Source organism: Dunckerocampus dactyliophorus, chromosome 8, assembly GCF_027744805.1.
Source record: "Dunckerocampus dactyliophorus isolate RoL2022-P2 chromosome 8, RoL_Ddac_1.1, whole genome shotgun sequence".
In the NCBI taxonomy this organism is placed as follows: Eukaryota; Metazoa; Chordata; class Actinopteri; order Syngnathiformes; family Syngnathidae; genus Dunckerocampus; species Dunckerocampus dactyliophorus.
The window spans coordinates 1,143,751-1,287,929 of NC_072826.1; the positions used below are offsets into that span (position 1 = coordinate 1,143,751).

General features: G+C 41.0%; 1 protein-coding gene, 1 long non-coding RNA gene and 1 other non-coding gene across 16 annotated transcripts; 1 reads left to right on the forward strand and 2 right to left on the reverse strand.

The window, feature by feature from the left end:
- Nucleotides 1–10,889: 10,889 nt before the first annotated feature.
- Nucleotides 10,890–11,703, reverse strand: LOC129186883 (uncharacterized). The gene is made up of 4 exons (XR_008572313.1): nt 11,647–11,703; nt 11,289–11,473; nt 11,141–11,171; nt 10,890–11,026 (listed from the first exon to the last, which is right to left on the reverse strand). It is a non-coding gene; the product is annotated as an uncharacterized LOC129186883 (long non-coding RNA).
- Nucleotides 11,704–15,976: 4,273 nt separating this feature from the next.
- On the forward strand, nt 15,977–101,652 carry chl1b (cell adhesion molecule L1-like b). Of its 14 annotated transcripts, none has more exons than XR_008572210.1 (31): nt 15,977–16,314; nt 32,669–32,719; nt 52,888–53,073; nt 55,764–55,781; nt 58,967–59,075; nt 59,256–59,446; nt 59,831–59,953; nt 61,383–61,553; nt 61,747–61,776; nt 63,459–63,570; nt 64,519–64,700; nt 66,991–67,122; nt 67,709–67,849; nt 69,271–69,382; nt 71,773–71,939; nt 72,020–72,185; nt 72,299–72,423; nt 72,730–72,831; nt 73,087–73,284; nt 73,502–73,572; nt 74,171–74,393; nt 76,834–76,949; nt 77,178–77,382; nt 77,487–77,609; nt 87,531–87,710; nt 88,736–88,765; nt 90,222–90,293; nt 93,635–93,766; nt 94,522–94,594; nt 98,172–98,262; nt 100,547–100,695. XR_008572210.1 is itself a non-coding variant. In XM_054784187.1 (31 exons), the coding sequence occupies exons 3-30, from the start codon at nt 52,974–52,976 to the stop codon at nt 94,751–94,753; spliced, it is 3,465 nt and encodes a 1,154-aa protein (XP_054640162.1). In that variant the 5' UTR covers nt 15,977–16,314; nt 32,669–32,719; nt 52,888–52,973; the 3' UTR covers nt 94,754–94,773; nt 100,547–100,693. The 14 variants fall into 14 exon arrangements, 11 of the variants coding, with proteins under 11 accessions (XP_054640162.1, XP_054640163.1, XP_054640152.1 ...); XR_008572209.1 differs by having other exon boundaries at nt 94,693–98,262; nt 100,547–100,613; XM_054784187.1 differs by lacking the exon at nt 98,172–98,262 and adding an exon at nt 94,693–94,773 and having other exon boundaries at nt 100,547–100,693.
- A 6,818-nt stretch (nt 101,653–108,470) lies between these two features.
- On the reverse strand, nt 108,471–108,552 carry trnas-gcu (transfer RNA serine (anticodon GCU)). The gene has a single exon. It is a non-coding gene; the product is annotated as a tRNA-Ser (tRNA).
- Between the last annotated feature and the right edge of the window lie 35,627 nt (nt 108,553–144,179).

Here is a 144,179-nt window from a genome sequence, read left to right on the forward strand (position 1 = left end):
CTTATTGTATGCCTGCAACTGCACTGGGAAAACATACTTTTGCATGTTATTGCCACTGTAAACCAGGATGCTGCTGCTGCTAGAGTTCATTAATGCAAGCCTACCCCATCAGTCTTTTTGATACATGACGTATTTTATACATACATGGGAACATTGCAACAACAGTATATCTCCGAGGGCAATTAAGAATATGAACCTTGCTCAAGGGTACGAATATGAGTGGCTATCCAGATTAATCTTCCTGTTGTTAAATCAGTAGTCTATTGACCCTGCACAACACCCGCTGCTGACACAGGAGAAAAGGGGACTTTAATTATATTCAAGAGAAAATTGTGCAGGGAAATAATGCGATACCCCAGTGGCAAGGGGAGCTCAAAGTCAAGGGGAGCATGAAAAGAGCCTCAAATCCACAAATGTCATGTATTTTTTATGAGGGGAGACATATCTTTCCCCTTTGTGTGAAGGCATTCATAATTTATTATGCTGGATTTTACTTTTCCACCCGGTCACTGTAATTGGTATAATTTCATATCATGGGATCTATTTGTTCACATGAGCGAGCGTGTCAACAATGTGGGGATGAGTGGGACTTAACCTCCCATGCCTTGTTGGAGTGGAGCATGTAGGAAACAGTATGGCCAGAAGAGGGCGACTGAGAGTGTAAACATGTTGGAATGCCACGTTGGGCCCAGCAAATTGTACCTCCCGTTTCTACCACCAGAGGACGGCAGAGCATAACTTTCACCAGTAGAAATGCGCTGAGTAACTTGCTTATTTTTAAAGTAATTAAATAGCCGTTTAGTAATAATAATAATGATAATAAATACATAAAATAATATGCATCATTACAAATATCATTCATAATAACTACATAAAATAAATAACATTAATAAACAAAGTATAACAATAAAATAATAATAACAATACTAATAATGATAAATAATTATTATTATCCCTTGTTTATAGCGGTTAATTGGTTCCAGACCTGACCGTGATAAATGAAGTTCCGCTATATAGGATTCAATGTTAATAAATGAAATATTTCCATAGAGCATAGAAAACCTGTTTGTGTCTTTCTAAATATGTTTTTTAACATGATTAGAGCCCCGCGGACATGAAATAACACCACTATAGTCACATTTATATTCCTCTTATTTATCGTTTACACCACATTGCGCAAATCCTAAGCTGCAGGGACTCGAGACGGCCGCTTGCTAGCAAGCTAGCGATCTAACCAATTAGCCTCGAATTTATTTCTTCTAAACTTAACAAGCCTAAAACTTACCACTTCCACTCGGAATGGGAGGAGAATTTTGTATACATTTTTTGTTGTCATTACTGCCCCCTAGTGACCAGAATACTACATATCACTTGTGAAATAGCCATCATTTATTAATTAATTAATTTAGCGAGGGAGCGATAATGGAACTGCGATATCGCGAGGGCCGAAAAACAAGGTATTGTATTCCTAGAAGGGGGATGATGTTTGGCGAGGGGTGATTTCAGATGAACACAAAGAGGCAAGACAGAAACTCAATTACTGGGAAATGAAGGTCTCCTGTCGTGTGACAGTGACTGTATGTTGTGTGTGAGTGTGAGGGTAGGGGGATGACTCGAAGATGATACCATCAAAGTCCTTCTTTTTTGTGTGACGAGGAAGATATGCCGCATAGCCACAGCTGCCTGGGGGCACGCTGATGTCATCTGCCTGTCACACACGATGACAGGAAGCCACGCTGCTGAATGGACTCTGCTGGCGGATTCATCAGGTCCTACAATGAAACTGGTCAAGATGGCCAATAACGATCATGGCGCATTAGCATTTTCCCAGATACCTGTGCCCAGATGTCCTGGGCTGATGGTAAGCTCTGCAACCGCTCTGGCAAATCTGTATTGCTTTTCATTAATATGGGTGTGATGCTGTTTGTAGTGGTATCAGGGGGTATGCTGCATCTGGGGGGGTTCCTGCGGTGTGTTGCTCAGTGTTCATGCTCCACCCATGATCCTCAGAGACACAACAGAGCTGCAAGACAGAACATCAAGGAACTTCTCCCGTGTATTTATGGCTGCTCATGCAAATCACGTGTGTGTGCTTGTGTGTTTGTCCAATGAGGAGTTTGTTGCACTGACAGATTTATTAGGGGGGTCTTTTGTGTCTTCCCACTTCTTCCAGCACATTTTTTTAGCACGGCAAAGAGAGTGTACACAATCACATGTGGTCTATCAAGATTATGCCTCATTTGAGATGTACAAAAGTTCCATTGGAAGAGTTAAATAGAGCTCAGATTTTAACCTTCACACTGGTGGCAGGTCTCAGACGGTGGAACTGTCAGCCTCTTAGTCCTGCCCGACAACTTTTAATGAGATGCGGCCAGATTGCTAATTGACTTCCTGAGTTCCATGTAAGCTTTATCTCCATGGCAACAAGACCAGCCGTGCTTTTGTCACACACGGACAAAAAGTTTTTGCTGTTGGTTAACTTCCTTACTATTTTTCCGGGGTGGAGGTCAATAAAGCCCCATTCATTCTTTTCCCTTTTCTCCGAATATTAGATTGATGATAAAGTCTGAGCACACTTCAAGCTAATTATATTAAATGAATAATGGGGTCTAATCAATGCAACACAGGATTACACAGGTTGTTAAAAACAAGATTGTAGCGGAAGGAAGAACTTGGTGTGCTGGCCTGTCTGACTCCCTGCTGACACCAACACAGTCCTTAGTGTTCTTTGTTAAAGTGACATCAACCAGGCCTGAATCACGACCGCTCGCCTCCTTGGCGGAGCATGTGCGATTTCCTCTTCCTCACTGACAAGTTTGACCTCCTCTTCCATAGATCAGATCATGTGTCCACATTAGACGGGTAACAATATCCAGGATGTCTCATCCAAATGCAGGACCAGGAAGTGAATCTGTTAAGAGCATGCAGTAAATTGGACAAGAACACCATCCAGACAGACTCTCGGACTAAACAAAACTGATCTGGTTTAAGTCTCGTCTGGGATGTAAACACCAGAGGAAATGTGCCTTACACATGCTAAGCTACACTTGATGCAGTGGATTCAGCACAGAGAAAAACGCCTATTCTCACAAGTAGTGATGTGGTGGTCGTGAACAAAACAGCTCTTAGAGCTAACTCTTTGAAGTGAATGATGGAGTCCTCTTATTCTGTTAATGGAAAACTGCACTTTTTTGGAATTTTGCCAGTTAGCATCAGGGCGCTAAGAATGCACGTCATGGGACACACTTATTTCAACTATGAAGCCCTCGAAAAAACCTCCAACAACGTTTTATATACATGCTGTGACCATGCAAAGTTGGTAATTCATGCAAACATCCAGTGATGGCAAACAATAATCTGTCAGTCTTGTTCACTGTAGTTTTCTCAAAAGCATCGCGTTCAGGACTACGAGCAAAGTTTTCCAACTGACTTTATATCACCATCGGGAAAAATGCATTATCCGTAAAGGATACTCGCCTAAAACGAGTATCAGGCTCATCCCTACTGAAGAGCCATTTGGGAGCCAAAAGAGCCATCACTAATCCCAAGTGTGAAAGAAGGGCATACCTGAGCAAATATTTAAATGTCATAAGATATATAATAAGATTTCACTTTTGACTAATCATCAGTATGGAAGACCAAGATTAAACCAAAAAGGTAAATACTAAGGATTATTTCTGTCAATTCACATTTTTCCTCCTTAATTAGCACCGGGGCTTTTGACTCAATTGTGGATCTGAAATTATTGATTTCTTGGTAGACTCCTTTTAAAGCCACTTTTTATTATCAATTGATCCCCCTTGTTCCCCTGTGGGCAGTGTTTGTATGGCTACCAAACATGTTAGTCAGCCCTCTGAAGGTCCCTGAAGACATTTAATTGAAACAGACGAAAAACAAATTCCTATGGGCCCAATTGTGTTGCCATCATACACCACTCCCCCTCCTACTGGTGCATCATTTCTCATCCAAACCTTGTCATAGGATGTTCTGACAATGTGGTGTGTTGGTGAGTGTCGGAGTCATGTACAGTAGAAAAGGTAATCCTGCTATGTTGTGTCGCTCCAATGTTGCTGTTTATCCCGAGCAGCGAGTCAGCCAAATAATAAACAAACATGCACTTGTTATGTAGGATTGGAAACCTGGCAAGTGTGTTCCCAGAGATTTGACCCTGTCAACCCATTTTTGGAAAATGCAATTATTTGCATGATCAGACAGTCATTGTGTTGCATCCAACCACATAGAAATGTAATTATCAAATGGTAAATTCTTTCATTGGATAAGGAAGGTCCTTTTTTGCTGCACTGATTCCTCTCTTTCACCAACTGCATTCATAAAATGATTTCATCTTTAAGTTTAGATAAGACTCCCAATGCATGAAATCAAAGCTGGAAATGCAGATCTTGTTCTCGCTGGTTAAATATGTATGACAAAGAAAGCAAGGCAGCTTTTATTGTGCTGATTTGTCTCTTCGTTCTCAACAATAGAGGACTACACATTTGTAGAATGGCTCCAGTGCTGCTGAATACATTATCTCCTAACCGTGTGTTAAGCTGCAACACACAACTACGCCAAACACGAATGCACAGATCTAATGAGAACACTTTATCTTTATCATAGAGTCTGACTGTTATATTACTGTGGGGGAAAGGGGGGAGCGTATTCCCCATTTCCTTATTTATAAAATGACAGACACTGTCACTAGTCTGGCACTGGTCTCCAATCTCTGCTCACATTTTATAACTGCAATATGCGGATTGCTATGGTAACAGCTTTCATATGGCAACCCCCCCCACCTGCATGCTCCTAGACACTTCTGAATCCTCCAACCAATATTGAGCATGGGGATAGTCCTTGTTGGACTCATAAAGAAGCAATGATTCCACAAAGACAAGAGATGAAGCCTTACTGGCAGAGCAGAACCTGATCTCCAGAGAAGGGCGCCTACACATGGAGCAAACTGCCAGAGGAAAATATGGCATAAAACAAAGATTTAATTGAGAACTGAACATAAGGTTGTGTCACTACACTCCTTATGGATGAGAGGATGTGACGGAAGGCGCTTTACAGGAGCAGGAAGGAAGCTGCAGATGTTAATCTTGCATTCCTTTGGAGGAAATTGACAGCTAATCCTTATTAACTCTCATCTACTCTCTGCAAGTGAGCAAAATGGCTCCATGACGCAGGCAACAGCTGCCCTCAGTAGTCACACAGTATGTGCTGTGCCAAAACATGTTTGCAAAATTTTGTAGAAAATGTGTGACAACAGGTCCCAATTGGCTATCGACTGTAACTTTCATTAAAAACTCCAAATGAAAATCTTTTGTTGTACAATATTCTTTGAAACAAATACAAATGATAAAATAATGTTGAGAGGTTGGTATAGAACCAAGACATACTGTGGGGACAGGTTTTGATGCACATCAATGACATGCTAGCAGCCCCGCCTCCCCCCACAGAGACAAAGAGACTGTATGACTGACAAGAGGGCTCACTCCTTGGCCTGTGACGATAACACATTTTGCTGGATGATAATTGTTCTACAAATTATTGTCTATAATATTATTGACAACATTAATTATATGGCATAATAATAAGAGTACATCGTATCAAAAGTAATAAACCATATTTTCTCAACAGTATTTAATATTGTACCGTAAAGCACCGTGTATTAACCGCACCCCCATTTTCAGGCTCACGGCGGGGAAAAAAAAATTTTTAGTTTATAAATGCTTGCTAACTCTTTCATCTCAAATCAACATGCGTAAAGGTACTAAGCAATTTCAAAAAGAAGAATAAAGAAGAAATCTGAACTTCGGCATCTAGATCTTTAATATTATGGCTAAGAACAGATAATAATAATAATAATAATAATAATAATAAATCCAAATAAAGAAATTAGCAATTTTCAGAGATGTTTTGATATCTTATCTTTCACTGCTTCTCTTTTTCTCTATTATTATTTTATTGCATTGCTTCAGTGTGAATTTGAATAAACTCCAACGTTGTATTGTATTTTACATTTGCAATGTTTTAATGGAAGCTTAGGTTAGCTTCAGTGTATATAGAGATCCTTTCACTGTGTGAAAATACAGACAGCCGTCAGATAAGTTAGTTGCATACACAAGCATTTTCAGCAACTGTACAGCAGAGGGCGCTAAAGTCGAAGCAACTGTCTGACCCACAGACGGCTATTCTAAACTGGGCTTCTCGTCAGTTTCTGCGTCTGGTCACAGACCTGTCATCGTGTATAAACCGCACCCCGATTTTTTGCTTCTTACCAGTGGAAAAAAAGTGCGGTTTATTCACGGTGCTTTACGGTAATTGGAATATCAAGAGCTTTTAAATAAACTAAACAAACAAAGAAAGACAAAAAACACTCAATTAAAATAAAATGGACTAATTCTCTTTTAGCAAAAATTGCACTTAAGTAAAAATGACAATCATAACCAAAAACCAAGTGCTTGTCCTCACTAGGGTCACGGGGGTATGCTATAAATAGACAAACAAGCATTCACACTCACATTCATACCTGTGGACGATTTAGGGTCACCAATTAACCTACCATGCATGTTTTTGAAGTGTGGGAAAAAGCTGCAGTATCCACGCACGCACGAAGAGAACATGCAAACTCCACATAGAAATGTCCAGAAGATTGGAAGCCAGATCTTCCAGGTCTTCTGACTGTGTGGCCAACCAACTGGAAGCATACAGTATGTATCAGCAAAATGTTGCGGTAAGATGATGATTTAAGACTCAGGGGACGCTTGAGCTTGACCAGATATTACTTTTACTTTGGTAAATGTCAACAGGGTACCACGGGTATTCACAGTGTTACTGCGAGGGAACTTCATCACTGTAACAGGTGCTAACTGTTGCACTATGTATTTTTCAAAGACTGACAAAGTAAAGAAAATAAACCATATATATTGAATTGAATATCAGCCACACGTATCTAAACAGTGTCACAAATTGGTCTAGATGTATGTATTATGTGTTTTAAAATATCCACTTGAATGAATAAAACACTGCAGCATTGTTATGATCCTCTGCCAACATAATCCATCTTCATGTTTGATGAAAGGCTGTGAGCTGACTGGTATGGAGCGCTGCGCAACACACAGCCCGCTTATTTACTTCCAGCTCATTTATTCTCATTATTGCAGCCCAGCAGACATCAGCGAGGGGATTTCTGCCCCAGAGTGATGTTCCATGATACAGAGTGAGAGGGGGGAGGGGTAGCGAGACAGAGAACGGAAACAAACCATTGGGGGGTGCATTCATTCGCTGCATGTGAACTTTGACACCTTTGACAGGGGTACCCTCTGTTTTCAGGCTCGAATTTGACGGCACCAGCTCATTCTTTTCTTCTCAGTCAGTTGCCACTGGAAATTTCACATTCACTGTCACATAATGACGCCCCTACCCTGTCTGGGGGTTAGTGGTATTATTCCATGCCTTTTACATGGCTGCACTAATTATATCCTATATGATCTTTAATGTGTCACATATGTAATAAAAGTGAAATTATGTATACCATGTCCAATGTGCATACAGTTGTAGTCTGAATGACTATAACCCCTACTACTATAACCTATTTAGTTCGATGCATTTTTGGAGTATTCCAAACACACGGAATACACATTCAAATTCAGTAAATTATTTTCAGTGCAAAATAGCAAATTAGCAAAATACGCAGCAGCTGTATCATTACACGAGCAGGGACTTCCAGGTGAATAGGTGGCTAGGGCTATGAGTAGTCTCTTGACCATACCTGTACGTTTGGCGAACGAAGTACTGTTTTCATTTTCAAACATGTTCAGCCCAATTAAAGGAAAACTTCACTTTTTAAAAAAATGTTGCCCATCATCCACAATCCTTATGTGAGACATAAACACACGTCTTGCTCTTTTCTGTGCTTTCTAAAGATGTAAAAACGACTAAAAAGAGGCAGCTCAATAATGCACATAATGGGACACAACTATTCCACCGACAAAGCCTGCTATTAAAACACTTCCAGCAAAGTTTTATGGTTTTATATCTATGCTGTGACTATGTAGTAACAGGCACATTCAGGATAAAATGTAATACTTTCAGTATTTTTTCGTATTTTGCTCATTTTTAAGCATTATCGCACCCTATCTCTTAGGGTCAGTCCAGCCACGCTATGGAGGAAACTCATTTCAGCTGCTTGTATCCGTGATTTCGTTCTTTCGATCATGACCCAAAGCTCATGACCATAGGTGAGGGTGGGAACAGAAATCGACCGGTAAATTGAGAGCCTTCCGGCTCAGCTCTCTCTTCACCACGACGGTCCGGTACAGCAACCGCATTAGTGCAGACCCTGCGCCGATCCACATGTCAACCTCACGCTCCAAACTTCCCTCACTCGTGAACAAGACCCCAAGATACTTGAACTCCTCCACCTGGGGCAGGACCTCATTCCCAACCCGGAGGGTGCAATCCACCCTTTTGAGAGCCATGGCCTCGGATTTGGAGGTGCTGAGTCTCATCCCAGAAGTTTCACACTCAGCTGCAAACCTCCCCAGTAAACGCTGAAGGTCACAGCCCGATGAGTCCATCAGGACCACATCGTCTGCAAAAAGCAGAGACAAGATCCTAAGGCCCCCAAACTGGACTCCCTTGGCTGCAGTTACAAATTCTGTCCATGAAAGTTATGAACAGAATGGGTGACAAAGGGCAGCCTTGGCGGAGGCCAACGTTCACCAGAAACAGGCTCGACGTATTGCTGGCAATGTGAACCAGGCTCCTGCTCCGGTTGTTCAAGAACTGAATGGCACGTAGTAACGTGCCACCTATCCTGTACGTTCGGAGCAGCCCCCACAGGACGCTGCGAGCGACACGGTCGATTGCCTTTTCCAAGTCCACAAAGCTCATGTAGATCGGTTGGGCAAAATCCCATGTACCCTCCAGTATCCATGCAAGGGTGTAGCGCTGGTCCAATGTTCCGCGACCGGGACGAAAAACACATTGCACCTCCTGTAACCAAGGTTCAACTAACTGTTGTACCCTTTTCTCCAGCACCCTGGGATAGACTTTCCCAGGGAGGCTGAAGAGTTTGATCCCCTATAGTTGGAACACACCCCCCGGTCACCCATCCAATTCAGAGGCTCTTCCTGACTTCCACGCAGTCTTCAGGAGACTTGTCAGCCAAGCAAGCTCCTTTCCCTAATATTCAGTACATTTCCATTATTAAGTTGGTGAAGTTGGTGTTTATTAATTTATCTTCGATCACAGTTTCACCTCAGTATCTGCTCGGACAGTCTTAAAAAAAACCTAAGACTAATATAAAACATTTACCACCTAGACATCACAGAGTTCCTTCTGGAAAAAGGAAGCAGATGTTCCACAAATCTAATTTCAAATGATGAGTGCACTCGCTGTAACAGAGAAAACCTCACAAAAGCATCTTGTTACATGCATGGCTCACTCAATCCATTGTGTAATCATTTCAGTGTAATTATGATAGCCATAATAAGGTTATCTGGAGACCAGTCAAGCTGTTCTTCTCCTTGCTTTAGCAGATAGAGTAGATCTCAATCTTTCCTCTTAATGGTGCTCAGGATAAAATCAATGTGGAGAAGCCCCACAATGAGAGTATGCAGTACATGACGATGTTGCATACACTCCTCAACAAAATCTTAAAGACTTGGGGTAAAGATTTTGCATTGGTGGATTGTGAGCAGACTGTCATACTAAAGATTTCCTTACCAATCCAGGAACATCAAGGAAGCAAGGGAACACATTGAGGACAGACGATGATACATCTTGTGCTTGGATCATATTCTGTCGATACTGGAAAGTTGCTCTCATCTTCTTTGACCACGGATTCATCAGTTGAATGTCTTATTGTAGATAGTGCCTCTTTGCACTCCTCACCAAACAGCTGTTGACTGTTAACAGATGTTCTCCTCTGGTTTTTGGACCATCCTTAAGAAACAGTCTTGGTACAACTTTGACAGCCAGGAGAAGTGTAGGACACAACAGTGACTGGGTGGAGGGAGCAAGGATCGAACCAACCTTACGATTTCTGGACGACCTGCTCTACCTCCTGTGACACTGCCGCTAAGCTAAGCATCCTATGAACATATTTGAAACAAGATTTTAATACAAACTACACACCTAAAGGACATGCAGGTGAGGTTAATTGGTGACTCTAAATTGTCCATAGGTATGAATGTGAGTGTGAATGGTTGTTGGTATATATGTGTCCTGCGATTGGCTGGCAACCAGTCCAGGGTGTACCCTGCCTGTCGCCCGAAGTCAGCTGGGATAGGCTCCAGCATGCCCCCGTGACCCTAATAAGGAGAAGCGGTATAGAAAATGGATGGATGGACACCTAAAGGAAAAGCAAAAACAGTACTTTGGGTTTTACATTGAAAAGACACTTGCATATCCAGGTTTGGAGAATGGATCTTTGAGGTATGGAAAACAAGTCACAATTCTCAGGGTGTAATTTGTCATCACACATGATGGCGGAACCCTCCTTTCAAAACACGTCATCGTTAATGATCACAGATAGAACCATTCCCACACTACATGGTCTTACTGCAGTTGATGACAGTCTGGAATGACTGTTCTAATGGAAAGGGGGAAGTGACCCATGCAGCTCCATCATATCGTCAACCAGGATGTTCACCATCCGTTTACACGTTGCATCAGGTAGTGTTTTAGTCTTGTTGCACTCCTTGAAGATTTCCTCAGCTTTTGGATCAGTGCTACTACTGTAAATTTGTGCTTTAGTAATTAGTTCCTCAGTAACTACTGTATTTTTGTGTACCTTATTGTAAAGTGAGACCAAAAATACATTTTGAGGCCTCAAAGATCATGACAACAATATCTCATTTGGACAAAACCAAGGTACCTGATGGGTCCACACTACCTGTGATATCTAAACCACCTCATGCATTTTCCAATGTTTTCACATCCTTACCTGTCACTGATAAAAGGACCTTGAAAGTCAAAACACCTGACTTGACAAGCTCATCAAAGACATCTCCATCCACCTCTGAGAATAAGAATAAATAAAATAATATAAAAAAAACCTACTAAAACAATAAAATAAATATGGAAAAGCCACAGTTGCAGGGATTATCCCTTGATAAAAAAAGATATTACTTACCACATTCATGTAAGACTCAGGCAAAGGTTTTCTGTGAACCAAGAAGAAAAATAAAGATGCATCATTCTAAAAACAAAAATGTGTAGTTCACTTCTTACACATGCCTGACAATTATTTTTAAGTTAAAGTAACAATTAGAGTTGCCAACCTTGATATCTTGTATCTTGTACAGCATATCAAGTCCTTTGCTGGGGGCCAGCAGGCCTACGTGTGGGGGCTCCTCGTGCCAATTAGCTAGTTAGCCATTAGCTCATTCAAAATGAAGATATAACGTAGCGTTCACTTACTTTGCCAAATGTTGCACAGGCAGTGCCGATTCAGCTCACAGCAACACTAAATAGAAAATATAACTTAGAAAAAACACGAGCTAACATTAGCAAAGGCTTTGGGTGGAAACAGCTGCCTCAGTTTATTAGTCTTAAATATCACACCAAAAACTCACGTTTTTTAAGTGTAAACAAGGTACAACACAATTCATTAGTTCATCTATTTAAACGTTTACTTACCTACTGATGCAAAATGATTCCTAATTGTCAACTCTTCCATCTGCTTTTCATTTCAGCAACGTGAAGTGAGGGGTGGAGTCTAAATGAAATGTCCGTGGGCGGAGCTTAAGACACGTGAACACTGTTAGGTGTTAAATGGAGTGTGGAAGTGTTGAATGTCTTTATTGTGACACTAACAAGATTTGAACATTTTCAACACTCCATTTTAACTACAACACTTTCACTATCCAGTGTTAAATTTAACATTTTTAAGAAAATGCAGTGTTAGATCAACTCCAAATAGTGTAAGATTGACACTCCAACTTCAAGATTCTCATCAACACCAAAAAATTAACACTCCTCAATTTGCTGTGTAGTGTATCATTCATAGTAGCAACGCCGTAGTTGACACTCTGAAGGGCTTCTGGCCGCTCTGTTGTTGTGACACCGCTTTTCTCCAAACGATAAGTCTCGTCACGTTTTAATCTTGTGAGATCGCGTACATAAAATAAATACAGGGTTAAAAAAAAAAAAAACGACTTTCCCTGAGGTCATATTTAGGTGTGAATGTGAGTGTGAATGGTTGTTAGTCTATATCAGGGTATACAGTATGCAATAGGCTCCACCTCACCCGTGACCCTATCGAGCACAAACAGTATAGAAAATGGATGGTTGGATGGGTCGATCTTGTTTATTATCTTATTGAAGCAAAACAAGATAAAAAAAAAGTAGAAGCCACAATCTTCTGGATTTTTAGGCAACAAATTACTATCGACATTACCCTGAATGCAGCCTAATAACGCTCTACTCGAAGACGTAATGACTCATCGACTGTGAGACAGAAAGTGAGGCCCGGATTACCAGCAATGGTGATAAAATCTTCCCATTTTGTCTTTTGTCGGTTGGAAACCCATTTAATTTCTCTCTGTGGGTCTGAGGTCACTAGATAAATTGATTTCTCGCTGACCGTTCCTGGCTGCTCCGCTGATTCAGAGAGTTCTTAATGATCTGGTGCTGACAGAGGTGGCCAAATGAAACATCCCTACAGAGACTATCATTCTGCAATACATTAACCGGTGTTATGTTGCAATGAGTGAGCCGAGATATACCAGAGGATGACACAGCAAGCGACACAAGAATCACCACTCTTTTGGATGGTGATATTAACGAGTATTGCAATTTACAGCCGACACTCGGTATATCGCGGTTCGATGATCGCTTCCTAGCTATTTTGCATTTTTTTTTAAATAAATAAATTAATAAATGATTGCTGTCTTTGGTGGACTACGGTTTGTTATTTGTCAAAACATATAGAAATACAAGGCATGTCCGACATGGCGTGAAAAAAAGTTCTCCTCCCATTCTGTGTGGAAGTGGTAGGTTTTTGGCTCCTTAAGTCTAGAAGAAATACATTTCAGTATATACAACTCAAGCTAAACTGTACTCTAACCAAATCAAGTTTCCCGATAAGAAATAATGTAAATCCACTAAATCCATTCCATTCACCCAAAATATGAACACAAAACACTTTTTTTATAGTTTTACATGCACTGTGTACATGCATTTACTCTGTAAATGACGACGAAAGGGATAAATGACCATTTAACGTCACTTGCTATGATCAAAGACGTGATTGTTGAGAAGACAGTTCGATCCACACGGACACCACCACCATGTTTTGCAATGAGTTATTTCTGAAAAACTACAGAGTCAACCGCTGATGACGTCTCAGGCGGGCGACGGTGCTGGAGTACAATGACTGCCATTTCCAATTTTCATGCAAATGGGGACGGTTTGTGATAAAATATGTTGGATTGTTGGACAAGACAAGACAAGCCCCATTTTGTACACTAACCAGGAAATGTATGCGAACAGAGGCGACATTTTTATGTAAACTGAAAAATACGCTAACAAATGTGGCGTACACTAACCTAGGTTCCACTGTGTACATTAAAACACAGCATAAGGGACAAGTTTTGTTAATACATGACAAAAAACATTATTTCAATTAATGCATTGTTCAAAAGAATAGTTACAAACTGAAACATTTAGCATGTTTGGGAAACTCTGTAGCCTGAGAAGCAGCATGATTAATTGGCTGATCTCATTTAGCTGATAAGAGTTCCATTAGTGGATCTTGATTAGATGTGAAGATCTAGCTACACTTAGAGGTTTCCATGGTGATCGTATCTGCTTCAAAAATATCGAGTTGGACATTGATTCAGCTCAGGGAGCTTACCTACAATCTGACCTAACACTGCTAGCTGTACATTCTGTGGAATATACTGTATATTCTGAGACACATTTATCTTTCATTCACAAGGCTATTTTGATTTTACTGTATTTTTTACTGTATTTTACTGTATTTTCTAATCTAGTCTGTTTAGCAGGTGGATGGGTCTGATATATCAGCCATGCTTCACCTCCTTTCAACGGTTTGTCTAAATCAGGGGATTTCAAAGTCAGCGTAACATCACGACCTCCTTCCAAGTAGCCAAAAATGTACCCCGCATCCCACATCGAGCTGTCAACACCTCCACCCCCAACATGCATGCACACGCGCATGTGTAAATACAAAGTGATGCAAATTGCCATTGCAAGTATTATTGTTTGAGTTTTTTAAGTTACTGTACACATTTTAGCACATATTTCAAGAAAGTTTCATTCTTTACAAAAACAAAGGCGCAAATGTGCTGTCTATCAATAAACTTTAATTTCTCAAGAGGATTTACCATTGTAATTGGAATGTTAAGAGCTTTAAAATAAATTAAACAAACATGATAGATTACACAAAAAAAAGACAAAAATCTATTAAAATAAAATGGACTCTCAGTCTCTTTAGCAAAAATTGCACTTCAAAAATCACAATCATAACCAAAAACAATAAAAAAAATAGACCCTGTCTTTGTTCAGAAAAACAACACTCCCAATAAAAACCACACACACACGCAGTTATGTAGTGTATTGTTAAACTAATGTATGGGGTCATATTTGAGCTGGACCACATATCTGTGGTGGCAGAGTAAAATGCAATGTTTGTGATGTCCTTTCATAGGAGCAGATCCTTCAACGTGCTCAAGGATACTGTGGTGACCTGGCAGTTTTGTGTAGTTTTAAAGAGTTTTGTGATTTCCACCTGTCTGTGAACGTGACAGGCTGGGTCCTGACTGAGTGTGGGGGCGGGAGTGGGGCGGCTGCATGCAGAGAGAGTTTGCATCCCGGACCACTGCAAACTATTACCACATCAACATATTATTAATGTCACGCCACTCTGACATGTGGGGTCAGATGTGAACTTCCAGTCACATTGCTCATGTATTTTGGAATATTTAGCTCACTTTTTGCACATTTAACTCATTTTTTTCACATTTGAGGTAGAAATGAAATGATGAATCAAAATGGTAAATCTAAATGCTAAGTCTAAATGTTGAATGTAAAGTGTTATATATACACGTTAAATATAAATGTTACATTTAAATGTAAATGTTAAAAATAAATGTTGACTCTAATGACATATAAATGTTAAAACTAAATATACATTTATATCCAAATATAAATGGAAATGCTAAATTAAGATATTAAATATTGAACTATATGTAATATAGTGAAATATGAAATATGCAAATAGGCCACGCCTCTCAGCACACACAGCAGCTGTGCTGTGAATGAAGTGAGGAGGAAGCATCATATGGCCGGTCCGATCCAAGTAGGAGAAATTCAATGCCTTTAACATTTAGATTTCATATGTATATTTATATTTAACATTTATATATATATATATTTTTACATTTTTTATTTAAAAATAACATTTAGATTTAGATTTCATATGCATATTTATATTTAACATGTATGTATATCCATCCATCCATTTTCTATACCGCTTCATCCTCATTAGGGTCGCGGGGGCATGCTGGAGCCTATCCCAGCTGACTTCGGGCGACAGGCGGGGTACACCCTGGACTGGTCGCCAGCCAATATGTATGTATATATTTAACATTTTTATTTAAAAATAACATTTAGATTTAACCTTTAGGTTCACTATTTATTTTCTACCTCAAAGGTGAAAAAAATTATTACTTAAAAAGGAGAAAAGTCAACTAAATATTCAAAAAGTGTGATTTAATTTTTAGATTTGGCACCCCATACTCTGACACGAGACTGGGTGTTGTTACCTTTGCAAATTGGCAGATATTGCAATGAGTTCATTATTCAATGCAACCGCACCCTTAATCCTTGTCCAGGTTTGATGAGTTTCGTGCTCCCCTCCATGCAACTCCCCCCAATAAAACCTGCTCATTCCGGAGCTGCACGGAGAGTAACGTCGCCGTCACTGTTTTGGGGGGCAGGGGAGGCGCTTTAACCCGGTCACGACGTGGGGAAGTTGCGCGCCGCTTTTTCTGCGTTGCCATGGGGTTTTTCTAAAAACCCATTGACGGCGACAGGGTCCCCGCTTTTATTTGAGTCTGCCTTTGTGGAGGCGGAGGAAGAAACTGCTATTACTTTTTTTCTTCTTCCAGGGACTGGGGGAGCGTCACAAGCAGCATCCACGGGAGGAGGAGGGGTGGTTGGTCCACGGCGCAGACCAACTCACTGCGAGCTGAGCGCAACGCACTGCACATCCATCTGTTCTCCTTGGCTTTGGGGATTGTAGCCAACTTTGTGGAGCGCTGCCTTGACGTGCACCTGAAGGTGAGTTGCAAAAAAAGATGATTTTCAAAAGAGAATGTGTACGAAAAAGCTTTCATCAAAGTGACATTTTCTCACGAGTAAGTTAGTTGTAGTTAGTTGCTTTGTACCTGCTGCAGCTCTGCTAGTATTTAGCACCTGTTTGGTTTGCCAAGTGCTCACATGTAGAACTATAAAATAAGTCAACTGAAAGATCCACAGTGAATTTTTGTTCATCATTACCTCAAATTGATATTTATATTATAAAAAAGACAATTGAAATATTTTGCATTGTAAAATTGCTATGAGCTGAAATGATAACTATAATCACCCACCCCTGTAGAGTGTCTCATTTACACTCCCCATAATACAATAATCATCCCTCACACCAGATGTTAATGAGCAGCAGGAATGAAACTTGTCTTCCGTGGGGGTGAATATCATGAACTAACACAGATTTGTCATAACAATGTGAAACGGTAAGTTGGTCAGCAAGAGGAAGAAATGTTAGAAGCTACACATCCCCTGCAATGCTCCCAGTGTGAATGTGACTGATGAGACCTGAGCGAGTGTGATTAAAAACACATGATAGAGGATTGGTGCGGCGCTTGTTACTTATAGCTTTGTGTAATTGATGGGGGTTGTGTGTGAACTGTTGTGCACCTGATGAATTTATAGACCAGATGCATCTCACGTGGTTAACACAGTGAATCCCTCAATATGAATATTTACACAAAATGCTAATTCCTCAGAACGTGTGGAACTGGTGTACAAACAGATTTTCAGTGTTGGTGTGCTTTGTCATTATGATGTTGTTGTAGAAAAAAACAACAATATAATGTACCAACATATACTTTTTGGTGGTTTTCACGTATTGTTCATGGCTCAGGGTTTCCCCTAGGATTTTTTTGAAGCTGTGGCGGTGGGCTGCATGGGAGGCCAGGGTACCACCACAGTCGTGCCGCTGCTGTGTCTGCAATTGTTTTTCATGAGCAATTTTTTATGGCTTATTTATTGATTTATTACATTTACAAATTTATAAAAACATTGTAAAACTGTTAATTTAATGGCAAAGTTGCTGAGAGCACTGCCGACATTTTAAATGGCACTTTGTTTACAACGCACATCTCCACTCAGTGTGCTCATTTACCATTAAATACAACACAGGCGTCATGTTTGAATAGAACACTTAGAAAGAAACTAAGAGGTGAAGCAAATATTCTTTGGTGGACTACTCAACATCAGCTGTGACGTGACCCGTTGGAGACCCCTGTGATGGCATCACTGTCTAAAGCTGTACACACTACGTGTTTCTGTTGCACAACTTCCACACACAACTAGTGTTTTGTAGAATGATAACAAGAGAGCAAGATTGTTAAGTGACACTAGGTTGTGAGAAGCTAAGTAGGTTGTGATGATGATCGTAGCTCGCCCGTGGGACAAAAACTAGCTAGCTAGATGCTAATTGTGGTCAATATGTGCATAAATAATAATCTATATATGCTGGTATATAGCATATATATATCAATCCATACAATATATGACTTAAAATTGTTTTTAAGTTTAAAAAAAACATCATTTTTAAGGTGTGGTGGCTTTTATTTTGTAGTGGCGCACTGCCACGATCAATTACATGTACCGGAAACCATGAATGTAATAGAAATCTAATGAATCTGGTAGTGCTTTTGCTACTGACCCTCTGAAGGTCAGAGTGACATGAATTAATGTAATCATCTCAAGCTGCTCTTCAGCTGGAGCAGATCCTAGTTATGGTCCCACCAAATATACAGCAGCACCCTCAGACATTCATTAGCAGGTAAGTCGCCTGAATCTCATTTTCTAGGCCAAAGACAAGAGCTTGTAATGGCCTTTGTCATCACGCATGGTCCTCAGCCTCTCAGTATTCAGGGAAGTGGTGCTTTGTGTCCAGAAGTAGGTCGAATGCTTCTCACCAAACAATTTGATCAAGAGCCAGTAATTGGACAAGCGAAGTGTTGACCATCTCCCATGTCAGCCAGTCCCTCGCCTCTTAATATGCAGCTCCAACCTGATGCATTTCATGGACCTTTTTCATGCTTTTAATCAGTTAGATCACAAAATGCAGCAAGCAGGACATTCTTTGTAATGGGAGACAACCTCGTTTTTCATATCTAAGCTGTTGGTGCACTCGGTTGACTGTGAATGCACATGAAATGTTTCCTCCGGTGTCAGGAAAACATTGCATTAGAGAACTAACTTCCTCCTACACGGGTGAGGTTTTCCACTGTGTTGCATCACAGGAGCTCTTTCATCCGCTGTGAAATGCACACGGAGACACAGGCAGGATTGTTCCAAACACACCTTACTGTCTTGCTTTGTGATTTGCACAAAGTGGCTCCCTCTGATGGTGGCCGTGCATTGAGGATATGTGGATAAATGCAGGCTTCACCTGTTCAAACAGACACACCTGTTGCACTTTGATTACCGTTGTGTGCACTGTGTTGTGCTAGGAAGAAAGAGAGAAACGCACAGATTCCCTTCTCAGTTGGCAGATTGGACTGTCCCGGACAAAGCTTTTAACAGTACACGTGCATGACAATAGGTGGTAAGAAGGATGGTAAGAAGGACAAATACACTGTATAGCTTGTTTTACTATTATATATATATATATATATATATACATAATGTATAGCTATTTTATTTTAGATAGTTTCAGTGTGATGTGGATGTTCCACTGACTTGTAAGACGGGCATCTGTGTCTGCTATTGCCATGGCAACACAGGGTAACCTACCTTAGTGGTCTGTGATACTGGCAGACACATCTCGTGTTGTGGTAGTGAATGTTACGACTCACCGATAAGCAAACCTTTTGATATAACATTTTGATATATTTGTTAGCATTTAGCACAGTACAGTGGAATCTCGGTTAGCATCATGAATCTGTTCCAGAATGTCCCGTCCGACTCAAACAAAACAAATTCTAAACAAATACATTCTTCCCATCAGAAAAAATCCAATGAATCCATTCCAGACACCAACAAAGCACTTTCTTCTAGTTTTACATGCTGAAAACATTTGGAAATGCATATCAATGACCAATGAAAGGGATAAATAACATTTAACGTCACCTCTACCTTGGGTGAAGACTGAGTGTTTACAAAGCAGAGATCCTCAGGGACACCACCTTTGTGTTTTGCGATGAGTTATTTCCTGAATTCAATACGTTTATCAAAATGCAGGCACTTGCAGCTTTCTTTGGCTCCATTGTGGATTATTTTACAGCCGTGATCAACAAGAAAAGCAGATACTAAATATACAGTTACTTGTGGCGTAACTGCGTTGTTAGCGAAGAACTACAGAGTCAACCGCTGACGACGCCATAGACGTGCTAACAACCTGGGGGACATGTGCTTCCGGTTCTGGTTTCCATGCTAACATGAAGCTGACAGTGACGTTTTGTAATAAAAATACATTATGAACACGGTTGGCCTCGCGCAGTGTATTAATAACGTGTATTGTACGCTGACTGGGAAATTACAGTAACTGAGGCAAAATGTTTGCATATATTTTTTATACATACGCTTACTGGGGCGTACGCTAACCGAGGTCCCACTCTGTAGTAAAATCTGTTTTTCACCAGTACACCTCGAGGAAGTGAGACTGGAAGAAAATCAAATATTGCAGCTCTCATTCTTTTAGGAAAATGTCGGGTTGTGTCTTTTGGAATTTCATCCAGAAGAACATTGGACCCATGCATTGACCTGAGACGGGGCCTGCTGGTTCACCATCACCTGTTGCGTTGCTTTCCAAATGTGTTTGATGAGCGGGGTTCAGGTTTCTGTGAAAGTTCTTTAATACCAAACTCATCTAACCTTGCCTTTATGGACCGTGCTATCTGAACAGAAAAAGCCTTCCCCAAAGTGATCCCACAACGTTGGAAGCATATAATCATCCAAAGGGTCATACGAAGGTGAAATTAAAACTATCAAATACCTGACAGAATATAATTGGTTAGGGCAGAGCTCTACGAGCTCAGTTTGTTTAAAGTTTTTGAAGAAAAAAAAAGTGCGTCCGTATTATGGCATTGATTTATGAGATATAATCGTTAATCATCTACGTTACACTGATGTCACAATAATGTTGTCCTATTCAACACCACATGTTGTGCTGTCAATATACAGCTTATATAAAAACTGCTATCTTACTCCAGACACAATGAAGGACGACGTTATTATGTTGTCAGCTCGCATTAGATGATACAAGTGCTGTTGAGTGTGCATCTCTTATCTACATCAGTAATGTAATTCGCTGCTGTGGTGTGTGTTGAACAGAATCAGAAGTATCTCAGGACTATGAGATGGCTTTTCGAGATGAAAAACACTACACTGCCATCGGTGAGCAGCAGGTATTTGAGGTATCACACTAATATTCCATTACGTGTCCTTGTTATCAGCCTATCAAGACGATAGGAAGGACGTAAAAAAATAACTAAAATGGAAAAATGAGTCTTGATGCAACGATGCTGTTTAAAATTCATGACGAGACCATCGTACTGAAACCTGGGGGTTTGGAGCTGTTAAAAGTATTCCTGATGATTGGAAGACATATCAGGTGACAGGTGGTGCCGAGCAAATAGCTAGACCATAATTGAGGTTCAGCTCGTGCTTCGGCGCTGTGAGTGACGACCCGTGCACCCCACTGCAGGCTGGGAGTGCCTCAGCGCCTCACCGTGTTTGAACCGCGTTTTTTCATGATAATCACCAACCACGCCTGCAAAGGCATACTTTCGCCGCTGTGCTGTGGAAGAATGTTTGGTGAGATGAAATATTCATTTCCATGCCGGCTTTCTGGAAATGTGCAAATTTATCTCCTGCATGTTTGCGATACCAGAGTGGTCGACCTAGAAGGGTGTCAGAAAAAGATAGAAGAGACGAAATGGAGAGATTCAAGGTGCTCGCCATCAGAATATATATTTATATATCTACAGTATATATTGCCTTATTTACCACATCGCTGTGTAATGGGGGCACTAGGTGAATGTGATCAATGGCTGCATGCGCTACATGCACAATTGATCAGAGAAGTTCCTACTGAAGGACAAACTGGCAGTGAGTTCAATGTTATTTCACATGTTCAGCGCTTTGTGCCCCAGTAGAAGCGTAGAAGGTTAGTGGCTGGTCATGCCAATGTGCATGCACGCCTAACTGAGGGCACGTTTGGTGTGTGATCGTCCTTCTCTTGTGGTACAGAGAATGTTTTCATGCAGCGTGGTGTTTTGTATTGCTTGGTACACAGCTTGCAGCTTGCCAGAGGTCAAAAAAAGAATAAATATTTTACATTTCCTTTCCATGTGCCTTTTGCCCGTACCCCAGGCTTATTTTATAGTCTTACTGTTCCGACTTATAACAGTGGCATGACAGCACTGGACATTCATGCAGCCCTGAAATGCGATTCTCATGTAAAAAAACGTTGGTGTGCACAACCACCAGATTCTCCGAGGAACAACAAACATGACAGCTATGCCCAGATGAGTACAAAGTTGTAGCCCTAAAGTCACTGGTAAAGCCAGACAATTTCCATTTCAATTGCAGGTTGGCTTTGGGACAAGTCATGCATACAGCAGTAAGGCGAACAAAGAGCTTTCAAATAACAGTGACAAATCTGAAGAATAGAACTGAGGAGCACGGTATTACTGGCTTTGTGTCCCGTGAAGGGTATTGTGTATGGCTTCATGGATAAGGTTCCAGAAGGACCCTTGGGACCAGGAAGAGAAGGGCACCCACGATGAGGGAGGACACATGTGACAGGCAGGGGGCAAGAAGGACGAACTCGGACCGAATTGAAACGCCTCATATTGTCCTCACAGTCTTCTGATGAAATTGCTTGGGCTCTTTCACAGACGAAGAATAAGTAACATTTTTAAAACGTATTCCATTCAAAAGGATGGAACATTATTTGGCAAATTACATAATTAACATAATGAAATACTTGAATACAGTTGTCCCTCGCCATATTGCGGCTTCACTCTATCACTGTTTTTCAAAACTATACTAATTAATAAATCCATTTTTGGTTGAATACAGCCTATTGTTAGTCAAAAATGTGCATATTGAAGCAAAGTAAGCATAAATAAATAAATTAAGCACTTTCAAGCATAAAAATGGCTACATGTACTAAAATACAAATATAGGCCTTGAAGAAGACGCATTCAAAATGTGAATGTAGTGTTCTACAGTGGTCACTAGGTGTCAGTAATCTTTCAATGAGACAAGCACCAGACTTGATAGACAGGCTTCCTTGCGGGTAAATAAAAATAATAACAATAATAATCATCAGCAAATAATAACACAGGCTACTGTTGTGGCTGTAACTCACATCAAGCTAAAACTCAACTCTGAAACCCCGACATCACTTCCTGTCATCCACACAGAACACATTTACTGTGACACACACGTTTTATTTATGTCTTAAATAGCGTATTTTCTCTGATTATGTCTACTGTATTGGGCAATACAAATGTGAAGGTGACAATAGAAATAAACTATTTAGAAGGTGGTAAACAGGTTTTCCATGACATAACTACGAAATTATTCCATTTATAAAGACAGAATCCTACTTCGCTGATATTCACTTATCATAGACTGGTCGGGAACCAATTAACTGCAATAAACGAGGGACTACCGTAGTTAAATACTGTTTGAGCTTAATATTTGTTGAAGTGTGTAAGACAATTACGCCATCATCTATCCATTTTCTAAAGCTCATCCTCTCAGGAGTCGTGGGGAGCTGGAGCCTACGCCAGAGTTGTCGCCATCATACTGCAAGTCAGTTTCGTTTCAGATGTGCTATTACCCCTTCTCACCACTAGGATGCGTCACAGGGCCAGGGCCATGCATGCTCACATCAGACGAGGTTTAACAATTCAAATAAAGTGTCCATTTTTGTCAACCTTTTCATTATGTCGCGAGATCCCAGTGTCGCCTTCATGATGCTACACAGCGATATTCCCATTACCAGATTACCGAACATTGCTTTACCGAACAAGGAGCATCGCATTTTCTTTGCCTGCTGCTACTCTGTTTGTGCTATTTTGCTTTTTTCGAAAAATCCATTATACCTGATTCAATTCACCCTTGATCCATTCCTGGCAGCTGAAACAGGAGGCAGGGAAAACAAAACAAAACAACACGCTGGCCTCTTCACAAACAGTCAGCCAAGTCGTCTCCCGATGCCAGCTTTAAAAAAAAAAAGTGTTTTATTTCTCCCTCTGTGTTGGGATTGTTGTGTTATGTGGATGGTTGGTCCGGCTGGTCGGGTTCTTCTGTGGAATGGTGTCAGTTTTAGAGGAAGGATGCAGAAGTCATTCCTCCAACTACAACTACAAACATCTTTTTCCAGGAACTGGAACTCTTATGCCTTCCGGGTTGTGGGTGCAGATTCTGTGCCCGTGCGTTCTCCTATGAATTGTATTGGCCACCTGACAGCTTCCGGCCCCGGTTGCCTTTTAGGACACATGGAGCTTACTTGGGGGGTATTCTTTTCACGGGCTACGCCCCCAGGCCCCCGGTATAATATATAGCTTGTGTTTAAACAAATATTTTATGTGACACTTCTCTTCTTCCTCTTCATGTGAGACAGGCTGGGCGGCGCCCTAACCCCCCCTATTGTCAAGCATTGCTTTCAACAGAAAATGTCACATTTTACAAACTCCTATTGTCTGTGCTTTGTCATGTGTGTGAGTTATTATATTCCTGAGGTGCTGTGACAGTGGGTCTTCCAGGAGGTGTGTCGTAGGTGTCTGTATGACAAGGTCAGTTGTATGCCCACAGGCTTCCCCAGGGACCTCATTACTCCATGTGGGGCTCTCATGGGTGCTGTAAGTAGATGGCTGGGAGCCCCAAGCCGGCACAGATCTGTTGATTTGGTGTGAACATGTGGCCCCGCTATGGTACCTGTTTATTTTCCCAATGAGATATGCGGGTCTAACGCAGCAAGTAAAGATTAGAAAGCATGTCAAGCTTGATTAGAATGATGAAACCAAAAGGCTGGCCAGCTGTGTGGCCAATTTGTTAATTGGGCTAACACCTGAATCAAATCGGCAATCTGTTTTTTGTTTTCTGTAACAGCAGTCCTATTGACTCATTTAATTGATTTGTGAAATCATGAACAACAGTTGATCTAATCCCTTCATCCCAGTGGGCAGAGAGGATTGTATCAAGCTAACAACATAAAGCTGCTAGTCAGGCTCTGCAGCAGAATGCTGACCATTTGGTGCACGATTGCAGCATGCGCTAAGTTCACTGCAGAGCTTCTTAGATGCAAAATTATCTCCTTGAACTTTCCTTAAGCACTTTTTCCAACATCAGTAAGCATCTAAAAACCTTAGGAAAGCATCTTTAAGCATCTCCGACTAAGAGCCAAACTTCATCATGTATCTTGGTCAGTGTAATCCGCCCGACATCGGGCAACTGATGAATGAAACAGTCGTGCCAAACTGGGCCAGATCCAAATTCATTCATCTACTTAGCAGACAGCCTCTTCATTTTTATGAGTGGAACAGGCCATTGGCCATGAACTACGACTGACTAATGTGACCTAATTAGTTTCCAAATGGAACATTCTTTTTGAGGGGGTGGAAGGTATGCATCTCACAGATTATATTTGTATGGCATCTTGGAGGTCATTCTATGAATTTGTGGTTGTTTACAGTAGACTTCTGATTAGTCTAAGGATGTGTTCACACTTGTTGTCCAGCACTCAAGTGATTTTATACAACAAAATGTATAAACAATACTCGATTCAGTGGCATCTGGTTTACGATTGAACGGCATATGTGACGTGACCCAGGTTACGTAGGCTCGTAGGACTTTCCTTTTAATGGCAGATTTTTTTACCAGCTGGTATTTTACCAGTAGACATGTCACAAAGATGATATACATTGTATAAATTTGTCATAAAGTTTTCAGGAGATGCTGCAAGAAAACAGCGTTTGTGACTACGTCACCGAACTGTAATTAGCAAAAGACCTCTATGTTTAACCACTGTATTTACGCCTCTGGGATTACATTTACTATTGTTTTGGATCATTTTCACTCTTCTTTCTGTTGGAGGTTGCTATGCATCTCCTGGTTAGCTTGCATTTGCTGACATCACATCCTGTGTTTTGGTCCATTGGGGCGTCGGCGCTCACACTTGCCTCACTCAGGACGAGAGTCCGCAGGTGGGCAGACCGAGACCTCTTTCTCAGAGGGCCTCAGTCCCCCAGTTTGTTCCTGGACTGCTTTCACACCAAATGAACTGCACTAGCAAAGCAAACAGACTACAATACATTTTAATCGGACTAAAAGCATCAAGGTTGAGGTCTTTTGATCTTATTCCAGGAGCAATATAGGTCATATATAATTTATATCCGGATCCACCATTTATTGGCCTTTTCTATTGAGCGTGGTTGCAAAATTTAAACGAAAAGTACCCTCAAATTAGATCTATTCTGCTGGTTTGTCATGCTCATTCTTGAATCTGTGTTTCTTGCAAGCGATATCTAGAATCTGTAATGCTTCTTCTGGAATCTTCTCATTCCGGTTTGAATTTAGACTTAAAAATGCAGACTGGAAACATTTAGTTGATTAAAGTGAATAACTATTTTAGATACGATTAAGTAGTATCAGCTAAATACTATTGGTTTTAGTTATGAACAGAATATGAACAGAACACAAAGCATCTTTTTCATGTACACTAATACGGTAGGGTTGATTTGATCTGCAATGATCTTGTTTTCGTTTTTTTGCCCTTGTTTTGCTCAGACCCTTTCTGTGAACAGTTTTAAACATTTTTGTTGTGGAAGCATTGCCAATTTGAAATGGCTTAAAGCCTTTAAGTGTTGGCTTTGAAGAAACAAAAACAAATCAATCGAGTTGATTCAAGTGAAAACAAACTTTTGATATTTTCGGCTTCAGCCTGGAAACTCTCCAATCAGTCTGTGCGTGTGTCTCGTATCGATGCTTCCTTCAGTGTGGATTTCGTCTGACGTGTCGTGAGCCTGGGGCAGTGTGAGTGTGTCATCTTCCTGGCATGGATGGCAGGGCACCCATTCACCAAAGTGCCCCGCACCTCTTCGAAATACTTCTGTGGAAAGTTTGTTGTCACATTTGCATTTAAATTGACTTCATGGCTCCGTGATTGACTGCTTCAAAGAGTGACAGAGCTGTGACAATGACTCTGCCTGTAATTCTCTTACATGATGAAAGCAGCTGGATGAATATTCAGTGAACAGTCAAACTTAGTTTCATTGAATAGTCAAGCAATGTTTGACAACTTAGGTGAGACCTGCAGACGATGTTTTATTGCTGCTGAATGATTAGTTGTATGAAGAGGCAGAGAATATGAACGTGTAAAAAATTGTATTCCTTGTTTCGTGATTTTTTTCTCGGTGTTTGCTAAGCCTTGTGAGGACGCACTCACATGAGGACAATTGTATCATGCTTGGGCTCACGTCACACAAGTGTTGTGACTACATCTTCCTTAATCACGAGCGCTTGAAGATTAGTAGCAATATGTGCTGCGGCTGACATCCCATCAGAAAAGTTAGCCAAGCTGCATCCATTACTGGACAAAATGGGCCGATGATGTATTGCATCAATAAATGTAAGGATTTTTGTATTTCATTCATGGACATTTTACTCAGCAACCCTAATAGAACGCACTCTATGCTGGTAAAGTAAGTAAAAAAGGTAAAAAATGGAATTCTAAAAAAATAAAACAGATAAAAAGGAATTTGGGAAAAAATAAACAGATTTCATAATTTTGGGGGGGGGCATCTGTATTTTGACTGACGCAGCTTATTTAGACGTTTTGGGACTGGTTTGTCGCATCAGGAAACCCACTGAGCATTTGCATGTGAGTTGAGCCAAGGCACGTGATGCTGCTCAGCCATTCCAGGCGCTAAACATTGGAAATGGAGACAGACGAAAGAGGTGAGAAGGGAAGTGAATAACACAGAAGAGCAAGAAGAGATGCAGAAGGAGAAACTGCAAACGCAACATTAAGTAAAGCTGCTCAGTTTAAGAAGAACCAAAACCATAACTGATAAACTTGTGGTGGGTCAGATGACATTTGCCAGCTTTTCTCACAGCACAGTAGTGACTTGAATTAACACTACTGGCTTTTTACCACCAAGCTCTACAAAGTTGATGTTTTTGTTAAAGTGTGCACTGTTGTGGCTGCTGAATTCATGTTTGATGTTTCGTCCATTTTGTTCACCTTCCCAAGAGAGAGAGCAGGTTGGTGAAATTGGAGCCAAAGCTGTGTGTGAAATGTGAAAGCGTTTCACTGCCTGATACGAACAAATTCACTTCCCTGGTATGAATAGCATGTGGTTTTGATCCTGAGCATACACCCAATGTCACTGGAAAGGTAGTAACACCTGTTTAACGTGACACTGATGTCACCTCTGTAATTTATTCTTTCAAAAAACAGTCAAGTGTCTGCAGGCTCAGTGGGGGGCACAATAAATAATTAGGGGCATGGTGTTCTTGGAGTGACAGTCTGTCTCCGAGTGCTTTCAGAGATCCCTTCAGAAAGAGAAATAATTGATGCGGTTATGTTGAGGCCTGTCACCTCTAACAGTTGTTGAGTTCATGGCTGTCTGCCCTCCCCAATAACTAGCAAAGTCATACCTGCTCTTTAAAAACATTTTACACCTCAGTAACCCCTTCCTTGCACTTGCCACAGCTGAGACATGGTTTGCATGGAATTGTGATGGATGAAGGCAAATCATGAAGGTCTGTTCACAGGTTTCACTCCCCATGGGCGTGTGTTCTTGTTGAGCTGGTGCTTTATAGGCTCTTTCGGTATGCTGCGTCGTATAACTCACCTGCCTTTGAAACATTGGGATCATATCCACAAGCAGAAAGAGGTCCCTTACTCCCCAAAGCAAAGTTACAGATGGCTGTACCGCTTCCTGTGGTTCGCCAGTGGAGGAGGTTGGAGGGTTTGAAGGTGAAAGATCTGTCTCTCCTGTGTAGTGCCCAGTGTCATTAAAACCACATGAAGGCCTCTTTATCACTTGAGCCTCTCTTTCCCTTTACCACCTGCAGAGGAAAAGAATCTCAGCAGGGCTCCAAAGTGTGCCGGAAGCTTGGCTATTAACCCTGTGCATTGTGTAATTCTGAGAAGGGCAGGCCAAGGCCCGACTCTTCAGCTGCTCATGATAGAACACACTGCGTTCTTTGGAGCAAACTTTGACGTAGTTTATTGAACAGTCATGCAACATGATTCCTCTCATTTGCCACACGACCGAGTAGTAAAGAATGATCCAGTTAGAAGTACAGTCATCTACGATTGGCTGGCGATCAGTCCAGGGTGTACCCCGCCTCTCACCCAAAGTCAGCTGGGATAGGCTCCAGCATACCCCCGACCCTAGTGAAGATAAGCAGCATACAAGAGGGATGGATTAAAGGATGGTAGAGTCATTAATCTTTTCCAGAAGGTCTGACGCAAACCAAAACATACTTTATCCCATAAGAAATAATGCAAATCCAAAATGTTAACACGAAAAACTCATTATAGTTTTACAATTATAGTTTTATACGCAGGAAGCAAATGACGAATGAAAGGGATAAATTAACATCAGTGGCAGATGCTGGTCTTTGAAACGGAAAGCTCATTTGGGTCTGATATCCATTTATATGATTTTAGCAACGCTGTCTGCTGTCATCGTACTGGGCTAACTACCAAGCTACCCCTCTCACAAGGGTGATATGATTTAATGGATCGATGAACGAACAGAACTCAATAACCCTGGGGTTATGTACTTTACTTAGGATGTAGTGAGATAATAGCTGGAGAATTTAATCGCTGTGAAATAATTCACTCCGGAAGAGACTTCAGGTCTGCTCTGACCGTTGCCTAACTTCGAATCTTGGTGACTTCCTCGCATTATGGGGAAATAGCAATGTAAAGGGGGAAAATAACGGGGTGGGGGGCGACTCTGCTCTCTCATCTGGCTGCTGTCAGTCAAAATCAAGGACTGCAGTGAATTAATAGCACGAGATGTGTGCCATATTGTACACTAACGTGAGGCAAAATGTATTTGACGTAAACCAAAAAATACACGAATGGATCTGCATCAACAGGATATGGATCTACATCAATAGGTGCATTTTTAACGCACTGTAATGTAGACATAATATTTAAAATATATCATCTCTCCAACTTGAAACTGTGAAACCCCCTCAGAATGTAAGATATGGTAGATGGACTTTCACTTGTATAACGCTTTTCTAACTCCAAGGCATCGTCAGCACATTTACCTACTGATGACGCAGAAGAGGGGCTTCAGTATCTTGCCCAGGGATATTTCGACACAATCACGGGAGGACTGAGGATCGATCCCGCAAACTTCAGGTTGAGAGATGGCCACTCTACCACCTGAGCCGTGCCACCCCAGTGTTCCCTCGCTACATCACGGTTGACATTTTGCGGGTTCGCAGATTTTTGCATATTTTTTTTTAAACGTATGAACGCCGATTGTGTTCTGCATCCTTGTGGTGTATTAGAGCAATCTATCGGTGCTCTGTTGTATGTGTCTGTTACTGTATTTCCTCCTGCTACCAGTAGAGGGTGTGGTATACTCATGTTGTCTCAGTATGTGTTTACTTGCCTATCGAGCATAGTAGGAACCCACGATAGACAATAGCTGGCTAAATATAGAGCCACAACAGTCATTGGCTAAGGGAGAACCCACCCATTGTATTCTGCGTCCTGATTGGCTGTAGACTATTGTTAATCAGTCTCCTTCATGCTGTTTCCTGTTGTGATCAATAGTCACTAGCAAACTAGCTAACTGTGTGAGCTGCTTGCTAAGAGCCAATAAACAATAGAAGAAGAAGCTAACCGACTAAATGAATCTGTGGTTCAAGGAGTAGGATGAGGAGGAGGATGACGGCAATATGTTTTAACAAGGATACAAAAACGCTACAGCCGAATGGCGCCAGGACGAGGCACGGTCAGGGAAGTGAATACGTGTGAGTCACTTAATAATTTCTTGTGTCCAACTTAGTAAATTGATGATTAAAATTCAAATAAAATTTGAACTTTGAGAGTGTTTAAACGAGAGAAAATGTTGAGTGTATAGTGACGGGTCATGTCTAATAATTGCAAACAAAGTTGGTTATTTTGCGGATTTCACTTATTGCGGGGTATTTTGGGAACCTGTCCCCCACGATAAATGAAGGAACACTGTGTATGTGTTTAAAATTGAATCAAAACGTTTCCTTGCAACACTGTAATGTCCTAAAGCCAAAATTGAGGCTCGAAGCAGGTTCACAAGCAGAATTAGCTTTAATTTGCTCATCTAGTCTCTGTTGAATGTTGAAAAGGTTGTGTTTTCTCACAGCAAGAGGTAAAAGCAACAAGACAACATCTAAAAGAGCATGCTGAGGAACGCTTAGTCTCACATGCGCTACAGTCTCTGGTACCCAGAATGCACACCACAGCAAGTCCACAGCCATCATCATTAGTGCTACACTGCTTTGGACAGTAATGGCTGTCCCTGTACTGCTGCCTCGACACATTCAGAGGACTCATCTGAGACTTCATGGTGTGAACACATGAAATCATTCAGAAGAAGGGCATTCACAGTTCATATCCTGCTTTAAAGCGCAGCGCTTTGCTGAGTAGTAGACATGAAACCTAACACATTAGTAGCAACAGCCACTTTAAACCACTCTTGAATCAACAAAGGACACTAATTGGGGAATTTGTTCTCATTTATCTTCACTTAACTGCAGCAAAACATGGCATTCCAGTATTGAGTCGAGGGGGCGGGGGTGGTTAGACCCAGAGGAAGTGGTGTTGAACTGGGGGATGGGCTTGGTAAAATTGATGGGCTTTGGATATGGAGTCAGTGGACTCTGAATTGCGTTTTAGATTTGAAATAGCCTCATCAGCACATTTGGAATAAAATATTTCAGCATCAAAAGGCGCAAAGTTAAATGTCTGCAACGAGAAAGATGTATTACCTCTTTTCCTTTGGAACGTATTAAAATGCAATATTTGGAAAATCAGTAAAGAGTCAGCACATTGCATATGTAGCACATTTGTTTATTTATTCAGACAGTGTGAAAAGCTTACATGGACATCTTTTTCCACTTGCATACAGAGCCGGGCATACCAACTAACCCCATTTTGGTTCAATCGACACAGTATAGATTTTCAGCCATCCAAATGAACCCTCTGTAGAGCCTCGAGTCATTTTGCTGGACCTTTTTGGGGTATTAGGTTCATTGGTCCCTCCTCCAAATGTACACTTTACAAATCAATATGTGTTGACTAATTGAACTCATGTGCCCCTAGACCTTGTGGTACATTCACCTTTTATCACTGTTGGAATTAATTCAGTGTGCCTCCCTGTTGTCCATGTCACGACAAAGGCTAATTAATTCTCACTGCACGCAAAATAACTATAAATTGGGTTCTTTGTTTACTCTACAAACTCATTTTGTAGAATTATACAAATGCAAACTTGCAAACTATTTTATTATACTAATTGTAATATCATGGAGTGACTGTACCCCTGAGCTGAGGTTGGGGGTGGTTGGGTCATACTAAAATCTGAGTTGTCTCCGGACGTGGTCAGAGTTTTACATTGCTCTACATTTACAGTACATTGTAGGGCGGAGGGTTCAGATACAACAACCATTGCTCTACACAGGCGCAATCCATAGTTCTTAATAAGGATGTCCGATAATATCGGCACACCGATATTGTCATAAAAATGTAATATGTTTTTTTTCTATTGTTCGGTTAATAGATTTATCAGTTATTGTGACAGGCTTAGTATTTATTAGGCGATTATTGACATTAATAAATCAATTCGGACAATTTTATTCTCCCACCCTTACTCTACACTAGTCAGAAAGCCGACTAGCATCTCTCCAACAACTAGTAGCAATTAGTGCAACCCACAGTAAAAAAGCTGAATATCAAGTAATTGTCTGAATTTGTCAGAAGGTACGATTGGCTGGCGACCAGTCCAGGGTGTACCCCACCTCTCGCCCGAAGCCAGCTGGGATAGGCTCCAGCATACCCATACCCCCGCGACCCTAATTAGGATAAGCGGCATAGAAAATGGATGGATGGATGTCAGAAGATAGATCATGATTTATGTTTTGCCTTTTGAGTCTAATTAGAGGGTGGTACAAAGGCACACACACAAATGATTATCAGCCTAGTGGCTATGCTCTGTCCTACCTGATGCCGATCAATACCCATCATCCTTGGAATTAATCACCCGTATAAGCAAGTGGTCGGAATACCTAGTGTTGCCTCCAGTTGGAGTCTGAATGACATTGATTTAGTTTGATCCAAACATTTTTTTTTTTTAATTCTGTCTTGCAGGAAAATCCATCACCATTACCTCAGTGGGTAGCAACCAAATCACAACATAAGGTATTTACACTATTGTTCACCCAACTCACTGATTCTCGTCTGTCTGTTGAAATCATGTCACAAGGCGTGTCACGTTACCTTCAATGTCTGACCAATGGCCGTATTTTACTTCTATATACGATATATTCACCTGTTAGGGAAACCACGGCCATTTTGCATGCACTCTGATCATTTCAGTCCAGCAATACCTACTTTTGGAATGACAAATTGTTACACAGAATAATAAACAATGACAACATTACAATGGGGCACAGATGATGAATACATATCATGGATTTACTGATTCCAAAGGTAACATAACACTCTTTGTGAGATGAGTGCTAAAATCTTCGAAGGCTCAAAAGAAGACGGCTTTTTTATGTGGAACAACTGACAGTTTGTGTGGATCTTGTGAATGATTGTGACTGAGCTCGGACTCAGTAATTAAAGTCTACACACGACGGCTTCATTGATTGAAAAACAAAACTTTTTCGTGCATGAAGCTTCTACTTGAGTTGGTAATTTGGCCGCTATATGCGGTCAGATATTGACCAAGGGAGACAAAATGGGTGGCCGCTGGCCGCATTGGACAGGTGACTGCTATACACAGGGTCTATAACATGGAAGTTAGGGATTTTTCAGTGGCTGCTATAGGCAGGTGCCCATTCTATAAAGGTGGCCGCTAAGACAGGTTTGACTGTATATAAATAAAAGTGGATTACAGTCATCCCTCGTTTATAGCGGTTAACTGATTCCAGACCCGACCTCGATAAATCAATTTCCGCAATATAGGAGTCAATGTTAATAAATACAATATTTTCATAGTTATAGCATAGAAAACCTGTTTATGAATTTCTAAATATGTTCTTTACCATTATTAGAACCCTTTAGACATGAAATAACACGCCTATAGTCACCTTTTCACACCTATTATTACACCACATTGCGCAGCTCGGCTGCAGCGAGCTAACCAGTTAGCTTCAAATTTATTTCTTCTAAACTTAAGAAGCCAAAAATTGACCTCTTCCACACAGAAAGGGAGAACTTTTTTTTCAATCTATCATGTCGGACATGCCATGGCTGACTTTATGCAGTGTTATGGTAATGTAATGTAAGGTAATAGCCCATCAATGTTTTGTGTCATTACTGCCGCCTAGTGACCAGAATACTAAATATCACTTGTATTTCAATATGTTTTGAGTAATAATAGACCGTACTCGACCACGAAACGTTGACTATTAATGAATGAATTACTGAAAAACTGACCTTAAAAGCGAGGGAGCCATAATCAAACGGACATTGCGAGGGACGACTGCATGCCAGCTTCAAGAGAAGTTGTGCTTCAATGAGACTACATAGAAATTATATAATTGGGTCAAATTGTGCAATAACAGCACAAAACAATAGTTTCTAGGAAATTCTGTTGTCAATTGAGCCCACTGTGGTCCCCAAACTTCACTAAGTTCAAAACAGAGCAATCTTAAACCTCCTTTTAATGGAGCCTTTGAGGGAGGCACAGGAAGAGGAACAAATGCCTCTATTCAGATGTCTCCAAAATGGTAATGCTGCCGGCTCTTAATGCATTTATAAGGGTTCCCGTGTCATGACATGGAATACAAAACATGAACTGATGGTGCTGTGATCTGGGACTGCATTCAATCCAGACAGTACATAACATAAGAAATATGAAAACAAAGCAGATGCTCTCCAGACATATAACCCCTGGTTCTTGCATGCATGTTTTTAGCACTCCCTGTGAATTCAGCACATGTTTTTAACATCCCCCTGCTCTAGTTGTTGGTTCGAAGTTATGAAGTTATACAGCTCAAGTTATTGCTACTCAGTATACAGTCCACATTCCTGACTAAAGGGTAGTGTAAACAAACAAGGTTTTGGTATGAAGCAATGTTTGGATGCAGCTAAAGTCATAGTGGACAAAACCGAAAACAAATGGAAATTAAGTCATTGCGAGCCCTAGATATTTAGATATTTAATGCTCTGACTATACGTTTGTAAATGTTACCAGTATAAGAAATATGAAATAAAGTCACTGCAAGCAAAAGGGCAGGCAGCCTTTAGTGATTGCAAGTAATTATTTGTTATCTGTGTGTGTACTGTTAGACTTTCAACAATTGGGCACCAAGCTGCTTTGTATTGATGATGTGTCAAGCATTCAAATCAAGGTAACCCCCCAGTGACATGCTGGCCAACCTGTGGAACATAATCTAATGTCATTGTATGATTTAAACTGTCCATAAGACAAATGTGCGCCTATTGAACTCAGATGATGGAAATTTTCGTCTTAACTCCCAATGCTATTGTTTATTGGAAAGGAAAGGACTTTAAACATCAGAATTACGTAACAGTGAGACTTACTAGCGACAACATTGCTTCCTGGGTGTGAGGAATAGGCTCTCTTTTTGCCTCTCACACAAAAGAAATGGAAAAGACGTATAAATACATTGTTGGGACAGGCCGTTCGAGTTAATAAAAACATAGAACTATGTCTTTGGTATTAAATGAGTTAAAACACCTCCAATACTTACAATATTTTGCCGTACTTCGGTCATTTTAAGCTTTACCGGAACTTCCTTCCTGGGTGCATTGTTTCCACGTAGCAACAAATTGATGTGTTGGGATGAAATATTCATACAGTATATGTTCAACCAAAGCATTGGATACATTTGATGTCCCCTGATCATTAGCTCAAGATCCTGCCCCCGAGAAGGTAACGTTAATTTGATTTGATTTTTATTTTGTTTTATTTTAAAAATAGTGAAGTAATTTAAGGATACCTTTTTACATATTCAGGTGGTCCCCGGTTTATGGTGTTACGAATTACCTTTTGTTGTTAGGAGTAGTCTGGGTATAGATTTATTGTCCTGTGAAAATAACTCAACACACAGCCTTTACTGTCTAAATAGCTGCCAACACAAGTACACGTGTTAAAATTCTGCACCAAGTGTCAATATTTTGTGTTGGTACTATTGTTATCTAGCACTGCCTTAACCCTCTTGGGTGTGGAATTCACCAGCCCTACACAGGTTGTTACTGGAATCCTCTTCCACTCCACGACGAGGTGGATGTTAGACGCCTTGTGCTCGTCCACCTTCCGCCTGAGGATACCCTGTAGTTGCTCAGTTGGATTCAGGTCTGAAAATATACTTGACCACTCCATCATCCTCACCTTCAACTTCCTCAGCAATGCATTTATCATCTTGGAGGTGTTTTTGGCTTGTTAGCATTTTAGAAAACTGCTGTGCGACCCGGTTTCCAAATGGAGGACATTATGCTCTGCTTCAAAATGTCACACAACATGTAGGAATTCATGCTTCCCTCAATGAACCACAATTCCACAGTGCTGGCAGTACTCACGCAGCCCCAGACCATGACCATGACACTACCACCACTATCTACGACTGTCAGACAATAATGGCAGTGTGGTAAGTAATATTTAGTGGCTAGTAAATCCATACAAGCTGTACTGGACTAGGTGTACCACTGTTGTGAGATACTGTGTTCTGGAGCATATATGATAATTTACCCTTATGATTCTGCTACATTTCTCGGGGAACTTGTAATTTTATGTTCTGTTTATCACGGAAAGATGGAAAGACACTGGTGTGAATGCGAAACACATAATTGATTGAGAAGGGAAACCTGCATGGGGGTGTGGCTCCTGGTATTTAACAACTTTGTGCCTGCAGGCTATGACAACTGACATGAACTAATTGGCTATCAAAAGATTCCCTGAGAAAATTATAGTTAGAGGGTTCCCATTATTGTGAAAAGTAGAGACGTTAAATAAACGGTCTATAATGCTGAAAGGTTACTACTTTTTCTCATTAAAAAAATTCGTAGTGTAGACACAACCTTGCAAAATATGGTTTAACAATATTGTTGGCCCACACACCTTGTCTCAATTCGATTACATTGTTACCTTTATGTGGCTACTGACTGGGAATGATAATGAAAGCATGAAAGGTTAGCCTTTTGACGACCTGTCTTCACAGACATGGCCAAACCTCCCGCCACACAAAGACGCACACACACAATCAGTACGTTGTCTCAGTTATTGGTGTGCCCTTCATCTCTTGCTGTGAGGCGGGTCCCAGCGACATTTTCCACCGCGGGATTAGCTGTGTTGTGCGACAGGCCTTTTTGCATGAGTGGTCCTGAAGGGCTGACCCCAAGATGTGTGTGGAAGCTACTGGCCAGAAGGACACTCCTTAAAAGGCATTTAGAGTCTTACTGCTTGTTACGGGTTGGTGTGCAAGTGAATGGTCAGCTCGGCTTCTCTTTGTAATAAGTCCATAGGAGGAAAAAGCTTGTTTTCTGGAAATTAAACCTACTTGTTGGCGTAACAGGATTAGGGGGAACACGTTGCCGCCACTGGCCTGAGTGCTTCCTCAAAAACCTTCTCTCTGACAGCCAAGTTTCTGTTGAAGGAAATGATCAGCCATCTAATTTTTGTTTTTTCGGGTACAGGTTCTCTTCATTAAAGCGGTGATTATTTTTATCAATGAGGTTATATTTTCATCAGTATTCTTTTAAGTCATTCAATCCCAGCCATTTTTCAGTACCGGACATTTTAGACGATTTTGACTGAGCTTTCAAGGCACACAGAATATTGTGTTCTGTGGCTACATAAACATGGAACCAACCAAAAAAAAGATTAGACTCCCATCCTTCATCAGAAAAAAAAAGTTAGTTTCTATTCCTTTTCCCGTTCTTTAGTAATCAGCAGTAGAACATAGATACGTTTCAGGAAAATACCAGTTCCCAACTAGAAAAGGGAGAACAACAGCTTTTTGTGAAAAGATACATTTCAAGCATAACTTTCACTTTGACACGAACATTTATTTACTTTTATGACAGCTCAAATACGTAAACAACTATAACAACATGAACAACACAAAGAAGGGGTTGTTTTACATCAAAATAACAATTTATTTACAAATATAACACCCTGAACTGTTTACAGTTTTCACAAAACTATGTGTGTGCACGTGTGTGCTCGCGTGTGCATGCGTTAAAATTTCCCTACACTGCGTAACCTTCTGCACGCTACACTCATCCACGCTCTCTTATTTCCTCCTTCCTGTCATGTGTGTTTTTCCCATACACACTATCTCTGCCGAGCTCTTACCAAATGCACTTCTGCCACCTTGAAATTTATCTTGAAGTGAAATGTATTAGCGGGGCGTTGCATCATCACCTCGTTTTGCCTCTTGCGCAAAAAAACGTATAAAAACATTGTTGGGATCGGGCGTTTGGGTTTATCAAAGATGTATAACTACGTCTTTGGTTTTGAATGAGTGAGTGAGGGGGTACTTGTCATTGCCGTCCTTCTACAGAGGAGGGGAGAGTAGCAAGTCAAATGCAATGAAGATATGTTCATGCTCTGCTGAATGAATGAATGAATGTGACTGCCAAGATGGAGGATTAAATACGGTACCCAAGCTCACCAGGGCATGATCAGACAGACAAAGTATCAGAACTTTTGCTGGAGGATAGGGCGCATGTACTTTATATACACATGAAAAGTAAGACCAAAAATGTTTTCAGTTAATTAAAACAATAGATAAATAAATAGGAGTGTTTTCCATTCCATTCCATTTTCCTCCGCTTATCCGGGTCCGGGTCGCGGGGGCAGCAGTCTCAGTAGGGAAGCCCAGACTTCCCGGTCCCCGACCACCTCCTCCAGCTCCACCGGGAGGACACCGAGGCGTTCCCAGGCCAGCTGTGAGACATAATCCCTCCAGCGTGTCCTAGGTCTTCCCCGGGGCCTTCTCCCGGCTGGGCATGCCCAAAACACCTCACCAGGGAGGCGTCCGGGAGGCATCCGGACTAGATGCCCGAGCCACCTCAGCTGGCTCCTCTCGATGTGAAGGAGCAGTGGCTCTACTCTGAGCTCCTCTCGGATAACCAAGCTCCTCACCCTGTCTCTTAGGGTGAGTCCCGCTACCCTACGAAGAAAACTCATTTCAGCTGCTTGTATCCGCGATCTCGTTCTTTCGGTCATGACCCAAAGCTCATGACCATAGGTGAGGGTGGGAACATAGATCGATCGGTAAATTGAGAGCTTTGCCTTCCGGCTCAACTCTCTCTTCACCACGACGGTCCGGTATAGCGACCGCATTACTGCAGACGCTGCGCCGATCCGCCTATCGACCTCACGCTCCAACGCTCCAACATATTGACCAGCTATGACCCTCACTGCATGTCACTGCTACACTGCTACTATTGGCTGTGCAACAACAGCGTGTCTCCAAGTGCAACCAAAGCAGTTACCATGCCTACACGCTTTACGAAGAAACGATGTGTTTATCTTAATGAATTCATTTTCAAGCTCATGTTTGCCCCTGTATTAACCGTCAGCTGTGTACACACTCCAAACAGCAATCAAGCACAGGCTGAAAGTGACCTGGGAAAATAGCTTATTGATTGGTGGTGGGTGCACATGATTAATTAGACTTCTAAGCTGACAGGCGAAAGATGAGACATTTTTTTTGCGGTTTTGTTCAGATTCCAGTATATTTCATGCACCACTTATATATAGTCAGAATTCATATAAATATACAAATCAATTTTGTTTGAAGGTGTTCATTCAAAACTTAGTCCTCACTAATAAATGATGATATTTGCACTTGTAGACTACAGTACACATGCATTCGTATGCACCCATTTTCTCGACTGCTTGAGAAAGAGGTTGGAGCCGATCTCATATACTACAAAGAGTTGTCATAGTATTTAATCCACATTAATTCAAATACTTAAGTAGTGAGAAAATCATCTTAATTTCATATAATATACTGTATCATAGTGTAGGTGCTGCTAGAGATGGAGCAGACGGCTCTGTTCAGTAGGTGTGCTAATCAGGAGCGCAGATCACTGCCATGATCACTGAGTGCACCATCTGTGACGCCCTGACGGTCTACAGACCGACTGAGAGAGATGGATAAGAGTGTGGTCTGTCTTATGTGCTTGCTCTGTGCTCACAGGACTGGAGTGAGGATTCAGCCTTCACAATGTTGGCTTGGAAACACTCAACATGTGCTGTGCATACCCTCAACTACAAAACTAAACAAGGACTGCGACTGAACCATTGCCGAATGTTTGCCTGCTGTTTGATGTGTCTTTTTTAAGAGAGATTTTTTTGGGTTTTTCAGTGTTGTTTTGTCAACACAGCTCTGGAAATAATTGAAGAGACGATAAGAGCGTCACAGATATGCAACAACAACATTGATCACAAAGTGCTGTGCTGGAGTTCTGCCTGTTTCTCATTTGCAGTCACACGCCATGAAGAGGACCACTCACATTGAAGGCATAATCCATCTTCCCAGGTCAAATATGTTTTGTAATTTCCAAACTGTGAACTTGCAGGTTTATGTAGCAAAACAACTCTTCAAGCCAGGTGAACATTTCTGCATGATCAGACTGAAGAATGAAGCGGTTTTGGCTGCTGCTATGGCAACTGGAAAGCATACCCTGAGTGCTTTCATTTTCAGATGGATTCAGAGTTCAGAGTATACTGTAGAAGTAATGTTATCAGCCAAAGGCAGGTTGGCCCTTTTCCTTTTTATGTGCCAGGTTAGAGGCTTACTGGCGGTTTCAGACAGCCTGAGTAACAGACAACTTCTTGGTGGAATAGGCTGCATGCCCAAAGCTCAATTAAAAGCCTCACACTGTGTGGACCTTGCACGTTTGCCAGATGATGGGAAGACGCAAAAGTGCTCCCAACCTCAGCAGTTTTCAGCGAAAGCATCACTTGTAGACAGGCTGACAATTTCAAATATCACATGATGACTTTCCGATTTGTATAAGCACGGTGTAAGCACATGTTCTAAAAACAGTTATAAACATGGCTTCAGGTCTGAATCGGTCTGGTCTTATTGGTTTTTTTCTTGCTTGCTTGCCCGAGGAGGGGCAGCAGGTCAAGAGAGCATTATTGTCATTCCACCGCAACGATGTGGTTGCAGAACCCCATCTTGTAGCAGTCTGATAACATTTAGAGATTGCTGCTTGAGGGAGATAACAGGCATGTCATAAATTAAAGATGTTGTAAGCGTTTTCTTTGGCTGCAGAGCAGATTTTTTTTTGAAAGATTATATTAAACTGTGGAAAGGGGGAACGGTGACTGTAACCATGTGGGCAGCAGGCATCTTTTTAAGGAAACGTTACAATGTATAAAGTCACATACGGGTTCTCTGACATTTTCTAGGGTACTTTAACAATTGCTTCCAAGCTGCTTGAGATGCAGAAAGAGAGGCAAGGGCTTTCCCTTCAGGCAGTGCCCAGGACAATGTCAGGTTTATCGAGCCAAAATGCATAAACACTCAGCATTTCGGAACTGCCTGTCTTGGTAGTCACCCATCTCCTCAGCTTCCCGGGCAGCCAAGCCCCGGCGCTCTAAGCATTTGTGTCAAGTTTATAAGCCTTCTCTCTGTTTGTGTGGCCATAATTGCTGTTCCATCCTGTTGTGGCTTAATGAGGGCTTATGGACCTTAGCATCTGACACTGGTGCTTCAGAGGGGGTGACTGACTTAGGTTGACTGCAGTCATGCTGGAAAAAAACCAAAAACACACACAACAGTGACTTGTTAAAACAGAGAATGTAAACCTTTAGAACGGGGTTCTCAACTGGTCGCAACTTGGGACCCACATTTTCCAATGGCCATTTAGTAGCGACCCATTTTTATTTAAGACATTTTTATTTGTATTTATTTGGTAATAATTTTTAACACTTTAATTTAAGTCATTTTTAGAACGATAATATTTTTTATGTTTTCATTAATGTATTTATTTTAATTTATTTATACTTCAGTCAAACCAAACCAACGGATTTGTTTTTTTAAAACGCCAACATCATCTTTTGAAACATTGGGACACCTAATTACATGCCCAAAGTGCATTTTAAAGGATTGTATTAAGATATTTTGTCAAGAAAACGAGGAAGAACATAACTGCATGCATACAAATCATGCATCAATTAAAATTTAAATAGCTAAATAGTAGTAATAGTAATAGTTAAATAGTACCAAAAAATCACATATTATACTTATAACCATAACATATAACATGCAGGAAGATGACTAACTAAAATATTGCTCAATTTTATGTTTAAAATAAACAATTAAAAAACAGTCAGAGATGTCAAACATTGCTTGAACATTATGTCATTTTTACTTGCTGTGTGCCAGTCAAGTGTTCAGTCTGGAGAAGGAAGGCTAGAGGACGATCATAGACCTTCTGGCATCTACAGGTGGTCCTCGGTTTACGGTGTCTCGAGTTTCACTGTTTTGTGGTTACGTATGCACTTTAATGTACAATTAAAATTGCAAAAAAGATGAAGAGAAAAAATTAACATGTAGTCACGTCACTACACTGACAGGTGGAGAACATCACTTTTGTTGTTTTAGTTAACTATTTAAGTTGAATCTCCATTACGACTCCCAGGACAGTGAGGCAGACTCGTCTGGTGGCTGTGAAAGTGAAAGTGAAAGTCAGTCCATCCATCCATCCATCCATCCATCCATCCATCCATCTTCCACCGTTGAAAACTTCCCTCTCCCCAGCTACTTCGTCCAGCTCCTCCCAGAGGATCCTGAGACGTTCCCAGGCCAGTTGAGAGACCTGGTCTCTCCAATGTGTCCTGGGTCTTCCCCGGTCCGATGTGCCCTGAACACCTCCCCAGGGAGGCGTCTGGGAGGCATCCTGACCAGATACCTGCGCCACCTCATCTGGCTCCTCTCAATGCAGAGGAGCAGTGGTTCTACTCCGAGTTTCTCCCAGATGATAGTGCTTCTCACCTTATCTCTGAGGGGGAGCACAGCCACTTGGTTGCTTGCACCCGCTATCTTGTCCTTTTGGTCACTACCCAAAGCTCGTGACCTTTCGTCTCAGCTCCCTCTTCACCACAACGGACCGATGCCGCACCAATCCACCTGCCGATCTCACGTTCCTTCTTTCCCCCACTTGTGAACAAGAATCCTAGGTACTTAAAGTCCTCCACTTGGGCAGGATCTCACTCTCCACTCTTTTCCGGCGAGAACCATGGACTTGGGCTCGGAGGTGCTTTTTCTCATTCCAGCCTCTTCACACTCGGCTGCGAACCAATCCAGTGAGAGTCGAAGGTCACAGCTCGATGAAGCCAACAGGACCACATTATCTGCAAAAAGCAGAGACCCAATTCTGTGGCCACCAAACCGGAACCCCTCAACACCCTAGCTGCGCCTAGAAATTCTGTCCATAAAAGTAATGAACAGAATCGGTGACAAAGGGCAGCCCTGGCAGAGTCCAACCAAAAGTGAAAGTGAAAGTCAAATTAGACATCATAAAACACTCAACATTGGCTGCAAGCTTCTGAAACACGGCAACCATCATGAAGGTTAAAGATGGTGGTCTTGATCACGTGGAAGAATCTGCTCCTGTGAAATAGACAGTGATAACAGCATAAGCAGCCTAGTGGTCTCATTATAGAGACTTCTACCTTCCGATTAGCCTGTGTCTCTCTCCTTGCAACACAACCACAGGGATAAAAGTAAGGAATGATTCTTGTATTTAGTGTTTTATGACTGTATTTTATATGTCTTTCATGTGTTTTGTGTACAGTGTGAGTTACTTAGCAGTTAATTTAGGTAGAATAATATCATTTAGGTAGAATATCCGGCTAACACCAAAGCTCGACTTACATCACCGTCCAGGAATGGAACGCGTTCGTAACCCATGGACCACCTGTACTATAAAGTTATGTTGGTGGTACAAAGATACATACATAATTCCAAACCATCCGCATTGAGGAGGCCCAGGGAAATAACAACCTTACTTGCAGCTGTTCAACCAAGCCTTGGTTACGACCCACATCAATATAATTCAAGCATGACTGTCCTCCTACTTCTCATTTCTGCCTTTCTTCTTGGTAAAACCCGACCAGTTCCGACCTCATACATCATCCAGACTGAGGTACCCCTCCCCCATCCCCCTTTGTGCCATGGGAGAGAGACTGGCCTTTTTCTTGTTCCTATCAACAGTCTCAGCGCCCTGTTCTCCAAGCTTTCAGCTGCCATAGCCATGGAGTCAAGTTCCCTGGTCATCCGAGTGAAACAATCAGGTCCTTTGAATTTCCAAAAATCGAAACCGGCCGATTGATAAATTATGTTCCCAACCCCCCCCCGTTCACACATATGGTAGTTGTGTGCTTCAGAAACAAACAAACAGAAAGGATTGTAAAACCTTAAGGCGTGGCCAATGGCTGATGGAAGTTTACTGCGTTTGGAAAGAATGTCAAACAGATTTAAACACAGCAGGTGATGGTAGCACTCACCTTCAATACTTCTATTGTTCTGAGTTCATCTAAAATGTTCTGTATTGATGCTTCAGGTATAGCTACATGTTGTGTGACACAGAGAAGGGGGTAGATGGAAAATGCATTCCACCACTCCTTTGTACCCACCCTGTGAATAGCCTTTACATGGGGCTTTGTGGGGTGATTGCCAGAGGCTTAATGAGCGAGCGTCTTTACCAAGCGAGGGGCTTTGAGCAACATATGTGACCACGGAGCTTGTGTTCCCCCGTGTCCAGTCTGTATGACACAACACAGAGCTAGCGTAGGACGGTCCATTTTCTACTCATACTTGCTGTTTACACTGGATGTTGTTGTCTTTGAAAGGAATATACACTCTCCTTATGCAGACCAGAAAAACTATGATGTCAAATGTTGTAAGTGCCATTTTTGCCACATTTCTGCCATTTCTGTTTTTATGTTTGTGTATGTTTAGGTGTTTCTTCTTTAAATGAGGCAGTCAGGTATGGAACCAGAATGCTGACTTTACGTTTTGGTACACTCATCCCTTGTTTAATTGCTTTCAGACCTGACCGCGATAAGTGAATTTCCATGAAATAGGATTCAATATTATTAAACGGAATATTTTCATAGAGCATAGAAACCTGCTTATGGCTTTGTAAATGTGGATTTTAACATTATTAGAGCCCTGTAGACATGAGTCAACACCCCTATTGTCACATTTACACTCTTTTGTTTACGCCGCATTGCGCAGGCTGTGGGATCACTGCAGGGAATAAGACATGACTGCTGCTAGCATGGCAAGCTACCGAGCTAAACAGCCTCTCCAATGTACTTATTCTAAACTTAAGAAAGGGTTTCAAGCAAAGTGGGGAAGAAGGACAAAATAAGAAGTCAAAACTTCCACACGAAATGGGATAAGTTTTTTTTCCACACTTTCTTGCCGGACATGCCATGGTTGACTACATGCAGTGTTAAGGTAATGTAATCTAAGGTAATGTCTCTTATTGTATTGGAAAAAAAACTTGACATTCTAGAAAAGGTTGCACTGACACTGAAATTAGTATTGGCATTGTTAAATTTTGAATTGAAAAATAAAATACAGACATTTTAAAAGAGATATTTTTTGGTATTATGACACGTCATTGACAATCTTCAGATATTTTTGACACTGTCATTGTTTCAGTTTCTGAAACTGTCAGGTTTTCAGTTTCAACTCTCTGGTTTTTAGCTTCAGTTTGATGTTTTTGTGTTTCAACTTACGGGCAGTGTTTTTAAGTGGAGGGATGAGATTTATTGAGCAGGCTGTTCATATGGATGGGATCTTTATGAGGTAGATTTATAGCTTGATGCTGTGAACTTGCATCTACGCTATTTTCTGGTTGCACGTGAGGTTTGAACCCTCTAGTTCAGGGGTCGGGAACCTTTTTGGCTAAGAAAGCCATGAAAGCCACATATTTTAAAACATGTTTCCATGAGAGCCATATAATGCTTTTTAAACCTGACTACAACTAAATGTGTACAGAGTTTATTTATTTTGAATAGCGTTGTTACACTGAAGTTAATCAGTAATAAATAAAATACATCTTACTTGCGACTTCTGCATGGTTTTGCACTCTGTATCTTTCTTTCTTTTTGCCATCTTCTTCGTCTAGCTGACTACTCGATTAAAGGAGGGATTTTTGCTTATCGTCCTCTCAATGACACTGGTAGGCTGCCGCATGACCCAGTAATAATCAAGTTTTGGTGTATAACCTAGAAAAGATGTGGAGGGCAGCTGGCATGGGCTCTGACCACCTGCATTGCGGTAGAAAATGGATGGATTAAAACGTTTTATACTTTCTTTCGGCTTTGATTTCTGTAATGTTTTACTTTAAAATGTCAGCGTAAAAAAAGATGCAAATACATTTTATCTTGTTAAGAAATGTCTGAGTCATCAAAAGAGCCACATCTGGCTCCCGAGCCATAGGTTCCACACCCCTTCTCTAGTTTATCGTAATAATTCATCCCAGCCATTATCCTAACAATTATGTTTTATATAACTTAGTCCAATTGCCCGAAAGTTCTAGAAGTTGTACACCGTAATTTGAAACTTCAGGACAACTTGGTGGAACATTACTTGTCAAAAGTCACCCAACACTTCAGGGATCTGACCTATGTTCATGTTAGCATTGTTAGCATAAACAAGTATAGTGGTGGACAGAAGACTGCTCAATACGAGATATTGTAGCTGATTTATGGCTGACCTTACCGATGGTATCATCAGTATATTTGTTTGTGGTACCAGACATTTGACCATTTTCCCAAAAAATTATTTGGATTTTAACCAGTTAACCAGAACCTGATCTAGTAAACACAACATGCTACAAAGCATGCCATGCTGTTTCTAACACAAACAATCCCGGAAAGCAATGTTAAGCAAATTTTCAGCAAATGTAAGAAATTAAGTAGGCTTTGCAATATTTATAAACATTTAGTGTCCAGTATAAACACTTGACTCTTCAGTGTAAATCTTGACTGTTGATCTAAACTCATTCCACTGAATTTGTCTCAACACAACCTCAGCTCGACCCGATGAAGTGACAAGAACTGGGCCACACATCCGACAGCTGCGTCATGCAGCGTATCCTCTGTAAAACTGTCCAGATGCTGCTCTAGAAGACAGCAGGAAATTCAGCGATTCCGAGCGACAAACATCTCGTTTCACAGTGCCAGCATTTCAACACAACTATGGATTTACGTCTTTTCTGTTCCAGCTGAAATCAGACATCCAGTGTTGCTGACGAAAATAAATTGCTTGTGGTTGTCATCAATAACGTCCTGCTGTGGAATTGATACATCAGGGGGAAATTGCCAGCGTCAGTAAGACCAAGTGAATGGACGGATGGGGACGGGAATGCTATGCTTGTTCTCACTAAATATCAATCCCGTATTGCAGTCCAACTTGTGAATTCATCTATCTGCTGTCCGCTGGGCCAGGATCCCACACTAATGTGATTACTGTCCCAGGCAGGGGGGTATCCTGTGGGGCTTCAAAGAGAACAGACCAGAGGCAATATGAGGAAAAAGCTATAAAATGGGATAGAGATAGGCGCAGCACACTTGGTGAAACCTTTTTCTTAGCTTAAACATATTAGCGTGTTCAAAGTGACGACAGCATCAGCTTTGTTTTTGCACGACGGCTGAGAAAGCACAACGTGATGCAAAAGCGAAAGCAGAAATACACGACTGCAGATGGCCACGACACAAACTCGAATCAGCACAACGGAAGTGACCAACAATGGCAATGCTTCAAAACGGAAACAGATGATGCAGCGTGACTATTACTGATGTCGCTTGCAAGGGACTCACCTGAAAGTTGGATGGCAGAAGATTGAGGAGTTGTGAGACGTAAATGAAACGTTGTTGCTACATTCACTGTGATTAATGTTGCTGTGCGACTGCCATAAATGAACACTGTTGGATACTATACTATACTATACTGTATGCTGGTGGCTTCGAGGGACGCACAGCGGCTTGGAAAACGTATTTTTCAAACCTGCCAACTTTAGTTATTATCTAAAGCATTTCCTACTGCATGTTGAGAGACTAAACAGTCCTTGGTGAGTAAAGAACACCACAACATATGCTTCAAAGTTGCTTTTTGGGGTGAGCCGGACGCCTCAACCGCACTATTCTATTCTCTGACACTGTGCCAATAACAGAGTACGTTGAGAGAGTAAGCCGAGTTTGGGGTGAGCACAAATTGTCACAAAATTTGCTGAAGAAAATCAACTGGGGGATTCCCCAACTCTATTATATTTTCTGATACTGTGCCACACATTGAAAACCCTGTTCTAGTTCAGTGGTTCTCAACTTGTTCAGCTGCGGGACCCACCAGCACCCCTTACTGACAAGTGGGGACCCATATTGCAGAAATGTTTCAACTCAGATTTCTCAGACATCTTACTGTGTATTAGCACTTGGGAAGAGTAGGTACCACAAGGTAGCGGCTATAGTTTAGCTTGCATGTTAGTGTGCAAGCATTACTTTGATCCGTGCGGTGCAGCCCTTGGTTCGACACAGAGGTCACACAGCCCATTCCATCAGTTCAGGATCTATAGCATCCAATGGAGCCTCATTCCTCCACTCTCTGCTTCATCATTTCCTCTTTCATCCCCCTCCAACAGTCCTCTACGTTCCCTCAGCCTGCTTACGCTACACACTCCTGAAATATTAATGGGGGCATAATTGAACTGTCACGCTGTTGAAGTGCAGCAAAATTGAGCAATTACAGAAGCAAATTATCTAATATTGTTACCACTTCCCAATCTCATTAGTGCCTTGTTTTCACTTTGTCCTACCAATAATCTTTTTTAATAATAGATGACTTGCATGACCAAACTTGTAGGAGCAAAGTGATTCTGCTTATTACTGCCAAAGCTTTCAACAATGCTAATTTGTGGCGAAATGTGAAAAAAAAAGAAATCCCTAACTCTGTTTTTTCATAGAATGCAAAACAATCAGACTTTCTCATCAGGAAAAAAAATGTTTAAAGCTTCAGTGCATCGTGCAGCTTTTTATTGCTATTATCGTCATCATTCTTTAATCATCAAATGGAAATTAGTGTGGAAACATTGTCATGGAAGAGCGTGGAGCCCCCATCACAGGTCTTTAGCAGAGACAATATTTTAATCCAGGCTGACAAGACGACGAGCTGCTTAATCCTATTACAGGCTTGCACAGTAAACTACAGTAGCCCCCCACTTACACGTCTGTTGCCTTTGTGTGAGAAAGCAGCAGATGGTGCCAGCTTGCCGACTGTAGTGAACTTTGTACGGTTACTTTTGGACCCCTCCGTGCTCTAAAAACACGTCCACAAGTGCGTGGAATACCCTTGGAAACAACTTGTCTATGTTGTTTCCCTTTGATCTGGGATTGATACCATGAATTGTGAATTTGTTAATGTGTTTGAAGGGCAAAGTAAAGGGCCAAGGGCAGACCAGATGGTTGGGATATGAGGATTGAGCTTGCCAAGAAAATAGAAGAGGTTTGCCAATTTCTTCCTCCAGCAAAGTTATTGAACGCATCATCAAGATCAGACATTTGTAGCAAAAATAACCCCAAAACGTTCCACTAGCGTGTGTTGTAGAGACGGGTATTTTATACAGTCACTGTCCGTGGACAAATCTGCCTTGTGATTATTCGTTGGCCGTAAGAAGCGTCCATGAAACACATACGTTCTGCAGAATGTGGAAGAGAAAACCTGATCACCATATAATCTATAATTATTTTAGTTCTTATTTAAAAAGGGGGTGATACCAGTGGAATTTTGTATTAGGGTGGCCAAGGTGAGACCATTACTCATATATAAGCATTACGATGATACCTGAATTGTCTCGATGGCCAGTGGGGTTGCCGGAGAGTGTCCATGGGGGGCCATGGCCATGCAAGACGGCGCTTAGGCAGAACTAATGCTCTGCACCACGGAGCCGCGTTTGTCAAAACTGTCCCCCAGCTGTGGGGGTGGCCACTGGGGTGGCCGGAGAGTGACCAAGGGTGGCCACAGCCACCCCATAGCTCCGCCACTGGGTGACACTGAAATACAGTGGAACCTTGGTTAGCGTAATTCCTTTGTTCCAGAAGCTCAGACTCTAACTGAAACGAACTTTAACCGAATCCATTTTTCCCATTAGAAATAATGTTAATCCAATTAATCTGTTCCAGAAAGCCAAAAGTTTTAAGATTTGCCATGGAAGTTGAAATGTTAGTTCTGTATCCATATTGGCAGTCCGCTAGTAATTCATTCTTATTAAAAAATGTGTCTAACCCAATGTTGAATAGCTTTTCCCAGATTTTTTAAATTGAGGTAATAAGGAGACTGGTCGGTAGTTTGTAAATTGATGTTTGTCTCCATTTTTGAAAAATGGAACTACTGTTTTCATTTTGTTAGGGAATTTACCCGCCTGGAATGAGAAATTCCTGGTGTGCGTCAGCGGTTCTGCCATCTCATTAACTCTTTTTATCATTTCCTTTCCTATTCCGTTACACCCGGTTGATGTTGTTGCTTTACATCTATTCATATTATTAATAAGTAAAAAGGCATCGTGTATGTTTTCCATGTTCTAAGTGCCAGTTTGGGCACTGTTTAAGCACAGCGCCGTTTCAAATGTGCCAAACTATTCAGAACTCTTATAACATGTGAATTTAATTTAAAAAAGTGTCCTAATAAACATTTTAGCCAACATTGCTGAAGTCATGAGAAGGTTAAGACTGATCATTGTGCACAATGACCAACCAGGCATAGATGAGTGAAAAAAAGTTCTTTTTCTTGTTTCTTTTTGACACCGAAAACGCTGCAAAAGAAGAGTCACACTAAGACTTTTAGACCAGTGAAACTGATTTCCGTCGCCTCTGACCAGTTTGTTTCTCTCTCCTTGCCCCCTGCACTGCAGAGCGTCTGTCCCCTCTAAGTCTTGGCTAAGCAAGGTTAGGGCTCATGTTGGCCTTCCCACAGTGAACAGCTTTTAACCTCCTGCCAGATTCATCTATCTCCGGCTGGTCTGATCGCTGTTGAAAGGGGCGGGGATTAAGAAGAGCCTGGGGTCTTTAAATCAAGCGAGCTTTAGGGGGCCCCTTGTGTGTATCATATAGGTCCAACAGACAACATAGCCATTTTTTCAATGTAGACATCATCACTCGTAGCAGTCAAGACCTCCCACTGCCAGATGGCAGCGTTAGTTCTAAATAAATGTTTCATGGGGGAGAGCAAATTAAATCAGAAGGCAAATGATCAAGCACAGTTTGAACAAAATGTAATCCGTAGTGTTAGCTGGGAAAGGCCTTTGGATAGCAAATCCAGACCTTCAGCAAACAGGCTTTTGGGGATTGTACCCCTCCCAGCCCTCCTCTCAAGACCAGGTCAAACCCATAAACAAAGCACAAGTCAATTCATGTGAGCCTCTACCTTTGAATTTGAATCAGTGTTGAACAGCATGAATGAAAACGTCTGAGAAACGCTGAAACAAAAGAAAGCTTCAGGCATTTATTTCAGGGTCACTTTTATCAGGAGACGCCAATCTTCAATTGTGGATAAAGTCGACAGCACAGGAATTGTGATTGAGTGTGGCGTATGTAACGCTAACCAAGAGTCTTGAACCCCATTGTTGATAAATGTAGGTGGTGCTGAGGTCACAAGCTGCTTCCTAATGCTAGTATTGAGCCATGAGGCCGCTGGTTAATACCATTAACTTGACACATGGTTGGAAGGTTCAGGGTGCATTCTCATTTGAAAACAAGTCAGTACAGAATTAATTCAATTAGCTCTTTTGTCAATTTTTCATTGAATCTCTTCAGTAGCATTTGGACCTCAGTGTATCCTTATATTTGAAAAGAGTCTGTGTTGGACAAAAAATGCATATCCTTTAGTGACATGCGTTGAGGTTCATGGCGGGTGTAGACGAAGTACATGCACCCTATCCTTCTCCAAAAACCCAACTGGGATTTCCTCTCTATGGAAGGACGGCAAGGACAAGCACCTGCCAGTTCATGCATGTCCCCGCCCCTTCAGGATGAGTAGAGTACTGCAGCACCTACGCGTATGACATTTCTCTGTGTTTTATTTAATATTTCACTCTCTTGATGAACAGAGGCTTCATGGTGGGTGACCAAGTCAGCTATGGTTGCTTTTTCAGGCTTCTGATTGGCCAGAAATGTGCATGACATGCTGGAGTGGGGGAATTGTGTTTTTGAAAATATCCTCGTTCTTGTGGACATGGCATGACGCATACAGAGTGCTTTTTGTGGGCTTATTAAGGTGGAAGTACAATTGTTCATTAAAGCTTCAAGCTATCGTTTTATTATTGCAAGCCAAGGCTTGTCTTGTATGTACAAATACATCATTTGTCCAATCACTTGGCACTTTTCCCCGCCTTGCCTGCATGTTTTGTCTCTTTCCTAGAATGATTAGTAAAGCAAACTGTTTTGTGAGAAATCTGGTGTATTGTGTGGTATTGTTGTTTCTATGTTATATGCATGTTAAAGCATTTATATTGGCAAACAGCCATACGTAGCCTATCATTTGCAGGTATCCATTTAAGTGTTGCCATATTTTCAGTGTTAGCTGTGAAAGCAATTACTCAAGGATGATGTGGTGGCCTGGGCCACAGCCAGCATGAGGCAAACAAGCTCACGTACACCCATGAGGGCTCACAGCGTACTAAAGCTGCCATACTTTACCTTTTCCACCCTTGACCGCTCATGTGGTTATTAGCGTTCACACTCTGCTGTTAGCCAGAAAATGATGCTCTGGTTTGTGTTCTAGAGCCGCTAGGTATGTGAGTGCAGGCGGTACTCTGTCTGACTGTTAACTGTCAGCCATTTAGCTATGCATCACGCCCCCCAGGCAGGGATATGTGCTGCAACAATACACGTGTTACTGCATGCTAGTTTCCAAAGCTTTATGATGAGAGATGCCAACACTGATCAAAAAGTTCTGTGAATAAAATGATTGGGAATTTAATATTACTGCGATTTTGAAATGAAAATAAATGTACTATTGGACATATTTTAGGTATCATTAAATGCACAGGCGCTTTCATGAATAAAACGTACTGAATGCAAATACTATTGGAATACATTTGACAGGATGTGTGTGGGTGGGTGACCTGGGCTAGGTAGGAGACTTTTATGTGAATACTTCTTTGTCACAGCAAAATTTTAATTATCGACAGTACCGCTTTTGATGCTAATGAAAACATTCTGCGTTCCTGGTTATGCCTGGCTGACACGAGAGAGCAGCCGGGCTGGCAGTCTCGTGGGGTTTGTTGTGTCTGGGGTTTGCCTTTCCCTCTGCCAGCGCGTGGGTGGATTCATGGAGACTTCTCCATCTCTTTCGCATTCACAGGTACCACGTCTTCAGTGCACCAGAGGCATGAACTGAGGAGACATTGGAAAGCACTCCTTTCTTGACGTCGAAGATCGTTGAAAATCATGACATTACAGAAGAGCGGGGGAATCGTCGGCATTCTTGCTCCAATCACCTTTTTCTGTGCCTTCCATACGACCACACCCATTGATATTCCACTGGAAGGTTAGTGCTATTGTCATGAAAACATTTGTTTGCAATTGACTGAAATTAGGGAACATTTTCACAGTAAACACAAAGTGCAGTCAGCTGCAAAAGGTTAAAATATTAATTAGCACTAATGAATTGCTGAACTTTGGCATGGAATTCTCAGTGTGAAGTTTACATGTTCTGCCCTTTATTGTGTAGGTTTTCTCCTTCCACAGTCCAAAAACATGCATGTTAGGTCAGGGGTGTCCAAACTTTTTCCACCGAGGGCCACAGACTGAAAAATGAAAGGATATTAATATTTTGTAAACCAACACATGTAGGCATGCTAAGAAGTAATATACTGTATATTTCAAGAAAAAAAGTGCATCTGAGCTTTGCGATGTACCGCAGGTGAAAAAGCTTATTCTTCGTGTGGACTTTTTTTCCCCATTTCTGCTGTTGTTTTTTGAAATTTTCAAATATGTAAACTTTATTCTTAAATAAGCTTTATCAAATTTGTTCTTGTAATATTATGATTTATTTCCATAATATTTTGACTTTACTCCTGTAATATTATTCATTTTTCCCTAGCCTAATTTATTTCTCATAATATTCCGACTTTAAAAAATAACTATTTCAACTGTATGCTACTAAAATGACAGCATTTTTCCTCAACAACTTTTTCTTGTTAGATACGAGTTTTTTCTCTTGATATTTTGACTTTGTTCTCGTAAAATTACAGCGGTGTTTCTTCTTGTTGTTGATTTTTTATGTTCCAACTACTTCAACTTTTTCTTCATGTAATTGTTTCTCATATTACGACTTTATTGTCAAAACATTTTTACTTCATTCTCGTAACGTCATCACTTTTCTGAAACTTATTTTGTAAATTACAACTTTATTCATTGTTTTGTTTGCTTCTCACAATAGTACAACTTTTAAACCATTTTTCTTTAATATTCCAACTTCTTGCACCTAAAATGGTGTTATTTTCCCTCACAAATATTAGACAGATACTTCATTGTTCTCCAAGAGGAATTCACATTTCCAGCAGCTCTGCAAAAATGTCATAATGAACTTAATCACTTAATAACAAAATGAAATAAAACAACCAAGGCAAGACATGAAAGACAAGAAAAATTAGAAAATAGAACAAGAAAATATTTTAGGAATAAAAATAACAAAATAGAATAAGAATAAATAAAGAGATTCAAGAGAGTTTTATTGTCATGTGCATAGTAAAACAGCAGTTATACTATGCAATGAAAATCTTATTCTGTTCATTCTCCCAAGAAAAGAAAGAAAACACAAGAAAGAATAAGAACATCAGAAACATAAACACATAAACATATATACCAATAAATAAATATGGAAGGTTTGGGGTGTTAGGGTTAGATCACGTCAAATTTGCAGTGCAATGAAACATAATAAATAATAATAATATATAATAATAATAATAATACATAATCATTTAATAAGTCCTGTGTGTTTTTATCACTCCCCCTCCGTTGTGTTGAAAAGTTGCATGGCGTGGGGGAGGAATGATCTGCTCAGTCTTTCGGTGGAGCAGGGCAGTGATAGTAATCTGCCACTGGAACTGCTCTTCTGTCAGGAGATGATGCTGTGCATCCTCCTCAGTAGGAGGCGCCTTTCCACGATGGACAGCCAGCATCCTTTGCAAGCGGTCCACAGATGTCAGGCTGTCCAGCTCAGTGCCAATGACAGAGCGTGCCTTCCTCACCAGTTTGTCCAGGCGTGTGGCGTCCTTCTTCTTGAAGCTGCTACCCCAGACCACTACTGCATACAGGAGGGCACTAGCTACCTCCTGTTAATATTACTTATATCATTTAGATTATATTGTATATTACGTTATCGTAAACTTATGACTTTTTCTTGTTTGATGACAAATTTTTTCTCTTAATTTTTGACTTTATTCTTGTAAAATTACTGCAGATTTTTACATTTTTGCTGTTGTTTTTTTTTTATTTAAATTTTCTTGTTGAATTAAATTTTTCGAATGTGCTGCAGGCCAATGAAACAACAGCAATGGGCTGCAAATGGCCCCTGGGCCGCACATTGGACACCCCTGTGTTGGGTTAATTGCATACTGTACGATTACATGGGAATGCATTACTGCCGATGCAATAATGCATTGTTAACGCTGTGTTTTTAATGCTGTTAATCCCAACACTGCTTATGAGACCTAACAAGCCAAACTACACAGAAAGTCAAACTCGCATCCTAACCTTGGAGATGGGATGCATCTGTACAAGAAGTATTTCTTAAAAGTCTGTCTGCTTGCCAACATGTACAGATAAACAAAAAGGAAAAAAAGCTCTCATAGGGAAACACAAATCAGTTGAATAATTTATAGTAGAATAAATCAGGCCAGAGAGTGCACTTGCATCATCAAGCACGGTGTGAACAGAATACATTTCCAGCTATTATCTTGCTTGAATCAGGTTTCTTGTATTGTCGGTGTAGGCGTGCATTGGAGTTTCCTTGGAAACACATATCAAACCTCTTCCTCTAAATTATTCAAGATTGTCTCTTAGGGTTCGATAAAGAACAGTTCAAACAGTTTTCTAAAATAGAAAACCATTTTGGAGCTCAGTCTTAAGGGAGAGAAGCATGCGACAAAAATGAATAAATCCCGCATGACTGATGACTGTTTGTGTTTTGTTTATCTTCTTATTATCTTTCCACTGCTGCCATGGATTTTCTAGTTTTAGGCCATGTAAACAGTAAGTGTATTCTTACGAACTCTTGCTTTGTGTTATTAACTTTCACCTTCCATTTGTTCACTGACTGCCATGTTATTAAGCGCTGGCTTTACAATGATCCATACTTGTGTGATCATATGCTCATCCCATTGTACGTTGGACTTTTTGTTCTCCTTTAAACATTCCGGTGACACTGTGATGTGCCGTGTTTGTCTGTTAAGAGTCGGGATGTCGATATTGGCTTTTTTGCCAATATCCGATATTCTGATATTGTCCAACTCTCAATTTCCAATACCGATATCAGCCGATATCACCATGTGCAGCACATATCACATATCACATATCTCCTATCGTGGAATTAACACATAGCTTGTCAACGCGGCTGTAAACAACATTGTACAACATAGTAAAACATCTGACAAATACTTGCGATTAGGCTTAGGCCGAGACATTTGTTTTAAAAGTCAAGTTTACATTTTTTGATCATCAAAAAGTCCAGGGAAGAAAATCAAGTATAATAATTTTCACTTAACATTCTAAGCCGTCATATGAGTCGAGGTGGTCCAACACGTCATGGGAGTCCGATACGAAATTGAAGAGGAAGAAGCAATCTACTTAACAAACATGTATACGAATGAAAATACACCCGATATCATATGAAAAAGCAACATTTTCACAGAAGTCCCGACAGACTCTCCTAACCGAGCAGGCACACACAGTGTCAGATTTTACCTCCGCTTACTTCTGGAAATTGTAATTTCCTACAAGTAAGGATAAGCAGCATAAAAAATGGATGGATGGAATGGAATGAGTGAGCTAGCTTGCTACTAGCCACCCAAGGTTGTTTACAAACACGGGAGCCCATAGACCAACATACAGCATTGTTTATTATCAACTTGCGTTATAAGGAAAAATACCCATACCGATATTGAACGATGTTACATTTATATGCCAATATCAGGCCGATAACATCAGTGGGCCGATATTATTGGACATCGCTAGTTAATATCTAACGCTCATTTTTTCATCGTATTGACTAATACTAAACTAGGTGGCACAAAATATAGATATTGCCATTTATTGTATCGTATCGTTATCTAGTATAGTTTTGATATGCCAGCATCAGATTGACAACTTTGGCCTTTTTATCATGTGAATCTCAGGATCATCCTCTAAGGCTACGTTCACACTGCAGGTCAATCACAATTTTTTTGCTAATAAGTATCTGATTTTTCCAAGTCCGGGTGAACAGTACAGTTCCATTTTTTTTAATGCGACTCAGACGTCATTCATATGAAGATATAATTTCTATATAAGTCCGATTTACTGCAATCTGAAGGGTCAGGTGGCTTATATCCGACCTATACGTCATGGAAAGGCGTGTTTGGCCCTGCAAGATTTCAGTGACGATCTTCATAGATGTAGGCAAGAGTTCTTCTTGTCATCCGAAAATGATTTTAAAAATCTGTCAATGTCTCACCACTCCTAGCACCGGCATCCACCCACATGCTCCTCGGAACAGCAAGTTCTCCATGAACTGCCATGGCCCAAATTCTTGCCCTCTTCCTTTTGAAGCTCCTGGTGATCACTTGGTGAAGAAAATATGACTCTCATTGCACAAAATCCTTGAAAGTGCCACAAACACACCAAGAAGACCACAAACACACATCATGCGCCTGCTCGTCACTTCCTGGTAATGTAAACAATGTGGTAGTGTGAACAACCACAAGATTGGATTTTAACAAAAAATTCTGAATCGGGCATTTTACCCTGCAGTGGGAACATAGCCTAAATGAAAAATGAATGCTGAGCTGATGAAAGAAAATAAAGATCAGGATTATAAATGTCGATGATTTCACTGAGACATAAAGGCAACAGAATAACATCATGAAGTTGGTGAAGCGTGTAGTTTTACTTGCCAATGTATTGTATTGAAATGTATTACGTAACATGTTGATTTTTGACGCTGGCACCACCGTAGAGTAGCTCCCTCCCCCTTCGACAAACTTTCCTGCGTAGATTGACGTTGATTGTAAATTGTTGTAAATTTAGCTCCAATAACCTCTTTAATTGCCGTTGCTCGCTCAGCATGAAGGAATCTATCAAGTTAAATGCACAGACGCATGATCCAGGCTGAAGCGCTATAATATCACTCACACACTTTTAACAAGTAGAGGTACTCACCACTAATGAATGATAATGAAAGGTGATCAGTAGAGCAGATGCAATCAGAGTCACCGTCTAGCCTTTAGTCTGGTCGTCAGACTACTGCTACAACCACCGACATAATCCACACTGCTTGCCTCTTGTAATTCCAGTCACGACTTATCATCATATATTAACTTGTGTTCACCTAGCTGCATGTTTTGAGGCCGGACAAACAAAAACAAAACAAAATTGACTGTCAAAGAGCTTCGGTAGCCACACTGGCGCTGCCATCTCACACTGACGTCATGTTGTTATGTCATACATCCCTGCAGGATGTAATGCTGTACAGTTTATGCTGTATTAGCATGCATTTCCAAATGATTATCGATGTAGGGTGAATTAGGTGTTTTCTGCGGATAAAACACCCTATTTTTGGAGAGAAAAAACACGAATGGCAGACCTGCCAACCTTGACGAAATTTTACGAGTGGGGGCCAAACTAATCAATGTTTGTCAATCCGAAATTGGGGACCCAATTACAGCCTTTGTGGTCAGCTCAAGGACTTTTTTGGAGGTGCACGTCACGCTTTGCGCTGAGACTGAACAAGGACACTGAAATTGGATAAATGCAACAAAATGCATAACCTCAAGGTTCTAAATACATGTTGTGTATGAAAAATGCATACTGGCAGGTCTGGAATGGGTTTTCCAACAAATTAATGTTTTCATAATTCCTTTACAAAAATGTGAGACGTGAATGCTGAATTGTAAATATTGTGTAGTTTGTGTTGTGTTTTCATGTAATACTTGACTTGATTCTGCAAGTCAGCGTTTCGTGGAACAATGAGGATTGTTGTTGAATGTGAGCATCCACAATGAATAAAATAATATGAATGGGAAGAAATGGTCCTATCGCACGCTACGACTGGGACTTCTCTACTGAACATTTATCGCAAAGTGACTCGCTCTGTTCATGATATTGATCATGTAGTGCTTTAAATGTCTGCATAGAGCTTTTTTAGTAACTGACATTTTCATGCTTTCTGATCCGTGGCCCAGTTGAGCAGCTGCCCACCATAACTTCCCAGTCACCGAGCTCCCTCATCGCCTTCCCGTTTGATGAGAGTTTCCCCATGACGTGCGAGGCCAAAGGGAATCCCGAGCCAGAGTGAGTAGCGAGCTTTGCATAACTTCAGCTTGACGGGTAGAGAGGAAGGAAAAGCTTCTTAGCAGCCAAACCACAACAATAACACTTTGCCAACAGTTTCTCAGCATTTTGAACTCGTGTGGTTGGGAAACACACACTGCAATCTCAGCTTCACTCTCACTACTGACTTTCATTGTTTAGATTCAGATGGATGAGAAATGGCCAGGAATTCGACCCTTTTTTAGACCCCCGGCTGATAAGAGAAGAAGCATCTGGGACCTTTGTAATACCCAATAACGGGAACCTTACAGAGTACCAAGGAACATATCGCTGTTACGCCTCAAACAGACTGGGGACTGCCATATCCAAGGAGATTGAGTTCATTGTCCCATGTGAGTAATATGTACACCTGCCTGTGTGTGTGTGCGTGGGTGCGCGTATGTGTGTGTGTGGGGTGCTCTCTTACACCTCCTTCAAAGTTAAGTGATTCAGGTCCAGTCCTGTGTAACAATAACAGCTGGCCCTCCCCGCTGTGAGTCAGTTGGGGGTGGCATGTATTTTGTAAATATGCTAGATTGAGCATTTAGCCTTTCCACTCAATTTGCTGCATTTGTATTTTAGCTCCCACACATTCTAAGTACACAATCCACTCCAAGGTTGACCTCTGAGTAGAAAGCCACTCACAGTATCACTGGGGATTTTCTATAGCAGGTTATGGATAATAGAAAAGCAAGAATTCCATTTTTTTTCAATTTCGTTTTTTCTTGTCTTTCCAGATGTCCCAAAGTTTCCAAAAGAAACTCTTGATCCTGTTGTGGTGGAGGAAGGTCAGCCTTTTACCTTAAATTGTGACCCGCCCAAAGGAATACCCCCTATTCAGATCTACTGGATGACTATCAGTAAGCGGTACCTCTTATTAGGGATGAGCCAGATACTCGTCTGAGAAAACACATTACAGGTCATGCATTTTTGCTGAGTATGAGCATGAAACGGGTACAGCTTGTCATTGCCTGTAATCGTGATGAAGGAAAATCCTCATTGGGTAACTACTTATGTATTCACTCTTCACGCTCTGTGATTGGCGAGTCACACACAGCGACCGCCCAGTCTTCATTTACACGCACACACACACGCACACACATTACACGTATACGGTAGCTGAATAATAAACAATAAATATAGCAACTTCTGATCAATCCATGTCAATTTCAGACTTAAAATAATGTGCCAATTTAAGCCCCACCAATTTCTGGTTAAACCACACCCACTTCCGGTTTACATCCCGCCCACTCCGAGTACAGATACAGATACAGATACAGATACGGATACGGATACGGATACAGATACAGATACAGATACGGATACGGATACGGATACGGATACGGATACGGATACAGATACAGATACAGATACAGATACAGATACAGATACAGATACAGATACAGATACAGATACAGATAGTGGTGCACTCGCTCATCCCTACCTCGTATGCTACTAGTGTGTCTACCTGGCTCCACCCTGCAGGTCGAATTACAGGAAGTGGAATTAAATTAATTGCAATTCAGAGAAAATCCTCACTGCCAAGTAACAGGAAGAATTTGTCACATTTAACAAAGGTTTTGTCTTAAATGAATTAAAATCCTTTACAAACATTTCAATTTAACACAAATTCCCTCCATAATTGGTCATTTGAAACTAATGACATAAAATTGTGCGACATATAATCACAATTTATTGCAGTTCTTAATTTATAGGGTAACATTGTTGCATCTAATTGTCTTTAGTTCCTCAAAGGTTTTATCGTTGGGAAGACATCTTTATGGTTAGCAACCATTCTCAATAGTTGGATAAGATTTTATGAGAAATTACATTTTTTTTCACCAATTTCCATAATTTGAACGCTATAATTTCCTCAAATGTAATTGTCTGCTTCATAGAATATGTTTTTATTGTTAATATTCAATGAAAAACATTTGCTGTACTTAAAACTCAATGTGTACATGAGGTTCATAGTCATAATATTTATCTGAAATATGTATGGAATATAAGCATGATTCCGGAATACACCAAAATTGTCAGTTGGAATTTCATGGAATTTCAATTCTACTTCCTTCAACTGGAAGTTGAATTGTAATTCTACTTCCTGTTTGCAACCGCAATTCAAATTTATGGAATTCAGCTGGAATTTGGGACACTTTTTCAATTCAATTCAGAATTTTGCACAGGCCTGTCTCCAGAAACCTTCCTCTAGCATTCCTTGCACGTATGATTCAAAATAACAAATAATCAATATTATTGGTTAAGATTTTGTTAATATTCTGTGTTCAGACCTCCAACACATAGAACAGGATGAGAGAGTGTCTATGGGCTTGAATGGAGACCTCTACTTCTCTCATGCTGTGGAGAAGGACAGCAGGAGAGACTACTGCTGCTTTGCTGCCTTCCCGAGGATACGAACCATTGTTCAGAAGACAGCCATGTCAGTCATCGTCAAGACAAGTACGTTTCAACTAGCAACGATCAGCATGATGATGGATTTGGATGCCCTTTCCATTGTCACACTTATGCAGTCGTACACTTGTCAAAGTGTGTCATTCATGCACATCTCACTTGTTTATTTGTGAACTCAGCGATGTTTGTCATTGTACAATTTTGTTATTATTTTCTTTCATCCCATCCTCCTGCATTTCAGAAAAAAGTCATGGCATGAGTCCTGAAATTGGTGAGTTTTCAGAGTACTTGCATTTTGGCATTCTTTGGTTGTGTTGCATGCATGAACAGCCATGTGCTGTGTTCTCCACTGCACATGTGAAGGGGGAAAGGGAAGCTACAGTAGTGTTCAAAAGAATAGCAGTCCAATGTGACGAACCACATTAAAAACCCACAAGACCCAGCTTCATATACACAATCCTAAGGCTGTGCAATTGGGCAATTGGTTGAAAGGGGCAAGTTAAAAAAAATAGCAGTGTGGCATTCAATCAGTGAAGTCATCAATTTTGTGAAAAATCGGTGTGAATCAGGTTGCCCCTGTTCAAGGACGAAGCCAGCACCTGTTGAACATGTTTTTCTCGTAAAAAGGCTGAGGAACGTGGGTCCCTCAAGAAATTGTTCAGAAAAACACAGTACTTTGATTAAAAAGTTGATTGCAGGAGAAAATCCTCCAAAAGAAAATAGGAAAACCTATAAGGAGGTGCAAGAAATGATTGGCTGTTCAGCTAAAATGATCTCTAATGCCTTAAAATGGACAGCAAAACCAGAGACACGTGGCAGAAAATGGAAGACAACCATCAAAATGGATGGAAGAATAACCAGAATGGCAAAGGCTCAGCCAATGATCAGCTCCAGGATGATCAAAGACAGTCTGGAGTTACGTGGAAGTACTGTGACAGCGAGAAGACGTCTGTGTGAAGCTCATCTAGTTACAAGAATCCCCCACAAAGTCCCTCTGTTAAAAAAAGGCATGTGCAGAAGAGGTTACAATTTGCCAAAGAACACATCAACTGTCCTAAGGAGAAATGGAGGAACATTTTGTGGACTGATTAGAGCAAAATTTTACTTTTTGGGTCCGAGGGCCGCAGACAGTTTGTGAGACGACCCCCAACCTCTGAATTCAAGCCACAGTACGCAGTGAAGACAGTTAGCATGGTGGTGCAAGCATTTGCATGTTGGGCCTATTTAGGGCATACCAGGGATCATGGATCAGTTTGCAAATGTCAAAATACTTGAAGAGGTCATGTTGCCTTATGCTGAAGAGGACATGCCCTTGAAATGGGTGTTTCAACAACAATGACCCCAAACACAAGTAAACGAGCAAAGTCTTGGTTCCAAACCAACAAAATGAATGCCATGGAGGGGCCAGCCCAATCCCCACACCTTAATCCAACCGAGAACATGTGGGGTGACATCAAAAATACTGTTTCTGAAGCAAAACCAAGAAATGCAAATGAATTGTGGAATGTCGTTAAAGAATCCTGGAGTGGAATAACAGCTGAAAGGTGCCACAAGTTGGTTGGCTCCATGCAACACACATGTGAAGCAGTTATGAAAAACTAAAATAAATATTAGTTTAGCGATTCAAAGGACTGATAAATCCTAGAAACAAAAATTGTTTTGAGCCTGTAGAGCCAACGGCTGACACTGCTATTTTTTTTGAACATACCTCTTTCAACCAGTTGCCCAACTGCACAGCCTGAAGAGTGTTTATCATGAATGCTGGCTCTTGTTGGTTTTCTGAGAATCTACTGCACCTTCTGGTAACTTGTTTGCCATGTAGCAATAAAAAATATACTAAAACCCTGGATTCATGTGGTTAGTCATATTGGACGGCTATTACTTTGAACACTACTGGATATAGTTTATCAGTAATAAACTCACAATCTGCTTCCCTCCCTCATGCATCACTAGCCAATGCCATCCTACAGAGAAGACCCTTGCTTATGACGCCCTCTGGTGTTAGATCACAGAAACAGCTGGTCAAAGGAGAAGACTTGAAACTTGAGTGTATACCTGAGGGATTGTGAGTACTGTACTACGTGTTTATTTCAAAACTGACATGACTGCAACATTATATCGAAATGTATTGAGGACTGAGTGTAGCCATATACAACACACAAAATGGTAAAATCTGGTAGCACAGAATGATGAGAGAAAGGTTAGCATAATAGCACCTAGTAAGATAGATATTGACTGATCTTTCAAGGCACACAGGACATTGTGTTCTATGGTTATATAAACACGGAACCTACCAAAAGAAACATTCGACTCCTGTCTTTCATCAGAAAATTTTTTTTTTCCTGTTTTCGTTCTTTAGTAACCAGCGGTAGAAGATAGGTAAGTTTCCGGAAAATATCAGTTGCCCACTAAAAAAGGGAGAAGAACAGCTTTTTGTGAAAATACATTTCAAGCGTAACTTTCACTTTGACACAAATAGTTTGCTTTTGTGACAGCTCAAATATCTGAACAACGGTACTAACATAAACAACACAAAAATGGGTTGTTTTACATCAAAATAACAATTTATTTATAAATATAACACTATGAACTATTTACAATTTTCACATTTGGAACTGCGCACACGCATGTGTGTGTGTGCGTGTGCATGCATAAAAAATTCCCTACAATGTGTAGCGTTCTGCACGCTACACACCTCCACCTTATTCCATTTCCTCTTTCCTGTCATGTGTGATTTTTCCATCCAAATTCATAAGCCGAGCACTAATCAAATGCACTTCTGCCACCTTGTGGCCGTTGTGTCTTAAAACTGCTCTAAAAGTGACATGTATGAGTGTGGAGTTGCGTCATCACCTCTTTTTGCCTCTCGCGCAACAAAAAAAAGATGACTGAATTCCTCTGTATCTTGCAAGAGTATTTTGATCATTTTATTGTATTTATTGTATAATTTGCATCAATGGACAGACAAGCCATCTCATGAAGTAACTGCCTGTTTTTGTCATTTGTTTTCAAGTCCAACTCCACAGGTCGAGTGGGTCAAAATGGGTCACACGCTCCCAAGTAAAGCCAAACTGGAGAGTCATGGCAAACTGCTGATTGTAACAAGTGTTGAACAAGAAGATAGTGGCAAGTACATGTGCAAGGCTAAGAACAGACTCGGGGAAGTGGTCCATTACTTCACCGTAACTGTTGAAGGTAATAAAATGTGCAGTCAAACACGGTTGCGTCTCATCTCGTCAGTGATGGTTCAGGTCCTGGCCTGGACCTCATTGTGGCGGGGTTTGCATGTTCTCTCTGTGCTGGTGTGACTTTGCACCAGGTTTTCACCCATACAGTCGTTCGTCTGTGTAGGCTCTCAGTCGTACAGGAGTTGTCCATCGAGGAAAAGGCTTCTTGAGACGTCATCTGTACTTCTGTGAAGAAGGTGTCGGACGTTTCGCTCCTCATCCGCCCACTCTTACTGTATTTAAGGCCTAAGCTACCAGCACTTATTAGTTCGCTGACGAAGCTCTTCGGATGAGGAGCGAAACGTCCGACACCTTCTTCACAGAAGTACAGATGACGTCTCAAGAAGCCTTTTCCTCGACATACAGTCGTTCCTTCCTATCATGATAAATTGGTTCCAGACCCGACCGCAATAAGTGAATTTTTGCAGAGTAGGATTCCTTATTTATAAATGGAATGTTTTCATAGTTAGAGCATAGAAAACCTGTTCAAGACCTTCTAAATATGTTTTTTTGGCATTATTAGAGCCTTCCAGACATTACATAACATTACTACAGACAGATACATACTTGATTCATCTCCAAAAGAAATACAGTCACTGTTACCTTTCTATTATCCAAAGTTGACATAATAATAGAAAATAAGACATCTAAGACATTACATAGACTCACACGTTAGCATTGACAGCATACTTGTTCACTATTGTATCAGTGGAACATTCCTGACACCTAGTGGCCAAAGTATGCAGTGAACATTCACACAGGAGCTGCTGTTGTATTTTTGTTCATTTTGCCATTTTTATGATTGGACATGCTTAATTTTAGGCCATGAATGCATACAATTTGCTTATGTATGTATAGATTTTGACTTATAATGGGCTGTATTCAACCACAAAACAGTGATAATTAATTCATGAATTAATTATTAGTGAGGGCAATGTTCGAATTGCAATACAGCAAAGTCCAAAAACCATGCATGCTGATTGACTTGCAGACTGTAAATCGATCGGAAAGTCAGCTGGAATAGGCTCCAGCTAATCCCGTGACCCTGATTAGGATAAGTGCTACACAATTAATAAATAATTGATCAACTACTGTGTTTAAGAACAGTGATACATGACAGTCAAACGTCGTACACAATAACACTCAATAGTTTGTGTCTTGCTCGTTTCCTTTTTCTCTAAGAGGTCTGCCATGTGCTGCGCGTGGCTTTAGTAGTGATTGTATTCCACCACAATACTGGATTTATAAGTTCAATGCCAGATATGTTTCATGTGCAGAACACTGCTGACGGCTTAGCTGTTCACATGTGTTTACAATTGTTCTTGACTATATATTTGTCATTTGAAAAAAATCAAGTAAAAATATATAATCATAAAAAATACAATCAAAAACGAAGTGTACTTGATTTATCAACACGGGCCAAACATGGTACGTCAAAGTGTAATTCACCAACTTCCCCACTAGGTAGCACAACTACTCCACAACAATGCATGTCTAGCTTTTGCAATGAGGAATTCTTGTCAGGAATATCATATATATTATATCATATATATGATATATTATATCATATATATGATATATTTTATATACAATATCATATATATGATATATTATATCATATATATGATATATTTTATATACAATATCATATATATGATATATTATATCATATATATGATATATTACATATATTCACCTATATATTCATGTACATTGTTAACACATGTAAGACAGAAGTTGTGTTACGGTAGAATTGTTTCAACATGGACTCTGACTTTTCTGTCATTTATTTGGAATTCTTCTGTCCAATGAATGAATGAATTATCAGCTCCGTGTTGCTGAAATGAGCATTGTGATATCAGTGCATGTATTTATTTTTAACATATGACTTTTATTACAGACTTTTATTTTAAGTTACATATTACAGCAGGTGCTCAGCTCAATCAAAAATCTGTTTAAATAATACATTACTTATTATAAATATATGTATACGACACAGTCTGTATGTGTGTGTGTGTGTGTGTGTGGGGGGGGGTTATTGTTCAGATCATTTGCACATGCACAAACGGCTGTTAAATACGGAAAATGCCGTGTGGAAATAATTCCCCCCCCCCATGGCTTTGGCGCACCCCATAGCGCGGCGCCCATATAGTGCATACCCACTTTGTAATGCTGCTTCTGTACTGTGCACATTCAGTTCTTCACTCTTCTCTCCTTGGAAGTGTTTACTGTCTAATGTCCTGATTGTGTCTTCCCAGAGCCTCCAGAGTGGGTGTTTGAGCCTGAGAATCAGCTCAGTATGATTGGCTCAGATGTGCTCATCAAGTGCTCAGCTACTGGGACTCCCCAGCCGACTATAACTTGGAGAGTGAACGGCCTGCCTCTGCGTGGTTAGTCCCGCATGTTTGACTTATTTACAAATGATCAGCAAGGGTTTTTTTTGTTGTGTTGCTTTGCGCTCGCATTGCGACAACTTAATGGATGATGAAGCAAAGGAAGAAATGCTCAGAGGATGATGGGAATCAACTTTGAAATAATAACCTCGTCCTGAGCTGTCACAAACTCTGAAACCTCGAAATTGGAATCTGTCTTCTGGGATACAAAGATGGTGTCTTAGACAGAGCATCGTCTTGCTACTTGTGGTGGAATTTGCTGGTTTGAAGCGATATGACACGGGAAAGAGACCTGCCGGTTTCAATCAGGAGAAAGGAACACGTGTTTTATTGTCTGCATGCACAGAAAATGTGATCCATACCCTCATTGTTTGTTCTTAAACCTGATTGGATGTTAATAGACGCATTCAATGAGGCACATTCTGGGGGATAATTTGTTGTCTTGCTGGAAATGACATAATAACAATCATGTTGGTTGAAGTGTCAAGTATTTCCAAGTCATACACTGATTGATCAGTGTATGACATCTGCCATTTAGTGTAGCACTGTGGTTGGGTTTAATTGATCTTTACTGTCTTTACAGAAGTCCCTGCATCTAACAGGAAGGTTTTTGATGACACCATCATCTTGCACAACGCCAAAGCGTCTGACAGTGCGGTCTATCAGTGCCAAGCATCCAACCGACATGGGACCCTCCTGGCCAATGCAAACATCATGATTATGAGTAAGTCTGAGGTGTCTGACTTATGCTTATGCTTATGGTTTCATTTATTTCCAACATGCATACAGTTTACATCGCATGATTCATGTTACAATTCACAATTCCGCATGTCCGAAAAGGAGTAGGGAGAAGCAGAGCTTATTTAATCCTACCCCTTCTCCGTATCACATCAATTACTAAGACATACAGTATATTCACTTCTTGTATTCAACATGCGCTAATTCACTATTTACATTATTCTTCCATACACTCAAAGCAGTTATTAAAAATAGTAGCATTTTGAATTTATTTATTTTTTAAAACAAAACAAACACAAAGTTTTTCCTTTTTCTCCTGTTGTTGTCCGGATCCACTTCCACGTCTTCCTATCCTGCGTCGTTCGTGTTGTACTGTGGGTGTCATTGAATGCAGATGAATGGGCTCCTAATTCCAGCACTTTGTTGAGCAGGCCTTTGCAATGATGAGTCCTTGTAACGGCATGGTTGTATCCTCCCTTTTCCTTGTTGTCATGGTAATATGATCTTTAATGTGTGTCCATATTGTAGACAGCGTATCTCTGACAACAAGCACTCTTGCTTCCGCTGGGTCTCCATTTAGCTTGATGTAGGTTTTGCCGTTGGTGCTCCAAGTGCTGCTTCCTCAAATCTCGTCCTTTCTTGGCAAAGTCAGCGTTGCGTTTTGTCAGATGCTCATTTATGTAGACGTTTGTGCCGCCCAGCTTCTTTCCCTTCTTTCAGCTACTTATGTGAGCTTTGTTTTAATTAAAATGTTTTTTAATTGGTCACTGAAATGTAGTCTGCAGGATTTATCAAAAGAAAATATGATATTTAGTGCCAGATATGGCAGTGAGACGTCGATTTCTGAATGATTTACCGGGGTAGGGAATTGGTGCTGATGCTGGCATACGCCCATGAAGCTGAGAGGAGCTCAAGGGAGGAGAGTTGTCGATGAGCCACACTCCTCCCAAAGGAACAAGTTCTGTTCCTCTGCCAACTGAATGCTAATTTCCTCTCCATTCCATATGAATGCATGACCATAAAATAAACATGTTGCTTAACAAGTGCAGATTATAAAAAAATATGTGCAGAATGTGTGCACTTTCTTCTGATTGGCATGGGAGTTAATACAATTATGGATGCTAAATAACTAGACAAACCACCTCGGTGGGAGGCTGGGCTAATACATTCTTTCACTGTGTCCTCCTCTGATTTGCTTTCCACAAGTACACCTAATTAAGGCACAGAAAAGACAATTGCAATTTCCCCAATTTGAATCTATTTTATCAAGCTTGTTTTGCTCCAGTCTGCACACCAGATGCTGCATTGTGCTGCAGCTAAAGGCCACGCCTTCTTTTGTTTGCAGAGTAGAGCATTGTTCCCATTGCAAGCCCAGACGCTGTCCTATTCAAATGCACTGCTTTGCAGATCTCCCCCCAATGATTCTTACTGAAGAAGGGGAAGATTACTCTGCTGTTGAGGGGAGGAGAGCCATGATGCACTGCGATGTCTTCAGCTCTCCACCATCTACTATCACTTGGTAAGTGAATCGGGTGTGCGTTTTCCCCCCTCCGACCAGCAGGGAGCAGTAGATCTCAACAGGTGGATGCGGACAGCATCAATGTTTGTCAATAAACACTTCTCACGTTCATTCACTGCTAATTTAAGCCACTATTTGTTTTCTTTGCAATATCATTTATTTATTTATTATTTATTTAGGCATGCCATGCTATTTTGTCAGGGCTCCCAATACAATTTTAAGGTGTACATTTTGTGACTAATATTATTATTCATAATAACGTTAATAATAGTAAAATAGAACTATATGTGATAATATTATCACATTTAATAATACTTAGTGCTATTATTATTATTATCATCATCAATATAACTGACAAAGATGTGGATCATAGCTAAATTGTCCAAACCAATGAATCTTTAGATTAAACGTTAATAAAAGATGTCGGGGGGAAAAAATGTTATGGTTCTGTCCCCATGTTTTCATGTCCTCCCACATTTAGTATGCGGTGTTTCTGCTAAGTTTACAGCTATGGTGAGGAGGGGCACAAACATGCTCACTTGCGTAACGTAGCCCCTCCATCACCCCGATCGGTGGCGTGCAGTCGGACGAGGCAGGTGAGGCGTAGCCGAATCATAACATGAAATACATATTAATATTTGTCCATTGAACTGTTATAAATGTGTTTTGTATTTGTTCCAATCTATTTTTATCATTTTAAAGTAAATATCACAGAATTTGCACATTTCCTGATCAAATAGATCAAATAGGCAGAAAGCTAAGATGAGGCAGCGGCAAATCTCTCCTGTCTGCTTAATTGTGTACATTTTGCAACGAGTCAAATGTATTAAAGATATTTTTATGCTCTGCGGACTGAATGAATGAATTGGATTGCCAAGATGGAGGATGATATACAGTATATCCAAGCTCAGTAGCAGGCGATCAAAGTAGCAGAGCTTTTCCTGGAGGACGGGGCGTACTTCATATAGAAACAAAACGTAAACTCAGAAATGTTTTTCAGTTTATAAATAAAAAAGTTGTCAATGAACAGGAATTATTCTTCTTTTTATTGTTACCCAGCGTGGATACATAAACATGAAAACTGCCAATTCCGATACCGATCATCCAGGACTGAGGATGGCCGATACCGATACTGATCACATGGATTAATTATACATTTTTAAATGTATTTATGATGAGTTCTATTGGCCAGGGGTGTCTTGACTTCCAGGGGGGGCAAAAATAGGTAATTACTAATCTTTTTTAAAATGAATTATAGGAAGGGCGGGTCCACGTGATTCTTTTTCATGGGACCCAGAACTCCTGGCTGCACCCCTGCTACCTGATGCTGTATATCATATCATATACATGCATGCTATCCATCCATCCATTTTCTATGCCGCTCATGCCGGGGGTATGCTGGAGCCTATCCCAGCTGACTTTGGGCGAGAGGCGGGGTACACCCTGGACCGGTCGCCAACCAATCACAGGGCACATATAGACACTCACAATCATTTTAGAGTCGCCAATTAACCTAACATGCATGCTTTTAGAATGTGGGAGAAAACCCACACACACACGAGGAGAACCTGCAAACTCCACACAGAGATGCTCAACGGAGGTTGGAACCCATGTCCCGATCATCATATATGCTATATGATATGAAAAAAGGAACCATAAAGTTACCTTCATTTAGACCAAACCATGCTTTACTTGTTGAAGACAACGTATATCACTCTGAAACTTCCACAGGATGAGACTCTGGCGAACCCGCTGTCCTCCACAGCTGAGAAACGCTGCTCATACCGTCCGATGAATTCAATTATTTTTCGGGTTATTAGCTTAGTTGTCTGACTGTCACACACATACGCGCAAATGTTAGCCACATGGCTGTGTTAGCCTCCAAAACTCACCATACTCAAGGTTCAAGAGTTTTATTGTCATATGCACAGTGAAACAGGTCGTTCTGCTATGCAGTGAAATTCTTGTTCTGTTCATTCTCCCAAAAAAGAAAGAAAACACAAGAAAATGAATAAGAACATAACAAACATTATTTAACGTGCAGGTGTTAGCAGTTAAGCGCCGCATGGCAGCCATGATTGTTTCGTTCTGAAGTGGGAGTGGGAGGACAACACTGGCAAAGCCGTTAAGTTAGGTCGAGACACTACACTGCACTATTGCTGTCACTGCGGTCTGCAATAGTGCTAGCCACAGGCGCATATGCCGATCACACATTTTTTACGGAAATCTGCCGATACTGATTGGTGGTGGATCAATCGGAACAGCCCTAAAAAAACATCAAAAACCTCCAAGGGAATCAGTGCCTCATTAGTCATGAACCTCACTGCCCACTGTACGATGGTAGGGGAAACACTGGTATGATTATTTTCACTCACTTTCATGTTTCACAGGAGTAAAGACGATTCATCGGAATCTGTGGTTGGGCCAAGGGTTACCATCCATGACAATGGGTCATTGGAGATTTACGCCACAGAAAAAGAGGACACAGGACAGTACACATGTTACGCCAAAAACACAGAGGGGTCATCTGCCATTGAAGCCACACTTTATGTTAAAGGTAGAATATTGTGCCTGCCAAGTGCTTGCAGTGGCTGCGAGTCCTTGGAAAGAGACTAACTAGTGTCCTGCATATTGAAGATCCCACTAGAATAAGAGTGGCCCCGGAAGACCAGCGGATCTTAATAGGCACTACAGCCCAGCTCTCATGCCTGGCAGAATACGACAAGTCCTTCAGCAACGACTTTGAGCTCCTATGGGAAAAAGATGATATGGACATAGGCTTCAACTATACTGACAATTCAAGGTAGGGTACTGGATTTTTTTTTTTACTGCATTACAGACCTATTCCCAGTTGGAAAGTCGTTTTACTGCTTAGGTTTGTCAATCAATACTGTGTCTCTATCTTCCTGTCAACAGATACTTTGTGGAGGACGGTATGCTTCAAATCATCAATGTAAGCCACTGGGACCAGGGTGTGTACACTTGTGTGGCAAGAACTCCAGTGGACCAGGACACAGCCTCTGTGTTGCTCATGGTGTTAGGTGAGCTAACATAAAAATCGTATTTGCGATCCAGTCCAGAAACCCCTAAACAAGAAAGGATCAATATGTCAGCAGCCCAAATCACAGCAGGTCGTAACTTTAATAGCGCGTGGCTGTGTTGCACAATAAGCCTGAACAACAGTGTGGACATCACCACACCTAAGCCTGCTCAGTGACGCAAGCTGTTCCACATCCTCTGGATGTGGGGATGATTTGATTGAAAATTTGCTCCCTTGGCCTTTTTTTCTTCTGAGATTGATGCATCTGTGATTTTTCCAAACCTATTTTGCTGTGATGGTTTTTCAGACGTCCCTGATGCACCCGAGCATTTGGTACTGTCTGAACACAAGACCAAAAGTGTGAAACTGAAATGGACTCCAGGGGACGATCACAACAGCTCCATCACAGGTATCCCAGACTTTGTCTGTATGACATGTACAGGTTTAATTATAATTCCGTGTGAGTGCCGTGTTTATCATGGTGTTAGACAATATGTATTAATTATTGATCCATCCAAGCATGAATTATGATCGGCGTCTGTGTGGAATATACAAGCCCAAAGCAGAATGCGAGGCGCGTTCTGCACAGCTGGTGGTTAGATAAGCAATTCTTTGGCAAGAAGCATAGCCGTGAGGGGCTGATTGTCTATCCACCTTGCAACAGAGTTTATTATTCAGTACGAGGAGAGCCAGTGGGAACCTGGAAATTGGAAGGAGCTGCTCAGAGTACCCGGAAATCAGGTTTCGGCCATCCTCAAACTCCATGGCCATGTCAACTACCGCTTCCGTGTGGCTGGTGTTAACAGTATCGGGAGGGGACGTCCCAGTGAGCCCACAGAGAGATACAAAACCCCTCCAGCAGGTATAGCACATCTTCCATGTGTTGTTGATTATACTTTTGGATAAGGACGCTGTGCAAATAATGCTGTGCTTCTTGTGAACTTTCAAGCACTCAGAGCTGTGACATAATTGATTCCACTCTTGTTGAGAATGTTCTCTTTTGTGCTCTATTCTATTCTACTAGAGAATTCTTTCACTCTAACAATTCTGACAAAATCTATACTCACTCTTTTCCACAGCCCCTGACAAGAACCCGGAAAATATCAAAATCGAAGGTCATTTGCCGCATGAAATGGATATCAACTGGCAGGTAAGAAATATGTGAAAAAGTGAGCTTTTGTGATTACTTTGCAGCAATAGCAAGAACCAGCTTCATGTGGTGGTATTCACATCTGCACACTTTTAACTTTGGATTTTTAGCTGTGCATTATTGGTCATTTTTAGGCAATATTAATTCATTTCCATTCATTGGCATAGATCTTAATTTGAATGACAAGTTGATGAAAGACTGAACCACAACCAGATACATCTTTTCTTATCTTATTATCTAATTCCGGTATCATAGAAAAGTGGCTTCTGAATCCTGGATTGATGAGCTCGCCCTCTGCTGATGATTTGCTTTTGTGGATTATCATATTTCATTCTTTTTCTTCCAGACTGGCTTTTGAGAAAAGAACAGTTTAATCTGTGATGTTTTAGCAAGGACCTCTATGAAAGAAAAGTCTTATTAGAGTAGGACAGCCAGCCCATTGTTTGGAAAGATAGCAAGATACAACAACACAAGTAGTGTGCCAGCGTACTTGATCGGGCTAAATGGAACAATGTGCAGTGAAATACAAGCAAATACAAATACAAACACAAGTTTGAAAACACCAGTCTGTTTGCCCCTTTGTGTTGTACTTCTTTAGCCCCTGTTGCCAATTGAGTACAATGGTCCCGGTCTTGAGTACAAAGTCAGTTACAGACGGCAGGACTTGGAGGAGGACTGGAAAGAACACATGGTGAAGAGACATTCGTTTGTGGTGACGAACACGCCCACCTATGTGCCTTATGAAATCAAGATCCAAGCGAAGAACAACCAGGGCTGGGGCCCGGAGCCAAAAATTGTGACTGGTTACTCTGGCGAGGATTGTGAGTATTTATTATTTCATTTGTCTGAAAGCTGTGGTACCCTAAGTTCTGGTGTATAAACCGCAGCCACTAAATTTAGAGGGAAAAACAGATTTATACATACAGTATAATAGACTATAAGACTCCGCATCATAAAATGGCATATTGTGGTGGCACAAAGCCATGAGGACCAGGCAGCTCTTTATTTGGCAGGAGCCAATCATGAAAAAAACTCACGACAAGCTTGTCAACCCTTTGGAAATTGCAGGAGGTCAACATACAGTCTGACTCACCGTGTCATCTTACAAAGAACACTGAACTCATCACACAGCAACCTTAAAACTCAAAAGGTGTACCTAAGAAATATACAAAGAAGTACTAATATGAGTTTAAAATGGGGGAAAAAAAAATATTTTGAAGTTTTCCCATAATACATTTTATCTGAGCAAAGCATTTCATTGGAGGACAAATTGCATAGAAAATGGATGAATGCAATGCTGCCTCTGTCCACCAGAGGGAGCCATGGGAGCCCAGTGACCAGTGAGGGGGCTGACATCATTGCAGCCCCAGCAGGCACCAATGAGTGCTTTGCTCAGACGCAATGCATTGTTGTAAAACTTTAAAATAGTTGTTTTTTTTTCATTTTAAACTTATATTTGTTCTTATATATACATGTATTTTTTTTATACCTTTTGAGTGTTAAGTTGCTGTGTGATGAGTTTAGTGTTCTTAGCAAGATGACAACGTGAGTCAGACTGTTATATTGAGCGGGACAGTATTTAAACAATTAGGGTTCAAAGTTTAAGAATAAAGTAGCAGCTTATACACCGGAAATTACGGTCATTAGCTTTTTAAATCTTTGGAAGCATTTTTTGTAAAAGATTTTAAAAAAGGAAGGCTTTAACCAACTGGCTTTTGGTCCTGATTTCCAATAGCTGCAGATAAGAACTTTGATTTAAAAGTATACAGTATTGTGTTTTTTTAACAGCTGATAAACAACTAGATGTTCCCATGAGGACTACATTATCCCTGATAGAGTTCAAATGTGTATTAGTTAGTGACAACACAATCATCAAGCCGCGAGTAATTGAGACGCCCATAAAATTGTCTATTTTTGTCACGTTCTCCTTATATTTTGGATGAACTTTGCCATAAAAGTGACTGCTGTAATTATTAGAGTAGATTCCGCTCCAGAACTCCAGAATTTTGCTGCTTCAGTCTATCATGGTTTTTCAAAAATATATTAATTAATAAATCATGCTGTTTTGTGCTTGAATAGATTTTTTAGTTTAAAAAAATGCATATTTAAGCAAATGTTACTGTTTTTGTTTTAACCTAAATTAAGCATTTTCATGCATAAGAATGGCTAAATGACGTAAAATACAAATATCAGGCATTCAGAAGACACTTTCAAGGACATTGATGATATGTAATGTCACCCTGATTGCTGCAACAACAGGCTTTTATTGCAGGTTTGCATTATCTCACAACAGGCACAATAATCCCGAATACACATCCCTAATAAAAACACGGGCTGCTGTCGCAACGGTTACCCACCCAAAATGAAACCATCGACGGCACCTCCTCTTCGCCCCTCACTCAGCTCCCCTAGGGAACTTATTCATGTCTTAAATGGCGTATTTACTTTCTTATGTCTACCATATTGGGTGGTATGGATGTAAAGGTTAAGGTATATGTTATTATATGTTAATATGTATGTTAGTTAGTTCCATGAATTCCAGTTGAATATTTCAAAAATTTCACATCTGAACTGAAAAAATGGTGGAAAGTCGGCTAACAGAACTAAGCATCACTTAACCACAAATAAACTCATACGGTTTGTAGATTCTGAAAAAAAGTTCTTACGCTGTTCGTGTCATCTGTGTTTTTATGTGTGGTAATGAAAATGAAAGCTTGTTTGTGTCATCTATGTTTTATGTACAGTAATGAAAATGAAAGCTTGAAAGAGATGATGATGTAGTGGGAATCTTTTTTTACCTCTACTACTTTATTCTGTTTGCAGTAGTTTTCAGGTAGCTGTTTACGTTTTATTGAAATATTCTTTTTTTTTTCTCTTCAGGGTTTCAAGGTTATGCACTGATGTGTTTTCAAAAGCACACAAACCAATTCTGTTTCTTGTGTCTAGCTTTCTTTTGGACTTGTCCCCAGGAGACCACCTCAGGTCATGAGCCTTAGATAGAAGATAAATGGTCCTTTACTTTATTTACTTCACAACTCTTGTGGCTGTTGGTAGAGCCCCGTATCATTGTAGCCAGGTGTTCTCCCAATATATCTGTTTAGACAGTGTTTTGAGTAGGATTTTTACCTTGTGTGATACGACCTTCCTTTATCCTGTAGGTCTTAATGATGTTGTTTGATTTTTGTGACAATAGCTTTGTAGGTCTCATTGTCTTGCATGCATGCAAGAGTGCTATAGGTTCTAATTGTCTGGCTTTTGCAGTTCCTTCCGCTGCACCTGATGATGTAGCTGTGGAGGTGATAAACAGCTCGGTGGCCAAGGTCAGCTGGACCCGTGTACACAAAGACAAGTTGCATGGACATCTGGGAGGCTACAGGGTAATGCCTCAAAACAAGCCCTTGTTTTCAGACACAGTTTAAAAGAAATGACCCTGACCTTGCTCAAAACCTTTGGTGTTCTCACCCCTCCCCGCCTCCTATACATCCTCAGCTCATTGCTCTCCTGCACACCACATGGGACACAACACCTCCTTCAACATTCTGGCACACATATGCAGGAAGTGTGAATTTACTGACGTGATGCTGAGCATCTCTTTCCCTGTGTAGATAAACTGGTGGCGTCTGCGCAGCCTGGTGGATTCAAATAAAAGTCACGGAGACAAACACACGCTGACATTTCCTGGCGACCACAACCATGCTACCATACCCAGACTACAACCCTTCTCCGAGTACAGCCTCATCGTTATGACCTTCAACGGGCGTGGCAACGGCCCTGGCAGTCATCCCGTCAATTTCAAAACCCCAGAGGGAGGTAGGCTTGTGGGGAAAAAAGTATGGAGTGTATTGATTTACAACAATCAAATAGCAAAGCAAATTGGGTTGTAGACTCCAACTACTTACTTTTTTGCCCCGCAGTGCCTGAGAAAAATCCTGCTTTCAGGGTGACAAACACACAGAAGCACTCTGTCTCCCTGGCTTGGGCACAGCCAACAGAGCCTAACGGGATTCTGACTGGGTACCTGCTAGAGTATCAGCTAAGTATGTGTTCATCTCCTTCATACGCATAAGTGAGCCACAAATAATCTCACCACAACATTATGGTTTTAAACCGTTTGTTTATCAGTGTTAACATCCGTGACTCATTCGCATTCAAAATTCTAATACAGTAGCACCTCAGTTTTCATTATTAGTTTGTTCCAAAAACGTCCTAAGGTAAAAATGTTCCCATAGGAAATAATGAAAATCCAATGAATCCGTTGTAGACACCAAAAATATGATTAAAAAGACATTTTTTACATACATTTTACATACATACAATACAATACAAATACAATATTATAGAGAATAATTGTTTTCACATGCAGAAAGTGATGTGAAAGAATTATGAATGAAATGGATAAATGAACATTTAACTAATGATAAGCTGATCATTTGGCCCATTGTTGAAGAGAGGAGTGGGGGGAGGAAAAGGGAGGCCATCTTCGTACTTTATGATTAGTTTTTGATTGAATTTAATAGTGTTTGGCACTGTTAGATATTATTATTACACCTATAGATTCAGTCTAATAGCTTCTCTAGAAGGCTTTTTTGAGACACACACACTCACATAGCACAATCAGACATGCGCAACACGTACATATGACTGATGGAAAAATGCTGGGAGAAACACAAAATGTGCATTGCTTTCACTCACACGAGCGTAACGCTCACTTCTACACAAAGTTAACTTTCACTTTCTAGAGGGGCGTGGCAACTGCTATATAGTCTGTGTACTTTCAATGTGGTCTCTATCCTCGATCTCATTGATGATCCAGTACTCTAATCAAAAATATATCGCTCTCAACAATTTGAAAACCTTTTAAAATGGATGACCAGTGACTACTTCTCTGATAGCAATCTGATAGCAGGAAGAAAGAAGCAATACTCCGTCAATCACTCTCCATCCGTCCTTTTTCTATGCCGCTTATCCTCATTAGGGCGAGAGGCGGGGTCCACCCTGGACTGGCCGCCAGCCAATCACAGGGCACATATAGACAAACAATCATTCACACTCACATTCATACCTATGGACGCCAACGGTCACCAATTGGTCGCCAATTAATGTAACCTAACCTAACATCCCTTTTTGGAATGTGGGAGGACATGCACAGGGAGAACATGCAAACTCCAAAAATATTATTATATTTGAACCCAGACCCCCTGACTGTGTGGCCAACATTCTAACCACTAGGCTACCATGCAGCCCCCTGTAGGTCACCTTCTTTATCAAATTGCTAGCATTCATAGCAGTCCCTTGATTCTGTGTAATGATACAGTACAGAACAAATTGATTAGTTTGCATATTTTACGGGAAACTGAGAGAGTGTATGAAAAAAGAGACAAAATTTGTCATGAGAAAACTGGGACATTCAAAAATCAAAGTTGACGGTATATCATTTTTGGTATAAGTGGTATTAAAAAATTCTTGTCTTGTCTTCCGTACTGTACCAAGTACTATACTACATATAGTCAGAACTTTGCTAAGCCTTTGACTGATAGCACTGATCCCTATCACAGAAAAGAAAATCGATGAGCCATGCTAATAACAATGAGGTCATGGTGACGCCACGTGTGTAAAGGAAACATGCCAGGTTGATGTTTGACTGTCATGATCATCCCTCGACTCGTGCTGAGCCAGGCCACTATGTCACAGTCTGTTAGGGTTCTGTTTTACTGACCGTCCTGTCGGCAGGGGACATCTCCACTAAGGCTCACAGTCTCAATGGGATCCGATCACTGAACACAGTGCTGTCCTCAAACAAAAGCGAACAAAAGCAAAGCTCAGCACTAACTTTCAGCACCATCATACTGCCACATTTCCTGGCTGCAGAAATTGAGTTTGATTTGGCTGCTGATGAACAAGGTCAAATGTCGCAGAGTATTTCAGGAGAGGACACTTTCATTGTACCTTGCCTATAAACTAGGGCTGTCAATGATTTTTCAAAGTTTACAAATTAATTAATCATGATTAATCACCATTTACAACTACTGTATGTCAGAAATATACCCATTTTCACTGCATTTTATCAACAGAAAGATACATGACAGAGCATCATTATATATATTTAACATACTGTATGTTGAGACGGTGATTACCAACCTAGGGTACACGTACCCCTCGCGGTATGCAATCATATTGCAGGGGGTAAACGAATAATTTAATTTCCAAGATGATAAGTAAATATTCTCAGTCATTTCCTAACGAAACAGACAATAAAATGGGTTTGCGCAGGGAGACAATAACCTGTGGCACTAAAATCATAACAGTTGTATTACATTCCACATATGCAGAATTTTCAACACGTATGAGTGAGGGGGTGCTCTGAGGGGGTATAACAAAAAGAGTCTGGGGTTGACAAGACAAAAAATGTTTGGAGGGATGTAACGATTTTGTAACGATGCATCAATTTATATTCCTATGATCCAACTACATGGATCCGTGTCCAGCAAAGTTTCCATTCAGGACGACATGTATCAATATACAATATACACCATCATATCATTTGTCTCTTTCATGTCTCTCTGCAATTCCTCTGAACTTGGCTACATTGGCTGTAGTTACCTGTAAGTACCTGTATTTACAAAAGTATTGTAATTTTCCAAACGCAACACAGTTAGAATAGTTTATAGTTTTTAGTTTAGTTTAGTTTAGTTTATTTGAACATGAAGGTTCCAATGGAATACATCTCATGAATCATTTCACAGTTCCACATGTCCAAAAGGAGTAGGAAGAAGCAGAGCCCCCCCCCCCCCCCCCCCCCCCATCTATTCTACATCTAGTACAGTACATATTGTTCTGTTCTGTATCGTTGATATACAAATTAAACAGTTTTGGTCCCAGTATGGACCCCTGGGGTACTCCACACGTGGTGTGTAAACTCCCAGATGTGTATTCTCCTAGCTTTACAAATTGTTTCCTTTTTGCTAGGTAGCTTTTAACCCAATTCAAAACTAATCCTCTAATTCCGTACCTTTCTAATTTTGAAATTAAGATATTGTGGTTAATTGTATCGAAAGCTTTTGTCAGATCCATGAATACTGCTGCTGCACATCTTCTGTTGTCCATAGCAGTAGTGATTTCCTCCGTGATTTCCATCAGTGCCATAGAAGTTGAAATGTTGGCTCTGAAACCATATTGACTGCTAGTGAGTAATTCATTCTTATTCATGAATTTGTCCAACCTATTATTAAATAAGTAAAACTAAGAGATACCACACTTTTATCCTACACAATTAATTTGGGCCATCTTAGCCATTGCTCTTTTTGTGTGGAAAATAGAAGATTGCTTGAATGAACCTTAGTAGTTACTCACCGACATCAAGTGGTGTTGATGTCCAGAGTTCAGAGTGTCTGTGAAGGCACCTTGCAAGAGTGTGGTAGATAGATACTTTATTTAGACATGTTTATGGGTTGGAAATACACACAGGTACATGATGTTGGAATTGAGCGCTGCTATTGATGTATTAAGGGAGGAATAAAGACTGAGGACAGAACATCTGCAACTCTGTGAACATCTGTGGGGACACGACACTTACCTCCATCCAACGTCATAACAGAGAGGCATGGCTTGCAGTGATGTGCATGTCTTAATTACAGTAAACATTAACACAATTAATTCAATAAATTACTTACCACCTTTAAAGTGTTATTTTTTACAGCCCCACTATAAATCTGATTGACTCTTGGAAGTCCTCTGAAGCTCCCCACAAATTGCGGCTAATGCAGCCAGCTGCCAAAGCCTCATGAGTGAAAAAAGTGAAATTGCAAGCTGAGAAGCAGCTGTTGCAGGGCTACACTCACCCACACAACATATTTGAATGGCTTAACATCTCACAAGTTTCACTGGAAGGTGGGTTGTTTTATTACATGCAGGAATATTAGCATGCTTAAATAGTTTAGGAGGTGCTTTGGAATGGAAAGGATGATCTTCTGATCTTCCTATCATATCATCAGTGGCTTATTGATCACTGTGGAGCATGAAAACAGCAGATGTGGAAGTGGTGGTTATTTTTCCTCATGACAGTGGCAAATTGCTCCTATTAACTTGCTGTTAATCATTTCAAGGCATTTCATAAACTTTCAACGTTTTCAGAAAGATAAACGTATATTCCCAAGAAGATTTGAATGATTCTTTCAAAGTCTGCATGTGTACTATACAGAAGAGACACGTCTTTACTCAATTATGAATTATACGATGGCTGCGTTGGACCGGGTCATTCCCCGATGCACTGATATCTATATCAACGGTCACAATGTCGCTTCAGTTACCATTGTTTACTACTACTACATAGGAAGCTAAATAGCTAGTCAGCGAGAGGCGTGGTTGCTCACGCTCAGGAAAACACTGCCCCCTATCGTTTTTTTGTTTTTTTAACATATTTGAAGGTTTTTCAAAATAGTAACGCAATAATTGCCTTTATTAAGGAGTAATCTCATAATTAATGCTATTACTTTTTGGGGAAAGTAACTAGTAACTCTTACTAATGACTTTCTTAACCCTTAAGAGGCCATTTGACAAACAAACAATGACAAATGACAAGCAACAGCAGCGTCCCAATACGTGGGCATCCACTCTATAGAACATTGCATTAGCTTATGTTCAAATAAATGTGGCATTAAAAATAGAATTTTCCGTGGATTTAAATGGTACATCTTTTTCCACGAAGATCAAATGTGTTGCTTTTTTAAATATAAAATGTGTAGCCAAAATGGCTTGACAATTAACTCATTCAATCCCAGCCATTTTTCAAAAGACAACCCCTTCAGTAGCGGCCATTTTAAATGATTTTGACTGATCTTTCCAGGCACACAGAATATTGTGTTCTATGGTTATATCAACATGGAACCTACCAGAAAAAACTTAGACTCCCATCTTTCAACAGGAAAAAAAAAAGTTTGTTTGTACCTTTTTGCGTTCTTTAGTAATCAGCAGTAGAACATTGGTAAGTTTCAGGAAAATATCAGTTCCTGACTAGAAAAGGGAGAAAAACAGCTGTGAAATTTCAAGCATTTCAAGCTTTCACTTTGACACAAACATGTTTTGCTTTTTGGACAGGTGAAATGTTTAAAGAAGTATACCAACGTAAACAACACAAACAAGGCGTTCTTCTACAGCAAAGTAACCATTTATTTACAAATATAACACCATGAACTATTTACAATTTTTACATTTGGAACTAAACTGTGTGTGTGCACACGTGTGTGTGTGTGCGTGCATGCGTTCAGATTTCCGCATGCTGCACTCCTGCACGCTGACTTCCTCCTTCCTGTCATGTGATCCTTCCATTGAATGATCCCTACCTTGTGGCAGTTTTTGTGGCTTAAAAGTGCTCTGAAATGTTAATGCATTAGTGCAGAGCTGCATCACAACCTCTTTTTGCCTCTCGCGTGAAAAAACTTACATATACAATAAATATGTCTTTGGTATTGAAGAGTTTAAAACAAAAAATTGTCCAACACCGGTTAATTAACTGTGTTACAACAATGAAAGTTCCCCTGAAGTTTCAAAGACATCAGGGATATGCAAATATTTCCGTGAGTCAAAAGACCATCCACAAAATATACAGTAGAGAAGCTGATCCATTGCAGCGCTCAGCATGCTGTCAGTGTGCTACTCCCCACCCGCAGCTACGTTGTTTTGATGTGATGTAATAGGTCAACCGGAAAAGGCCCACCTTTGAACAAGCTGAAAGGGGACATGTTGACCCTCACTTTGTGGAGGCAGAGATAGTTTGGCCGAAAATCAAATTACCCTCGGTGCATGTAAAATGGGACAAGTGGAGGGGGAGAAGTCGTCGGCAGTAACTCAGTACCTCTTTTGCATGTAAAGGTAGGGACGGACATCCTCCAAAATCTTGAAGAAAGGCAAAAACGTGACCAAAGGGGAACCAATTCTATTTTCCATGTCTGAATACTGTGAATACTGTGTATATTGTATATACGTATATTGTGTACTGTATATGTGACCTTGCTTCAAGCCGCTCCTTCCTTAATAGACTTGCAGGATATTAGGTGGATTTATAACGTCAGGATATGCAAGCTTATGTATGACAGTTTTTCTGCATTGGTTGGGCTCATTCCTTGAAAGAAGAAATGACATTCTCAAAATAACAGGGACAAACCTCCAAACCACTTGGCACTTGTTCACAACATGTAACTGCAAACGTCTTAGTGCATGTCTCAATGTCGAAGTATGTTTTATTCATGATGAAGTACAGGTAGCCTACAGTTAGCACCTACATTTAGCATATTTTCCAATTGAATAGATGTTGTGGATTCTCAGGTCTGATGGGTTGTTCTCTCCAATTCATGTCAGCATCATTTCATTGTGTAAGTCATCACTTGCGTAATAGTCTGTTCAATTGTCAAAATGAGTCAATAAGATATTTGAATACCATGGATGCCATATACGAATCTCTTGAAACATGGGATGAATTCATTATTTGACAGTCAGGTGAAACTACTTGTGCTGTGATGGATGAGAATCTGTGAGATGCCAGACAGCAGTGTGAGGTGGAGGATGCGGACGCTGGCCAGGAGAGGAAGGCTGAGGACAGCAACCAGTGAGGAAGTGTTTTATTTGCAGCACCGTGGGCGACATAATATTCACACATCACATAGTATGTGATGCTGTTCACATGTTCTTATTACACTGATGTATGAAAGTTACTGTATGTTATGTGTGTGTTCCTTGGCAGTATGAGTGCAGTGTGTGATGTCAAACCTAACATGGAGGCTACTGTTACCGTGAAATCTTTTCTTTTCAGTTTTGTGCACAATTGTATTCTGTTAGCTGGACAAAACACGAGCACAGTAATTAGTGACAGTGAAGGACTGGACTAAGACTGAGAGGTGGACATGAGGGATATTTCAATGGTCCTCTGCCATCGTGACAAAACATCCAAAGAGTTTGACTTGCAGTGCTTGCACAATGCCAAAGGGCTGGTACATTTTTTGGGCACTGATCATTTATTTGGGAAAGGAATTTAGTTCCGACACATGAGTGCAGTGTTTTGGGAGAGGTATGAGCTTTGGCAGGTGAACCGTGCTGTTGTGCTGAACCATTCAAGTTATTTTGCTTAAAGAACCGAGAGTGTTGAGAAAGTCTGGTCTGTTTCAGGAAATGAACCAAAGCAATTGAGAATGATCTTTGCATTTTGGTGGCACTGACTATTTATATGGGAAAGGAATTATCTTTGACGCATGAGTGAACAGTTCTGGGAGCGACATAAGCTTTTGCAAGTGAGCTATAACTCTTTGGCCAAATGATCTGAGAGTTTTGAGAAAGTAATTTCTGTTTTAGAAAATGAGCCAAACCGACCTACTTGGTTGAGGAGGCTGAAGAACAAAAGTACAATCCCTCGCTACATCACTGTTCACCTTTCACAGATTTTTTAAAGTGCAATTTTGCACTTTTTTTTAACCGCTTATGAACGCGCATTGTGTTCTGCGTCCTTGTGGTGTTTTAGAGTGATCTATCGGTGCTCTGTTGTATGTGTCTGTTATTATATTTACTACTGCTACCAGATGACTATGTTGTATACTCATTTGAGAGTTGAAGACATGTCCAGATGTGTCCAGTTCGTCTCAGTAACTATAGAGCCACAACAGTCCTGATTGGCTAAAGGAGACCCGTTCATTGTGTTCTGCGTTCTGATTGGCTGCAGACCATTGTCAATCAATCTCCTTCGTGCAGGACTGCCTGTTTCCTGTTGCGAGCGATCATACATGCTGAATGAAGGCAGAAGTTACGCGGCTGTAGGGCGCCTGGAATACTGTAAATGAATCTTCGGTTGATGGAGGACAACAAGGAGGAATATGTTTTAACAAGGATGCAAAAATGCTAAAGCCTAATGGCGCCAAGACAAACCACGATCAGAGGAGCCACCATCAGAGGAGTCACTTAATTTCTTGTGTCCAATCTTGATCATTAAAATTCACATGAAATTTGAACTTTCAGAGTGATTAAACGAGAGAGAAATATGATAAAATGTTAATACCTGTCTGAGAAAAGTGTATGAAGTGTATGGTGAGGGGTTTTACAGCCTTGAAACATATATAATAATAATTGTACAAAAATATAGTTGTCGGACTTCACTTATTGACTTATTGACTTATTACTTTTTGGCTATTTTGGGATAAATAGGAAATACTGTATTGGAAATATTTCTGAAATAATGGGCATTCAGAAAATGAATCCTAATTTGTACTAATGATACAGTTTCAATAATAATTCAACATTTAAAATGTTCATTCACAAGTTTTTCCTTGTTTTTGATGTGTCCTAACGAAACAGAAGTACCCCCTGTTTGTTTCTGCAACACAGACAATACATGGCACCTGCCTGCCTGCAAAGCTACCGTATTTTCCATAGTGAGTGATTAGATCACAAAAAAAAACTACAAAAAAACAAGAACACATAAATCATGTGGTGAACAATGAGACATCTTATGTAAGTTGTGTTGTCATCTTTTATAGCAATGACCCAAAAATCTGTTTGGGACACATTTGTAGACTGGACAGCTATTCTCAGTATGATTTCATCCAGATTTTGGACTGTATTTCTGTACTAGATTAGACTTGCATTCTGCATCACACTCATGTTGTTTGGGTTTACACTGACCTCTTTATCAACAGACCCAAAGTAGCCAGGTAAGATACCGACTCCATTACTGATACTGATATAGGCAGCAGCCCTCCCTCATACTAATGTCAGGTCACATGAACACATTATGCTTCTTTTACTGTAACGCCACTGGATGCATTTCACATATAAACACTGTAAGAACACAGTAAAGTGCAAAGTATGAAACTCTGGACTACTACAATCAGTGACATTATCACCTGGGCCCATTCAGCATGTGACGCATAAACACAGAAAGAATGAAACAAATACGATTTGAAGTATTAAAGCAAGATAACATCACATAACCAGTGTTATATTGCAAATTGCATATGTACAATCGAAAGGCGAAACTTGGAAATAATTTCGGACCGCAGACATACTGAGCTAGCAAGCTTGTTACAGTGTGGAGCACATCATCACTCGTGCGCCCATATCATTATAGGCACAAAAACCATTACCGATATGAACAGATCTCTCATTTTTATGCTAATATCAGATGATAAAATTGGTCAGACGAGTGGAGACCCAATTGAACAGCGTTTGAGACGTATCGTACGACGAAACGTAATGTTCAAAACAATAATGAAGTCTGCTGGATTATTATACTCCTTCTATCTGGTGCTATTTTTACAGTCTGAGATGTTGTGAAGAGATTCGCGAGCACACAGACACACAGCTGTGTAAAAGCCTTTTGCTGTTGTTTCACTCATTCAATCCCAGCCATTTTTCAGAACCGGCCGTTTTAGACGAATTTGACTGATCTTTCAAGGCACACAGAATATTGTGTTCTATGGCTATATAAACATGGAACCTACCCAAAGAAACATTACACTCCAGTGTTTCATCAGAAAAAAAGTTTGTTTCTACCTTTTTCCCTTCTTTACCAATCAGCAGTAGAACATAAGTACGTTTCAGGAAAATATCGAGCCAGTCGTAGGGCACATATAGACAATCATTCACGCTCACTATAACTACGTCTTTGGTATTGAATGACTGAATCACTTATTTGGGTCTTTGGTCTATGCAGCATTCACACTTGAAATGAACCGAACTTCACCAGAGCTCACTTGTAAGCGACCCAAAACCACTTTTTTTCATAGTCTGCTTGTTTCGTGTGCACCGTAGAGTTCAAACTTGACTGAACAAACCACACTGCAGCAGTCGCACACACCGAATAGCAGTTTAACAAATGCACCTTTTGGTAACTGCATCTGTAAAAATGATGTTATGATTTCGTTTTGGATAGACAATCTTCAGTTTTAACATTTCAGTTGTCAATTTATCCTTCCCTGCAGTTAACGACACAGAGGAAGTTGGGCCACTGCAGACTATAGACATCAGCAAACCCCAAACTACCAAGTGGACCCTCCGGGGTTTGGAACCTTTGAGCAAGTACAAGTTCTACCTGCGTTCCTGCACCACTGTGGGCTGTGGACCCATTGTCAGTGAGGAAAGCACCACCACCCTTGAAGCAAGTAAGTAATTGGGGGAGGGGCGACGTAGCTTAAGCGTGAATGAACTGGTGTGTGTTGGTCCTAATTTGCTTAAGAGACAAAATAAGATTAGAGTCATGGCATTGAAATGATTCACTCCAGGCACGTTGTGAGGCAAGTAACAAAGCCCTTTCTGTTTTCCAAGTAGTATTCAGCGAGCAAACGCTACCAAGCCTCTCTTGTGTCCTAGTAAGGCATTTTGGTGGATAAACAGTTTAATATGGATGTAGTGTAGCTTTTCATTTGTCACTGCCAGAGCAAGAGCTTATTGATTGGATGGACCGTGCAAGTTATGAGACAATCAGCAAAGAAAGAAAATTGCTTTGAGCGGGGAGAGACTGAATGCTCCGATAACGAATTGTGTAATCATGAAAAAGTTGCTGGGTAAGTCATCATAATAATCCAGCTTGTAGCATGTAATTTTTTCTTGGTGATGACATATCATTTGTTGGGGATTGCATGGCGCAACTTAAATCGAGTCAATCTGCGAGGACGTGGACTTTAGTGTGAATGATTAGAGAGGAAATGAAATAGAAACTTATTTGAGATTCAGTGAAAACAGACTGCAAATGAATGGGTGGTGCTTGCAACGTACTATCATTGTGCCTTAATGAAAGTCTTTTCCAACATAATATACATAATATAAACACACTAAATTAAAAATGTCTGCTATTTACTGAGGGGAAGCTTAGACTCAAAGAGAAGGTTGATTGTCTCTCAGTGGTGGTTGTTTGCATGTTAAAAAGTAAAATCACCAAAATGATGATAACTCTCTTTTCTGTAGCTTTTCTGCAGCTTTAGTTTAATTGTTTCCATCATTGCATGTATCAAAATTCAGCAAGCGTTAAGCTACCTCCTTGCACTGCTTTGTGCTGTCTACTCGCTGCCGTGCTGCCTAAATGCGTATCGCTTCAAGCGCAACCTTTCATCACGCAGAGTCTAATATGTGTGAATGTCTGCTTAGCAATGCATTTGCTTGTCCTCTTTGTCTTTTTTACCCCCTGCAGCTTCCACTCTGGCTCCCACTGATGACCCCAGTATGTAGACTAGTGCTCATGTAGATGCATAACAGTTTATATACACATACGTACAATTTTAGTATTCCTAGATTTCGTAGTTCTTTGTGTATTTTATTCCACAGAGGATGTACAGGTAGTCCTCGGGTTACGTGGAAATGATACTATCGCACTGTAAACAGAACACATGAAAGACATAAAACTCGGCCCTAAAAACGATAAATACAAGAGTTAAATGAAACAGTAATACAAAAAAAAAATATCCCTGTGGTTGTCTTGCACACTGGGGGGTGCTTTAGGGAGTAAGAGACAGGCCTTATTGAGAGGCGGAAGTCTCATCAACGAGAGCACTACGCTTCTTATGCTGTTATCACTGTCTATTTCATAGGAACAGATCCTTTCACATGTTCAAAGATAACATATTTATCCTTCATGACGGTTGCCTCGTTTCAGCAGCTTGGTTTCTCCACTGAGCGTCTTACAACGTCTAAGTTGACTTTGTTAAATATTATTATTACACCTAATGATCGAGTCGAATTGCTCAGCTTGCATTTTCAGTCTAGAAGATACTCAAAGACTCACATAGCACAATCAGAGTTGAGCAACATGTAAATATGACTGATAGAAAAATCCACAATAGATGCATTGTTCTTACTCACACAAACTTAACTCTCTCTTCTACACAACCTTAACTTTCACCTTGTAGAGGGGCACGGCAAATGCTACATAGACTGTGTACTCTCAGTCTGGGCTCTTCCCCGATCTTCCTCATTGATGATAGAGTCCAGCGCTGTAATCAAAAATATTGCTCTTATTTTTTTAATACAAAATGAAAACCTTTCAAATTGTGTGTCATTGACTACGTCTCTGATAGCAGCGCCACCCCAAGAACCAAGAAGATAGACTGAAGAAAAGCAGTAGCCGTTACAGCTTTCATTTTCACTTTTACGCGCTGCCACCAGACGTGTCGCCTCGCCTCGGTGGTCATAATGGAGATTAAACTTAAATAGTTAACCAACAAAAGTGGCATTGTCCTTCCTCTCAGCGTAGCGATGCGACTCCGTGTTATTCTACCAGTGTGCCAATGTGTTATTCCGCCACGTGCACGTAACTAGTTCTCCTTTTCTTTTTGTAGAATATTTATAGTTAAAGGCAGTGCGTGCGTCACCACGAAACGGCCAAACTCGGAATGCCGTAAACCGAGGACCACTTGTACACTAATGTAAAACTTGCATTTAGATCTGACTACTCGAGGTTCCTAACTAAGCAATTACAGATTTTAGATTGTCTATGCCGATTTTAAGGATTAGAAAAAATGTGGACAAAACAGCAACATTTTTACATTACTAATCACTAATACGTCACTAATCTAGATAGAAGCTCTAGACTAGTTAAAAGCAGCATGTGCGCTAACACTAGAAAGTAGTATTCTAAAGCCTGTCATACTGAATAACCTTAAGATCTATGTTTCTTTCAGGCAAATCCGCTTCTCCCTCACCTCCAAGTACTCCAAAGTCCCCCATGACCAAATCCACTCAGTCCAACATAGGTAGAACCTCAGCACATACTGACACTCCGCCATCAAAGCAAAGAGAAGGAACTTAAACATTGTACAAATGTTCAGTATATTAGAGTGTAAACTGAGTTATTAACCGCGGTTCGTCATTCTAAGTGTAAATAAAACTGATACTGCTAATGGATTAGTTGATTCTAATGCAGCGTTCATTTCACTGCTGCACCATGGGGATTGAAGGATACAAGATCTATATTCCAGGCGGACTGTCCAACTGGAGAGTGCCACCACTTGAATGGGACAAACACATCTAATTGTCAGTGATTGATTTGTTGAGCCCTAGTCCCCACTCTGCACAGCAGTGTATTGACCCAACAGTCACCTGACATTTCCATATTATCTTCAGCTGGCTAAACAGCGGCACCACACAATAAGACAGAAGTTATCTGAGCTCAGAGAAAATGAGGGGAAATGTCCTCTGGGGCTCCCCTGGAGGGTTGTGAGCACATACTGGGAAGGTTGGTATTTATAGGACACTGCGATAAGTGGATAAGTGGGAGCTGTTGAAAGTGGCTATATCAGAATATTTTGCGGCCTCTCCTTATCGAGAAATCCCCTTGACTTTGATGCTGCGTCTTCCAGATCGTCAACTCCCTGCTGGCCAAACAGCTGCTTTCCCCTGCGTTTAATGGCAAGCTGAGAAGTGCAATGACAAAACACGGGAGACAGCCTGTGGGTATTTTTAGCTCAGGGTCTGATCTTAGCCAAACTCGTTGTGCAGGTTCAATGATTAGAATTACCATAGTCACAGACTAATCCATCAACATTAGTCAAAGAGTGTCATTTGCACTGGTTGGGATGGGCAGCGCAGATACAGGTGTCCATGTGTGTCACACCTTGCTGTGACTATACTGGTATGTTTGGGTCATTGTTGACTGTCACTGTTTTGGTGCATTTACTCAGGCTGATGTTTTGCATTCAGACCCTGGTCCCTCCTGCCTGGGGCGGAGCTGCGGGATGTGCTGCAGCTGCTCATCATTAACTAACCTACTTATACTCACCTGTTGCTGTTTCCGGCACTCAGCTATTCCTCCGGATCACTAGGCTACACCACGCTTCCAAGTCCTTCTCCTGAGCAGTCCTGCTACATGTCCCGTAGCTCCTTCCAGCCTGGTACAGTTTCTCTCTTTTTGTCGCGGTGCCCTTTTGAGTTTTCCTATTGCACCGTTGTTTTTTGTTCTGACCGGTAACAGAGACTATTAAAGCCTGTCCTACAACCTCTTTTGTCTTTTGCATCTTGGGATCCATTACAAACTGCTTTCCTGCGCACGCCGCGCAACAATGTGTGCTGAGTTATCACCTGAGTAAATAAAGCACCTGAGCTGAAGGCACGATAGATTTGCATGTTTGCCACAGGGAAATGAAGTGGATTGATGTGGACCTGCTCAGACAGCAGCTGCCAAGGCATGCTAATGACGCACATCATTCACTACATTATTAGATGTCGCTCCCCTGTTGGCTAGCAAAAGGCCACATTATGTGATATGTCTGGGTTATGTGGCACAATTTAAAGAGGAGAAATTTAAAAAGGCAGTGAATGTCAATTCTGATGTAATTAGTCATTTTGTAGCATGAGGAAAATGTAATAATAACTTTATTATACCACAGTAAACAAATCCAGTATAACAACTGAATGTTATGAAGATACAGAGAAACCTTGGTTAGCATACGTCCCGCTTTTTGGTTGACGTTGAAAATTTAGGACAGAATTTTGCGTACATTTTCCGGTTAGCGTACAATATGCTGCGCTTCTTGTTGTGTTATTAATGCAGTGCGTGAGGCCAGCTGTGTTGTTAATGTATTTTTATCACAAAACGTCTTTGTCAGCAAGTCAGCAACGTCGCCCTTCTATGATGTCATCAACGGTTGACTCTGTAGTTCTTTGCTAAGTAACATTTACCTACATTCTTATAGTTTTAAGAATTATAGTTTTACATGTATTAAACAATTCTAAAGGCATATAAATGATGAATAAAAGGAATCAATAAACATTGAAGATTACAGTAATCCCTTATTATCCCGGTCCTCACATTGCAGACCGGGATAAGTGAATTTCCGTGAAGTACAATTCCTTATTAAAAAAGCAAATATTTTTGTAGTTAGAGCAGAGAAAACCTGTTTACAACCTTCTAAATAAGGTTTTTAATATGAAACATGAAATTACACGGCTATAGTCACATTTACACACATATTGCCCAATATAGTAGATATGTGTGGACAGGTTGGGGGGTTGGGGGTTCAGAGTTCAGTTTAGCTGGATTATGGCCACAAGAGTAGCCCGAGATAATATTATGCTAATAATGATGATGATGACTATTATTGTTATTATTGCACCTGTTGTGAGATCATCCAAACCTGCAATAAAAGCCTGTTGTTTTGGTGATTACGTCTGGTGCTTGTGTTACTAGTGACACCTAGTGGCCAGTGTACCATACTATACTAACCGAAGAATTTGAACATTAACCGAAATACATGCTAACCGGAGCGTACGCTAACCGAGGTTCAACTGCACTCAAAAAATATATAATTGCAACACTTTTATTTTTGTTCTTAATAAGTTTAAAAACTTTTTCTGTGTACAGAAGAGGTCCGTCTCTCTCAAATATTGCTCGCAAACCTGTCTAGATCTGTTTTAGTGAGCATTTATAATTCATAATCCATCCACCTCACAGTTGTGGCATATCAAGATGCTGATTAGACAGCATAATTATTACATCATCACCGGACATGTCAGTTTGTTTGGGATGCTCTGGGTAGGCGTCTGCAGTATTTGAGGTGATCACACCAGATACTGACTGGTTTTCGGACCAGGCCTTTTGTTCAATCTATGGGAAAATAATATGAAACCATTGTTGGGTTTTGCCAAATGACAAGAGAATCCCTGATGTTCTATTTCATCTGCTTTGCGATGATCCTGCAGTACTTTCTATATTCCATAGCTTTGATGCCTGGAAGCTGCCGCGTTGGCCAGATAGTTTTACTCACAGATCTCCAATACTGCTAGAAAATGCAGAATCCACATACTTCAACAAAAAAGCAGTAGAACTAAGTCTGAGTCTCCCTTTTTTTTAACTGGCTTCATCCTTGAGCGGTGATTCAAGCTGCGGAGCGTGGCTGCGTGGACCGAGGATTTACATTTGCACAGCGTTCCATGCTTGATTAATTAGACAGGCGAATTTGCTGTTTAATATTAATACTGGATCATCAGCAGCCTGCTGCTTCGGCATCAGGTCGGCGTCAGCGGTGTAAACAGTCAATCAAGTGGTCCGATGAAAAGGTTAAGATGTGTCAAAGTCACCGAGTATTCTTCTCCCCAGGTCTCGCCAGCATCCATGGAGGAATATCTAACCAGGGCTGGTTTATTGGCCTGCTGTGCGCCATCGCTCTGCTCACACTCATTGTGTTGATTGCCTGTTTTGTCAACAGAAATAAAGGAGGGAAGTATTCAGGTAGGTAACGCACACACACACACAACCCTCCTTCTATACTGATAACACTTCCATTTTATATATGTTGCTATGAAAACAATCAATCATCCCAGAAGCTATTACCCAAAACAAGCATTTCTCCACAAAACAATTTCATTGTAAATTTATACATAATATCATAACAAATATGCTTGCGTAGTGATCGGAAATGACTTTTTCTCATTTGAATGTTGTATTATTTACACGCACAGATTTTCTAGCAGCATTCTAAGCAAAGTCCAACCCACAGTGAGACAAGATGCAAATGCTGGATGTGCAGTTAATGATTACATGAGCTTTGTGGTTATCTCAGGCTTTGTTCCCCTCCCCTTCTCTATTGGAATCCCGAGAGGCCGTAATTGCCTTTATTATTCACAGCTAATGGCCATCAGGTTGTTGTCTGGGCAGCAATCGCTTCGCTCGTCATGAAAATAAAAGAGAGACACAGCTCAGTTCTTTGTTCTCTCATTAAGTTCTTGTTATAGTTGTCTGAAATGGGTATTGCTGGTGTAAAAATACCCATCCCCTGTGCCCAGTATGACACACGGGTTACAGCTAAATTACAGAGACAGACTTTTACATCAAATCCAGATCTCACCTGTGTAGGTTTCATACAGTGAGGATGTATGTTTGACTCTACCTTACAAAATAGACAGAACCGCGATGGGAGACCACGAGTTTCATTTGCTGCTCTCTTGAGAATCTGTCTTAACATCGTCTCCTCATTTTGTGAGCAGTAAAAGAAAAAGAAGACCTTCATCCAGACGTGGAGTCCCAGGGTATGAATGACGACACTTTTTGCGAATACAGGTAAGTGACACCCTCAGAGCATTACTTTACATTTCACTCTTAAAAGTCTTTCCTCCTCTCTTAGTTCTGCTCTTTATTTCTCCCCTGTCGCTGCAAAGACAATGTAACATGCATGAGGCTGACACGGAGCCCCATACTTCTTCTGTGGAAGAAATGTGATGGTGCCGGGGAATTGGAACGTACGTGATAAACAGCAATATCATCGTGAGCTGTGTGCACATCAGTGTTGTTGCAGTGGTAGCTTCTAGTTCTCGTTTCTCGTTAGACACAAGGCGGTTTCTGACCAATCAGCGCAAGGAACTTTTTGGAAAGAGCTAACATACTGTTTTATGTCCCCAGAAAGGCTTTCCTTTCGGGGAATACTTTGTATATTATGACTTCAACTTTTCAGACTTATTCTGAAATCATGATGACAGACCAAAAAGACGGCAAATGCCAAAATGTTCCTCAGACTGGAAGCCACGTTTCCATCAACCGGTACAGTTTCAGCCTTCTACACTACGCTTCACAATCCTCATCTGGCTTGCGTTTTCACCGTGTGGATTGATATCTGTGTCAAATATGTATGCCTGACTTGCTGACTGCGATTTTGGCCGATATCGATTTCAAAAAAATAACTGACAGCAGACACCTTCAATGTTCCAGTCTTATTTTGTTGGAAAACCATACCCTTGAAACAATACGAACGTGTTGTTTTAACTGCTTATGAGTTCTCTCAAATCTAAACGAAGAGATTAGAACGTTGCTGCATTTTAAAAACAAACAAAACTTGCACAACTGGTTACCCTGCAGACCTGATTTGAGCCTCATACTAAAAATAAATGGCACAGTGACCAAAAAGGGGTAATGGGTCCATGATTCTCCTTATAGTAGCTTTGCTCTTTTCACTGCTCAAAAGCACCTCATGGCTCTTTGCTCCAGGTAGCTTTAGCTGTAGCCTTCAGCTTGATCGCTCGCTGTCAGTCTGGAAGCTCAAAAATGGACAGTGAATGACGTTCAGACGTTTGCAGAAGTAGAGAAGCTTGTATAAGATCGGTTTGATATGTAAGGATCGGCCAATCGCCCATCCCCCAAAATTAAGTAAAGGGCGCATCACGATTGGTCCATTTTTAGTGAATAGCTCAACATGCCCACGTATGACTGCATTTTGACTCTTAAATATGCAGGTAAGCATTTTGTTGCATTTCGCCGGTTTCAGTTTCTTTGCTGACCATTAAGGCTGTGATTGGGTGGCTTGTAGTGTATCATTTCCTGTATGTATACGACTCGTTCAGAGGGCGGACAGCCCACTTCTGTGAACGCCTGCTTTTTGTATGTACTGACTGCTGGCACACATCGACGGGTTTCAGCTGCAGTAACAGTCCCTTTCTCTCCTTTGCTCCTCACAGGACGCTAGCAAGCTAGGCCTATGTCCACATGAACACGGATATTTCTGAAAACACACATTTTTGCCACGCCAGTCTTTAAAAAATGTCCATCCACACGAGTGGAGTTTTTTTTGAAAAAGCCTGTCCACATAAAAACACATTCAGCGGCTGTCGTGCATTTTGTCCATTCGGAAGCCTAAAAAAGCAACCAGCTGACTTGGTCGCCTGCCTGTAATGCCTTTGTTCATCAGTCCGGTGAGATATTAGATCACGATGACATGAACATTATCTTTGAAATTAGCGCTCGTTTACACGGAGCCCAGGAAACATGAATGTTTTTTTTAATCGCCCGTGAGCGCCTACCGCTGCACAAAATGAAACCAACACCCGCATGTCAATTACTTCGTGGTCTGTTAAATGTTAAATAAGGTTTGAAAACGTGAGATAATGTCGCACATTTCTTATAACAAATACACAAAAGCTACATGCATTTGTAGCCTGTGGCATGTTTTTTAATGGCCTGATGCAAATGTACTACCATTTTTTATTCTTTTTCTAAACAAAACCAAAATATAGAAATGTGCCCTCACCCCACCCCCGCAATTCTTACATTTTTTAAGTTAGCAGGGAGGCGTGGGACAGCGTACTTGTAAACTTGTAAACCGCCGGGGAAGTTAACTGAGGAACATAAGAACTTGTACTTGTACTAAGTAGAGCTGAAACAATTAATCTATTATCCAATTAATCAACAACTATTTTGGTATTTGATTAAATTGGATTTTTAAAGTAAAAATGAAAATATCCTCAGATTTCACCCTCTAAAATGTGAATATTTTTTTATTTCCTTAGTCATCCATGAAAGCAGACCTTTGTGTGTTTTGCTTGGTAAATAAAGTGGCAGTCGTAAATAAACCACAAATAGTTGACAGCTCTAACAGTAAACAATTCATGTGCCAACTATTCGTATTGCTCCAAAACATGCATCAAATTAAATTCAGGTTTGTCTCCAATAGTACAAAAATTGTTTCACACAAATAAAGATAAACAAAAAAAGACAATCCGCACAAAAGTGTATTTTTTAATAATTGCCTATTTGCCAGCATCCTAAATACATCATCCTAAATACATTGAACAGTCTACAGTTAATCTATGTGGTCGGTATCGGCCGATCCTGCTCATGGATGATTGGTATTGGAATCGGCTGCATAAAACCCTGATTGGAGCATCCCTAATTTATACCAGTGGTTCTCAACTGGTGGGTCGGGACCCAAAAATGAGTCACTGGGCGGTTTTCAGTGGATGTTATGTAATTATGTCATGTATGTAATTAGGTGTGACTCAATGGCTGTGAATGCACCTCCCGTTCTTGTCTGCGCTTTCGCTTGCTACGAGGTGCATGTTATGCTTCTGGGCACCTCCGTCAATCTTGAGTGGGAGAGAAAGGACATCGCGTGGAGACTTGCTGTGCTGTTCGTCCAACACACAGCTGCCAATAACTGCTAGAGAAGAGCATGCCATAAAGAGGTCTCAGCACTGCAGCTCACGTTACGTTGAAAACAGGCCCTTAAAATATGAGATATATTTGAAAAATTCATGCAATTTGGATCACCACTTGGCAAATCAGTAGAGAACCACTGATTCACACAATCGCATTAACTTGTCATACTTAAGATGGTGCTACAAGTACATGTAATTCCTGTAATTCTATGACTTTATATCACAATAGTTCCTTCCTCATAATAATTATGAATTTATTCTCCTTATTGTAGGACTTCACGCCTGTAGTGTTTGGTCTTTATTACTGCCATAAGTCGCAACTAATAGATAATACAAAGACCTAAAAGAAAAAAGGTTTTATTCTTCCCTTTCCATTTGGAAAACTTTATAACCCAGAGAACGCACAATAAATCGACGACAAAACCAAAGCGAAATTGTACTACTTGGTGGAAAAGGGGCAGTTGTGAGAAGTCCTACTTCCTCGCACTATGAAAATGTCCCTTTGGTCGCAAGGCGCCGACAGCGTGGTGTGAGCATTTGCATACACACTGCATCCTGACAGGAGCGCTGCCTTTATTCCGAGGCTGTCATTCCTGTTCTGGTGGCACTGGGCACAGACGCCCAGCACACAGCAGGAAGCTGAAAGCAATCACTGTTTGGAAGTAGCTCTTCCTTTGGGCAGTATTATCTGTGCACGTTTCATAATCCTGTAGTGGTCTCACCCGAAATGGACTACCAGCACTGCAAGGGTAGTAGTATGATTCCCCAATCAACAGGATCTACGCAGCACAACAGCAGCAAACGGTACGAAGCACAATGTAGCTCAGTGTGACAGCATGTTGACTTTGACTGCATGAGCACATTGTAATACCTTCATTCTTCACTCTTTTTATTAACTACATTCTAAAATGAAGTAAAACTGTTATGCATTTAAACTCAGATTATCAAAAAGAAGCTTAGAAACTGCAATGCACATGTACTGTATATGCATTTGTAAGGTTTTTTGTATCTTTGAAAACTCCTACACTCCAATATTTAATCTAAACAAACATTTACTTTTTCACTCTTAAAAATTAGTATTTACAGTAGTGGGAAAAAGTGTTTGCCCCCTTACTTATTTCTTTCTTTTTGCATGTTTGTCACACTTAAATGTTTCAGATCATCAAACACATTTAAATATTACTCCATGACAACACAACTGAACACCAAATGCAGTTATTAAATGAAACTTTTTATTATTAAGGGAGAACAAAAAAAATCCAAAGCTACATGGTCCTGTGTGGAAAAAGTGAATAGGGGCCCAACCTAATAACTGGTTGGGCCCCCCTTAGCATCAACAACTGCAATCAAGTGTTTGTGATAACTTGCAATGAGTCTCTTACAGCGCTGGGGAGGAATTTTGTCCCACTCATCTTTGCAGAATTGTTGTCATTCAGCCACATTGGAGGCTTTTCCAGCATTTAGCGCCTTTTTAAGGTCATGCCACAGCATCTCAATAGGATTCAGGTCCGGACTTGGACTAGTCTTCATTTTGTTTTTCTTCATCCATTCAGAGGTGGACTTGCTGGTGTGTTTTGGATCATTGTCCTGCTGAAGAACCCAAGTTGGTTTCAGCTTGAGGTCACCAACAGATGGCCGGACATTCTCCTTCAGGATTTTTTGGTAGACAGCAGAATTCATGGTTCCATTTATCACAGCAAGTCTTCCAAGTCCTCAAGCAGCAAAACATCACACTACCACCACCATATTTTACTGTTGGTTTGATGTTCTGCTTCTGAAATGCAGCCTTACTTTTATGCCAGATGTAATGGGACACACACCTTCCAAAAGTTCAACTTTTGTCTCATCAGACCACAGAGTATTTTCCCAAAGGTCTTGGGGATCATCAAGATTTTTTCTGGCAAAATGGAGACGAGCCTTAATGTTGTTTTTGTTCAGCAGTGGTTTTGGTCTTGGAACTCTGCCATGCAGGCCGTTTTTGCCCAGCGTCTTTGTTATGGTGGAGTCATGAACACTGACCTTAACTGAGGCAGTTCTTAAGATGTTGTTGTGGGGTCTTTTGTGCTTGGCTGTGCTTTTGGGGTAATTTTGGTTGGCCAGCCGCTCCTCCGCTGACTGTTCCATGTGTTCATCATTTGTGGATAATGTCTCTCACTGTGGTTCGCTGGAGTCCCAAAGCGTTACAAATGTCTTTATACCCTTTTCCAGACTGATAGTTCTCAATTAATCTCAGTTAAGTTATGTTTTAATGGGGGGGCAATCACTTTTTCCACACAGGACCATGTAGGTTTGGATTTGTTGTCTCCCTAAAAAATAAAAACTTTCATTTAAAAACTGCATTTTGTGTTCAGTCGTGTTGCCATTGACAAACATTTAAATTAAGTTGATGATCAGAAACATTTTAGTGTGACAAACATGCACTTTTTCACACCACGGTATATAATGTATATATACGTGTGTGTGTGTATTTACAGTATATATAAATGTATATACAGTACACATTCCTACTTAATACTGTATAGTATAATATTTACTATACAGTCAAACCTTGAAACCTCGGTGTTCGTATGATTCGGTTTCCGTTGAAGTCACCAAAATTTTGCCTTGTTTTTTGTACAATATTGCACGCAACAAACTAGTCCATTTGCCGTTGTACTATATTGCTCCGCAAAATCGGGTGCCCAAACAAAGCACCCTACACGGTGCTGAGTCGCTGTGCTTACATTTTTTATTGAGTGTGGCTGTTAAATAATGGCCAAAGTAAGTCATGAGTTCCTGCAGTTTGAAAAAGAAGGTAGCCTACTATAAAATGTTTTTTTTTGTTGATATTTTGGGCCGTCTGGAACATAATAATTGGAATTACATTATTTGCTACCTTTTTATACATTTCGATTTTGGTCTGAACTTTTGGAACGAATAACGAAAACCGAGGTACCACTGTAGTATAAAACACAGTGTATGGAATCGTGTAGTATACTCGCAATTTAAGACCTCCATCATTTGACACGTTGACAAATGCACTGATGCATATACATTGCATAAATGTTCAAGCTAATCATGGTCACTTTGGCTGTTTCCTCTCCTACAGCGACAACGATGAGAAGCCACTGAAAGGCAGCCAGCACTCTTTGAGCAGAGAGATCAAAGCGGGTGACAGCGGGGACAGCCTGGTGGACTACGCCGAGGAAGACGCTCACTTCAACGAGGATGGATCCTTTATAGGCGAGTATGCGGGCCGAAAGGAGAAGAGGGTGTCATCTGAGATCAAGGCCACCGCTCAGATCCCGGCGTGAGCAACACGCCTTCCATCCATCTTCCGCTGTGCACACCGGTTTCATTAAACCTGCTCAGAGGGACAAATGGAAGTGGACATAGACGTTAGCAATGCTGAGCACAAGCTTTGTGTCAAATGCAATGCGTCATTGCCAACAATACACTGCCGCTGCCATTTTATAAAGCCCTTGTTTGTTTGGTTACCTAATACGTACGTATGTACACTGTATATAAATATAGTGTATATTATTCTGGATGTGAAGAGTGTCTCCTTTTTTATCATTACTACAATAAAATGTAGAGGGCTTGGTTTTTGTAGTGATTGTTCACACTAAATGTTAAAAGTTCACCTCCTCATGGCAACATGCTGGCTGTTTTTTTCAATAATGGGGTGTCAAATGCTTGTTTGTTTTTTCAGAAGGGATCGGTCACTTACTTTTGGTATTCAGGACATATTGCTAAAATATGATGTACCGTGTCTGTCAAGGTTACTTATTAACTTATTTTACCAGCGATATTTACCTGACATATCATATTTCTGATTCTCTTCCAGATGCTACAATTAAAATGTTGTCATTATGTCACTCTCGGCGTATCAGCTGGTACTTTTTGTTGGCTTCCTAGAAAAGCCCAGTTTACATTCCTATACAGTGTCAAATGGTGGCTGTATAACAAAGGCACTGCTGTCACGAGTGTTTTTGTTTTGTTTTCTGAGCACATCGAGTTGGGCAACTCACTTTCATAATTCATCATGTGTCAAAATGGTAAAGCTTAAATATTTTGCTACCATTTATACATTTATATGTTTCCATTATGTTATCTGACATCAAACACAGCCATTGCATTGTTTTGTGAAAACTTTGCCATTGCATGTGCAGACAATTATTTGTGGTTTTTGATGTATTAAACTGCCTTTTCCGACATTGTTTTAATGACTTATCTGCCCGTTCACTCATCTTTGAGGCCTTTTTGTGCAAATGGCTTACATAATTCACACTCACCTGTGAACATTAAAGCAGACACGTAGCTACGTTTCCATTGCATGTTGAGATGATTAGCTGGTGGCTTTTGATTAAATAAATTGCCTTTTTCTACGTTGTTTAAATGACCAATCTGCCTGTTCACTCATCATAGAAATTCAATGTTCCTTCGATTAGGGTGACCATATTTTCATCACCGAAAACCAAGGCAATGAGATACTCAAAGATACTCAAAGATACCTGATAAGTTCAATAAATGTAAAATATGCCTCCTCTGTATGGATAGAACATTGTTGCGCTACCAGTCAAAAGTTTTAAAACACTCCAATTTTTCTAGTTGTTTATTGAAATTCAACTCGTTCAAGTCCAATGAATAGCTTGAATGGTACAAAGGTAGTGGTGAAGTGCCAGACGTAAAAAAAAAAAAGGTAAGGTTACCCAAAACGGAAAAATAATGTGTCTTTCAGAATGATACAAAAAGGACTGTTTTAGGGACAACAAAATGGGTCAACAATTCAAAGCTGTTCTGCAGAAATGGAGGTTGATCAGGCCTGGAGTACTTACTGCCTCCTCTGTCTGCATAAAAACAGCGTTCAGAACACGCTGTGGTACAACACCCCCGTGAACATCAGTTGAACAGCATTGCACTGGAGAAAGTCATTTGTTGCTACAAAATGGCAAGAAAAAGGGAAGTAGCAATCGAAGAGAAACAGACCATCTTAACACTTCAAAATGTAAGTTTTTCCTCCAAAGAAATTGGAGTGTTCAAAAACTTTTGACCGCTAGTGTACATCAGAAAATATAATATTTATAACCAAGAACACAAATTCCAGAGTGAGAACGTTCATTAAAAAAACGCCACAAAATTGGATCCAAAAACGAAACAACACAAGTACCTGAGGTCAAATGCGTACATTTGGAACGTAACCAAACTGGGATAAACTGGGATAAACTGAACTGCCATTGTCCTCAATTTTTACCTTCAACTCTGCAAGCATCAGAGGATTAAGTCTTAAATCTTAACTTTTCTTTGGATTTGTGTGTCTTTTTGGCAACCAAATTCCATCCATCCATTTTCTGTACCGCTTGTCCTCACCAGGGTCGTGGGTATGCAACGGCCTATCTCAGCTGTCTTCGCTCGAGAAGTCAGGGTACATCCTGGACTGGTTGAGAATTAGCTTTTTTTCCAACTATAAGACGCACTTTATGTCGTGTTTGGCTGGTCCTGTGACTTCTACTCCCGAGTGACTTCTTTATGGTTTTTTCACACTGCCACCCACGAGAAGGTGCTGTAGGCTTCTGTGCCAGTCTCTGCTGCACCTAGCCCTAATAATAGAGCTCGCATGTCCATGAAACAAGCAAGATCAACTCAAGCAACGCTCGTCCACAAAGTATAAGAACATAAGCGAAAAACTAACAAAAAGTCACCGAAAAGATCAAACAGATAACAAATGGTAGACAAGAACATTAACATTCAGCAGGAAAACGGGCTGATGAACCAAGGAAAGGCCGATCAGAGAAACCGGAGGAAGACTGAAAGGTTATCAGTATGTTGCACAGCCACAACGCTTAAAAGCTCCACTAATCACCGATGATCAAACTGTGTGCCTCATTACTCCACCCAGCACCAGAAACCACGCAGTCGAGAGGGCAGAAACACAAAGACCAGCGAGTGAGCGGCACTGGAGTACTGGAGCCAAAACATAAACAAACACAAATGCCAGACGATGACAGTGCATGCACATACCCCCCCCCCCCCCCCCCCCCCCACACACACACACACACACACACACACACGCACACACCTTCCTTCATCAATGAAACAATGTAATGCTTTGGGTCAGAAGCAAAAATGTGTCATTTCATTCAAATAGTTATTTTATTATCACTTGTGGTTCAAGAATTTCCGCAAAATAGGATTCCTTATTTAGTAATCAAATATTTTCACAGTTGTTTCATAGAAAATAGAGTTTTTAATGTTATTAGAGCCCTCTAGACATGAAATAATACCCCTATAGTGTTCTTTACACTTGTATTGCCCAGTATAGTAGATATGATCAGACCAAATAAGCCATTTAAAAAATGCAATACATGTGTTCTGTGTGGAGGAGTGGAAGTGACGTCGGGGGTTTAGAGTTTAATTTTATCTGCATTACATCCACAACAGTAGCCTGTGTTATTATTATTAATAATGAAGGAGCATGATTTATTAATCAACATATTTTTGAGAAAGCGTGACAGAGTAAAGCCGCAAAATATGAATGGCGATGTGTTGAGGGACGACTGTTATACCAAGTATGAAATGAATGAATGATCTCATCTTGAAGGGGACCATGGACAAATATGCCAAAGATGAAATTCAGAAAGAACGTAGTGTGTAAATGATATCATACATTTTTAGTGAAAAGGTAGGCAGTAGAATACAGAACCCGATTTTATCACGGAAATCCCACTATTCATTGAACACACAATTTCCCTCACGACTGGAAGATATAGTATATATAGTATAGGTATTCAACTTGATAACTCAGTATAACCAGCCTTTCACAAACTGCACCTTATCATTCTATCACAATACCCTATTACAATGACAAAGGTTTAAACATGTTTTATTATGTGGCCATCATTGTGATGAAAGGCACTTTCCAAGCACGGACGTTTATTGAGGGGTGGCTAGAGGGGAGGCTGGGTCACTGACTGAAAGAGAAAAGTTGACTTATCAGAGCAGAAGTGAAATGGGAGAACCATTTTCAAACCAAGCACTCCAACTACAGTATATTTTGTTAAAATATGAGCTGGGAGGACTCGAGTCACTCGAGTGAGAGGTGTGGACTCACAATTTTGATGGCTTTGAACTTGACTGGACAATATCATCAAAGACTTGCAACATTCATCAAATACGTGGGACTTGAATCGAACATTACTCTGATGACTTGAAAGTAGTGGGTGCTCCAATTTTAAGTCGTAAATGGACGTCAGTGCTTTTGATAGTGTTTAGGCCAACAGAGAAGGCTTTGCTGGCCCTGACCGCTCGCCACTGAATGAGTGATAACAGGTTCATGCGATTTTCTAGTTCCATTAATAAAGTGAGACACCAAGCTACAAAACATTCAGCAAATCAGTACAAAGCCACTCGCTGGTCTTATCATATCTACAGTATATTGTACATTTGACGTAGAAATTAAAATGGTGGATAGTAGCAGACCATTTGATTTAGATGAGTAATAAAAACTCACATTTTCTAGTGACATTGAAGCCTTAATTCATTTGTAGAACTGCTCAGATTAGGTGCCAGCTGCCATGGGCCTGTGACTCTTTCAAAATGTTTAAGAATCTGGGACGTGTGACGTACTTATCTCAACATGTCACACTGCAAATAAATTGGTCCCAGAAGTCTTTGGAGCTGTCAGCAAGTCACTTTGTATGAGGGCTTCATTCATCACTTTTTTTTCCCAAAAGTTGCTGTTCACAGGAAAAAAGTAGCAGAAATGAAATGTGGGAGTTTTTGTAGATCTTTGGCTTGATGCATATTCCAGTGGCAGTGAACCTTTGAAGAAAAAAACAGTGAAGTGTTTGCCGTTCATTGGCTCTAACATTGTTCAATGCAATAAGCCCTATCTGCATACACAGCCAAGATTTAAGGTGTCATAGGCAGGTGTCTTCATTGTACTCATGTCAAATACTCACCCATGGAACATTCAGCAGCTCAGGGTTTCATGTGCCTTGCTCAAGGGAAAATGCAGTCATTTTCACAGTGGGCTGCTCCACACACAGAAGCCCAAGTCCAAGCAAAGACTGAAGGCAGAACCCTCTTCTGTGAGGACACTCACATACCGATATCTTTCGATGGAAACGTATGTAAGTGTACGTACGATTCAAGCATTTACATGGCATTTAATATAACCTTCTGCTTGAGAAGCAGTAAATCATCTGGGCCCCACGCTTGATGATGTGTATTCCAAACTGTCTGGCAACACCTCTCTTTCTTTCTGGGAATGTGATAATTTACTGGAGACGTGTGAGGAGCCTGGAGTGAATGAATATGCTGAGAATATTTCAATCCAAACTTTGATGCAAGCAGTGTAGACTAGTGTTGGAGCTGTACATAAATTAACAAGCAATATAATTATCACTTATATATCTTAGTAGTATTAAAGTGTGTTGCCCTTTAGAAATGTTTGTTTTAGGAATGCTGCTGTGACCCTGCAACAGAGAAGGTGGCGACTCATGGCGCCCCCGTGTCTGTTGACGCCGAGGCTGCAGTCGATGCAAACGATGTCCTTCAAGGCTATGCTGAAATGTGCTTCATACCACACATGTATTCAAGATAACCACCACAGAGACACACACATAGACAAAACAAAGACAGTTGTGCAGCTGCTTGCTTCCCCTCGCCCTTAGAGTTGCACAACCACGTAGATAGGGAATACCCAAATAAAAAAGAGGAAGCACGGGGAGCGTATCCAGAGCGGTTTGGGAAGGCAACTCTGGTGCGTCCCTTCCGTTCTCCTCGCGAGTAAAAAGATACGCTTGTTGTCTTGTCTCTTCTGTAGTTTTGCTGTGTTTTACAAGTGTCACAGGAGTTTGAACCTGACAACTAGAGTTGCCAAAACGTGATGGGATTTCTTGTTTGGAGAAAAACTGTCTCGCGAGAACAGGGTAGCCAGAAGCCAATCAGACTGTGAACTATGGAACTGCTACTATTAATGATAATAAATATCACATGGAAGTGGAAGTGTGCTTGGCATCATTGGAACCATGCATTCAGTGCTTTACAGACACCTACCTTGGTGTTCCCAGTGTCAGTGAGCAGCTGTGGCGTGTGTTAATATCCAAGCAGAAGCTGTAGGAATTCTACATTTGCTCAGAGTTACGTAATATTTATCAAATCAAAACACGTAGATGTAAATGACTTGTCCTTAACCACCGTTATCATTAATCACCAACGATACTCTGTATATACTAGGGATGTCCGATATTGGCTTTTTTGCCGATAACCGATATTGTCCAACTATCTATTTCCGATACCGATATCAGCCAATACCGATATGTGTAACATGACATATCTCCTGTGGTTGTAAAGCCAGTGGATACAGCATCAGCAATTAGCTTCTCAACATGGCTGTAAACAACATAGTAAAACATCTGAGAAATACTTGCCATTAGGCTTAGGCTGCGACGTTTGTTTTAGAAGTCAGTAGAGTAGCCATTTACATTTATTTGATCATCAAAAAGTTCAGGGAAGAAAATCAAGTGTCATAATTTTCTGGTAGGCCTTCGTTGGGGTGGCCAAGGCGAGACCATCACTCACATAGGGGTGGCAATAAGGTGATACCTGAAATGTGGGGGGGCCACGGCCACCACTGTGCAGCAGCATGCTGTGTTTATTGGTTTCTACGTCACGCTACAAATTGCTTGTACACAGTAATTCCGGGCCAAAATTAAATTATTTCAGATTTGAATGAAATTTCATCTGCAGATAGATGTTATAGTGAATTCATATCCTGCATACCTTTTATCTTGTCTTCAAGCTCCAATCCATGAGTTTGCAAGGCTTAAAGTTGGACTTAGCATTCGAAGCCATGGTATGACTAGAGGTGGTCCAACACTCAGTGAAAATCCGATGCGAAATTGAAGAGGAAAAGTAATCTACCTAACAAACATGTATATGAATGAAATACAGCCGACATCACATGAAAAGGCAACATTTTCACGGACGCCCCCAAGGACTCTCCTAATCGAGCGCGGAGACACAGCATCAGATTTTACCGTCGCTTACTTCCGGGAATTGTTACATTCCGACTGAGGATAGACGGCATATCTACAAAATGGATGGATGGAAGGAGCAATCCAGTTTTCTACTAGTCACCCGCGTTTGTTTACACGCTTGAGAGGTGGTTCGATGAGGTCATCTTTTGCGCGCCCATAGTTACAGGGTGCTGGAAATGTGAAGTTCTCTTGGAGAGTAATAAGGTATCTATCTATCTATGTATGTATGTCGTGGAATTACGAACATGAGGAGCTTGCCGACTTCAGGGCAGTCAAAGCATACATTTACCACTCGCGAATGGCCCCTATTGAGCAATAAGGTCGAGGAATCCATACCCGTACCCACTCGGACAGAGACAAGCACGTTTGAGGAACGGGAGCGTGGGGCCAGAGCGCGTGCTTTGCGTGCAAGGGGTAGAGAGATCGATACTCGCATTCTCCAAGAAACTTAATCTTATGCACCTCAATTTCAGATCATGGGGTACCATAGGGTAGAGAAATCCATACCTTCATTCTCAGCATTTCATATTTGCTGGCCTTTTCTTTTGAAAAAAACATAGTCTGAAACTCAGGTCAAGCATGATCACATACTTCCAGAAGGATCAAGGCTCCAGAAATTGAACATTTTCGTGTTAAGACTGTGCAGTGTCTGGGAGGTTTAGTATATAGCAGCAGATCAATGCCTGCATTCTCCAAATTTGTGTCCGTGGAAGGATCAAAGACACCTGAAATTGTCAATGTGCATGCAGGCATGTGGTCCAGGGGATCTTAGCTCAAATGGCCGAGTGCTCACTTAGCACGTGACAGGTGGAGGACGCAATGCCCTCCAAATAGTTTTCTTCTTCTTGAAAAATTGCAGTATTTGGTTAACCTGACAGTCACACTTTGATATTCTGATGCATGTTTGTCAACCTCGTATCAGGAGATGCCATCTCACATCCTTCTTGATACCCACATTCAGATATCGAGGAGTTTGGAAGCAATAAAGCTCAATGAGGGTGGGATTCAAACCCACGCATGTAGAACACAATGGATTAGCAGTCCATCGCCTTAACCTCTCGGCCACCTCATCCTGGTCACAGACACACAGAGTCCCATATCAGACCTCAAACCCGGTGAATCATTTCAACGCACACACACACACACACACACACACACACACACACACACACACACACACACACACACACACACACACACATACAATAAGAGTGACATACAAGGTGGTCACACACATGATGGAAACAGTTAGGTAAATTTTAAAAGTCCAAGTCAACACAACAAACAGCGAAGAGATAGCGGGATAATTCATAATTAACTCTGATCAAAAGCTACCTCAACTTAGTCCCTCTCCAGCGCGCTGGTATTGTTTGTGTCCACGACACACTCTTCTGTAAAAACTTCTCTGGAATAAATTATGAAACGACTATTCATTCTAGAGTCTTCATTTATAGCCGATAGAATAAAATAATCTGGGTGGACTGGCCTGGTCGAAAAATAAGGTCCCGACACCTTTCCTTCTGGCAAAAGCAGGGTCAAAGTCAGTCGCCAGAAACTACAAGTTTTAATGCTTGTTATGTTACAGGAGATACATCTGTCAGGGGGAATTTGCTCAAATGGTAGAGCGCTCTTAGCATGCTAGAGGTAGTAGGGTCGATACCTGCTTTCGCCAAGAAACGTCATGCTACGCACCAGAATTTCAGACCATGCTTTGTTCAAGAGGAAAAGCCAGCAAACATGAAATGTGGACATTGCGGTTATCAGTCCCTTTAACACACACGAATACCCCATATTGGGAAATAGGGTAGAGAAATCCATACCTGCATTTTCAGTGTTTCATGTTTGCTGAAAAGCATGGTCTGAAATTCAGGTCAAGCATGATTGCTTACTTCCAGAAGGATCAAAGGCTCCAGAAATTGAACATTTTTGTGTTAAGACTGCACAGGGTCTGGGAGGTTTAGTACATAGCAGCAGATATGTGGTGCAGGTAGAATAGCTTAAATGGTAGAAAGATCAGTGCGCGTGTTCTCCAAATTCTATGTCCGTGAAAGGATCAAAGACTTCAGAAATTGCCTATGTGCATGCAAACATTTGGTGCAGGGGATGTTAGCTCAAATGGTAGCGTGCTCACTTAGCATGTGACAGATTGAGGAATCAATACCCTCCAAATAGTATTTTCCTCTTGAAAAAATACAGTATTCAGTTAACCAGACGGTCACATGTTGTTATTCTGGTCTGAGGTAGCAGGATCAATGCCTGCATTCTGCAAAGTTCATGTTATGGCTTTTTCCTGTCAACAAAAGGCTTCCTCGGTTTGGAAAATGGGTATTTTCGTTGCGTATTGGCTTCTTCTTTGGTTCCTTGCATGGTGATGACTCTTCCTGAAAACACACAAGCGTGTGTGGATGACTAATTGAATTCCAAGCACATTTACTTTGCTTTAATTTTCAAACATGCGGAAAGTCCCTTTCCTCATGATCAGTATCAGTGAAATATGTTGGACTTTGGTTGTGTCAATTCAACAGATGGGATAATTGGCAACTCACATTCTGACAGAGACAAGCACGTTTGAAGAATGGCAAGGTAACGGCAGCTCAGCTGGCCAATGGTCCTTGACACCTGGCCATGTGGTCTACATTTCATGTCCTGGGAGGCTTTTTCTCTTGTAAAAAGCAGGCATTGGGAATTAGCGCAAATGGTAGAGCGATTGCTTAGCCTGCAAGAGCTAGCAGGCTCAACACCTGCATTCTCCAAGAAATGTCATTTTATGCACCTGAATTTAAGGTCATGCTTTTTTCAAGAAGAAAGGCCAGGTCGATCTCAAAATGGTAGAGCGCTGACTTAGCATGCGAGAGGTACCTCATCAGGGTCACGGGTATACAAGAGTCAGTTGGTCGATGATGAAATTAATTAAATGACACAACACAATGAAGATCATAATTGTTTTCTTTTTCATTCAAATTTCAGTTCTTCCTTAGAATGGAACCCAACTGCACTGTCACAAAAACACATTTCTACACATCATTCATGCATAATATTTATGTATTAACAATATATAATTATATACAGTACACAATTGCCTAATTGTCTTCAAATCATTATTTAATTAAGTGCTTGTGAAAGGGGTGTATTGAGCAGATAATCACTGCCTGGAGGTTCCATGAAATTAGGTTAATTAGCAGTGTTTCCCAACATTTTTTTAGCTAAGGCACATATTTTGCAACAGAAAAACCTCATGTCACACCACCAAGCATTACGTGACTTATTCTGTTGCATGAATGGCAAAAGGCGGATACAAAGGTTAATTACGGAATGTGCTGTACCTTCTGCCATCTTGTGGAAAAGCATGGATAAATGAACAAAGATACATTATTTGTCTGAAATAATAGATAACTTTCGGACCGCACTTTTTCTAGTTTAGATTTGATCATTTCCCAAGCACTCGTGATGACACTGATGTGTCACGGCACAGTGGTTAGGAATAACTGAATTGGTGCACTACTGGAAAGTCTTAGAAAGAAAAGTCAAGATATAAACTTTGGACCCGAGAAAGAGCTACAGATACAGTATCTATGAAATTCAACCACAAGCAGAGCGTCATTTGTTTCGCATCGTAAAAAGACACTGCAGAAGTATTTTTCTACATTTTTGTTGCTTAGCTCTCACTTTCACACAAACTTAACTTTCACTTTCCGGGCACACAATATTAGGTTTCACTTTTCTAGAGGGGTGTTGCAATTGCTACATATACTCTGTGTACTTTCATTCTTCAGCACTGTAATCAAATATGTTGCTCCTATTTTCAATACAATTTGAAGAAAACCTTATAAATCGTATGATCATTTACTACTTCTCCCATAGCAACACGCTCTAAAGAACCAGGAAGAAAGGCTAAAGAAAAGAAATAGCCATTACAATACCAAAATTTAAAATGTCTGGCACAAAACAGCTACTGTAACGGTGGTCAATAGGTATGTCTGATATCGGGCCAATATTGGCATAAAAATAGGTAGATATCAGTATCTGTTTTTCCCCAATAACGAAAACCTATTTTAAAAACTGCTGTATAGATGGACATTTTAATGTTCACATGCCCAGGATGACACCACCGTTAGTTCACACACAGTGCAAGCTAGCCTGCTTTGCGCCTTCCACAGGCTCTCATGTACTTTTGTCTGCTAGCTCCACGTTAGCATCTGGGACCTACTTTGTCAGCTCGTCGATCTTGTTCGGTAGTGAATTCACGTTTCCCATGATAATAGAAGGTACCACAGGCTTGAATCTCCACTTCCTTGCTCTGCTGCCTCGATGCGGCTTCTTTCCTCAATGGGTAAACAGGGAATCACACCGAAGCGGGACCTCGCTGTCATGGTAAGTAAAAACGTGCTTGAATAAACAAATCTCAAGGTGGGCGTGTCCATATCCAAATCATAGAATATATTACTTGAAAGATGATAATAGCAGGAAAACAAACAGAGCTGCTTGAAGGGCAGCCACCGTGGCGGCGGCGGTTAAAAAAAAAATCAATCTAGGTTTAAAAAAAAAAAAAAGAGTATCTATCTATGTTACACATGTTGGTATTGGTTGATATTGGATTCAGAAATTGAGAGTTGGACAATATCGGCATATCGGATATGGCAAAAAAGCCAATATCGGACATCCCTAGAGATCAAAGAAGTCAAGTCAAATAGGCGCATGCTTTTTACATGTGTGATCTTTATACTTAATATTTCAAATTGAAGTCACATAAAAGTCAAGCAATTCCAAAACCATGACCCTGAAAAAATGTGGAACCCTAGCTATGAAATGTGTTCACATTGTATTTTCAAATAAAACCTTTTTAAGTGGTTAAAACAATGGTTAAAAACAGACTTCATTTATGAGCCTGCAAGGTGCCAACCCATGGTGAATTCTCACTTTGCAATTGTGTGACCCTCATCAATGATGTCTGACTGCTCCACAGGCCGTCATTTTCTCTTCACCCCCTGCTCTGTTTAGAGGCCGTGGTCTGACATGCATGTAGCCTCTGGACTGTGACAGCAGGAGCAGTGGACTACTCAGCAATGTGGGGAATTAATGAGACATGCATGGGTAATGTGATTACAAAGCTGCACAAGACAAAACAACAAAGCAACCAGGTGCACTTCCAGCATCACAACCACGAAGGAGAGCAGGGATGTTCTGCAGCCATGTGATTCTAGCTAACACTCATTAAGCGTGGATGAAGACTTGACAGTGGTGTGATTTCATGAGTGATGTCTGGGCCGCCCTCATTTAACATGACAACCGGTCAAAGAAAGACATCTGCAGAATTCTCTCCTGCGAGTTTGCATTGAGAAAACAAAGTCAGGAGATATTTGCATGTAAACTGTCAATCCAATCGGGGAAAAACATGTCGAGCACTGTACTGAGCGACACGCTTGTATGACAAATTACTTTGTGTTGAGGCAAAGGCCTTGACCTTTACATTATACAACATCAGTTCATTAATAATGCATCCGGCAACACTTTGCTGGCTGCCATTACTAGGTTTCACATTGTGTGAGTGGAAAAACAACAGCTCATTCTTTTGCTTTTCCTTGCCAGCTTTGCCTGTCAACCAGACTTTAAGGGCTCGTTTAAAAATTAATGAGCAGTGCTTACGCTGTAAATAACTGCTGATAATGCACCCTGGGTTATTTGAAATGTAAAACATTGTCATACTTTGATTATCTGTGTTTCTGCCTGGAGCAGGGAGCCGAGCACGGAGGCATCGTTCCATACGAAGTGGTTGCCAGATGATTTTAGTTTTAGGCTTACTGTTGTTTTCTTGAATTGAGAAGCTGTTGCATAAATGCAGTATTAGACGAATGTACCGTATTTTCATTTTCCTGAAAATGACAATTACATTCTCAGTCATTCAGCATCAACCCATCTTGTATTTCCATCACTAAAAAAAAGGCTGCTTGAGTTGAAGCTAAAACCTTCATGTGGAGACCAGCCACATCTCATCTCTCCGTGTGCCTGTCCTCATTAGTTTTGTTCTGGATGTTCCCTTAAACAAGTCCAAACTTGTGTAATTTGTGTCTAGCTACCAATACCGTGTGCCAGCTCAGGGAATAATTCATTTTTCTATGATTTGGATTCCTACTGCACAAGTCCCACGGTCAGCCTGGCTGTATATCGGACCAAGAGTCTATTTCTTGCCTCATATCAATTTTTCATACTCAGCCATTTGTCCTTTGGGAGGTGTCATCACAGCACTGGATACTGTGTTTTCACCTGTCCTCATGACATTCCTCTGACATTTCCTCAACGACAAGTGACATCAGGGAAAGATGTTGCAGTCTTTCTTTGGACCAAACGAAAAGACTACATTCTACTTTTATGTGGCTGACTGCATGGAGTGTGTCCACCAAAGCAATGTTTTATTTCCATCCAAACATGACTTGCATATCGACCAGACATTACATTTATGCAGTCATTGTGTTCTTAGTATTGAGTGTTTTTATGCATGCTAAATGCATTTACAATACTGAAAGCAACACATTTTTCCGATGTCCTCTGTGGTGGAAATGAGGACTTACTACAACTACTTTTTCATATAAAACGATGAAAGCAAAAAAATTCCAAATCCATGCGTGTAATAGAGGTCAAACGATAAAGAAAATTCACTGATTGGTTTGTTTGGTGTCACAGTCAAAAAAATAAACGTCCATGCCTTTTTTAACTTGTATTTTATTAAAACAACATTTCAACCATAGACCCATCCATCCTTCCATCCATCTACTTCCTTAGGCAGCAGCCGAAGCAGGGAAGACCAGACTTCCCTCTCCCCAGCTACTTCGTCCAGCTCCTCTCGGCGGATCCCGAGGCCTTCCCTGGCCAGTTGAGAGACATAGTCTCTCCAACGTGTCCTGGGTCTTCCCCAAGGCCTCCTACAGGTTGGACATGCCCTGAACACCTACCCGGGGAGGCATGCGGGAGGCATCCTGACCAGGTGCCCCAGCAACCTCATCTGGGTCCTCTCAATGCAGAGGAACAGCCGTTCTACTCCGAGATTCTCCCGGATGACAGTGCTTCTCACCTTACCTCTAAGGGAGAGAGCCCAGCCACCCTACGGAGAAAACTCATTTCGGTCGCTTGTGCCCACGATCTTGTCCTTTCCATCACTACCCAAAGCTCATGACCATAGGTGAGGGTAGGAACGTAGATCGACCACTAAATTGAGAGCTTTGCCTTTTGTACACAGACCATAGACCCATATAAAACAAAAAGAGCAAAAATAGTAAAATATATAAGAAATGATAAATTGAATAATCCAAAATTCAAGATTGTTATACAAAACAGTTCTGCTCATAGATTCACTAGTACAGGTTGTCCCAAAAGATGTCACATCATTTTAAAAGCAGTTATCTTGAAAACGACTAAGTATAGCTCAATGAAATGGAACATTTTCAGCGTTGAACATCAGAGGTTTATTATGGGACCGATTTCATGAGTGTTCAATATGTGCACTGCCTGTGACACAGCTGCAGTCTGGGGTGACTGAGTGCGAGCATATTCTAATATGCAAAATGTGTGTAATGGAGGATAAAAAATAGTCATATATTCTAAATCACACCAAAAATTGATTTCTAACCATGCCAAATGATTAGTCCTACCCTAAAAGCATTTTGCAAGCACATTCTTTCCAATTTGATCTTTTCTTGGATGGACTTTTATTGAATTGGGGACCTGACTTACAGACGTTTGCTACCAAAGCCAAACGATATCGTTGGTCATGCTGTGTGGTAAAAAAGTAAATCCAGCAATACTTTGGTTGCATTATTTGGAATGCTTTGAAGAACAATTTTCATAACAATATTCAATTTCATAAATTCATGTGTGTAACAAAAGATTATTATTATTACGAAAAAAGGATCAGTACCGGATCAGATTGGATCGGAAAGACTATAAAAAATTCAGATCGGATGGGAAGGCAAAAAATGTGGATCGGGACATCCCGAGTTAGCATCATTAATCCCTTCCAGAAGGTCTGACCCTCGCAGAAACATACTCCAACCATTTTAATTGTTCCCATAACAAAAAATGTGAAATCCAATTAATCCATTCCTGAATGTGAAAATTGTTAACACAAAACACGTATTTATAGTCTTACGATTATCGTTTCACAAGCAGAAAACGATTCAAAATGCATATAAATACATATCAATCATGAATGAAAGGGATAAATGAACATTTAAGGTTCCTTTTACCTTCAATGAAGACGTGATTGTTGCCAAATACACGATCAGCCAGATCAACACGGACGCCGCCTTTGTGTTATTTCTTGAATTCTGTAGCGTTTCTCACCTCAATCGCTGCTTTTCTTCTGCAAAATAACCCTCAATGGAGCCAAAGAAATAAAGCCACTGGAGATGTCCCGTGGCGGTCCCAAGTGGGATAAATGGGTGGGTTGCTTCAGGAAGGGCATCCGGCGTAAAACGAAACCAAATCAAATCATGCGATTGATTGGCGACCCTGTTAGGTTTTCTTGAATTTGGAAAGAAGACCCAAGAGTCAAGTCATACATTTCACAACAGATTATAAATCTAACACATGGAATGTGTTCCCAGCTGGGGTGTCCGTCCATTCTCATCAATGGATGATCCTGGAAGAGCAAAGACTCCACACAGTCTTTTGTATGCCTGTCCAGGCAAGATATACCTATCGTACTCTCTCCGCAATGTTTGCCACGCCCTCTTCTTCTTCTTCCTGCTGGAAACAATCCCATATACTGTACGGCAAATGTTCTCGTTGACATGATTGCTGTGCTATCAGCATCTTCGTGTTGCCACGTGTGAGCATTTAATTAAAGTGTCGGCCTTGGGTGCCTGTTATCATGGCATGCCTTCCAGGCCTGTGTATGCTTCGTGTGCTGTAATGTGCTGTGTGTGTTCATCTTAGCAGCCGCAGTGTATCATCACTGTGAACTCAAACAGTACAGAGTATCAGAAATTAACAGAAAAACAAATAAAATTCCATTCCGTCCACAGGTACCAGTGAATACACCATGGCCATATTTGACTATTTACACCAACATGACACGTTTCTGTGGCAACTAATTATAAACCTTCGTCTCCCACCCAAATGTGGTTTGGAAAAAGCAGTGAAGCGTGTTCCAGATGGTCATACCCTTTAGAAGTGTCTCTCTTTCTGGTAATTGAACGGGTTGGTTTGTACTCCCTTGGCTCAGACCTGGGATCAGTCCAAGCGGCTGCTGTTTATGAGCCACGCTGTTCCCTTCTCGGTTATCCTGGATTCTCTGACTTGGCGTATACCTTGCTTCTATTTTCTCAGCTCCCGTTACAGCATGCGATCAGATGGGGGGAATTTGGCAGCAGGTTGCCCCAATGAAGCAGGCAGCACCAGCCTGTCCCACGCACACTCCTGACAAGCTAATTGTGCCACTACACTGTTTCAAGGCTTAATCATTCAGTTGAAAAACACCCGAACTATATACTTATTTTAGGAAACTTAAAATTCCTGGCAGTGAAGTGGATGAGGGATTTGCATTCAAAGAAAGTTTGGGGTTTGATTCTCATCCTGGCTTTTCTGTGTGCAATTTTAGATGTTCTCCCAGTGAGTATTTGGTCTTGTCATTTGGACAACAAATCCCTACTTATGGTAAATAAAGTAAATAAATCTAAAATAAGATTAATCAAAAATTAGCCAGTCAGAAGTTGTGGAGTATTGAGAAACCACTCAAAGACACATCAGATTATCTCTGAACTTAAGTAAAACTAAAATAATGTTATTTGGTAATAGCAGAAGGGATACGTACGACCAAATACAAATTAACGGAGTGAATATTGAAAAAGTGGAAGAATATAAATTCCTTGGGGTTGTAATAGATGAAAACATGAGTTGGAAATCTCATATTAAAAATATACAACAAAAGGTGGCGAGAAATATCTCTATATTGAATAAAGCAAAATATGTTCTTGACCAAAAATCACTCCACACTCTGTACTGTTCCTTAGTATTAGCATATTTAATGTATTGTGTGGAGATATGGGAAATAATTACAAAAGCAATCTTCACTCACTCACTGTACTGCAAAAAAGATGGTGAGGATCATTCATGATACCAAGTATAGACAACATACACACCTTTATTTTTAATATCACATATTAGTGATGATCATTCATAATACCAAGTATAGACAACATACACACCTTTATTTTTAATATCACATATTAGTGATGATCATTCATAATACCAAGTATAGACAACATACACACCTTTATTTTTAATATCACATATTAGTGATGATCATTCATGATACCAAGTATAGACAACATACACACCTTTATTTTTAATATCACATATTAGTGATGATCATTCATAATACCAAGTATAGACAACATACAAACCTTCTATTTTTAAAATCACACATATTAAAATTTGCAAATTTAGTAAACTTACAAACCGCTAGAATAATGTATAAAGTTATTAACTCGTAACCTCAAACAACTCAACTCATAACTCAAACCTCATACAGTATTTCTCAATCAGAGAAGAGAAATATGATCTTAGAGGATAATTAAACCTAAAACATTTATATGTGAGAACTACGCTGAAAAGCCACAGCATTTCCGTGTGTGGAATTAAAAGATGGAAGGGATTGAGTAAGGAAGTCAAACAAAGTCCAGAGATGAGCACATTCATAAACAATACAAGCAGTTGATGTTTGCTAAATACAAGCAGAAGAGTCTTGATTGTTCTGTCAGGTTTGTTATTTTATTTTATTTATTTTTTCTTTTTTTCTTTTTTTTATTATTTTTCTTAGTTTTGTTTAAAAAAAAAAGAAAAAAGCTTTGTTCTTTTTCATTTATTTATTTAGTATTGTCATTATTATTATTATTATTAATGTATATGTGTGTATATATATATATATATATATATATATATATATATATATATATATATATATATATAATTTTTTTTCTTTTTCTTTTTGTGGGGGGAGGGCGTGTCTTACTGTTATCTATTATGTATTATTATCCTGACTATCACAGAAAACATGACATGGAATGCAGGAAGTGAACTACATGTACTGTACTGGGGGGTAGGATTAAATAAGCTTTGCTTCTTCCTACTCCTTTTGGACATGTGGAACTGTGAAAAAAAAAAAGATTCATGAGATGTATTCCATTGGAACCTTCATGTTCAAATAAACTAAACCAAACCAAACCAAACCAAACCAGTTGGAGGGAGAAAGGTTTAAAACACCAACAAATGACTTGACATTACCAGAAGTTACTCCTTATTTGGACATCCTTCCATTGGCAGATCCCGAGCCTAAGCAAGGGTTACACTTCACACTTACGGAATTTAGCAAAACATGTCATGAAAGAACAACTGACATACAACCTCAGCTCAAGTTCACCATTTCTTTAGTGCGATTGAAGTTGATAGAAAGGTTCATTCTACAGTATAATTTCTCCATTTTGGGGGTCCCAAAACCCCCAAACAAATGAAAATATCCTATGTTTATATCCTGCTACAATAAAGTAAGGGTTTCAGGATTGAATATTTTAAAGTGTCAAAGCAGACATAAAAACAGGGGAAACCAATGGCTGAAAAGCTCGGTTGAAGAGTGTAGGCAAAGTAAATTTATCCATCTGTGGTGCTCATTTATACATGGTAAACACTCATTATTTTAATCGATAATATTGCATTTTCTGTGTAAAGATTAGCGTTTTATTATAGGTAAGACACATCTGTGTGTCACACACTTTGTCAGTGAAAGTGACATCACGTGTGATGCGGTGGATACATGCTGTTATTTCTTTTTCAAAGTCATGGTCTTATTAGCATAGCTGGACAAATTTGACATTATTATAGTTCAGTTGTGTAAAAGTAAAGCTACTCCTTGCAAATATTATTTTAATACAAGTGAATTAAGCTTGGCCGCATGGTGGCCGAGTGGTTAGCACGTTGGCCACACAGTCAGGAGATCAGGAAGACCTGGCTTCAAACCATTCCAAAAACATGCATGTTAGGTTAATTGGCGACTCTAAATTGTCCATGGGTGTGAATGTGAGTGTGAATGGTTGTTTGTCTATATGTGCCTTGCCATTGGCTGCCAACCAGTCCAGGGTGTACTCCGCCTCTCGCCCAAAGTCAGCTGGGTTAGGCTCCAGCATACCCCCGCGACCCTAATGAGGATAAGCAGCAAAGAAAATGGAGGGATGGATAAATTAAGCTTAGTCAAAATATTAAAGTATTTGCTAAAAAAACACACTTCAAAATATATCCAACATAAAAGAATACACCGATGCAGATGTTTGTTTGTTTTATTTTCCAAGCTTTCGCTGTTTGAGGTTTGAGGAAGTCATCCCAACCTCACGCTTTGTCTTGCAGGCAGCTGCAGTTAGACGGAATATGTTTGCTTCTGACACACTGCACTTTCTTTCTCTCCAAAAAAACCACAGAAAATGAATATCTTCAGTTAAATAGGCCCTACAATCGCTTATATTGACATTTACGGATAAACAACTTATTTGCTAGCTTATTTATATACATAGATTTATACTCACAAAAGAAATACCCCACCCTTCTGTGAAAGGAATACCGGTAATATCAAATAGATCATCAGAAAGTCAATTTCATCACAACAGTTGACATTTTTTTAAGCCAATCATTTAAAAAATAGCAGTTTCATTGCAGCTATCATCTTGTCATTTTATTTCAGACATTGACTGAAAAGACCACTTGATGTTTGTGTGGAAGTGTGTGGATATGTTGGTTTATCTTAGCGTTTATTGGGGAAAACACTTTGTGCTACGATCATATTATATGAAATATGTGACAAAATCAAGCTTGTTTAATTTAATTGCTTTTCATAGACATGTTTGGCCCATAAAGCTCAGTCCAAAACATCGTTGTTCTTACAACTCTGTAACAAAAACCTGCAGGAACAGCCCTCTAATGTGAACATAAACATTTCCTTAATTCATAGTGGTTTTTGTTTTGTTTTTTTTAACTTGCCAGAGATGCCTCACTGACATTCTGTGGGTGGCAAGTCAGACAAGACACCAGACAGTGTCTTCTTTGGCTCACCACCCCCTGACTGGAAAGCTTTCTATTAAAAAAGAAACAAAAGATTATACATATGTAGCCAACTCTTACTTCTAATCTAATGAAAACGTTTCATGGGCTTCAGAGGATAAATTGAATTGTATTTTTTGTTTATTTGTTTTGCTTACTGTGGTCAGACGCAAAACTCAATTATTTAATTCTGGTAGAGCGTTCAGTTTCCTCCGCTAGAACACACAAGGAGAGAGACCTCTCCCCATAGACACAATTAGAGGGAAAAACCTATGTTACTTCAACGAGCAAATAAAATATCAGAGAAGTAATAAGATCAAAGTGTGACATGAAGCAAAAGCAGAAGCCACCACAGGCGTATCACAAGGTGGTGTGATTACAGATGCAGTAGCCATAGCTGCATGAAACACGGTGGTGGTGCTGCATACAATCGGAGTCATTAAATTCCTTTTGAGTTGCATGGATGTTTATGGAAAAAAAGCATTCCAGTCATCATCTTGAAATGAAGTAAAGGCAGAAACTCTATTAAAGTATGAATATAGCACAAGAGGGCTTTTTCACTACTGGTTTCATCTGCCAGAGATGGTCCTGCTTGAAGCAATTTGTTGAGGCAGCTCATAAATTACGCAGCCAGGCTTGGGTGTCACTTTTGTCACAAACAGGTCAGATCCTGCTTGAAAAGCATCGTTAACGATGCCTTTTTTTGTCTTCTCTGGCTGCAGCTAAATGTTGCTCACACTCAGTGCGCAGAAGACGGGCCTGAAATTGGAGTCATGTGATGGTATCAACTCAAACAGAACACAACTGGAAACTCCAGAATACAGGCTCAAAGAATAAACAATGTCTTTTTTCTGTAATGTAAATGTCTGCAACATTTCTTTTGAATGTGTTTATTTTCATTCAAATGTTTTGCGATTATGAATAAATATTTAAACAGTGAGCTACGATTGTCAACATTGTTTCTACAGCACGACACGCAATCAAGTGTCTATAATACTGTAATAACAAATGGGATGTGCAAAACGGGCCGCACGGTGGTCTAGTGGCGAGCATGTTGGTCAACATGGGAACAGCCTGGAGATGGGAAGACCTGGGTTTGATTCTCCCTTGGGCATTTCTGTGTGGAGTTTGCATGTTCTCCCCAGGTGTGGGGGGGTTTTCTCCGGGTACTCCGGCTTCCTTCCAAAAAAAAACATGCAGGTGAATGGTTGTTTGTCTATATGTGCCCTGTGATTGGCTGGCGACCAGTCCAGGGTGTACCCCGCCTGTCGCCCGAAGTCAGCTGGGATAGCTGGCATGCCTCCGTGACCCTAATGAGGATGAAGCGGTATAGAAAATGGATGGATGGATGGGATGTACAAAACACTTTATACTGAGCTTATTATACTTATTCATTCACGCTGCAATCACACACACTAAGATACATCATACAGTACATCTTATCCACAGACCTGGAAACAGCCCGTCCGACCTTCACATCTGGGCAACACTGGGGCAAGGTGGGTGAAGTTTCTTACACAAGGACACAACGACAAAATCACTGAGATGAATGGAAAGAACGGGGTTCGACCTGCCAACCCTTTGGTTACTGGACAACCGGAGTCACTGCCTCCTCCAAGTCACTGCCTCCTCCAAGTCCTGAGGGCCTCTTCCATGTCGACAGGACCAGATCAGGCAAGGAACAGTGGGCCATCTGGTGGAACTTCAAAGATCTGGAAATCTTGGATCAAATTGCTGTGGGATTGATAATATGGATCTCATAGGGGCCAATGAATGGGAGGGGCAGCTCTTTGGTGGAGAGCCAGACACTTTGGCTGACCTGCTACATGGGTGTCTCCATCCATTGGCAGTTGACCTTATTGGCATGATGGTCAGCAGCTGGGAGGAGGGAAACTCGAGCTCGAGTCCAGGCACAAAGACAGTGGTGGGTGAACGTCTCGACTGATGGGCGTGATATTTCCTGTGCTGTGCATCACGCATCTGGTCTTCAGGTGTGAGGTGGGCGCACCCAAGCTGCATGGGCTCTGGTTCCAGCGTAATTGATAGATCAGTCGACAGCTGGTTCCCCCATTGTTTCTGTCTCCTTGCTTGAATACGTCTAACTAGATGGAAGTTCAATCAGGCCTTCTAATGAGGGTGGAAAATTGAAGGACACCAGTTCTACTGTATACAAATAATATAAATACAATATCGCATATAAATACCTTTACAGTTACAGTTGTTACAGTTACGCCAGATGTTTGGACTCTAAAGCAGAGACAGAGATGGCAGGTGGTTTGACAAGGTTTAATAAAGAACTGAGCGCTTCATAGAGTTGACAAGTACTACGAAAAACACCAGTGACGGGGGTCACCGGGAAACTAACAAAGTACAAACAAGACTGAAAAGTAGCAACAAAAGACAATAGCCAAAGGAAGAAACTTACTGGAGAGTTGCCAAAAAGGACAAAGGCACAAAAACGAATCACACGCAAGACAGGCATGAGAAGGAGGACATACTCGATGTTGGTGAATGTACTAAAACAAACTTGCGTCAAGCAACCCTTGAAGCATGGCTGAAGAGTCCTCGTGATTGCTGATGGGAGCCAGATGTGCAGCAGAAGCTCCTCCCAGAGAGACCAACCCGTGGTGCCGAACGCAGACAGCAGATGGTGGCAGAAACAGCAAAGTGCAAACATGCCATTTCCGTTCAAATAGGCATCACATTGAGCTGTGTTCTAATTACCCCGGCGGGTGATGCTGCTGAAGTTGCTTGTGTAATCGGCAGTTGATCCACTCCATTGTTTCAGACTCCTGAGAGTGCCTGCAGCATCAAGGTACACGCATACTGGACCGAAGACCTTGCAAAGTTCCTCAGAAACAGAACAACGAACACACACCGCTGTTCCCCAGAGTTGCTTCAAGGTATGGTGAACGCTACTTTAGCTTCATCAGAAGCAACAGCGTGTGGCTGCAGTGAAAACAGTCTGGGAGAAGCCAGGTTTGAACAAAAACAAAAGTCCAGGCGAATTTGAATAATCGGGTTAGGGACAGGCAAAGTATGGCTCAAGGAATAATGCTGGAATATTTCAAGTGCTCAAAACAATCTGCAAATGGTGCGAGAGGAGGAACATTTTATGTACTGGTGGTGATGCAAGGTGAGATTAATCTGATTAATGAGAGGTGGAGCGCAACGGAAGGGGGGGAGAACAAGACAGACTGTGGCGTGACTCAAATATCCAAGCTCTCAGAATGTGTGGGTTGGTTTCTCATTACTCATCATTTGCATTCATAGAAACCCAAAACAAACACAAAGTGGTAAGTTGCGTGTGTATCTCTTTAAAGATACGCAGCAATTTCTCCCGAGTCACTGGAAACTCTCACAGACAGGCAATGACAAACACTGAATGCAAATATCCGTCTCACCCAAACTATTGAATTGATCTAATATTACCAGGCACTGCAACACTTGTCCAGGTTGTTCAATATCAGGAAGTTCATAACGTAACACTTGGCGTCCCACTGGATTAGCGGTAATTACATGAAATGAATACCCTAATTATGTAGATGCTTCTGATAACAGCAGCTTTGCCCTTGGTGTAGTTTGTATTCCTGGATCCCAAGCACATACTTTACAGATCATGAAACTGAACTCTGCCCTTGATGCTTCCTTCTATTTCTGTGCTCTTTCACAAGGGAGCCCTATATTGATAATGATGTTCATGCTCCATGCGTACAATCTTCTGGGATTTGCCCTGTGGAATGGCTGCTTATTATCTGGAATGTAATGATTTATTTGCTTCTAAGGCTAAGGTCCTCAGAATGTGGTAAAAGGTCCTAAGAAGTTGGTTTTGGGCCACACACAGTGTTTTTCAGCAACTTGATAATATGCAAAACAATCTGAAATCCAGATGTAATGTGTCACATTTCAGAAAGAGTTTGAAAATGTATTTTACTGAAAAAAGTCTCACGTGTGACTTGGTTCAGTGAAAAGAGTAAAAGGACTGTTTCTTTAAATAACCACATTCCGGTTCCAAAGAAACTCCCATGACTCTTGAAACAGAAAACATCTTTTTCACCAAATGAGTTGGATAAAGACGAACATGAAAACAGACGCAAGAAGAGACCTCAATCCACAAACATGCAAAGGATAGCACTCACTGGAAGAAACCAAAGGACTTGCTGTCAGAGACGTCACTGACAAATATTGGCGATGCAATCACCTTGTCATGTTTCGCAGGACAGGAGCGAGTGTTTCCTGTCCTGCGCCCTTATTTTGGCGAGGTGTACTTCCGGTGTGGTGGAAGTTACAGCCGCTTCATTCCTGGTGTCCGCACACCTGCGGACAATTTGTATTAGCGGCGGTTAAAAGGCCAGCGCCAGCGTTTGTGCGGCGCTGGTTCATTGTTTATGTCATGGTTGATGAACCTCGTTGCTCTGCCAGTCCTCCACGATTCAGGCTCTTGTGATCTCATTAACTGTTGCCTATACTAGCTGTACCTGCTATTCTGTTTCCTGCCCGGCTTACTCCGGCAGCGTAAGGACATTGCTAGTTTTCTCCTGCTTGACTAGTTCAGCAGCGTTTTGTGTTTCCTGGCCCTACCCCTTTTTGGTAGCTCCTTTATTTCTCGTTGTTTTTCCCGTGTGTCATCCGGGTCACCTTTTGTTGTACTTTTTCCTTTCCTGGTTTGGAATTAAAACTCTTCTCCAAACCCCAAACGTTGACTCCCGCGTCTTGGGATCCACCCGCGGCACGCACCGTTCCTTAACACACCTCCACTACAAGGCATTAAAAGAAACAACGAACAAAGCCTTGATGCAGGCGGAGTCGTCACCAATCGTCTATAACAAAGTGCGACCTGCAGCTGTTTTTGTATTGGCCTGCGGCACTCTCTCAAAATATCAATTTATGATTTTATGAGACTAACATCTAAAAACAACAAATAAATCTGTAATTTTTGAAAAATTAGGTTGCGGAAAACATCATAATGTTACATGAGGCAAATTTACAAGAAGAAAGCTGAAATAGTTGGAAAATTAAAAACACACAACTGCAGAAATGGAAAAAAATCAGCTGAGAATAAAGAGAAGAAGAGAAAAAAATAGGAAAAATAATGTCATGGTAGTAGCCATCCATCATTCCTAGGGTCGTGGGTATGCTGGAGCCTATCCCAGCTGACTTCGGACGAGAGGCAGGGTACGCCCTGGACTGGTGGCCAGTCAGTCGCAGGGATCCTTGTAGCAGCACAGAGTTGAAATATTAAAGGGATAGTTTGGATTTTTGGAGATGAAGTTGTATGAGATCCCCATCAGCAGTGTAGTGCATCAGTGCTGACGTACCCCCCACTTCATCCCGTGAGCCATTTAAAGTAAAGCGTTTGGCTTCTCAAAACATAATGTGTTCAAAAGAGTAATACATTTGCTTCACAACAATGCCTCCTCAAAAAAAATCTGACCTCACGATCCCGTGGTGTTACTTTCTCTTCCGCCGTATCCCTGTGCACTGTCGCCTGTCCATTGTTGTGTATGAGATCCACAGCGGATAAAGACTGCTGAAGACTCACTGCGACGCCTAGTCAAAGTTTCTAATCATAATACAGTACTGAAATGTACGAAGAATATTAGATTATTGCGCCGTATCCCTGCGCACTGTCGCCTGTGCATTCATGTGTATGGGATGAACACACTCGTGGTAATAACACTCTTCTTCTGCTTTCCATGGTCCCTCATCCACCCAGATGCTGTCCATGGTGCTGACAGCTAAAGTCGACAAAATGACCAACTGAGAACATCATATTGTTTCTGTCCTCCATTAATTGGGTTTAAATAAAACTCTGGCTCTAATGTTATTGCAGAAATAGAAACACAGCAGTAGAAACAAAGTGAAGTGAAGTGAGCTAGTTGTGAGGGAGAGAGTTTTCCACAGGATTTAAAGTAATATTTCTGAACAATGAGATGAATAAACATGAACGTGTCAGAACAATTTTTCATGACATTTTCTTTCACTTCATTACTGTTAATAGTGAAACAGAAAACACGTAAACCACTCCCTACCTAAAAACTGTGTAACTTAAAAAACATTTTGTAAATGCACATTTTTCTACGACGACATGACGACCCCCCTGTTTAAATTAATGCACCACACAGTAGCACACTGTCGCATTTGCAATTCATGATAAATAACAAACCAAAATGTTAAAACAAGAGAACAGGCATCAGAAGAAGGATGTATGGCAGAGTCTCTGTATGCGATGAGGTGGCATTTGGCCATTTGATTATGCAAATGTCGGCAACAATGTGCATTGCCACCTCAGTGGTCAGCAAATTATGGAGTTGTAAAAACAAATTATATATATATATATATATATATATATATATATATATATATATATATATATATATATATGTGTGTGTGTGTGTGTAGTCGTAACTAAAAGGAATTTCATTTGCATAATCATTAATACCCGATTGGTCGATTGGTACTCACTTGAGCAGACATCTGTGTGAAAGTGCAGTGGTAGGGGGCTGAGGGCAGGGGTTCAATGCGCTATTTAACGCTCTTTCTGACATGGTACTGCAACAAACCTTAAAGGAAAACTGCAATTTTTTGGGGGGAAGTTTTCATCCACCATCCTTATGTGAGACATGAAAACACGTCTTTCTCTTTTCTGTGTGTTCTAAAGATATAAAAACAGATAAAAAGAGACAGCTCATCACTGCATGTAATGGGATCCACCTATGCCGCTTACAAAGCTGGCTATTAAAACACCGAAAAAAATGGTTTTATATCCATGCTGTGACCATGTAGTAACAGGTACATTGCTGACAGTATTTTGCGTATTTTTAAGCATTATGGGAACTTCCATCCTCTGCGCATTGATCACATGGCAACGTGGAAATAAACACTTACACCTAGCGTTGACTTTTCCCAACTCAGAAATAAAAACACAGCAGCAGTGTCAGCTCAAATATGTAGCTTTAACTTTTTGTTGTGTTCTGAGGTGAAGCTAGTCGCTAGCCGGCTAGTAGCTAGCCGGTGTGTTCTGATGAAGTGTCTAAGGGGTGGCTAAGGTGAGACCATTATTTACATGGGGTGGCAATAAGTTGATACCTGAGTTGTCTAGATGGCCAGTGTGGTGGCCGGGGAGTGACCAGGCTGGTCACCATACGGATATCAGGAATGGTGGAAGCCAGTCGGCAACTGACCGTTATCCGCGTCAAAGGTGCTGATATCCATGATTGCTTAGTTCTTCTTTGACTGCGACATTTAGGAGTTAGATTGTTAAAAAAAAAAAAAAAGCCACTGCTTTTGGACCGTCCATTGGACATGTTTTCGATGCACAGTTTCTGGATTCTGCTCACCATCATGGCGGCCGAACCCGCACAGGGCATAATACGAGAGTGGATGCTGATCAGCACTCCTGTGTTTACTCCAGACTCCTTGGTTTACATGCCCACTCATGCTGCTGCAGAGAGATTCCAGTATTAACAGATTTACGTGCTGAATCGCGCTTCAGAATTGAAGTCAAAGTCAACATAGTGAGAAAACTTGACCGGAACCGACCAAAGTAATCATGGTGTCACATACACGTTTCCTTGTTCTGTTTTCCTGCCTTCTCCTGTGTTTTTTTCTTCTCCGATCCCCTACTCCCGGCTGGAGGCGGATCTGCTGGAAGCACCTGACACCTATCACGATCCTTCTACTTACGCTGAGTGCTGTCAGCTGTGAGACGCCGGATTATTCCACCAAGCTCCAGCAGCTACCTGCCACGCCAGGTTACTTTTGAGTTTTATACCATGGTCTAACCTTTTTCACCATTGCCTTTTGTTAGCCTTGTTAGACTTTGAAAAACTTCACCTGCCTCTTCGCCTCTGTGTCTGGGGTCCAGACACACTCCATAGCTTACCTACCGCTTGCAGTTCATGCAAGACGCAGTTTTATTGACAGCTCTCCCATTGAAAGTTGTGTGCTGCAGTGAAATGTGTCCAAGCGGAAGTTTGGATGCATTTCACTCCAGTTGTGGGGGTGGCCACTGGGGTGGCCGGAGAGTGACCAAGGGTGGCCAACCCGTAGCTCTGCCATTGAATGCGCCGTAGTAACGTAGGCGGACCGGCGCACCAACGTTAATAATAACAATAACAAGGTTGCTGTAGCTTTGTTTTCTGCACGTCACATTATATGTAAAAGGGCATTGTTGGCGCTTTCTGAAGGCTTTATAGGCAGAATAAGTGGTTCCCATTGCGTGCAGTCATGAACTGTCTCTTTTTATCTGTTTTTATATCTTTAGAATGCACAGAAAAGAGAAAGACATGTGTTCATGTTTCACATAAGGATTGTGGATGATGGGCAATATTCCAAAAAAAGTACAGTTTTCCTTTAAAACCATCCCTCTGTACCAATTGTGTTCAAGATCAAGAGTGACTGGAAGCCCTCTTAAGAGTCTCTAGAAAGAAGTAACTTACCATTTCGCTTGTCACAAATGCTTGGCGTGTTAGAGTCCAACAGTCGGGTTATATCGCGCAGTCAGCCCTTGTATAATGTCACAAGCAAGCTGTTCATATAGTTTGATGTGTTTTGATTTGGAATTTGTTTTCCTCAGCTGAAATGCTTCCTTTGTATGATCCGAGAAGGAAAAGCCTAGTTTATGAATAAATCAGAGCCCTCGCTTTCACTGCTTTGAAAGGTATAGAAACAAATTACCATGTTCTGTAGCATGATGAAGTGAGAGCTACTTATTTATCTTCTCCCCTTCTTTTGAAGTAAATAGTGCATTTGAAGCAAAGTGCAGTCCATACATTGCATTAGTAAACACAAAGTACACACTTTCATGAATAATTTGTGCTTGTGTTGTTTACTGCAACAATAGCTTTTAGAGCCATTTATTCGCTAAACCAGGAAAAGAACCCATCTGTTATAATACGATTTTTCACAAAGAAACTTTAATTGCTGATCTGGTATCCATCTTCCCTTGGTAGTCACCCATCCAAATAGTGTATTCATATAAAAATAACCATTTGTTTTCTTGCCCACCCAGGTGATATCTCTTTCAAGCTGGGGTCCTCTACAATAGGCCCTGGAAGCTTGAGGCTTCTGCTCAAGATCTCAGCTATCTGTTGTTCTGGGTATCTGCTGGAGACATTCACCCACCTCGGGTGTTACTGCTCCCAGTCCCCAATCACTACCGGTGCCCCTGTTGCCTGAACATCCTACATTTTCTCGAGATCTTCCTTCAGTCCTTGGTATTTTTCCAGCTTTCCGTGTTCCTTTTACCTAACGATGCTCTCACTCGGGATTCATCTGATGTTTATCCGTCACTATGTCAGCCTGGTTGGCCCTCACCAGTTTGTCAGAGTGCCTCTGGAAGTCCTACAGGATCTCGGCCAGGATGTTCAGAAACCACCTTCGGTGTGCCTGCCATGTGGAGCCTCCAGTCCATATTTGGTGCAGATGTTCCAGTACATGATGCTTGCTGCCTGGATACCACTCCATGTAAGCCTCGCCTGCTAGCGTCTTACACCCTGCTCTGATGTGCTGTATTCTGGGGTCATTGGCAAACGTGGTACACCAGTGGTGCATCTTGTATTTGCAGACCATTTTTGTGCTGCCATGATTATTGTCCCTTTGCTGCCTTTCAGTCCAGCCTTCTCCAGCCACTGGTATGTTTTTTCTGATGTTAGCCACCTCTTCAATATTCCAGTGGTACATGCCATGCAGGGCTTGTCTTCCAAGGCAGCTCATCTGGCTCCTGCTCTTGACTGGGCTTCTGCCTGAGAAATTCAGTTGGCAGATAGTACCTGGGGGGCCATCTCCTTGATGTATTCTTGGAGGCATGTTGTGTTTTCCTGGCTAGTGCCTGTGATGCTCACTGTCTTTTGGTCCCCCACTTTTCATTTTGTGTACAGCCTCAGGACGCTGGACTTGCAGTAGAACCCTCCATCTAGCTTTCTTGTTTGGCTTGCATTTTTTCCAGGGCCCAGAGTATTATGCCCACGGGGTATATGATTACTGGTAGGGCATAGGTGTTAGTGTCCTGGACCTTATTCTTGCCATTTAGCTGACTCGTCTGCATCTGCCTCGCCCTCCGTATGTATTTGGCTTTGGCTGACCTTCGAGCTGCCTCGTCACGGTTGCACAATATGTCACATTTGATGCTCACCTGGCCAGCTGGCTTTCAGTTGGCCTTTAGAGTTGCCTTCCACAACCTCATTAAGTTCTTGTTGAAGGTTCCTAGCGTCCTGTTTATGTTATACAATTCCAGGCACTCCATTATTCATGTCTGTGGCAATGAGCTGTAGGCTTTTTTGTAGTCAATCCAGGGAGTGCACAAGCTAATCCTTCTACGTCTGTGATGGTCTTGCTACCTTGCCACTAAGGCTAGACCGTAGACGGGTTGTTGGAGAACACCATGTTTGTTTTTCTGGCCTCTCCCTCTCTCGTACCTCTTCAGGCGGGCACCTAAGGCTGTGAGTCTTTGCTTGGCAGCCTCGAGTGCCATCTTGCTGTATTTCATGGGCAGTTCATGCTTAAGATTCACACCTTTGTTCAGCTCTGTTAGGAAGCTAACTTCTCTTCGGGTCACCATTGTTTTTGCCTCTAGGCTTTCTTCCACGGAGGGTGCCCTTGCTTTTATTTATATACGGTATATTTATGTACAGCGTGTAGCTAAACCCTCCAACCAATTTTTTTAACCAAATTTTGCCTGTGAGTCAAAATGTTTGCCCACCTTTGGGATAGATAGATAGATAGAATAGCATAGAATCGATTAGGGACAGGAACCTGCACAGACTATTTCTACAGAAGCACTTGGTGTGAAAGAGAAAGAGGCCCAGGTAACTTACTAAATGGGTGGTGGTGAGAAAGCAGCATACGTAGCAATAGCTGTATCAATGGCAGTAATCATGATATGATTGTTATAAGCGATTGAGGACTGTTGTCAATACTATTTAATCCATTTCCTGCACTTGTGTTCTTGTGATGCAGCGCATATCCAATAAAAAGGCAGATGCTGATGGCTGATGTACTATATATGTGGGTCCAGGCAGGCAGCCACCTTTTACTTTGGTGTGCTATTTTTACACGTGGGTTAATGCATATAACCTCTTTTGTAATGCGGTCTGTATTCCAAGAATTGGACATCAGCTTTAAGTCCAAAGTCAGGGCCCGCCGTGCAAGACTATAATGGGAGCGTACCCATAGGAGCTTCATACCTGGAGGTTTGAGAATAATGTAACAGTTTCTATATCTACTGTGCATCAAGCTATTTTTACAAATGTGCCTGTGAAATGCAGCACATTTAACACTGTGATAGGAACGCTTGGCTTGTTCAAAAGGCTGCAATTCCATAAACAAACTGTCTGTGTAAGTATGTGCACATCCTTCATCCGCAACAAACCTCGGTGCGAGCACGTGTAACACAAATGCAAAACAAGTAAATGCAGTGAACACAAGCAGAGGTTCCTTGCTATTAAATCACCTTGTAATCCACGGAGTAGCAAAGATGGCGAGCCCCCGCAGCCTGCAGCATGATTAATGCACTGCACTCTAAATGGATTTGCAATGAACCAATCGTGCAATGAGCTGCTTACACTGGCAATAAACCGGCAGGTGCCTCAACAGTAGTGTGGCTCTCCCTGCTTGTTCATATATGAATTTGCATGGCAAATAGCCACGCTAGGCTCATTCATGCGTAAACGTGTGACCACAGTGAGTCATCCATCACAAACACAGACTTGGCATTGCCATCAACATTTCTATTGAACTACGTATGTAGTAAGTGTGCTTCTCACTCTCTCCATTTGGTCTGCTTGTCCTCTGCTGGATGTCTCTTTCTACAGCCTGACTCTGTTCATTTTTTCTGCAGTGGCACCTCAGTTATCTGACCCCTCGACCTGCAATGTTTCTCCCAGACTTCATCAGACAATGCTACACAGGTCCTTGAGACATCATATTTTCCAGAAAGACCACGGAAAATAGCTCCTGACACCTGCAATTATTTCAGTCTTTTAAAAGCTTTTTCTTTGCGCACACACAGAGTTGAGATTGATTAAGCGTTATCTTCATGGCCACCTGGCACTTTTTCATTGTAGTGTATATTTTTTTGGGGTGGGCGGGGGGGTTGTTTGTTGCAAAAGCCTCCTTGGAGGATTTCATCAATATGCCCCATATTAACATAGGGGCAGTGGGTGGGAAGATCCTTGCAATGTTTAGTGGATGAAGAGTGTTGCTGTCCTTCACTTTCACTAGTGACAGAGTACTGGGATTTCATTACTCTGACAACGACACTTCTTTTTGCCTTACATCAAGAATTTCCAAATGACATCGCCGTTCCCTCTAAAGTTGTGTTTGATCTAGGCTGACGTGCGTTGCCATTATACACACAGGAACTGTAGTTTGCACCTATGACAGCTTCACTTATCTGGCAAGACTTTCTACTTTTTGAATTTAAATGAAAAGAAAGATAGATGTGAGACAAGGCGGGACGGTTCACAATCACTACTTTAGGTTTAATGATGCCGAGGTCAGGACTTTAAATTTCATCCACAAGTGGTGAACAATCATGCACAGAACGTTTACCCAAGTTCGAAACACTGTCCATAACGTATGTTCAGATTGAAGTTTTCAAGTTTCAGGAAGAACGAAGGGACATACTGTAGTCCTACACTTGATTGTTTAAAAAAATCAATAAGAGCGATATCTCAATTCAAACCACACACCCTTGGTATAGAGTTGTCCCTCGTTTATTGCGGTTAATTGGTTCCAGACACTCGATAAGTGAACTTCCATAGAAAACCAGTTTATGACTTTCTAAATATGGGCTTTAAAGTGATTAGAGGCCTTTAGACATGAAATAACACCCCGATAGTCACTTTACACTCCTATTATTCTTTGTATAAGTCACATTGCGCAAGCTACTACAGTATCAATACAGGGTCATAACAGTCAGCCACCGCTAGCATAGCAAGCTACCAAGATAACTAGTTAGCCTCTCCAATTTACTTATTCTAAACTTAAGAAAGTGTTTTAAACGGAGTGGGGAAGGACAAAGAAGCCAAAAAAACTTACCGCTTCCACACAGAATGAGAGGAAAACCCTTTTTTCCCACTCAGTCTCAGCCATGGCATGTTGGCTCAGCTCTGCTGGCTCAGCAGCCGGTCTCCATGCAGTGTGAAAGGTCATGTCATCTAACGTCCTGTCTCATAACATCACTGATGCCCAGTGACCACAATACTCCATAGAACTTGTCTTTCAATATTTTTGGACTAATAATAGGACATCATTATTAAACAGACATCATTTATTAGTTTTTTTTTTTTTAAATGCAATATAGTGAGGGAGCGATATTCGAACCATGACATAGCGAGGGACGACTGTAGATGCTAACATCCATTTGAATGAACGGCCATGGCAAACACTGTAATAGTTCCGTGCTTTTTAGGGGGTGGGCATCATTTGTCAGGTGAAGCCTTTCAAGGTGGTAGAGGATGGATGGCCTTGGACTACAAGGTCTAAGAGAAATGTGCCCACTATGCCGTGAGCGGACGAGGGGGAGATGATTCATTTTCAGCATCACTTCACCCAAGATGATCTCATTACTTCGTGTGAGTGGACAGTTGCAGCGTTGAGCTGAACAGCAACCCTCCGAGGCGCGTCTCTGCTGCTTGCATATTGATTATAATCAATATGCAAGCAGAAGAGAAGCATCTTATATTAGAAACTATAAGGGCAGGGAGAGCACCAATATATTCATGGCTTTAAGACAGACCGAAATTGAAAATAACAGAAAATGAAAGTACATCCTTCTGAACTGGGAACAATTGCTTGCTGGTGAGAATGTAAGTGTGAATGATTGTCTGTCCAAATGTGGCAGTGACTGACCTGTGACCAGTCCAGGGTGTGGCACCATCCCCACCTGAACAGGGTAAGTGTTAAAGAAAATGGATGATGATGATGAATTGTGTTGGGCACAAGCGGGTGCCAACATTTTGGGTATATGGGTTAGAATTAGGCACTTAAATCATTTTTTTTTTCCCGTGTCAAGGGTTGCCACAGCGAATCAATTGCAGAAGAGATTTGGTTTGGTCTTAGTTTCTATGCCAGATACTGTTCCTGACGCAACAATCCCATTTGTCTGGGCTTTGGAGCGGGACTGGACATCTCCAATGGCTGGGTGTTGGGGTCCTGGTTGGGAATCAAACCCACACCACCTACAGGAAAGGAAGCAGTGTGTACCATTAAACACCACGGTTTGTTTATATGTGCTCTGCATTTGACTGCCAACTGGTCCAGGGTGTAGCCTGCTTCTCAGTCAGAAGCCACCTGAGATCATTTGTGACCCAAATGTACACGTAAAAACATCAGAAATCATAACAATGTCTTTTGTTCATGTGTGTGGAGGGTGCACTGAGGCTTCTTTCCACATCAAGGAAGTTTAATCAATACGTGTAGTCAACAGATGTAAACGTTAGTAATGAAAAAAAGGGTTAAACATCACATGACTAACTAAGCATGTTGGTAATCAACATAACAACACAAACATTTGGAAACAAAGCAGTTCTTGGTCAGCTCTCTGCATGATGAACGGTGCTTTTGTGATGTTGATGCGCAGTTACCAGCTGACCGAGGTCCAGTTCAGAGTAGTTGCTGTCCTTTGCGTGGCGTCGATTCGCATGAGCGTTCCCGTTTGGTTGGTGAGGATGGCCGTTAGCGCATGGAGACGTACCACTGTGTCCTCTTTAAAAGTTAAGCTTGCTCGCGCTAAACTTGTGCTTCAGTTGAGGCAAAGGTCTCATCCTCGGTTCGGATAAGAGACTGACATCAAGACAAAATGTGGTGGATAATGTCCCAAGATAATTTAATGAAAACTATACCATGTCCTTTTCTAAAACTATTATCTTTGATAGCCATAGTCAGCTTAATCAATATTTTCAAGGCCAGTAGTTTATGCTCCTTATCAAGGCGACGCCAACACAAGGGGTAAAAGCCAAACATGCACAGTGTTCCCTCGTTTATCGTGGAGAGGTTCCCAAAATAGCCTGCAATAAGTGAAATCGGCGAAGTAGCCATCTGTATTTGTTTACAATTATGTTTTAAGGCTGTAAAACCCCTCATAATACAATTTATACATTTTTCTCAGTCGGGAATAACATGTTCTCACATTTTAAACTCCCTGAAAGTTCAAATTTCGTTTGAATTTTAATGATCAGCCTACATTGGACATTGCAAATCCGCAATGTAGCGATGGAACACTGTCCATAGTATAAGAAGAAAATGAAAGACCCAACTTCTGAGGCATCTGCCATTTAGTGAGACTTTGAAGAAGTTACTGTCACCTCTGTGTGACAGTAACGAGGCACAACGAGGCACAACGAGGCACAACTTCACATCTAATTTACACGTCGACGCCCTTGTGTTTTAACAGCATGCGGTAGAAAGACAGAACAAAATTCAAATACAGCAACAGGCTGCCATGACCTGCAGAGCTGACGTGATTTATTAAATAAACAAAAGGCACAAGTGGGGATCCAGACGGAACTCCACAGGACACGCTAAAACAGGTTAAATGAAGAAAAACGCTCATTATTGCAATGCTTGTACTTTTAATTTCAATTTAATGTGAAAGTAAATACAGGGATTGCTCTTTAGTTATTTTGTGTTCTTAAAGACTGTAGGCCTTAATGCACGGGTATTGTCGTGGTACATGCTGTTTCCAGTGCCCCAACACCAAGCCTTTGAAGCTCTCTCGCACTGTTGCCAACTTGGCAACATTCCAACCCCCCATGATGACATATTTTCTCAAAAGCGACTAGCGACAAGTCCAGCGACTTTCCTGCCATTGTCGGGGAGTTTTATGGTATTCTGGCATTTTGTGTTCTCACTGAGCAGCAGCGGATGATGTTGACAGGCCCGCCCCGCCCGAAGGCATTCACAAGCCGGCAGTGTACAGTCAGCCTCCGCGGCACACTGAGAGCATCATGTGGAGCTCTACGCACATGCGAGGAGAGGAGGGTGTGTTTATTGCGTTAGTCTATTGCTACTCTTTATTTGTATACTTCAAATTACAAAATAATATTTGACAATTTTATGTGGGTTAAAAAATACAGATTACTTCCTCCTACATTTCATACTGTAGACATGCATGCAGGTTTGACTGGACACTCGAAGCTGCCCATAGGTGTGAATTTGAGTGTAAATGTTCGTCTTTCTGTGCCCTGTGATTAACTGGTGATCAGTTCAGGCTGTACCCGGCCTCTCACCCAAAGTCAGCTGGGTTAAGCTTCAGTTCAACTCTGACTTTGAACGGACAAGCGGTCTGGAAAAATGGACAGGTGGAAATCAATTAAGTAAACGACATGAGTTAAAAGGGAGGTTTTACAAGAGAAGCAGAGGATGACAATGATTTTGTCTGAGAATCTGAGTGACAGGCAGACAGTTCCTGCGGAAATGAATTAGACAGAAAATACAATCACTGGATTTTTGACAGTCTTCTATTTCCATCTTTGAGCTTTTTTCCCAGATGGATTTGTGAGAGAAACTGCTTCAGGAAAGCAAATTATCTGGTGTGACGGGTTGTACGGTTATTGTTCAACAAAATGTTGATTAACTTATAGTCCAAATAGACAGTCTCATTCCGGAGCAGAGATTCCTGAGCATATTCCATCAAGCGGTGGCTAAGTTTAGTTGAGAAGTTCAGGTGACTTTGGCCCACTTTATAGTTCTTTACATTCTGAAGTCAAGATGAGAAACATCTCACCTTTTGTCCCCAATTTTGGCAGTTTTGAAAACCGCAAATATAAGATGTTTCTTGAACTCAGCCCAATAACCCGGAACTGTGCCATTGCCCTTGTGTTGGCTCTGAGCTCCTGTCCAGCTGAACAGTCCACATCTGACCCTGTCCATTGTGGTCTGGGCTTCGACATCAGCCAGACTTTTCCCTCCTGAGCCATGGGCAAAAACAGACAGAGTGTGTATGAGCTGTGATAAGAGAAGCATTTTTGAGTGGAAGCTGATCAGAGACAAAGTGGCTGGTGTGATTTTAAAAACCTTCTCATCATTAATCATTTTCAAATCAGCATACCACTGAAAGTCTCCTCTGAGCACTTTGTGTTTTGCTGTAGCTAATCTTGATTGCACAGAAGAAGCCACAGTCTTGTTTGTCATTTCTACATTCATGTGAATGTGCCCCCACTGCTCATTATTGACAATGTCAGTTGTTGATTAATAATTGTCCACACAATTAATAGCAAGCATAAGGTCATAAAACAATGTTTGATGGACATTGTGGTCGGCCATTTGAATCGGTCATTCAATAGGCGATGCCTCTTAACACTGCAAGTTAATAACCTTTTGAAAGGCCTACAGGCTACATAACCTTTTAAATATGTAAATATTCAGGCAGTGACCATTAACAGGCAACATTGTCAAGTTCTCTGGAGCTAAGAGAGATTTTCTGCTTGGAATATTTTGTAATTGTAAGAAGCCCAAATCTTACCACTTCCACACGGAATGGGAGGCAAACTTCAGACTAGAGCTGTCCTATCTAGTCTGACTGGTGTGTGTCCCACCTCGTCTCTGAGCATGAACTGATGAACTGCTCAGATGAGAGGCGAAACGTCTTCTAAGACAACCTCGTTGGCCGCACAGTCAGGAGATCGGGAAGATCTGGGTTTGAATCTCCGCTTGGGCATCTCTGTGTGGAGTTTGCATGTTCTCTCCGCGTGTGTGGGTTTTTTTTCCGGGTATTCCGGTTTCCTCCCACATTCCAAAAACATGCATGTTAGGTTAATGGCGACTCTTAATCGTCCACAGGTATGAATGTGAGTGTGAACGCTTGTTTGTCTACATGAGCCATGCGATTGGCTGGCAGCCAGTCCAGGGTGTCAGCTGGGATAGGCTCCTGCAAACCTCCGCCACCCATCCATAGAAAATGGATGGTTAATATGCCATAGTCATCCACAAACGGTTTCAGATGCTGCTTGGTTTGGCTGTGCCGTGAAATATTTCTACCATACATGGGGACAGCTCTTTGTAAACGAGCAGTCTAACCTGTGAGGGGTTGTTATCGTACTTGTCATCTTACTTCCTGACACTGAAATGTGTCAAGGGTTACAACAACTCCAGTTTCAACAAGCAGGCTCTCAGCAAAGGTCATAAACCAATTCCAATTACACGAGGTCACTAGAAATGAAATGTTTCCACCTGAGAAAGTGTCCTGGAGTCTGTAATTCTTAGAATTGAGGGGCAGCTCAACTCTATTCAATCATTTGAAGACATTTTCACCAAAGTATCACTATTTTTAATAATTTAAGACGATGGATGAATGGTTCAATTGAACATACAGAACACAGCATAGTGTGGTTATTGACTTTGATGCTACGAATGTTATGAAGGTTATGCACATGTTTTGTTGGAGGGTTTGTTTGTAATAATGGACAACAACAAGATAGAGAATGACACATTGTTTTGGATTTCTGATGCAAAGCAGTAGGTTTGAGTCTTAGCTCAGCCCTTTCTGTGGAGTTAGCATGTTCTCATTGAGCTTGAAACTTTCCATCTGGAAATAGACTATGGAAGACAAGCAAAAAAACCTATTGCGTGTGACCGAGAAACAAGGGATTAAAAGCGATTTGGAAGTAGATGACCTTCTGAAATGCAACTGTATATATCAAAACATCACTGGTCAACTGACTGGAATGTGCAGTTAGCAAAAACACAGCAAAACGCCCAGACAGACCTCATCAGCAGCCCCATTCAGTCACTTCACTTTTCTTCACCAAAGACCTTTACAGTGTGGATCAGAGTTTGCCTTCCACTCTGTGCAATTGATCTCGGTGTGACTGTGAAGAGAAACCCTACCAGCTTTACGTAATTGAATTGCAAAAGATTGCTTCTCTCCTAGAGTTTCACATCAATCTCCATACCCATTAGATCGCATGAAGTAAATCTTATTGTCATTTAAATAGTCAGAGGGGAGCATGTTATATGTCACGCTCCCTGGTAGAACTGCCTCCTCCTATGAACCCCTGAAATCCACAGAATATCACAGCAGGCCTGATTCTCTCTGTGTATCTGCAGCTCAAAGATGGGCTCAGTTCCAGGCCTACTGTCAGCATGATGATGGTGTGGGGCTCTGAGCGGACGCAATTATCAATCAGTGCCGTTCAAAAGTCCAAGGTTTTGGTTTGGTTTTGCTTTAGTGTCTTTGTAGCTCGCCTCGCAGCATGTCTAGCTTTTCACAAGTTCTTGGTTTTTTCTTCTTGGTGTTCCCTGATGCTTTTTTATATTTCTTTATTTTGTTACTTCCTTTTTTGCCAGTGTTTGTGTGTTATTTTGTTATGTGAGGTCGTTATGGACTGTTCAGGTAGTCTGATGCCTGCAGAATACCATGACCTGGATGAATGAGAGTATTCACAGACACGTACCTTACCCAACAAGTCACGTCTCTGCATCGGGATCTTCCAAACGACTGGCCCGGCTCCCGAGAACCAGCTTTTTAATGGTTATTATGGTTATCAAATGAAATAAAACTAATCTGCTCAAACATTTACAATCATCCGTCATGGCGTTTTGATGTGTTGAAGTGGCCAGGCGAATAGGAGAGACACGAAAAAACTGCATCTTTGGGCTTTAGCTACACAAAAACACAGAGAGCACGTGCAAACTTAACTGCGAAAGTAGACACTAGACTGGAGGACCCTCAAGGAGCCAGAGCTCATGGTTATGGCCGCCTGTTGCTCAGGACGACCGGAGACTCTCCACTGACGTTGACAGTTGCTCCATCCACAGCAACTTGGGGGTTATTCTACACTCCACTCTCTCCATCCAATATCATATCAAACCTGTCAGCAAGACAGTTTTCTGCCATCACAGAAATATCCTCAACCCCCCCCAATCACTCTGAATCTTTCACTGAGACTATCATCCATCCATACTCCACTTCTCATACTTCACTTACTGTATTTATGTAATCAGTTACACAGACCTGTCCAGGGTGCCCCACAAGTTCCTGGCCAGGCTGCAGTATGTACAGAGCCCCCACCCTTATGCACCTTCACTCCCACCCAAGTTACATATCGGGTACGGACTCCTCCTAGAAGTCACTACTTTCTCACATCCGCCTCACATAAGAAGGTTTATCTGTCAGATTTTGACTCACTCAATTTGTATTGTATTGTATTGTATTGTATTGTATTGTATTGTATTGTATTGTATTGTATTGTATTGTATTGTATTGTATTGTATTGTATTGCATTGTACTTTATTTATCCCACAGAAGGGAAATTCACTTGTTACAGCAGCAAGCAAGATACGCAAGTAAAGAATACATAGTGACTACAACATGGTTCAGGTGGTGCAGGTGTTGTAGAGCCTGACAGCGGTCGGTATGAAGGACCTGCGGAACCTCTCCTTCTTACACCGTGGGTGTAACAGTCTTGTTGGTTTTTAATGTTTTTTTGTTTTTTTTTTCATATTTAATTTCTCAAGAAATAATGCGATATTTATTAGCACATCCATGCATGCATACATACATGCAGGTGGCATTCATTTCCAGTCCATGGTCAACCCAAACTGAAAGGCCAAATATAAGATTAATGAGCTGGTTTCCCTCGATACAAAACCATCTGTAGCCAACTTAGAAGTGCTCCAAGTTTAAAATGATGACCATAATTAATTAAGGTGACAAGGGGATGTTAAAGGCATCTCCACAGGAAGTCACTAATCCACAGTTTGGAGGCAGCAAGAGGGAGGTGAAAATGACTCCTTGGACTGCTGACAGCAGCAGCATAGCCCTTGTGAGCGTTCTATAGCAATTACAAGCTAAGCTGTTTGGGTTGTGATGGCACAGTGCTTCAGAATTAAACCAAGTTCTTAATGATAGCCAACAAGTCACATGCGTGGCATAGTTTCTAGTTCTAACAGCCTTTCTGGGACACAAAACCCATCCATCCATTCATTTTATATACCGCTAGTCTTCATTTTGGTCACAGCTGATTTTGACACCCTAGACTGGTCGCCAGTCAATCACAGGGCACATATAGACAAGCAATAATTTAGTAGTTTAATTAAAAAAGTGAATTTATTAATAATTCCATCATAATAGCTTATGCATATCTCCACAAAGTTAAAAAAATGTAAAAAAAGTTCTGTATTGTAAACTTCTGGTTTGCACTCTAATCTGCAAACAAACTGCAAAAACATGCTGAGCCTTTATTTAGTCTCTTAGTCTGAGTTAAAATCACACTTTTTGCACAATATTCTAATTTACTGAGATGCATCTGTGTGGACAAACGACCACTCACACTGACATTCACACCTATAGATAATGTTGTTCTTGAGGGAAAAGCAACACACACACAGGGAGAACATGCAAACTGGAACCTGGATCTCCAGACTGTGAGAAGCTGACATGCTAACAACCACTAGCCACCGTGCAGGCCAGACACAGGAAGATAAAATATAAATCACAGTCTTCACCACAGCAGAGAGCCAGATGCTACACCGTTACTTACATCCATCCATAAATAATGGATGCCGAGATTTGTTTCATGACCTTTGCTCCAGTGATAGTTGAACGGCAAACACAGTGCAGTCACCCTGCTGTATGTCGTGTACGTTAGCCTCCTACACGTTCTCTGTTCTGACAATAAATATTTTAGAGTTTGTTTTTCAACAGAACAGAACTGCTGTGCCGATGTTGACACGTGCATTACGGGTTTGTAACAGAGTTTGTAGTTGCCAAAGGTTTACCGGTAGTTTCTCCATTGGCAGGACATGGTGACAATAAATGTGGAAATAACAGAAGAACACAGTCTGGACTTTCCATAAATATGTATTCATTGTCCATGTTTTTTCTTCTTTTAATTAGATTAAGTACTGTTTCTCTGTCAAATCTTCATGCTCTTTACTAGCAACTTGATTCACATTGTTTTGTCACGCTGGAGACCAGGGGTGTTCAAGGTGCGACCCCGGGGTGTTTTGCAGTCCGCAACTTGTTATTATTGTCCCACGGCACATTGTAGAAATAAAATTAAACCAAAACACCCAGCAACAATGGGAGTGATAGAGCAAAAAGGCAAAATGTAAAGATAAGAACCCAAAATGTTGATACTAATAACTAATAATAAAACAAAGCTTTGTCCTTAAATATGGTTTAAATAAGGTTTTTTTTTTTTTTTTTTTATCCTTTTACAAAATAAAAAATATCAAAATGCCCCCCCACATCCTTTGATTTTCTCTACTGTTTGGACACCCCTGCTGTATTCCTTATCATGCATGGCAGACCGTAGAATCCCGGTTTACGAGCCAAAAAGGCTGCCAAAATAGGCTACCAAAAACACTCAACCAGCTGACGACATTGCACATATTCAGTGCAAATTTCTTTGGCTACTAATGGAGGTAGAGTTTTGGCAGTAATGGATACCTTCCCAATTAATTTTGGTTGTGGGGCTGATGAATTGAAACCATGCAGGCTGTCGGGAGAGTGTAATGCATTTGTAATACATATGACAGGATTTCTGAAAATACAGATCAAGAGCTGAAATGAAGGACAAGACAGATAATCTCGTAGCGGACTTGGTCGTTGTTCGCTCTGCTAGCCTCAAATGCAATTTTTTGTCATATTCAGCTTGATTTAATGCCGTTTGAACAGTGCAGCTAGAAACACTGCTATCAGTATGAGTCAAAGATACTTGTGCACCGCAGCACGGTGACAGAGCAGTTCAACGCCACAACTTGACAGCGCAAGTACTATAGTGCTAGATCTTGCAGCTGTATTTTTTTTCCCCACAGCTTTTATGTGTTTATTTCACCTACTGGCGCACACACTGCCACCACCCCCATTAGCACAGCAACCCATTCAGATGATGGGTGATGTGGGAACGCAACAAATCCGATTTGATCACTTGCAAATAATAGTGGAGCTTCAAGATCCAATTTGATCAAATAAATCAGATATGCCTGCAGTGTTAACAAGGCGTTTATATCTCGTGAGTTGACTTTTTTATGATTATTATGCTAATCATATCCCTTGAAGGGAAATTCAATTGACACTGCTGAATATTTGTGTTGTACGCCACACATAGATCTAGGCCGCACACATGCAGGCTTTCCAGGAAAGATGTCAAAATTAGGGGAATGCAAACAGTGAGCCCCTGGGGTTCGGTGTCTTGCCAAGGGGTATCTCGGCAGCAGTCAGCAAGCACAGCGTATTTGTTTTTGTTCGGAGCGGGACCATTCCTAATCCCATTCCTATGTTCAGTCAGCAATGATGTGTCATTAAGTGGTTCCTTGGCTCTACGTCTTGACCCATCATGTGCGACTTGAAGAGAAAAAAAGACGAAAAAGTCCTGATTGTGAATGGCTCCCGTCGTCGTTCTTTCCGAAGAGCAACTACAGATATGATCATTAAACGTTGGAAAGTTGCACCAGGTCGTGAAAACAGATATTTCTGTGGCTCTCTCGAGGCAGAAAAACTTGCCAATACCCTTAAAGGGAATCAAACTTGCTGACAAAGTTAGCTAACCTACCCAATCTACACAATCTTGAAGACCTAGCCACTACTTTCAATTTGCAAAAGGTCTAGGTCCCTGCAAAACCTGGAACTTTGACCCAGCTGGAGAAGATGAAGGTCCAGTAATATCGTTGCTT

What these genes read in the sequence shown, in the direction of transcription:
- chl1b (XM_054784177.1), top strand. Translation starts at nt 52,974, where the DNA reads ATGACATTACAGAAGAGCGGGGGAATCGTCGGCATTCTTGCTCCAATC. An exon ending in GATCTACTGGATGACTATCA is followed by an intron (nt 59,954 to 61,382) that starts GTAAGCGGTACC and finishes TTCTGTGTTCAG; the next exon opens with ACCTCCAACACATAGAACAG. An exon ending in AGCCACACTTTATGTTAAAG is followed by an intron (nt 71,940 to 72,019) that starts GTAGAATATTGT and finishes TGCATATTGAAG; the next exon opens with ATCCCACTAGAATAAGAGTG.